Source organism: Cervus canadensis, chromosome 4 (genome assembly GCF_019320065.1).
Source record: "Cervus canadensis isolate Bull #8, Minnesota chromosome 4, ASM1932006v1, whole genome shotgun sequence".
NCBI classification, from domain to species: Eukaryota; Metazoa; Chordata; class Mammalia; order Artiodactyla; family Cervidae; genus Cervus; species Cervus canadensis.
The window spans coordinates 2,964,886-3,109,064 of record NC_057389.1 but is presented as its reverse complement, the minus strand read 5'-3'; the positions used below and the strand labels follow the sequence as shown (position 1 = coordinate 3,109,064).

The following is a 144,179-nucleotide window of genomic DNA, read 5'->3' as shown; positions in this document are numbered from 1 at the left end:
ACTCCTTTTCCTGATTTGGAACCAGTCTGTTGTCCCATATCCAGTTCTAACTGTTGCTTCCTGACCTATATAGGCAAGTGAGGTGGTCTGGTATTCCCATCCCTAAGAATTTTCCCATCCCTAAGAATTTGGCTGTAATCCAAAAGTCAAAGGCTTTGGCATAGTCAATAAAGCAGATATAGATGTTTTTCTGAAACTCTCTTGCTTTTTCGATGATCCAGCGGATGCTGGCAATTTGATCTCTGGTTCCTCTGCTTTTTCTAAGTCCTCTTCTACATCTAAATCTCTCTCATGCACACCCACACCCAGAGCTCAGTGTCCCATGCTTCGATGAGGGGTGTCCGTTCTCACACTTGGAATGTCCTGCAGCTTTGGTCTCTTAGAAAGACCTCGACCAATGAGGAAGGAAGAAAGGTGAGTGTCTGGGGGCCCGGGAGCCTGTCCAGCCTCGGACAGCAAAGCCTGCCTCCTGGAGAAGCGGTCCCTGCAGGCAGCGTGCACTGATGCGCCGGTCCCGGGTCCCGGTGGAGGGGCTGGGCGAGCGCCGGGAGCTCTGTGAGAACAAGGGGCGGGGCCCTGGTTCCTGAGCATCAGGAGCAAACAGGCGCGGCAGGCCCGGGCCACCCGTCCCTGTGGACTGGGATAACCGCTGCGCACAGCCGCTGTCCTGGTGTCTGTATCAGAGGCACCCCTCTCACGAGTGCCCCAGTTTGGATACACCATGGGCTTTCCTGGAGGCTTAGACGGTAAAGACTCTGCCTGCAGTGCAGGAGACCCGGGTTCTATCCCTGGGTCCGGAAGATCCCCTGGAGTAGGGAATCCACTCCACTATTCTTGCCTGGAGAATCCCATGGACAGAGGAGCCTGGTGGGTTACAGTCCATGGGGTCGCAAAAAGTTGGACACAACTGAGCGACGAACACTTCAGGTAAATTATATAGTTACCATACCAACAGCCCTAGTTTACCACAGGTACTCAGCCTTAAAGTGTCAGGGGAGAAACCAGGAACAGCTAACACAGAGGAGAGATGCCTAATATGAGTCCTAAATTTAATAGCCATGGTTACATCCTGATAAGAAATTGATCAACTGTTCAAATTAACAGTAATTCCATGCTGCTCGATAAACCCAAACAATCTAATTATAAAGGTTAATTTTATAATTCCTTCTTAGATTAATTACTGAACTGAGCAAAAAGGTCTTGGAGGATATTTTATGCTACAGAATCATTAATGATTGAAAGGTCTAGGAACAGAAACATGCATAGTTACAAATTACTGAAACCACATAGGACTTTATGAAATTCTATCTAGGAGAGGCATTCAATAAATAATCCAGAATTCATCTATTTCATGTCCATGCCCTTTGGTTTCAATGACATTCCCATTTTTCAAAACAATATTGAGTTACACTGCACATGGAGTTTCAGAAAAGTTCTTCCCAGTTAATCAAAATTTACTCAGTTTGTATCAGAACAATTTTATTCCCCAGAGGTCACCAGTGACACTCCATATCTATGAACCTGACCAAAAAATCCTAGAAGGAGAGTTGCAGAATGACAGTTCTCAAGGAACTCTGTGACTTGGAATCAGACAGATGTAAACATCAAGACATAAAAGAAGCTTCTGCTTCGTGAGGTTAGAATGAAATGCAGGATATGTTCATAATCGAAGGATAACGAATAAGAGAAAGAAAACAGCAATTTAAAATGAATTCACATAAAATTGGGACCAACATTTCATAGTAAATTATGAAAACAAAGCAAGTTCCCACAGGATTCAGGGAAATTAAGAACCGTGCAGATTTCGGTATAACTTGCCAGCAAAACTGTACTTTAGCATACACTGTATTTCATTTGATTCTTGATTTTTCACATTATCAGTGCAGAGAGGGTCATTTAACAAAAATGTGGTAAATGGCCTCTCTGGGGTTCCTTACACCCTTTCACATCCAAATATTTACTTGGGGGCTTATTAGCTGGTCAGCCTTCTGGGCTTCCTCTCCTCTCAATGTCGATCAGTCTGACTCCAACAGGGCGTCATTTATCAAAGTCTTGTTAGCACCCGTGACTTTGAGAAATTCTCACTTCTGTCAGCCTCCTGAAATCTTGCATCTTTCATAAAATGTGCATTTTCACTCTGCAATCTACGTGCACTGTATGAACAGCACATTGTTGGATGTTCTGTATTCTGGAGTCTGAGAAACAGACATTTATATGATTGGCGGGAACCAAGATTAAATGTAGCAGAATGTTTGAATGGGGATTTTCTGGTCAGGTTAGAGATATGGAGAGTCGGTGATGACCTCTGGGGAATAAAACTGTCATGCTACAAACAGTAAGTTTTGGTTAACTGGGAAGAGCCTCTCTGAAAGTCCATGTTGAACGGAGGGTGACCTCACGACCCTTAGGCCCGGCAGGCAGTAGTTCTCTTTGGAGCCCCACGCCAACCGTGCAGCAGCAGGCCTCAGACGATGGGCTCCGGGGTGGCCAGGACTCCCCAGAACTTCAGGTCCAGGTCCCGAGTCCATCCACCTGTGCCACGGTCTGGAGCAAGTCGCTTTGTGTCAGTGACCCTCCAAGCCCAAGAAGCCCAGGTCCACTTTTGGGGATCCCAGGAGCCCTGCACACGTGTTCTGATGTGCACGTTCTCAGGGGCTCCGCTCAGATGTTTCCTCAAAAACACTCAAACCGTCACTCGCCAGGTTTCTCGCATGCTCTCCAAAGCTGCTGCCAGCACTCACAACCTCTGATTTCTGACTTTCTCTGGGCCAGACTATCTGTGGGGAATACAATTAAGCCAGAGGGTGGGGGGTGAGGGGACCTGTTATCTGTAATCAGGACTGAAATGTGGGTAGGTAATCCATCTGTTCCAACCAGTCTACCTCCCAGCAACCTCTGGAAACTTATTTTGATAAGCTAAATATTTTTAAGTTTGCTGTTTCAGGAGAGGCAGAACGCTGTATAGAAGATGTAATAATGCTTGTGCAAGTCATCAGAGAAATACTGGGCACTCAGCTGAGTCTATGTCTAAGGATTTGAAACATCATTAATAACTATCTTCATGTATTACTAATTATGACTAAAATCACTGCAAGTACCAGAACCAGACAGATAGAACATGACACATAACATCTGATGTGGACAGAGCAAGTAAGGTTTCTGAACTGGCCTTTAATACAGTTATTCCAAACCTTGACATCATCATAGCTAAAACTTTGTTACTTACTAAGTGCTAACTTTATATTTAAAACTCTATACAGATGATCTCAACATGATATTCCTGTAACAGCAAATACAAGGGGAAAACAGGAAACTGCTTTGACAACATCAGTTTCGCTCTTAAAGCTCTTTAGAATCTCCTTTGTTGGACTCAAAGAATCTGTATCTCATTTATCTATTCATCAGAAATAAAAGGGACTCAGGATGGGGAAATTTGGTATGATACTACTGAAATAGTGTAAACTTGAACTCATAAAATCTTAAATGATAACAGTGGATAGGCTAAGGCCCAGGATTGTAGGAAAATAGCTTATATATTTTTATTTAGCATCCATAAGCAAATCGAGTCTCAGTGTAAGAAAAATTTATGAGAAACCTGAAAGAGGTTATAAGGACTGAGTCAGTTATAATGAGAGGCTAGGACACAGAAACTGCGAAAGCGATTTACCATCTACTTTCTCAGCCATAGAAAAATTTCAATTTTTAAAGGGCTCTGGGAAAACAAATATGTTGGACTCCAAACCAAACCATGCTTCCTTACAGATAAGAGAATACATATGAACAAAACAGTTGAACGTGTATGGGGAAACGAAGCATTGCTTACTAATTCAAATACATGCCAGGACTTACATTCAAATTGGATAGAAATATTGGGGAAGGGACAATAGGAAGGAATTACTTTTCCACCGCCAAACTGCCAAGAGCTTATTCAGATCACAGATTTTCAAACATTGCACCATGGTGAAAGTAAATCAAGAGTTTCAGAAGAGATGTGCGGGTTTCTACAGCCTCACGTGCACGCGGCATGCTAAGGGGACCTTTCGGACACCCGTCTCTCTAGCGTTCACCTCCCCTCCTTCTTGCGCTCGCCGGTTCTCCACGGAGGCCCGCCTCTCCCCACGCTCCGTCTGCGCAGCTCCGTTGGGGCCCCAGTCGCGGCCCTGCGCTCAGACCCCAGATCAAGGCTGGTCAGTTCCAGCACCACGTCCTTCAGGCCACAGTGACGGGGAGAGTAACGGGTATCACCAAGCTGGCTGCGGGAAGATCGAACCTCCGGGCTGTAGGAGGTTACTGAGAAGACCTCTCCAGATTCCGACAAATATAGGAGCTAGCTACGACTGTGTCAGGCACCGCCTCGAGGAGCCAGAGGGCGAGACACGCCCCATCCCAGCCCCAGACCGCACTCTGAACCGCACACGGCATCCAGCGATCCTGTCCTAGTCTGGAACCGTTTCCCCAGACCTCACCCTGAACTGCACACGGCATCCAGCGATCTTGTCCTAGTCTGGAACCGTTTCCCCAGCCCACACTCTGAACCGCACGCGGTATTCTGTGATCATGTCTCTAAGACCCTGTCTTGTCTGGAACTGTTTCCCATCTTTCTCTGACTTTCCTGACCTTGACCCTTTGGAAGATGACAGGTCAGCTGTCTTTGGAGGGTTTCTCAACGTGGGTTCTGCAGATGTTGCTTTGTAGTTGGGTTCACGTTATGCATTTCCAGTCGGGCCATCACAGCAGTTCTTCTGAAGGCCTCTTCTCAGGTGGCACAGGATCTCGATTTGTCTCATGACGGATGATGTCTGTTCACTTTGGCCCATGGATGAGGTGGTATCTGCCGGGTGTTTCCACTGCAAAGTTCTCCCTCCTGCAGTAAGCCTTTTATGGAGAAGAACTCTGAAATTATGTAATCACACTATTTTTAATCAAATTTTCGCTTCTTTGTTTCTCTGATTTATAGTTTCCCATTTCCTTTAATGTGTTATAGCCTTTCACCAGCGTTATTTATTCTGATGCACAAATCATCCTCCATCTGTGAGTGGGAGCCCCTTTTTGCTTCTTTGTGACCTGTCACCATCAATCTCTGATCACTATCACTTCCTTTTCCGACTCAAGGTGTTTCAGGCTCATCTTGAGTACTTTCCCTATCCCAGCCCTAGGATCAGCCATTTCTCCAGTAAGCCCTGGTCTCTTTTAGTGGCAGATGGCTTTTCCAGACCAAGATCTGGGTATCAGGATCATCATTGCTTCTGGCATCTCACTGGACGAAGGCAGGCCATGTATGTGTGTATGCGCACACACACAAATGCACTGACATCTGTATTTCTGTATCTGTGTATACAGAAAACCACGGATACACACTGACCTATCCAAATCCAATCAGTACCAGAGAGTTGATTCTACTTTTCTTCCGCTCCCCATTTGCAACTCCCTTCCCCGAGAGGAAAAATATCTGGATTCCACACCACTGGTATATGCAGCTATTGCATAGCTTCCCTGGATGTAAGGGGTCACCGGTCTCTGCCCACAACGGGGACACCCTGCCATCTCTTCCTGGGCTCTGCTCTGACACAGGGCTGCTCCCGCGTGGATGCCCTCCTCACCCAGCTTGGCCCAGCGCTCCCCGGCAGACACCCCTCAACCTGGGATCCCACTGCCCTTCTCTGCAGGGCCCTCCACTCCTGGGAACCCCTGCCCTGGTTTGGCGCGCCCTGCTCAGCCGGAGATGACCCCCTTCAGTCCTGGGGACCCCCGCCTTGGTTTGGCACGCCCTGCTCAGCTGGAGTGCCCCCCTTCACTCCTGGGGGCCCCCCCTGGTTTGGCGCACCAGGCTCCGTGCTGAGATGCCTCCGCGCCTCCCCTGACGCCGCGCCCACGTGGGCCTCAGGGCTCCCCCCACCCCGGCGCCCGGACCTTCCTCATTCTGCATACACACTGCAGTGCAGGGAGGAAAGAGGAAGACCTGAGCTTTCGATGTTTTAAAGGAAACTTTTCGTGCTTTAAACAATCGCTTCCGTGCTGAAAAGTGAACCATTCTTTTTGACTGGAAAGAAAGAAAGAGAAGGAAGTTTTGAGGGTGTCCAGTAGTGGTCTGGTCCTCTCTTAGGCTTTTTGCTGAAGGTAATGGATGAAGGGATGATGGATGGCTTTAAAGAAGCAATAGGTACATCTATGGCTCAGTGGTAGGGAACCCTCCTGCCAGGGCAGGAGACACAAGAGACCGGGTTCGATCCCTGGGTCGGGAAGAACCCCTGGAGAAGGAAATGGCAACCTACTCCAGTACTCTTGCCTGGGAAATCCCATGGACAGAGGAGCCTGGGGGGCTACAGTCCAATAGGAAGCAAAGACTCAGACGGGACTGAGCATGCATTCCTAAAGAAGCAGATCCCAGCATAAAGTGCTTTTCCCCTTCACGGGCAAGGGAGACAACAGGCCTAGGCAACGACCATCCCCGGCTCAGCCTTGGGGGAGCCTCAGCTTGGTTCTTGAGCTAAATGTACCTCATAGAGGAACCTGCAGAGGGCCTCCCGGCCCACGGCTCTGGCCTCCTGGGTTGCCCTGGCAACTGGGCCCTCAAACATACTTTTCCTTTGCTACAGGAGAGATCATGGTCTGGGAGGCTTCATAATTTACCTTCAAAGCTTTGAAAATAAATTTGGGCCTTGTATACAGTGTGCTACTTAATGGAACCCCTACTGTTTAGGAGAGTGGGTTATTAGTGATTTGATTATTATTCATGAATTCTATGAAAATCCGGATGATCATTTTATCCTGGACAGGAATTACAAATGATTTTAAGGGAAAGCATGAATGTTCACACACACCGGAGGAGAGGGACGCTTGTATTCATGCGCTGGGGGGCTGTGGTTCAGCAGGGCTAGAGGCCTCGTAGACCCCAGCCTGTGTGCTGGGCCCTGCTCCTCGAGAGGACATCATGCAGCCCGCCCAAGAAACAGCAGTGAGGAGGGAGTTCATGCAACAGCCCCGAATCCCCAGGAAAGGTCTCGTCGGTCTTAGAAAACATGCCTGCTCATGTTTTACATTTCTGGGAAAGACTGGGAAAATTCTTGCCCCTACGGAAGACACCTTCCCATTCTTAGGTGAAACCAACCTAGACAGCATATTAAAAAGCAGAGATTATTTTGCCAACAAAGGTCAGTCTAGTCAAAGCTGTGGTTTTTCCAGTAGTCATGTACGAATGTGAGAGTTGGACTATAAAGAAAGCTGAGCCCTGAAGAATTGATGCTTTTGAAAAGACTCTTGAGAGTCCCTTGGACTGCAAGGAGATCCAACCAGTCCATCGTAAGGGAGATCAGTCCTGACTATTCATTGGAAGGACTGAAGCTGAAACTCCAATATTTTGGCCACCTGATGTGAAGAGCTGACTCACTGGAAAAGACCCTGATGCTGGGAAAGACTGAGGGCAGAAGGAGAAGGGGACGACAGAGGATGAGATGGTTGGATGGCATCACCGATTCAATGGACATGGCTTTGGGTAAACTCTGGGAGTTGGTGATGGACAGGGAGGCCTGGCGTGCTGCGGTCCATGGGGTTGCAAAGAGTCAGACACGACTGAGCGACTGGACTGAACTGGATTGCTGTGACTGGGCAAAACCTCTGGCTCTCAGCTCCTGCCTTGCAGGAAAGTTGCTCTTGGGTGAGTCTCTCGAGGGCAAGCGCGCACCCTTCGTCAGAGCAGTCGCCTGCCAGCAGTGTGGCGGCCGCTCCAGTCCTGCTCCTCTCGGGGGCTCCCTGCTGGGACGGGTGGGACAGCAGACTGACTGCATCCTTAGTCTGAGGCCTGGAAGCCGTGGGCTCATGACTGAGTACTTCTGGGCACTGTAGCAAAATAGAGAAATAAGGAATACTAAAACCACTTGGCCAGCCTTAGGACTTGAGTCTTATGCTTTCTGTTTTCTTGAGATCAAGAATCAAAGTGAAGCGTGTCTTCAGGGGTCAGTCCTAACTATGGAAGGCAGGCCTCAAACCACTGGAGGGAAAGCAAACAGCAATACTGTGACAGGACCGCTTGCTTAGAAGACAATATTCCAAGGGAAAATTATTAAATTATAAATAAAAATTTCTAAAGAAAAGTCTGAGGATAACAACACTGTGTTCACTGAGTCTTTAAACACACAAACACACACACACACACGCTTGCACGGCCTAATTCCAGGGGATTCATTTTGCTTTAAGAGATAATAGAGATCACAGAAATCCCTGTGTGCTTTTCCTTGAGGGTTTTTGCCTAAAAAATTATTTTGCTCTGAACTTTAGGGAGTATGAGGAATTTGCTTACAATGCAAATTCCATAGCTCCATCCCCAAAGGCTGTTTTAAATGATACAAAAAGCATACTTTGAGAAACAACAAATTAGAGAAAAAAGAGCTAGGGTGTCACAGGAGACAAGATGCTTGGTGTGACTCAGTCGTGACTCAGCCGTGACTCAGGCTGCAGATTGCTGGGAGAAAGGCAATGGCTGAGCCTCCCTTGGAGATAAAGCACTTAGTAAATCATATTAAAGTAATATCACTACAGTACATTCGTTCTTTCAAAAAGCAACAAGAAATATAACAATCCAATTATTATAACATATTATTTATTGTCACTTTATTCCCATTCTTTCTTCAGATCCAAATTTTCCTGTTATTACCTCAAGATACACATGTATAAAATAGTGTTGCCTCCCCTCCTCTCTATTTTATTTCACAGAAGTCTGATTCCATGTCTCCAGCTGGCATCCCTGACACAATGGCAGAGTGCTCCATCTCGGTTTATTAATTGGTTTAATGATGATTCACTGTATCATGTCCTTCTTACGTTCAGTGAACATGTAGTTTGCTTCCAGTTTTGCTGTGTTGAATACCTCCGTTCCTATAACCCTTGACATTTTGAATTAATGCCCTTCTTTCTGGGCATCTTGATTTTTAGCCCGTGAATACACCTCTCCTATCATCTTCCCCTCAGGTTCAGCCTGTGGGCCTTCAGAGCACAGCGGCTGAGGGCTAGGAAGCCAAGAACTTTCAAACTCTACTGAAGGACATTAAGAAGGAAAGGGGTTTCTTTCTGTGCTATTGTCCAAGTTTCTGGAGTAATCATAAAAACAAAACAAAAAAATTCCAGGCATCTTGCGGGGCTTAGAGAAGAGCTTATAAGCTTTTGGGAATGGAAAAGAAGGAGAAAAATGAAACATAAAGTGCAACCTGAGGAGGTGGCTCAAGATGGCAATTCACCAAGATCCTGAACTCACCTCCTCCCACGGACATACCGAATCTACAGCTACGCATGCAACAATTTCCTCTGAAAAAGGTCTGAAAACTAGCTGAGCAACTCCTACACGTGTGGAAAATGAGAAAAAGGCCACACTGAGGTGGGTCAGAGAGGCTGAGACAACAAACTCACCATGAGGTGAGACACGCCAGAATACCTGTTCTGGTGGCCAGTAGGGCTAAACCACTGCAGTTCCACAGGACTCAGATTTGCATAATATATTTGCATACTTTAAAGTTGCTGCCTGAAGGTGTGCAGCCTGAATCCAATCAGCCTGAATCTAGGTGCTGTGATTCTACCTCTCGGGACCCTGACGGGTCTTGGAACACCTTCAAAAGCTGAGAGCTAGTAAAAAACAGTAGTAGATGGTCTACTTGGACCATCTCAAAGGCTCAAGGGACAACCAAGAGCTAGGACGAGGTTGAATAAGGTCCACCTCTGACACAAGGCCACTCCGTCATGACTGGGAAAGGCAGCGGTTTCATCTGCTACACAGGAGCAAACACAGAGAGCCAAGAAAAATGAGAAAGCACAGGAACGTGTTCCAGAGGAGGAGTAAGATAAAATCTCAGGGAAAAAAATTAAAAGGAGCAAGCCATCTGCCTGATAAAAAGTTCTAAGTCATGGTCATAAAGCTGTTCACTAAACTTGAAACAAGAGTGGATGAACACAGTGAGAACTTCAACTGAGAGACAGAAAATATATGAAAGTACCAAACAGACATCATAGACCTGAAGAATACAATAACTGGGCTGAGAAATACAACAGAGAAGGGTTCAACAGAAGACCAGATGAGGCAGAACAAAGGATCAGTCAACTTGAAGACAGGCAATGGAACTCCCCCATTCAGAAGAGCAAAGAATTTTTAAAAAGTGAAGATAACTTAAAGGATTTATGGAACAACATCAAGCAGATGATGCTGGAACAACATCAAACATTTGCTTTATAGGACTCCCAGAAAGAGAAGAGAGAAAGGTGTAAAAAAATCACCTGAAGAAATAGTGGCTGAAGAGCTCCCTAATCTGGGGAAGGAAACAGACATCCAGATCCAGAAAGCCTAGAGACCCAAATAAGATGAACCCAAAGAGGCCCAAGACACATTATAGTTAACATGTCAAAGGTTAAAGACAAGAAGAGAATCTTAAATCTGCAAGAAGAAAGCAACTTGTTATGTGCAAGGGAATTCTCATAAGACTATTAGCAGGTTTTTCAGCAGAAACTTTGCAGGCCAGAGGCATAATATTAATATATTTAAAGGGCTAAAAGGAAAACACTCCCAACCAAGAATACTCAGTCTTGCAAAGTTATTATTCAGAACTGAAGGCCAGATAAAGGGTTTCAGATAAGCAAAAGTTCATCCTCACTAAACTGACCTTAAAAGAAATGTTAAAGTACTTCTCTAAGCTGAGAAGAAATTAATAACTAGAAAACATGTGAGAGTATAAATCTGACTGGTAAGAGTAAATATATAGTGAAGGTAGTAGATTAATCACTAATAAAGCTAGTATAAAAATTAAAGACAAAGTAACAAAAATAAGTAAAACTATGACTTCCCCAGTGGCTCAGTGATAAAGAATCCGCCTGTAATGCGGGAGCTGCAGGTTTGATCCCTGGGCCGGGAAGATCCCCTGCAGGAGGGCATGGCAACTCACTCCAGTACTTCTGCCTGGAGAATCCCATGGCCAGAGGAGACTGTCGGGCTATAGGCCATAGGGTCACAAAGAGTTGGACACAACTGAAGTGATAGCATACATGCACACACAGTAGTTATTTAAGGGATATATAAAATGGTAAAAATCTGACATCAAAAATACAAAATGTGGTAGGGGAAAAGAACAATGTAGAGCTTTAGAACATGTTCAAACTTAAGTTGTTACCAACTTAAAATATTCCGTTATAAATACAGGTTGTTATATGTAAGCTTCATGGTAACAAAAAGCAAAAATATATAGTAAATGCACAAAACATAATGAGAAAGGAAGCTAAGCATAGCACTAAAGAGAGTCATCAAACCGAAGAGGAAGAGAGCAAGGTAAGAATAAAGGGCCAGAGAGGAGCCGCAACACAACCAGAAAACAACTTTAAACCCAAGTTTGTGTCTGTCAATAATTACATTTTAAAATGCATTACATTCTTCAATCAAAAGACATAGAGTGGTGCATAGATTTAAAAAATAAAACCCATCTATATACTGCCTATAAGAGACTCATATCAAATGTAAGGACATACACAGACTAAAAGTGAAGAGATAGAAAAAGATATTCCATGAAAATGGAAAGCAACAGAAAGCTGAGGCGGCATACTTATATTTACAAAATAGACTTTAAAACAAAGACTGTAATCACAGACAAAGGTGGGCATCACGTATTATAAAGGGGTTAAGCCAACAATGATTGACATTTAAAAATATTTGAAAACGATATGACATTTGAAAATATTTATGCCTCCAACATAGGAGCACTTAAACATATAAAGCAAATATTAATAGACCTAAAGGGAGAAATAGACAGCAATACAATAATAGTAAGGGACTTTAATACCCCACTTACATCAATGAATAGGTATCAGCCTTAAATGACAGAGTAGACTTAATAGATAGATACAGAACATTTCATCCAAAAGAAGCAGAATACACATTCTTCTCAAGTGCACATGAGACATTCTCCAGGATAGAGCATACTTTTGGTCACAAAACAAATCTTAATATATTTAAGAAGGGTAAAATCATAACAAACATCTTTTCTGATCACAATGATATGACACCAGAAATCAAACAAGACAAAACTGGAAATTCCACAAACATGTGGAGATTAAACAACATGATACTGAGCAACTAGTGTGTCAAAGAAGAAATCAAAAGAGAGGTCAAAAAACACCTTCAGAAAAATGAAAACAGAAACACAACATAACAAAATTTATGGGATGCAGCAAAAGCAGTTCTAAAAGAGTTCATACTGGTAAGTATGCACCTCAAAAATAAAAGTAATCTTAAACTTCACATCTCAAGTAACCAGGAAAAAAAACAAAAAAGAACAAAATAGTAGAAGGAAGGAAATAATAGTGAAAATAAATGAAATAAGGACTAAATAGAGAAAAGAAAAGATGAATTAAATTAAGAACTGGTTCTTTGAAAGATACAAAATTTTAGCTGGACTCATCAAAAGAAAAAAAAGAGGATTCAAATAAAGTCACATATGAAATAAGAGATGTTACAACAGACACCACAGATATGCACAGGATCATAAACAGATATCTACAAGTAATTATATGCCAACAGATTTGACAACATAGAAGAAATGGACAACTTCACAGAAACATGTAATCTTCCAGACTGAATTATGAAAAAATGGAAAACCTAAACAGAATAATTCAGTTCAGTCGCTCAGTCATGTCTGACTCTTTGTGACCCCATGGACTGCAGCATGCCAGGCCTCCCTGTCCATCACCAACTCTGGAGTTTGCTCAAACTCGTGTCCATCGAGTCGGTGATGCCATCCAGCCATCTCATCCTCTGTTGTCCCCTTCTCCTCCTGCCCCCAATCCCTCCCAGCATCAGGGTCTTTTCCAATGAGTCAGCTCTTCGCATGGCGGTGGGGGGTGGGGGGGGTGGGCAAAGTATTGGAGTTTCAGCTTCAGCATCAATCCTTCCAATGAACACCCAGGACTGATCTCCTTTGGGATGGACTGGTTGGATCTCCTTGCAGTCTAAGGGACTCTCAAGAGTCTTCTCCAACACCACAGTTCAAAAGCATCAATTCTTCAGCACTCAGCTCTCTTCACTGTCCAACTCTCACATCCATACATGATCACTGGAAAAACCATAGCTTTGACTAGACAGACTTTTGTTGGCAAAGTAATGTCTCTGCTTTTTGATATACTGTCCAGGTTGGTCATAACTTTTCTTCCAAGGAGCAAGCATCTTTAATTTCATGGCTGCAGTCACCATCTGCAGTGATTTTTGGAGCCCAAGAAAATAAAGTCTCTCACTGTTTCTATTGTTTCTCCATCTGTTTGCCATGATGTGATGGAATCAGGTACCATGATCTTAGTGTTTTGAATGTTGAATTTTAAAACAGAATTTTCACTCTTCTCTTTCACCTTCTTCAAGGAGGTCTTAAGTTACTCTTCAATTTCTGCCATAAGGGTGGTGTCATCTGCATATCTGAGGTTATTGATATTTCTCCCTGCAATCTTGATTCCAGCTTGTGCTTCATCCAGCCCAGAGCTTCTTATGATATACTCTGCATATAAGTTAAATAAGCAGGGTGACAATATACAACCTTGATGTACTCCTTTCCTGATTTGGAACCAGTCTGATGTTTCAAGTCTGGTTCTAACTGTTGCTTCTTGACCTACATACAGATTTCTCAGGAGGCAGGTTAGGTGGTCTGGTACTCCCATCTGTTGAAGAATTTTCCACAGTTTATTGTGATCCACACAGTCAAAGGCTTTAGCGAAGTCAATGAAGCAGAAATAGATGCTTTCTGGAATTCCCTTGCTTGTTCTATGATCCAATGCATGTTGGCAATTTCATCTCTAGTTCCTCTGCCTTTTCTAAATCCAGCTTGAACATCTGGAAGTTCTTGGTTCACAAAGTGTTGAAGCCTGACTTGGAGAATTTTGAGCATTATTTTGCTAGTGTATGAGATGAGTGCAATTGTGCAGTAGTTTGAACATTCTTTGGCATTGCCTTTCTTTGGGATTGGAATGAAAATTGACCTTTTCCATTCCTGTGGCCACTGCTGAGTTCTCCAGATTTGCTGGCATATTGAGTGCAGCACTTTCATAGCATCATCTTTTGGGACTTGAAATAGTTTAGCTGGAATTCTATCACCTCCACTAGCTTTGTTTGTAGTGATGCTTTCTAAGGCCCACTTGACTTCACACTCCAGCATGTCTGGCGCTAGGTGAGTGATCACACCATTGTGGTTACCTGGGTCATTAGGCCCTTTTTTGTACAGTTCTTCTGTGTATTCTTGCCACCTCTTATTATTATATTCTGCTTCAGTTAGGTTCATAGCCTTTATGTCCTTTATTGTGCCCATTTTTGAGTGAAATGTTCCCTTGGTATCTCTAATTTTCTTGAAGAGATCTCCAGCCTTTCCAGTTCTACTGTTTTCCTCTATTTCTTTGCATTGATCACTGAGGAAGGCTTTCTTATCTCTCCTTGTTGTGCTTGGTAACTCTGCATTCAGATAGGTATATTTGTCCTTTTCACCTTTACTTTTCACTTCTCTTCTTTTCTCAGCTATTTGTAAGGCCTCCTAAGCCAAGCATTTTGACTTTTTGCATTTCTTATTCCTGGGATGGTTTTGATCACTGCCTCCAGTTCAGTGTTATGCACCTCCATCCATAGTTCTTTAGGCACTGTATCAGATCTAATCCCTTGAATCTATTTCTCACTTCCACTGTATAATCATAAGGGATTTGATTTAGGTCATACCTGAATGGTCTAGTAGTTTTCCCTACTTTCTTCAATTTAAGTCTGAATTTGGTAATAAGGAGTTCATTATCTGAGCCACAGTCAGCTCCCGGTCTTGTTTTTGTTGACTGTACAGCTTCTCCATCTTTGGCTGCAAAGAATATAATCAATCTTATTTCAGTGTTGGCCATCTGGTGATGTCCATGTGTAGAGTCTTCTCTTGTGTTATTGGAAGAGGGTGTTTGCTATGACCAGTGCGTTCTCTTGGCAAAACTCTATTAGCCTTTGCCCTGCTTCATTCTGTACTCCAAGGCCAAATTTTCCTGTTACTCCAGGTGTTTCTTGACTTTCTACTTTTGCATTCCAGTCCCCTATGATGAAAAGGACATCTTTTTTTGGGTGTTAGTTCTAGAAGGTCTTGTAGGTCTTCATAAAACCATTCAACTTCAGCTTCTTCAGCATTACTAGTTGGGACATAGACTTGGATTACTGTGATATTGAATGGTTCACCTTGGAAACAAACAGAGGTCATTCTGTCACTTTTGAGATTGCACCCAAGTACTGCATTTTGGACTCTTTTGTTGACTGTGATGGCTACTCCATTTCTTCTAAGGGAATCTTGCCCACAGTAGTAGATAGAATGGTCATCTGAGTTAAATTCACCCATTCCAGTCCATCTTAGTTCACTGATTCCCAAAACGTCCATGGTCACTCTTGCCATTTCCTGTTTGACCACTTGCAATTTACCTTGATTCATGGACCTAACATTCCAGGTTCTTATTCACTATTGTTCTTTACAGCATCAGACTTTACTTCCATCACCAGTCACATCCACAACTGGGCATTGTTTTTGTTTTGGCTCAGCCTCTTCATTCTTTCTGTAGCTGTTTCTCCATTCTTCTTCAGTAGCATATTGGGCACGTGCCCACCTGGGGAGTTCATCTTTTGGTGACAAACAAAATAATTACTAGCAACAAAATTGAATCGATAATTGAAAACCATCTAATAAACCAAAGTCCAGAGCCTGATGGCTTCACTGGAGACTTCTACCAAACATTCATAGAATGAATACCAATCCTTCTCAAATTCTTTCAAGAAACAAACAACAACAACAAAAAAGAAAACACTTTCAAACTCATTTGATAATGCCAGCATTAGCCTGATACCAAAACCAGAAAAGAACACGAAAGAGAAAATTATCGCCAATATCACTAATGAACATAGATTAAAATATCTTCAATAAAATATTAACAAATTAAATTCAACAGTTCACTAAAAGAGTCATACACCATGATCAAATGATATTTATTCCAGGGATAGAAGAATGATGTAACATTGATAAATCAATCAACATGATAAACCATATTAACACAATGAAGTACAAACACCCATATTATCATCTCAGTATGTGCAGAAAAAGCATGTGACAAAGTTCAATATTGACTTATGATAAAAAGTCTCAACAAAGTGGGAATTTATAGAAGGAATGTATCTCAACATAATAAAGGCCATAAATGACAAGTCCATAGCTAACATCATAGTCAACATTGAAAACCCGCAAGCTTTTCCTCTAAGATCTGAAATAAGAAAAGGATGCCCTTTCTTGCCACTTTTATTCACCATAGTACTGAAAGTCCTAGCCAGAGCATTTAGGCAAAAATAAATAAATAAAGCCATACAAATCAGAAAGGAAAAATTAAAACTGTCATTATTGGTAGATTACATGATAATATATACAGAAAACCCTATTAGACTTCTATATATAGAAAATCCTATTAGACCAAAAAAACTGCTTGAACTAATCAATGAATATAGTACAGTTGAAGGATAGAAAAGCAATATACAAAAATCTGCTGTGCTTCTATAATCTAATAATAAACTCTCAGAAAGAAAAATGGAGGAAATAATCCCATCTAGAATTGCATCAAAAAGAAAAAAATGCCTAGAAATAAATTTAACCAAGGAGGTGAGAGATCTGTACACTAAAAAGTATGACATTGATGAAAAAAATTGAAAAAGACACAAATAAATGAAAAGACATCTATGCTCATAAGAATTAACAATGTTAAATGTCCATACTACTCAATGAAATCTAGAGATGCAATAGCAAACTCTGTGAATAAATTCCAGTGACATTTTTCATAGAAATAGAACAAACAATACTAAAATTTGTATGGAACCACAAAAGACCCTGAATAGCTATAATAATCTTAAGGAAAGCGAAGGAGGCAGCATATGCTCCCTAATTTCAAACCATATTACAAAGCTGTAGCAATCAAAATAGTACTTGGGGCATCCCTGGAGGCTCAGTGGTAAAGAATCTGCCTGCCCGTGCAGGAGACGCGGGTTCAGTCCCGGGTTCGGGAAGATCCCACCTGCTGTGGAGCAACTAAACGCGCGCAGCCCAACTCCTGAGCCTGTGCTGCGGAGCCTGGGTGCGCAGCTCCTGAAGACCCGGAGCCCCCGAGCCCGCGCTCCACAACCAGAGCCGCCCCGCAGCGAGGAGCCCACGCACAGCAGCTAGAGAGCAGCCCTCACTTGCCGCAGGAGAGGAAAACCCGCACGCAGCAACAGAGGCCCAGCACAGCCGTGATAAACATAAAATAAAACAAAATAAAATAAAAACTGGGTCTGGTAGGCACACAAGCACATAAATAGGTCAATGGAGCAGAATAGAGCCCGGAAACAAAGCCATGCATGTATGGTCAATAAATTTACGATAAAAGAGTCAAACAGATACGGTTGGGAAAGGACAGTCTCTTCAATAAATGGTGTTGGGAACACAGGACAGCCACATGCAAAAGGATGAAACTGGACCATCAGCTGACACTATGTACGTGTGCGTGCTAAGTCACTTCAGTCGTGTCTGACTCTGTGACCCATGAACTGCAGCACGCCAGGCCTCCCTGTCCATCACCAACTCCCAGAGTCCATACAAACCCATGTCCATTGAATCGGTGATGCCATCCAACCATCTCATCCTCTGTCGTCCCCTTCTCCTCCTGCCCTCAATCTTTCCCAGCATCAGGGTTTTTTCTAATGAGTCAGCTCTTCGCATCAGGTGGCCAAAGTATTGGAGTTTCAGCTTCAGCATCAGTCCTTCCAATGAACACCCAGGACTGATCTCCTTTAGGGTGGACTGGTTGGATCTCCTTGAGTCCAGGGGACTCTCAAGAGTCTTCTCCAACGCCACAGTTCAAAAGCATGTATGTGTGTGTGCTAAGTCATGTCTGACTCTGTGACCCCGTGGGCTATAGCCTCCCAGGCTCCTCTGTCTGGATTCTCCAGGCAAGAATACTGGAGTGGGTTGCCGTTCCCTTCTCCAGGGGATCTTTCCAACCCAGGGATTGAATCCATGTCTCTTACTTCACCTGCAGTGGCAGCGGGTTCTTTACCACTAGCGAGCGCCACCTTCACTATACACAAAAATTAACTCAAAATGGATTTAAAGACTTGAGTGTAAGAACTGAAACCATAAAACTCTTAGAAGAAACATAAGCAGTAAGCTCCCTGACTCAGTTTTAACCATGATTTCTTTGGATCTGACTCCAAAAGCAGAAATAGACAAGTGGGATTACATCAAATCCCAAATCCTCTGCATAAAGGAAATCATCAACAAAATGAAAAGACAATGTACTGAATGGGAGAAAATATTTACAAACCTTAGCAGTTCTCATCATAAGGAATAAAATTTGTAACTATGTATGATGATGGATGTTAACTAGACTTATAGTGGTGATCACTTTGCAATATATACCAATAGTGAGTCCTTATCTTGTATACCTGAAACTAACATAATATGTCAATTATACCTCAACAGTAAAAAAAAAAAAAAATGTAACCTGAAAGCTTATAAAATGATAATATTTAACATGTGTTGTTGTTTTTAGTCACTCTGTGTGTTCAACTCTTTTCGAGTTGAACTCGCAAGAGACTGTAGCCCGCCAGGCTCCTCTGTCCACGGGATTTCCCAGGCAAGAATACTGGAGTGGGTTGCTGTGCCCTCCTCCAGGGGATCTTCCCGACCCAGGGATTGAACCTGCATCTCCTGCATTGGCAGGCATTCTTTACTGCTTAGCTATCAGGGAAGCCAAAAACTAACCTAGAATGCTTACTATTGGGGACTTTGAAAGTGTTTGAATAAATAGCACCCGTCTTCCCTGATCAAATTCTAAAGAAACTGAGGAATAAGACAGAAGGGTGGCAGATAAGTGGTCAAAACAGCACCTTTGTTACTAATAAAGGTAAGATGGGAGAATGGCTTTATTCTTTGAGCAAATGCTTCTCTCCAAGGCATTTCCTAAGGCGTGCAAGTCTCTGAAAATACCTTTGTTGGACCCTTGTCTATATAAATAACTGATTAAAAATACATTATAAAACTCAAGGGCCCATGTGAGGTATTGTGATTCATCAATAATGATTTAGCACCAATAATGAGAAATGAAGGTGTACTTACATATTTGTTTATGATCCAACAGCACACGTGAAGGTTTTTCATACTATGCAGGAACGATTTCTTCCTGTCCAGATCCAGGAACCATTTATTCATGTTCTTTATTATCATATGCAATGTTCCTGGCTAATTTCGTATTTCCCACCATGAGGAAATGTTAGCAACAGCATAACTCAGGATGCCACAGCTTTCAGAGCCTGTCTGCACTGACACAGCATAGGTCTTCTTGCCTCTGCAGGCTCCTCCTTCCATTTACTTGATGCTGGCTACATCATTACTCCTGATGCTGCTGGACTGTGGGCACCAGCTTCAAGTGGCTCCATCAAAGGTTGCTACTGTGCTTCACGGATGACGATCACACCTGCAGGTCCTCTCCAGAGTAGGCAGGAAAACGTGAACAAAAATTCATCCTCTAGATGTCCATCGAGTCGGTGATGCCATCCAGCCATCTCATCCTCTGTCCTCCCCTTCTCCTCCTGCCCTCAATCATTCCCAGCATCAGGGTCTTTTCCAATGAGTCAACTCTTTGCATCAATTCTTCGATGCCAGCTTTCTTCACAGTCCAACTCTCACATCCATACGTGACCACTGGAAAAACCATAGCCTCGACTAGACGGACCTTTGTTGGCAAAGTAATGTCTCTGCTTTTTAATATGCTGTCTAGGTTGGTCATAAGGGGTCTGGGTTTAAACTAAGCTCGTCAGGCTGACGAAGGAGAGAAGTGAACGTGGGGAGGAGAGGAGAGGGGAGAGATGTAGAGAAATGGCCGGTGCCTCTTACTTGTGCAGTCACCAGGATTGAGGGGTACTTTTCTTCCCTTGTATCGAGTGTGTAGGTATTATCTCAGCTTCCCTATTTCCAGGCTCAAGAAAGTCTGCCCAAAACAACCTTAAGTTTGTATTTCCCTTTGAAAAGAAAAAGATGCTCTCCTTGGGCGCAGTGAAGCTTATCCTCACTTTTGGGAACATCATCTCTTACTTTTAACAGATTACTAGAGAAGGCCATTACTCAATTTACAAGACAAAGTGTTCCCTTCAAATGTGATTTTTTTTTTTTTTTTTAACCTAGCAGGTTCCCTCCTTCAGGACCACGAAGCAATCACCATCTCCCAGGGATGACTAATCAGCATTATCCTTAAAAAGCTCAGAAATTTCACCCTGTACTTTCATCTTCATAAAGGGCCTTTTGTAAAAAGCAAGCTCTCAGAAATGCAAAGGCAGGCGAAGCTCTAGTCTGGAAGAAATGAAGTACTCCTCATCTTCTGCCTGGAGCTGGAGAAACAGTTTCCCAGGAGGCTTTCCCCAGTTTCCAGGGAGGAACCATGGGGAAAACGGGCCCAAGGTGAGAGGTAGAATTTTCTGCAGAGGAAGTTCAACCAGGGGAGAAGAAACAAGCTCCTTTAGGACGCGAATTGCAGAGTGTCTTCCTGAACCAGAGCGGCTCAGCTTTTACGGGGACCGGAGGCAGAGCACCCCGCAGCAGGGTCTGGAAGCCGCCAGGGAAGGGGGCGTACACAGCGCTGCGCTGAGTGTGGACCATCCTGCAGCGGACAGAGGGCTGGGGGCAGGTGCACGCGGGGCCGGCAGGGGGCGGGCCGCGGCCCCACACCGAGGGCGGAGGGGCCTTCCCGCCCTGTCCCCTGGAGCCGGGATTCTGCGCCCCACCCCTTCCAGCTTCAAGGTCAAGTCGGGCAAAGCCTGTTTGTGACCCTCAACGGCGGGAGACCCACGCGGTTTCAGGAGGGCCTCTGAGAATGAGTCAGGTAGGGGAGGTCGAAGCCAGAACAACTGTCCTGGGACACGGCCCTTTCTGAGGAACAGGGGTCACTGTTACACACAAACATACATGTGAGCATTCTTTTGTCAACGTGGTAAAATGTGTAGCTATCAAGTCCACTGCAGATCGATAACAGGCATACAGCATGTGCATGCTATATGTCCTTTATTTCTCAGCTATCTTTTGAAATGTTATTAAAGTGTCTTCTGACACCCATGACATGCATTTTAGAACTCTTCAGAAGTTCAGCGTTTGTGCCGCAAGAGCACCTGACCCCTGCTGAGAAATTCCTCAGGTTCTAGAGCCACTGACGCTGCTTTTCCGTCCTGTCTCATTCTAGCTCCTTTCTCTGCCACTTCGTTCTACCTCTTCACCCCAAGCCTTTCCTAACTCAAAACGGGCCCAGAATGGAAGAATAAACATAGAAATTCATAAGCAAAATCTTGATCTGCTTATCTGTCATAATCTCCCTACTTGGCCTGCAGGCACCTGAGGACCTGGGCACAAAGCAGGTTTAAAGGCAAATACAACCTGAGCTTGCTCCTGCTCTGACTCACCGGAGGAGGACTCTGGGCAAGAAAGGGGAAGCAGAGTCTTGGGCATGGTCAGAAAACCTCCTCCAAGTCTTAGCTCCAGCATTCTGCTTGTATGATCATGGCCAAGCCACAGCCTCCTCCTTAGGTGAGGTAATATATTTGTAATTTAATTGTTCATTTTTCATTGATCCAAGTACAAAGCAATCTATGGATAGGCAAGGCACCTCCTGCCAAGTCGCTTGGGCAATGCTCTCCCAGCCTCCTGTTTCTGTAGACAATGAGGCCGTGGGTATTCATTAACCGAGGGGCTGGCTATCTGGCACAGAGACTAGTTAGGACAGGAGACCATGCATTCAGGGCGAGGGACAGCAGAGGCCTCACACGCAGCCCCATTCAGTCACAGCCCGCTTTCCACCCTGGCCTGGTCAGTGGGCAAACAGCAGGCTTCCTTTGACCACAGTGTTGCTCTTGCTTACTCAGAGAGTTGGATACTGGCCAGTGGCACTGCGGGAACCACAGAGAATGACAAGAGGACGGTGGAGGCACAATTCTGTCTGCAGTGGATTGGAAACATACATAAACGTCTATATCTGCTGAGATCTTTCAGGTTCAGTTTACCTCAGTTCAGTTCAGTTGCTCAGTCGTGTCTGACTCTTTGCGACCCCATGGACTGCACCACGCCAGGCCTCCCTGTCCAGCATCAACTCCCAGACTTTACTCAAACTCATGTCCATTGAGTCGGGAATGCCGTCCAGCTATCTCATCCTCTGTCGTCTCCTTCTCCTCCCGCCTTCAATCTTTCCCAGCATCAGGGTCTTTTCTAATGAGTCAGTTCTTTGCATCAGGTGGCCACAGTATTGGAGTTTCAGCTTCAGTGTCAGTCCTTCCAATGAACACCCAGGACTGATCTCCTTTAGGATGGACTGGTTGGATCTCCTTGCAGTCCAAGGGACTCTCAAGAGTCTTCTCCAACACCACAGTTCAAAAGCATCAATTCTTCTACAGTCAGGTTTCTTTGTGGCCCAACTCTGACATCCATACATGACTACTGGAAAAACCATAGCCTTGACTAGACGGAACTTTGTTGGCAAAGTAATGTCTCTGCTTTTTAATATGCTGTCTATGTTGGTCATAACTTTTCTTCCAAGGAGTAAGCGTCTTTTAATTTCATGACTGCAGAGTCACCATCTGCAGTGATTTTCAGTTCAGTTCAGTTGCTCGGTCGTGTCTGACTCTTTGCGACCCCAGGAACCACAGCATGCGAGGCCTCCCTGTCCATCACCAACTCCCGGAGTTCACCCAAACTCATGGCTGCAATCACCATCTGCAGTGATTTTGGAGCCCCCCAAAATAAAGTCAGTCACTGTTTCCACTGTTTCCCCATCTATTTGCCATGAAGTGATGGGACCAGATGCCATGATCTTAGTTTTCTGAATGTTGAGCTTTAAAGCCAACTTTTTCACTTTCCTCTTTCACTTTCATCAAGAGGTTCTTTAGTTCTTCACTTTCTGCCGTAAGGGTGGTATTATCTGCATATCTGAGGTTATTGATATTTCTCCAAGCAATCTTGATTATAGCTTGTGCTTCTTCCAGCCCAGCGTTTCTCATGATGTATCCTGCATGTAAGTTAAATAAGCAGGGTGACAATATACAGCCTTAACGTATTCCTTTTCCTCTTTGGAACCAGTCTGTTGGTCCATGTCCAGTTCTAACTGCTGCTTCCTGACCTGCATATAGGTTTCTCAAGAGGAAGGTCAGGTGGTCTGCTATTCCCATCTCTTTCAGAATTTTCCAGTTTATTGTGATCCATGCAGTCAAAGGCTTTGGCATAGGCAATAAAGCAGAAATTGATGTTTTTCTGGAACTCTCTCGCTTTTTCGATGATCCAGTAGATGTTGGCAATTTGATCTGTGGTTCCCCTGCCTTTCCTAAAACCAGCTTGAACGTCTGGAAGTTCACGGTTCACACATTGCTGAAGCCTGGCTTGGAGAATTTGGAGCATTACTTTGCTAGCATGTGAGATGAGTGCAATTGTGTGGTAGTTAGAATATTCTTTGGCATTGCCTTTCTTTGGGATTGGAATGAAAACTGACCTTTTCCAGTCCTGTGGCCATTGCATAGTTTTCCAAATTTGCTGGCATATTGATGCTGGGAAAGATTGAGGGCAGGAGAAGGGGACGACAGAGGATGAGATGGTTGGATGGCATCACTGACTCAATGGACATGAGTTTGAGTAAACTCTGGAAATTGATGATGGACAGGGAGACCTGGCATGCTGCAGTTCATGGGGTTGCAAAGAGTTGGACACGACTGAGCAACTGAACTGAACTGAGTGTAGCGCTTTCAGAGCATCATCTTTTAGGATTTGAAATAGTTCAACTGGAATTCCATCATCTCCACCAGCTTTGTTCATAGTGATGCTTCTTCCTAAGGCCCACTTGACTTCGCATTCCTGTATGTCTGGCTCTAGGTGAGTGATCATACCATCGTGATTATCTGGGTCGTGAAGATCTTTTTGTATAGCTGTGTATTCTTGCCACCTCTTCTTAATATCTTTTGCTTCTGTTAGGTTCATACCATTTCTGTCCTTTATTGAGCCCATCTTTGCATGAAATGTTCCCTTGGTATCTCTAATTTTCTTGAAGAGATCTCTAGTCTTTCCCATTCTATTGTCTTCCCCTGTTTTTCTGCACTGGCCACTTAGAGAGGCTTTCTTATCTCTCCTTGCTATTCTTTGGAACTCTGCATTCAAATGGGTATATCTTTCCTTTTCTCCTTTGCCTTTTGCTTCTCTTCATAACTATTTGTGAGTCCTCCTCAGACAACCATTTTGCCTTTTCGCATTTCTTTTTCTTTGGGATGGTCTTGATCCCTGTCTCCTGTACCATGTCACAAACCTCTGTCCATAGTTCTTCAGGTACTCTGTCTCTGAGATCTAATCCCTTGAATCTATTTCTCACTTCCACTGTATAATCATAAGGGATTTGATTTAGGTCATACCTGAATGGTCTAGTAGTTTTCCCTACTTTCTTCAATTTAAGTCTGAATTTGGTAATAAGGAGTTCATTATCTGAGCCATAGTCAGCTCCCGGTCTTGTTTTTGTTGACTGTACAGCTTCTCCATCTTTGGCTGCAAAGAATATAATCAATCTTATTTCAGTGTTGGCCATCTGGTGATGTCCATGTGTAGAGTCTTCTCTTGTGTTATTGGAAGAGGGTGTTTGCTATGACCAGTGCGTTCTCTTGGCAAAACTCTATTAGCCTTTGCCCTGCTTCATTCTGTACTCCAAGGCCAAATTTTCCTGTTACTCCAGGTGTTTCTTGACTTTCTACTTTTGCATTCCAGTCCCCTATGATGAAAAGGACATCTTTTTTTTGGGTGTTAGTTCTAGAAGGTCTTGTAGGTCTTCATAGAATCATTCAACTTCAGCTTCTTCAGCATTACTGGTCAGGGCATAGACTTGGATTACTGTGATATTGAATGGTTTGCCTTGGAAACAGAGATCATTCTGTTGCTTTTGAGATTGCATATCCAAGTACTGCATTTTGGACTCTTTTGTTGACTGTGATGGCCACTCCATTTCTTCTAAGGGAATCTTGCCCACAGTAGTAGATATAATGGTCATCTGAGTTAAATTCACCCATTCCAGTCCATTTTCCTCGTCAATTCCTAAAATGTCGACATTCACTCTTGCCATCTCCTATTTGACCACTTCCAATTTACCTTGGTTCATGGACCTAACATTCCAGGTTCCTATGCAATATTGCTCTTTATAGCATTGGACCTTGCTTCCATTACATCACATCCATAACTGGGCGTTGTTTTTGCCTTGGCTCCGTCTTTTCATTCTTTCGGGAGTTATTTTTCCACTGATCTCCAGTAGCATGTTGGGCAGTTACCGACCTGGGGAGTTCATCATTCATTGTCCTATCTTTTTGCCTTCTCACACTGTTCATGGGGTTCTCAAGGCAAGAATACTGAAGTGGTTTGCCATTCCCTTCCCCAGTGGATCACGTTTTGTCACAACTCTCCATCATCACCCGTCTGCCTTGGGCGGCCCTACATGGTGTGGCTCCTAGTTTCACTGAGTTAGACAAGGCTGTGGTCCGTGTGATCAGATTGGTTAGTTTTCTGTGATTGTGGTTTTTATTCTGTCTACCCTCTGATGGAGAAGTATAAGGGGCTTATGGTAGCTTCCCGAGGGGAGAGGCTGACTGAGAGGGAAGCTGGGTCTTGTTCTTATGGGCGGGGCCATGTTCAGTACATCTTTAATCCAGTTTTCTGTTGCTGGGCAGGGCTGTGTTCCCTCCCTATTTGACCTGAGGCCAAACTGTGGTGGAGGTAATGAAGATAATGGCAACCTCCTTCAAAAGGTCCCAGCACACGGCTACACTCAGTGCCCCCAGCCCTGCAGCAGGCCACTGCCGACCCACGCCTCTGCGGGAGACTCCTAGATACTCCCAGCAAGTCTGGGTCAGTCTCCTGTGGGGCCACTGCTCCTTTCTCCTGGGCCCTGGTGCACAAGGTTCTGTTTGTGTCAAGAATCTGCTTCCGCACTCCTGTGTAAGTTCTGGCGGCTCTGTGGTGGGGTTACTGGTGACCTCCTCCAAGAGGGCTTATGCCACCCCCCAGTCCACTGCAGACCCGCTCCTCGGGAGACACCCAAACCCAGCTCTGTCAGTCTCTGTGGGGTCTCTGGGTCCCGGTGCTCACAAGGTATGTTTGAGCCCTCTGAGCGTCTGGTGGGAATGGGGTTTGATTCTAAATGTGATTTCGCCCCTCCTACCATTTCAGGCAGAAGACAATAAATCGATTTAATATGTTTAGGCTCCTCTCCTTAGTCTCTTTGGGCTTATTCTATGTGATTATTAACGATAATTACCAACTTGAGTAGTTTTTTTCCTCCAAATGCTAGGTTAGGCTATTGAACTTGCAGGTTAGTCTATTCAGAGTCTAAGAGATTTTGATACCCCCCTCACATCAGCTGAAATTTACTTTATGCTCACCTTGAGTGTTAGCTTGCTGGCCTGTGCAGGAAGCAGCAGAACAAGGCCCTGATGGGCACTGGGCTGGAGTCCTGACTTGCTTCCTCACCAGCCATGTGACCGTCGGCCACTACTTAGCCTTTCGATGCCTTTGGGGATTTAAGTCTACATCTAACAATTGTTGGTCCTCCAGCATCGTGACCAAAACTTACGCAGTATTATGTACCGGAGGTTACTCAGCCAGCAGGAAGCCAGCGACTCAGAACTGCCCGCTTTCTGTTGCGTTTTCTGAGGGACAACAAACTGGATGCCTTTGTGTAAATGCCCCGGAGCACAGGGAGGAGGAGGGGAAGGCAATAAAACACAGCATGGGGAAAGGTGCTTCCATTACAGCCAGCCCCATCTATCTCTGGAAAAAAGCTCTTCCCAGCTTCCTGGATTGTGAGACATCATGACCTTCTGGGGGCCATCAGGCATATACCCTCCTGAAAGATCTTCAACTTATAAACACAGTGACAGAGCTACAAGTCACTGGGGAATGAAGGGAGCTGCTGGTAGCCGGTCCCCTTGCAGGGCTCAGCACGTGTTAGTCTTTCCCCCTGCTTTGGCTGGATAATCACGGAAAAGCCCTGAGCGCCAGGCACACCCCAGGCCAAGATGAACCCCTTCCCATATGGTGAGTTCAGCTGCTTTGGGAGAAATATGTAGTCGAGTCTCCTCAACACGAGACACTCGAGGCGGCCAAGGAGGCTGGCGATCTTGTTCACAGTAGTGCTAGAGGAGGCACCTGGTAAACATTTATTAAAGAGAGCAGGTCAAGATAAAGAGTTCATTTGTTGGATCTGATGAAAGTGTTGTTTCCACAGATTCAGGGAAGTTGTCAGGCTATGTCTAATATATTATTTTTACAAGGCAACTAATTTTTACTAAAAAACTTAAACGTCTTCTTTCAGGTGCTATTTACTCAAGTAGATGTGGGCCACAATCACAGTTCATTTGTAATTCTTCATCCAATTTAGGGAGCGCTTGCTTTCCAGACAAGGTTGATTTTGTAAGGACCCCATGTCTATCCTCATCTGCCTGAAACGTGAACTTAAACTAAAATGAAAACTCTGACATTCTTCCGTGGCTCCAAACTGAAGGTACTGCTATACTGGGAATGAAGGCTCCTTGGTCCAGACCAAGAGGAGGTGATGGTACGTAGGGAGGCCCCTTGTAATAGTTTTAACATCTGAGGTCTTTTAACAAGAAAACAGGAATAAAATAGACAGGAGAACTAGGGCACAGATTAAATGCCTGTAAAGAACTTAAAATATCACCTAAGGACTAAAATCAAAAGGAAACCCTGTGTCATATGTTTGTTCCTACTGACTACAGGTGTGGGGGCAAACGCCCACGGCTTCTGAGGCAAGGACTCCAGAGGCCTGAAAAGAGCAGGGCTTGTCACTTATATGCAGATGTCTGCACTAGTGAGGTCTCACTGGCTGAAGAGACAAGAGGATGCTACAATACCTCTCAGGCTAGAGACAGCATCCGCAGAATAACTTCAGGACTCCTCCAGATTAGACAAAGGGAGGGCATTCTCATAGATGTTAATGGTAACTAAGAAACTTCACCAAGTAGGACATCACAACTTTGGTCAGCAGTACATTACCTAAGGCAAGAATGTCTCTCTGTAACAATTTAGCAAAGTAATATGAAAAGGAAAAACTAACGAGTATTTTTCAGAATTTTAAACAGGCCACCTCTCCCATTTTAAAAACTCAGACATCATTTCAAACAACTTGGTTAAATACTCACACCAATCACACTGTTCCTACCCAGGAAGGTGGCATGAACCACCCAGAACCCTGGGGTTTCTGCTTCAGAACCAGGACTCAATTTTTTCATTTGTGAAAGTTGTGACAACATAAACTACTCTGCAGACACATTATGAAGATTAGCTAAAACAGAGCCTAAAACAATGTCTAATATTTAATACTTCATAAATACTTCATTGGAGCTATTCTTACAATGTAAAAACACACTTTTCTCAACTAATCTGAAGAAGAATTGCTGTTTTATAATCAAAGAAAAAGAAATCATGGTGACTTACTGAATGTCTTGACAGTGAAGGGCTAAGATGTAGTATTTTTCCCTGCATTAGACCTCCTCCCTCTAATATTCACTAAAGAACTGCATGTGATTATAAATTAAAAAGAAAATGGAATAAATTGCCATATCTAGGCATGTTCAGTTCAGTTCAGTTGCTCAGTCATGTCCAACTCTTTGCAACCCCAGATTTAGGAATGTAGCCTTTTAGTAAAACTGACATTAATAATTTTCTTTCTTTTGATTTAATAAAGTTCCCATGTCGAACTCTTTTAGCTCCTAAGAAGTGATTAAGATGCTTTTAAGATTTTTAGCTAAAATGTTCATCAATCCTAAAAGGCAGTGGTAACATCAAACAATGATAGAAAGCAACTGTATTTCCCCCTCATTCTGCACACCAACAAAGAACATTTTTTTGAAACCTCTACCCATGCACAAACAGTAGTAATGAACCTTTAATTCAGAGTCCTTACTTTATAGAGAAAACAGAAACAGAGTGATTAAGTGACTTGTTAAGGTCACATTAATTCAAATATCATTAATTTTTGAGAGAAAAAAGGTAGATTCCCAAAATTACAAAAATGAGGTTGACATTGGTCACTCATCAAATTCTAGAGAAGGTTAACAAATGGCATGTGAGCAGTTAGGAAGGAGGTAGCATGCCTTCACCAAGAGTGAAGCATTTCCAGGTAACTTCATTTGCTTTCCTGATTTAATATACTAGCAAGATTAGGCTACTTCCATAGTGCTTGTCAACCACACCGGACAATATTTCTTATTCTTACAATGTCCTTTTAGGAAACATAAGCATCCAAGCGACTAGTAGTTGCTTCAACAACTGTACCCAAAGCACTGATTGGTGGGTTAAGGTAATCTAGAGGGCCGTCTACAGTGGCATTCTGAAGAGGGCCTGTATCCTGTTTTGTTCAGTATTTATCAGTAACCTGGAGAAAGCCTCTAAACACCAAAGACGTGCTTCATCAAAATTGGGACTGACACAGGCTGGGAGAAGAATCAAGAGTTGCCACAGACCGTGACAAGTTAATTTTAGTAAGGATGAATGTATTCCTTCAATTAGGTTAACAGGAAATTGTGTAAGTAATTATTAGGAACCAGCCTGGCTTACCAGCAATACCTTGAGGTTTAGCAAAAGACAATAATGTGATACATGTGCCTAAAAATGACGGTAATGATAATAACACTGTCAACATATACTAGTTGTAACAGTCATATGAGAATCACCTCGATGATGCCAATAATGCTTCTGGATCCTGCTTTAGTCAGACCACAGAACTGTGTTTAGTTCTAAGCAATGCATTGTACATGAGAGACTGAAATAGTCAATGCCAGCCGGTCTAGAATAGGTATCATGCACGATCTGAGAAAACTATGAAGCCTGAGGGGAGACATGAAGAGGTGGCCATGTAGAAGGAACAAGACCTTTCTGCCTAGCTTCACATGTGTGCTATTTACAGGAACGTGTGGGTGACACTTCTGTAATAATGAAACCCAACCCTTGTAGGGGTGCTGAATGGCTCAACCTCTGGAAGGCCAACAACCACTTCTGTATAGCTGAGTTCTCTTTTAGTCTCTTCCTTCTTAGATCCCAGTGGAAGGACTATAAAATCATGTGCTCAGGAGCCTATTCCAGACTTCCTGTTAAGACCTGTGTTCTTTGCTATTAACACTAAATGCTCGAGGAGGTTACGTTATAGAAGTGATATGACTACACAATTAAATATTAGAAGTGACCACTGGGTATATCCTGTTTATTGTTTATGATTTACACGAAAATTGATGGTCTGGGGTTGTAGAACAATAAACCAATCATTACATTTAGACCTGGGCTTTTGAAAAGCTTGCATTCCATTTTAACAGTTCACATATATTTAACAGCTTATATATAAATCCAGATCACAAATAATCTTAAAGAGTTAGTTAGCTTAGAGATAAACAAGAAACACAAAAGAAAACCACACAGATTTACCTTTAAATATCAGCATTCATATTACAAGAAAGAACATTTAAAAAAAATAAAATTAGGTCAAGTCACTTAACATATAATAGAGAAATGAGAAACAATATTTTAATTAATACTAATACTTCTAATTTACCATCATATATTCTTTACTTTTTCAAACTTTAGTTGCCTTAACTTGTCAGCCTCAGATTATATCAGCTTGTTACAATGACAATTCTAAAATCTCAATTTTCTTTTTTACAGAATTTTTAAGCCAGCTCTTATTGAACTTTTCTCCTTCACAGCAGCTGTTTATAGATAGTAGGGAGCCAAGAATGAAGGGCGGAAACAGATGGAAAGCAAAAAGTACAACAGCTATCTTAAGTTCAGCTCTCAACACTGCTGGTTTAATTTGGAACCAAAACCTCTTAACAACTGGCAGATAATAGCTAAATCTTAATAGGCAAAGAAGAAATATTTTCTTTCTGACAGCTGCTATCTAGAAGAAAACCAAGGTCCCGTTATACTGCCTAAATATAATGTGTGGCTTATTATAGAGAAACCTGTAACAATGTCAGTTTAACCAGTAAGTGTCACAACTGATCATTATTACTTAAAGGAAACAAACAACAACAACAACAAAAATCACACTAACCACAAATTTCCACAATATACACATGAGAATTAACTTTAATCTGATTTGACCCCTTGACACTAACTGATTATCAATGAAATACGGTATGGAAAGATCACAGAGTAGAAAACAAGCAAAGATTAGTTTATACAACAGTGACTATATACATCAGAAGGAAAACATGCTACCTAATGCAACATTAAGGCCTGAATGTAAGCATTTCCAAGTCACAGATGCCCCAAAGAACCTCTAAATTACAAAGTCACCACATTACATGCATGCAATGTTCAGTTTTGTTTTACCCATAAAAGGATACACAGTATTTTGCTGTAAATACCAGACACATTTACAATATATGCAAAAATTAGAATGCAAGTTTTATGTTCCTTATATTTAAGCCTCAAATGTGCCAACAGTGAAAATTCATTTATTTTTAAGAATGGAGAAAAGAGATGGAATATAAATACTCAGAGAAATTACACAAATAAAACGTAAACTTTGCATTTGGGAAACCATATAAACCATTCCTTTTTGTGTCCAAACTAAATTATCAATGTAATACTTGGATGGATGTATACTCATTATGTGCTTTACTATTTTACTTGCTCAAATGTGGCATTCTAAGACCCATCATCATTCTCCGGTCTTGGTATTTAAAAAACCTGTAAGTTAAATATCATGTCCATGTTGATATATACTTGCCTACTGGGTGGGACCACCTAAACAGAGAGCTGTGCAGTCTTAGTTTGGTCACATAATTACAGAGATAACTCTGTGGTCACGTTTCCCTTTAAAAAAAAAACAAAAAACTGTAAGGAAAGCCGATTTCCTCTCTTGTGTAAAAGCTTGTGAACAGGTCTCTTTCAGAGGATAAATTTGAGGTCAGCATCTTTTCTCTTTTATAGACAGGAAATTAACACCAGAGCTGTGTTACTTGTTCAATTCTGTTCACACAGTTACTAGGGAATCATACAATCTATTCCTTTTTCATTCACAGCTTCATTTGACACTATTTCCATTCTGGGTGAATAGTTTTACCAAAATATATTAGTGCAAAGAAACAAAGGCTGATAATGTAATATGAATAATCTCTGTCCAGCAATACTTTAGAATAATAAATTACAACAAAGGAAGGTTTAGACATGCTGTAAAAAGGTATGGTCAAATCTGTCCTGTACTTCATCAGTTTGATGCTTTATATAAGATAGTACAATTAACTTTCTAGTTTTTTTAAGGATTCAGATTTTCCTTTGGGATATAACAGAATGAGTGTTTTAAAACACTTCATGCTTTTTTTTTTCAGACTTTCCAAAATATTACAGAGTCAAAATTACCTTTAACTGTATCCAATATTTGTTATACAAATGTGCCATGAGTGTTCTGGACCTTCAAGTATAACTTTAGACAAATAGAAAGGATCTCATAAGGCCATCTAATTCATCTCACTGCACCAAGCACCGAGTCCAGGTGATTGTTCATATTCTTTACTGACTTGACTTTATGCACATCCACCAGTTCAAATATAATAATTAATTTTCTACCTAACCATTTCAAGACTACAATTAAGATATAAACATTTTGTGATGCTCTAGCCAGAAGTTTTGTTTGGCATTCTAAAAAGTCTTAATTTGAAAGAGTAGATACCTTCTTACAAAACCACTCAGTATTACGAACCAAGAGGTTTTGATGAAGCAACACCAAAGGGACCAAAGAAAAAGCATGCTTTAGAATTCCTTTTTATTTCCAACGAAACCAAATTTTACTACTGTTGTGATCACAATCTTCACATTTGATGCAAATAGGAAAGCTTAATTATAATCACTTAGTGGCAGTACTCCAGACAAAACCAATAATGTGTGCCACATAGATGATTACTTCTTCTGGAGAGAATTAACTGATAAGCTTGACTTTACAATTAATAACATGTTAAACTAAAGAAAATGGATGCACTACTTCAACATTCAGCTTGAAAACATTTAGTACTTTCTGCAAATCTAACTTAAGTTTAGAAAGGTTAATATTCTCTTTCTAAACTATGGCATAGACTATATATAGCATTTTTAATATATTTATATATAATTATTTGCACATCAGATTTAGAAGGAATCTGCAGATTTACTTTGATAGACCGATCTCATTCAAGTGGGAAGGTTTAGGGGGCTTCTGCAGCACTGTCATTTGCAGGGGGGGCGTCACGATCAGGCTCAGAGGAAGCGGCTGCAGGCGTTTCCATCACAGCAGGCGGGAAGTGCCGGCGGCACACAGGGCAGGTCCCGGACTGGAGGGAGAAAAACCGAAGGAGGAAAAAAGCAAGTTTGTAGCCAACAGACGGAAAGGTCTGAATTGCTACCAAGTATCAGAACAGTAGCATTATCCTAAACAAGTCAAATAATGTAAAAAAAAATGAACATCAGCCTACAAAATACAGAGAAGCAGAATTCTGAGGGGATTTCCCCTCGTCCCAATTAGACTCTTAATTTCTTCGAGGGGAACAATGACTCCGCATCAGTTTTGTATGTTATAGGTCACTCATCTTTTCTTCAGTGAGTATTAACTGAGCACCTACTATACTCTCCACTTCAGACTAGTACTACAAGGGTGAGCTGGGAGTCGCAGGGCATGTCCTCCCCTGAAGTGAATTATTATGAATCTATAATGTATGTATTAAGAGAAAGCAGAGACCTAGTTAATTCACATATTTATTAGGTCAAATCATCCCCCTAGGATCTTCCACATACATAGTAAAGCCTCACTCTGGTGTGGTACAGATACATCAAAGCAGATGGACTGCAGCCCTTCTTTATAAGCCATACACTTCCTTTTCAGAAAGTTAAGAAGAGTTAGGTGCCTTCTGAAAAATAAAACAAATCAATGAGGGAAGGTAGGACAGGGAAGGCAGTTAAGACTGGAGTACATGATTTTAGGACCAATGGCAGATTACAGAGATTGCCATCTGGTGATAGATAATCCCCTCACAAATCTTCTTTTTCCCAGAGATCTCCCTGATAGAAAACAGGTTGAAGAAATCATGCTGCTGAAGGTGACAAAGATATGTATCTTGGGAACCTTCGCCCCAGAGGAAAGGCTTCACACTATGCTGCTTCCTGACAGGAGAGAGACTAAAGAAAGTACGACTTTGGGTTAAGGCAAAATCATTGACAATTCAAGACTGTACAACGTAAGTAATATTGACAATTCAAGAATTTAATTCAGCAAACAGGTACAGTGCACTTGCCATAGAGATTGAACCAAAAGAGCAACATCTGAGAGTCAAATAGAGGAGTCCAGTCTCAACCAAGCACATTCCAGGCGTGGAACCTTGCATGAGTGACAACCACTAGGAAATGAGAGTAAGGACACCAGTATGTTCCAGAGTGGTTATCAGGACCAAGTGGGAAAACGCACGTGAATCATTCAGGCGTGACACACAGCAGGCACGGCAACACGAGCCCCTCGCGAGGTTCTGATACTATTGCGGAAGTTTAAAGAGAGGGGATGCTAAGAGTAGAAAAGGTGGGATTTAAGCTGGACTTCCTAGAACATCTATTTTTACAGTAAGGGGATGATCACACCAGGCTAGGCAGACATGAGTAAAGGTACAGAGGAGTAAATCTGAAGGACAGACTAGATCCCAGAAGGCCTTGAAAGCCTAGACAGAAACTTTAGATATTATAAAGGAATAATGAACACTTCTACACTGGATTTGAGAGATATTAACCAGAATTTTGACAGAGATGAAGCGGCAGTAGAAGGGGAGCAAAACCAAAGCAAAAGAAGGGAAAGAAAAGGGAGGAAGGAGAGGGTGGAAGTGAGAGAGGGGAGATGAAAGGAAGCGGTTATGGAGGAGACAGAGAGCCGTATCTGTAAGTAATCAAGCTGGGAAAGCGATCTGGGAGCTTCTACTGAACTGCATGTAAATATCCTTTATGCAAGAATAGAGTTCACTGAGATTTAAAGAATACTTTTTAAAGTAATTCAAATATACTTAAAAATTATTGGGTAAACATTAAAAAAACAGTATATAAAAATTTGCATCAGAGGTACTTGGTAGGTTATTAAATATCATACACATTTTTACTTTACATTTTAAATATTTTATTGAAGTATAGTTGATTTAGAATGTTTGTTAATTTCTACTGTATGGTGAAATGATTCAGCTATATATGTATTCTTTCTCCTATTCTTTTCCATTATGGTTTATCACAGGATATTGACTATATGGCCTGTGCTATACAGTACGACCTTGTTGTTTATCCTCATTGTTGCAGATACCGTCTCGTATTAGCAGGATATCTGTACAATGTTACAGTACTCTGAGTAGTCCCAAAGACTTCCTGGCTTAAGATATTTTTGAAAACATCAAATTTCAGAGATATAATCAAGATCTAACTAGTTTTATCCTAACGTCATTTTCTTATATTGTTTTCTAGAAAATTTTAGTACGTTAAAGGGATTCCCTGATGGCTCAGGTAGTGAAGAATCTGCCTGCAGTGCAGGAGAACCAGGTTCAATCCGTGGGTAGGAAGATCCCCTGGAGAAGAAAATGGCAACCCGCTCCGGTATTCTTGCCTGGGCAATCCTATGGACAGAGGCGCCTGGCAGCTACAGTCCATGAGGTCAGAGAGAGATGAATACCCCTGAGTGACTCACACTTTCACACTTAGTAAGGTGAAATAGCTTGACATTACCATTAATCTGTAATCATTAACAGGTAGCCAATTTTAAACACTAAGTTAAAAAATATTTTGAGTATGCAGCTAAGTATAACAGGCTTAAAAAACACTACTATTGTCATTAACTTATAGAAGAAACCATTAAAATATTAATTCTAAAAAAGTAAATCTGCAACTCACCTTTTGTAGCCAAATTGAGACACAAGGTTTGTGAAAGAAATGGTGACAGGGTAACTCTGTTGCTATGTCATCCTTAATATACTCACTGCAACAGATTGGACAGCACTGCTCCTGACCAATAGCTGAAAACAAATAATGTGATTTATCAATCCCACAAAGTTCAATTTTAATAAAACTGAAATCCAACACATTAACTCATAAATGATAACTACAGAAGATGAAAGAACCAGAATTTGATCAATTAATTGGCAAATGTATTTCTGCTTAATGCATGACAATTTGGAATTTAATAAACATTGCTTTTGTAGAAAAGTTGACTAGAGAACATTTGTCCCAACCTATCACTTGATAAATTTAAAAATTCCATTAGGTAAGTTTGTCAGAACTAAGTTTCATAGGAAATCTAATGAAAGTTTCTGACAGTATTTTTATCTTCTATGTGCACTGGTAACATACTTGAATATGCAACATGTCATTTGGCACATTTATTAGACATAAACTTTGCTCTTACCAGTGTGATCTTCAAGAACAAGCGTCTCTGGAAGACCATCAATGCTCTCCTTACTGGCTGGTGGATTGGCCACTTCAACATCCACTGCAAGAGACTCTAAGTGTGCCAGGGCAGTCTGAAAATGGAAAGTCATATCACTTTGTTAGATATACTTTTTAAGCAGCAATGAAAACCATGTTTAAAGGTGTCATCTAAAATCACATCCAGCATTACCCCTCATCCTGTTGGTTTCTTTTGCTGCGGTTCCTGCACTGAACCAAAAATATCATAAACATAGGGGAAAAAACAAATAAACAAACCTATTTCTCACAAGTACAACAAAAACCTATTTTGTCTCAATAACAATTTATTTGACCATCATACTTATATTTTCAAAACAGTGGTTACCTCTTCTAACTTGTGAGTTTCTGTGTGAGATCAATCACATGAAAGAAAGCAACATTTTGGACAGATTCAACTGGTGAAAGTAAAACGTGGCCAAGGTTACAAGATGTTCAAGGTAGGGAGGCGAATGACGCGCTCCTGAATGGCAACATCTACTCCTGGCACAGAGTCCGTGCGCCCACGTTACCAGTTCACCAGCACTGGCACAACCTGTTTTACTGCACTTGGCAGATACTGCTGTTTTTACGAACCGAAGATTTCCGGCAGCCCTGCCTCAAACATATCTATAGTGCCACTTTTTCCAACAGCATTTCTCATTTCATGTCCCTGTGTCACATTTTAGTAATTCTCACATTTCAAACTTTTTGATTATTATTATATTTGTTACGATGATCTGAGATCAGTGAACTTTGCTGTTACTACTGTGACTCACTGAAGGCTAAGATAATGGTTAGTATTTTTCAGCAATGTAGTGTTCTTAAATTCAAGTATAAACATTTCTTTAGACATACTGCTACTGCATACTGAATACAGTATAATATAAACCTAACTTTTATATGCACTGAGAGACCCCAAATTCATGTGGCTCACTTCACTGTAGTGCTCTTGGACTAAATCTGTAACCTCACTGAGACATGCCCGTAACTCCCAGTTATCTGGGTTGTGAACTTTATCTAGGGACTCAAATGTCTGGAAAAACTCACTATTCTAAGAAAGACAGGAAGACCAGCAGATCATATGACCATCTAGTAGGAGTCAGCCTCATCCTTTTGTGGCTTGATTAGCCCTTTTGACTACAATTAAGTTAGAACTGTAGACGGGACCTACACTCACAAGATCTAAAAGGCAGAAACAAACCAAATATCTACTGATGAATGAAAGAACAAACTGGTTAGTAAAGGTAAGTATATCATCAAATTCAGAATACTTTGATACCGTAATATGGTAGTATATTAACCATTTTACTGAGTATTAAGGTTAAAGGATGTGGTCATGTATGGATGTGAGAGTTGGACTATAAAGAAAGCTGAGCGCCTAAGAATTGGTGCTTTTGAGCTGTGGTGTTGGAGAAGACTCTGGAGAGTCTCTTGGACTGCAAGGAGATCCAACCAGTCCATCCTAAAGGAGATCAGTCCTGGGTGTTCATTGGAGGGAGTGATGCTGAAGCTGAAACTCCAGTACTTTGGCCACCTGATGGGAAGAGCTGACTCATTTGAAAAGACGCTGATGCTGGGAAAGATTGAAGGCAAGAGGAGAAGGGGATGACAGAGGATGAGATGGTTGGATGGTATCACCGACTCCATGGACATGGGTTTGGGTGGACTCCCAGAGTTGGTGATGGACAGGGAGGCCTGGCATGCTGTGGCTCATGGGGTCGCAAAGAGTTGGACATGACTGAGCGACTGAACTGAAATGAAGGTTAAAGCATAAGAGTATTAAAAATAAGTATACTACAATAACTTGCTAATGAACATTCAATATACAAAGAGAAACTGGGACATCAAAAACCTAAGTGGGGAATAAAAGGGCAGAGTTTTTTGCATGCAACTGAAGCTGTTACCAGCAAAAAATAAGGTTATTAAGATGTCTTATTTAACCCTCACATAAATCATAAAGCAAAAATCTACATTAGATTTTTGTGTAGATAATACATCTACATTATCTACACAAAATTTTGATAATGAAAAGCAAGTCACAAAGAAGACAACAGGAGAGGGAGAAAGGAACAAGGGAACTACAAAACAGCCAGACAATAATGAGTAAGGAAGAATTAGTAGCTTCTTACCATTCTCCACCCTGGAGAAGGAAATGGCAACCCACTCCAGTATTCTTGCCTGCAGAATCCCATGGACAGAGGAGCCTGGTAGGCTACAGTCCACGGGGTCGCAAAGAGTCGGACACGACTGAGTGACTTTACTTTCACTTTACCATTCTCCAATCAAAAGGCATACAGTGGCAAAAGGAGAAAAAGAAGACCCAACTCACCACAAGCTACTTACAAGAGACTCACTTCAGCTGTCAGGAAACACACAGCCTCAAAGTAACGGGACGGAAAAAGATATTCTGTTCCAGAGAGACCAGAGAGCAGGGGCAGCTCTACTTGCATTAGATAAAAGAGACTTTAAGCCAAACACTGTAGTAAGAGGCAAAGATGATTACCATATAAAGAATCTACTCATCAAGAGGATGTAACAATCATAAAAAATATGTACCCAATAATAGAGAACCTAAGCATAGTAAGCAAGTAAAAATAGATCTGAAGTGAGATTAGACAACAGTAAGGTAGTATCAGGGGAGTTCAGGAACTCACTTTCAGATACATTACTCAGACAAAAACCAAAAAGGAAACACTGGACTTGGACTCTACTTTAGGTAAAACAGACCTAACAGACAGATACAGAACATTCCACAAACAGCAGCAGAACATACATTCTTCTTGGATGCACATGGAGCATTCCTCAGGTTAGATCCTACCTCAAAGCGAGTCTTGACAAATCTGATAAGACTGAAGTCACACCAACTATTATTTCTGACCAAAATGGCAAGAAATTAAAAATCAAAAACAGGAAGAAACTGGGAAATTCACAACTATGTGGAAATTAAACAAAACACTTCTGAATAACCAACGGGTTGTTCACATGTTCAATATGCCAAAACTTACAGGATGAAGCAAAACCAGATCTAAGGGACGTTTATAACAAAAAAAGTCTACATTAAAAAAACAAAAAAGGAATTACTCAGGCAACCTAACTTTACACATTAAAATTTGTATAGAACCACAAAAGACCCTGATCATGAATAGCCAAAGCAAAGAACAAAGCTGAAGGCATCACATTTCTTGATTTCAAACTATACTATTGAAGTATAGTGATTAAAACAGTATGGAACTGGTATAAATACAGCACACATACCAATGGAACAGAATCAAGAACCCAAAAATAAACCCTGGAAAATATAAGACCTGATAAAGGAGCCAGGAATACTCAATGGGGAAAGAACAATCTCTTCAATAAATGGAACTGGGAAGACTGAAAAATCACATGCAGATGGATAATCACATGCATAAAACTGAATCCCTAGAAGAACTGATGCCTTTGAACTGTGGTGCTGGAGAAGACTCTTGAGAGCACTGTGGACTGCAAGGAACTCATACCAGTCCATCCTAAAGGAAATCAACCCTGAATATTCATTGGAAGGACTGACGCTGAAGCTGAAGCTCCAGTACTCTGGCCACCTGATGTGAAGCGCCGACTCAATGGAAAAGACCCTGATGCTGGGAAAGACTGAAGCTGGGAGGAGAAGGGGACAATGGAAGATGAGATGGTTGGATGGCATCGGCTCAACGGACATGGGTTTGAACAAGCTTTGGGAGATGGTAAAAGACAGAGAAGCCTGGTGTGCTGCAGTCCACGGGGTTGTAAAAAGTCAGACATGACTCGGTGACTCAACAAGCACCTTACACCACTCACAAAGTTAACCTGACACGGACTAAAGACTTCCACCTAAGACCTGAAACAGCAGACTTCCAGTTAGAAGGTCAGTCAGTCCTGGGGATTCAAGGTGGCAAACTGATCACAGATGACAGCACTGTACTACATTCCTGAAATAAGGTAAGGGAGTAAACTTTAAATGCTCTCACCACAGGACAGAAACGGCAGTTATGTGAGGTGGCAGAGGTTAACCACCCTCCCGTGATAATCACTGCACAGTACGTAAGTGCATCAAGTCCACACGCTGCACGCCTTGTGTGCCTGTGTGCCAACTCGCCTCAGTCACGTCGGACTCTGTGCGGCCCCACGGACTGTAGCCCACCAGGCTCCTCTGTCCATGGGATTCTCCAGGCAAGGACACTGGAGTGGGTTGCCGTGCCATCCTCCAGGGACCATCCCGACCCAGGGGCTTTACCACTAGCACCACCTGGGAAGCCCTACAGCCCACCTTAGACCTACACAATGTTACATGTCAATTATATCCCAATAAAGCTGGAACAATGTGGTACATACACACAGTGGAGTACAATTTAGCGTTGAAAAATAAAGGAATTCTGATACATGCTAAAACAAGAATGAACACTGAAGGCATTATGCTAGGTGAAATAGGTCAATCACAGAAGGATAAACACTGTATCCCTGACATGAGGTACTTAAAGTAGTAAAATTCACAGGACAGACAGCAGAACGAAGGCTGCCACAGAATGAGAATCGGAGGGATGTGGTTATTGTTTATGTACTTAATGCCCCTGAACTGTATACTTAAAAATGGTTAGAATGGTAAATTTTACATTATATGCCTGCTACCACAATACAAAATAAACTAGGCTTTCTAGGCAGGAATACGATTCTGCCTGATTGTTAACACTGTGTTGTCTTGGATGGCAAACATAGTCTTTTTTTTTTTTTTTTTTACATATCAACCATTTAATCAAACTTACATATTATTGCATTTTACTTTCACAAATAGCCCCAGTGTAGTTCCTGCCATGTAGTAAATTGTCATCAAAAAATAACTATCAGGTGATAAATAAATGGAGATAGAACCATCTGAAGTTGGCTGTTCACTTCTGAGAGAGCAGGCTTGAATTTTTTCCCAAGGACTTTGTTTGGTAACTACCTTGCCCCCTTGCACAGGGGCCTGGAGTAACTAGGGGTGACTTTGGAACCCACACCAGCAAATCTCTGTGCTCCATCTAAACACAGAAATTTGCACAAAGGTGGGCAAGGATCAAGTATGGTTATTTGGAGTTACCTTTGAATGATGACTATAGCTGCTGGACAAACATAGTCTTTTGTATACTCCTCATAATCCAGCCTAGGTATTTCAGCAACCATCTTTCCAAAAAGAATTTGAGAAGAGTTACAACAGAGTATAGGGCCAAGGCCAAAGCAAAGTCAGGATTGGAAAAAGAAAAAGCAAAGAAAGCTTTTTTGTGAAAGTTAATAAACACAGTTAATGACACTGAACCCCAAGTTTGACTCTGGATTTGCAGGCAGATACTGCAAAAAGAAAACCAGTGTGCCAGTAATAGAATTATTGCCTCTCAGCTCCAAATTCACCTTTCATTTCCATTCTGTGAAAACAGATCTGGGCCTTTTAAATATTCTTCCTTTGTCACAGGCTCAGTCAATAGAGGGTGCTGTAGAGACAGGAGGAAAGGACTGCTGCTGAGTTCCAGTGGGCTTGCCCCGGGCAGAGAGGAAGACTTCCAGTCTCTATCCTTACCTTGGCATCTGCACCACAGGGCTTCTGCCCCGGCTCCTGCAGTGACAGGCTTCCCTAGCACCTGGCTCCAGAAGCACACGCACTCTCCCCAGTGCCTCACAGCTGCAGGGTAAGGTGGCCAGCAGCCTCCCCTGGCACTCGTCGTGGGTGGTTTTATAGTAGGAGTGCTTCCAGTTAGTCATTTCCCTGGGAACAGCTTCTCGAGCACTCCAAAGCCAGATTTTTGCCAAAAACCAGAGGGCAGATTTCCAGCAAGCTCTGCCAGCCCAGCAGTACAAACACTTGTCTGAGAACCACGGTTGCGTCCTCTTCAACACCGTCTGGATCTTAACCCTGGGGGCAGAGAGGCAGAGTGCTTCATCTCAGCCCTAAGGCTATCCCTTCAACCTACTATTCCTATATTCTTCAGAATTCACTTTACTCGGGCTTCCCAGGTGGCACAGTGGTAAAGAATGTGCCTGTCAACACAAGAGACACAGGAGAAGTGCGTTCGATCCCTGGGTCAGGAAGATCCCGTGGATAAGGAAATGGCAACCCACTCCAGTGTTCTTACCTGGAGAACCCCATGGACAGAGGAGCCTGGCGGGCTACAGTCCACGGGGTCACACAGAGTCAGAAACAATCAAGTACACACACATGCAGCCTTGTCCTGTTCAAATTACTGTTTTCTCTCCTGTGACTGAGCCCAGACTGACAGAACTGGTGTCAGGCACGACTCCATGAAGCAAGAATGGGGCTGGTGTGGCGGCATCTTTCAGCTTGAGCTCAGTGCTGAGCTCCTCACCAACTGGAGCGGGATGCTCTCAAGGCACAGGCTGCAGTGACACCAAAATTAAACTATCTGTGGTGCGATGCAACGAAGTGCCAACCAAGGCACGTCTTGGGAACCCAGCTGTCTGCCCCACCTGACCTTATGGCAGTAACAATGACTACATAAACTGTGACGTGTGATGGACCCTTCTGAATGTCCCTGCAGGCTCACAAGGAGAAAAGGACAAACCTGGGCCCACTAACTTTCAAAGGGAAGCACAGTATGAGAACCAGAGTGTGCCCATGATGGCCCTGGAAAAAGATCTCTTATTTCTGAAAATCAAACATATATTTCAAATTAATTCTAAGTCTTGTCAAGTTTCTCAAAAATTGTACCACTGACTGGTTAAAAAACAGGATTCTAAAACTCAGAACAAGGATATGTGGCTGCAATCAGATGTAACGGTTTTGAATCCTCACGTCACTCTGAGTGTCCTTTACCAGCAGGAGCAGCTGACCATCCACAAACCACTTTCCTCTACTTGAAAACCCGGGGATAACTGCGTACAGAGCGTTCATCTCTCAGTACTTCCACCCCCAACAATAAAGTTACCAGAAGACTGCAGCAGCCGGAAAAGGCAAGATGACTGAGGACACGAGACTCCTGAGAAATGCAGGCTTGGGTCCCACCCCAAAGTAAAGAGCCCTAACCAGGCAGATCCTTGCTGAAGAAAGGGAAAATAAGGAAAAAGGACACTGTATCAATTACAGCCTGTGACCAAACACAGAAAGAAGGACTAGTGACTTTGCAGATTTTCTATCTGCTTGTTATACGTGTATGTTTATCTGCATCTACTAACCATTTTTTCCATCCTTCCCATTTTTATTTTATACAACAATCAACTTTACAATTTAATCTTTATATTAAATAACATTCAGTATGACTGACTTAACTTGTGGAATCATTAACATAGCCAGCAATGAATGCAATGACTCTTGGGGCTCTTCATCCGCTCATCGGGGGAAAGAGTGAAAACTTCTGTTGCATCCTGTTAGACAGAAACATAACTGTTGTGGATTGGATGGGAGTTCAAATGTTTGTTGAAAGGGGTATACACAGTCCAAGCAGTCAAAGATACATGGACTGCTCCTATGACCAACTATCATTTCTCGGGTCTAGATTCATTACTTCTACGAGCTCTGTGAGGATGGGTCTGGGCTGTTTACATACTTTCCCTCCTGACAGCTATCATGAGGATGCCGACGAGCCGGCGGAACAGGGAAAGGCCTTGGCTCCGGATCCTCGTGAGAAGCCCGACCAGCTTCTGGGGCACCAACAGCCTTCTCCAGCAGCAGATTCCTGCAGCGAACACAGCTTCTCTGGCACCCAGCTCTTGCAGGGCATGCGGCCAGTAGGCTTCCTCAGCCCCCACCACGGACAGAGCGTTCTAGGCAGACATCACCCTCCAGGGCTGATCTTCCCCGAGTTCTGCCAGCCAAGGACCACGGTGACTTCTCTGCTATTCACTGAGCCACGGCTGTGCCGTCCCCACCAAGGTGTGGACGCCAGACACCGAGCAAAGTGCGAGCTCTTCCGTGGGTGGTCCCGGGTGCTGGCTGCTCCTGGTGTGTGCTTTTTCTATATTCTTTAGAACGATCTTTGTTACTAAACACTCCCCTTTCATTATAATCCCTTTTTATAGTGATTTTTACATATATTGAAATCTCAGGTATTTATTAGTACTACAAATATGCAGTCATCAGAGGAATAATTAACCCGTTGACACAAACATGTATTAAAGCATAGTTAGCCTGGAATAACCTCCCCAAATGGACCTTCCTATAAATAGTATCCCTTCTTTTTGTTTATGTGTAGCACAGATGAGTTCTCTTTATATTAAAACTTTCCCATAAAGAGATAGGGAAATGGAAAGGCTGTTACTTGTCTCTTCTTTCTCATGAATAACTACAGCTGCAATCATGAATGTCCTTCAATTCCCTATGTACTTCTCAAGGTAAACTCTGCAAGAACTCATCTGTAAATTTCAATATATGTAAAAATAATTTATTGTCTTGGCACTTACATATATTTAAGATGATCTGGGGTCACTTATAAGCAACAAGGGCAAGAAAGACCACTTTATAGCCACTGCTATGAAAATCCATAAAAATCTGTCTACACCTAGTACAAATATATATTCAAACATTAGTCCAAGTGTCAGAAAGACAGCTGGATGGCCTAAACAGCCTTAAAGCAGCACAGTCCTTTGTTAGCACAGAATCTAGTTTCTAAAGAATAAAATAATTTAGTTTTTAAAGAATGAAGACATACCAAATGATTTATTATGGACTTTGAATGACCACTAATTCCAGACTTGTTGGATGATTACCACTTGGCTGACTGATAATTTGAAGGCATTTTTGAATATAGCCATTTACTGAGAGCTTGTGACAGCACCAGGTATTTTGCTACATTCAAAACTTTGTTATTCCCATTTTGTAGATGAGGACCTACAACTTAAAGAGGTTAAGTCAACTATCCAAGGTTACACTGCCTAAAAGAATCGCTCTAACTCAGAAGTCTATGTGTTTATCTCATTTACTATCTTTCTAAGGCCTACACTCCAGTGTATATAAGTGCTCTGTAAAACTGTAAAGATTTTCCTCAGGCCTTATGGGTATGGAGAGTCTTAAGAGACCAAATTTCAATTAACTTTCTTATGTAATCTTTCTTCAAAGGAATCTGCCTAACAATGCACCTCCAATCACAGTATCATGCTGGCTCTCCTACTCCACATTCCTTTTTTATACTCACCTTTTTTTCCACTTTATAAATAAAAGCATACTTCTTTCCCATTCAGAGGGGCAATCTGAAATAGTGGTGTCAAACTGAACTATAATGACCAAAAAACAAATCTTTGTGGATGACTTCCAATTTTCCACTTTCAAAAAAAAACTGAAGGAGGCTCTCAACAAGTTTTGGGGATTTTGGCAAATACCTCAGAAGAATTCAGTGACAATGCTATGATAAATTCCATCCATCCCTACCAACTGATTTATCTGAATAAGGTTTCTCAACCTTCATTCATAAAGATGAAAAGTAGAAATAAAGTTCATGCTGACTTATGTCTCATTCTATAAATAAGTAAAATTCACTCAATCAGGAAGGATAAAAAAAGCCTCCATGTCATTAAGAGATGCATTTCTAATGAAAGTTTACTTTATGTTTAAGTAATTATATCTAAAATTTGTATATAAGTTTGTTCTTGATCAGTAGATACCACAAACAACTTTAACTCAATCTACACCAGTTTTTTTTACATTTAAATTCCTGAAGATATTTTTACTGCAAACTGGTATAATAGGTTAAATAATATTACTTAGGTTTTATGCTAAAAGTCTTGAGATGTCACTGTCAAGGTGTACAAAGGAATACTTAAATTTTGGGGAGACTGAGTAAAAAGTTTTAATACCACTGTTTCAAACAGTTAAAAATCTTAAGTATTTTGCCCTATTTCTCACTCAAATCTGAGAAAGATATGAGGAAAATGTTCATTGCCAATATATTAACCAATAGCTACTATGCAAAAAGAAAGGTTAGTCTAGTGTTGGAAAAATAACAGAAATGAAAACAACCACTGCCAAAGAGAGATAGTGTTGCTAAGAAAACAAAAACAAAGTGCTCAGTTTGTCTTATTATTCACACTTGTTTTTCACTTATTTACAAAATGTTAGTGTTAAATCTAAAAGGAAAAATCCTAAATTATAAATTATTTCAGTTCATTTTTCAAAATGATTAAATAAGTATACGCTAGACTTAGACAAATAAAGATTTCTAGAGGCTGACAGGAAGAAGGAACTGTACTGGTTCTCTAGGAGTGAAACATGTCTCAGTCAAATCCAAATAAAATAAAGCTGAGCACTAAATCTGAAGACGCGGTTATGCTGTGAGGAAGGGAGACGCCGCTAACCTGAAACACAGATAGGTAAGAACGACTGAATGCGCACAGCCACGGGGGCCCCTGAGAGCAGAGGGCGGCAGTAGAGTCTAAGCTCCCTGGACGTGCGATGCTCTTTCCTGCCTCCTGTCTTTGCCGCGCGGCTAGTGCCTTTACTCAGCATGACCCTCATGACAAGCCTCTCTGGCTCTTCTTCCAAGATGCCAAACGTCACATTTCTCATCAATAACAAGTAATAAAGTTTTTAATTTTCAAAACTTCTTTCTAAAGATATTACCACATTGTAGGAGATCATAAACCACTAGCATAATGGGAAAAAAACTATCTAAGCACTGCAAAACCAGACTCTAATACTGATGTATTCCATGCGGTCACTTAAAATTTGTTTAACTCAAGAAGTCAGTAATCTTTAATCTTTATATATTCTATTTCTGATGCAAGTTATCACGCTGTGCCACTGTTTTCATGTCAGCATTTGGCAAGGCAAGTTATATAACCTGGGAAAAGTTCTAAGAATATATAATTCTGTCTCATGATGTTCTAACTTTTCTTCTAGTATATAGTATTTTTCCCCCCTCCAAGTTTTACTGCAATATAATTGATATACAGTACCATGTAAATTTGATGCATATAGCATGATGATTTGACATAGATTACATTATGAAACCATTATCCCAAGAAGTCTAGTCAACACCCATCATCTCAATAGATGAAAAATTAAAAGAAACAGAAAAAAATTATTTCCTTGTAATGAGAAATCATAAGATTTACCCTCTTAACAATTTTCACATATAATGTTAATACACAGCAGTGTTAACTATATTTACCATGTTGTACATCACACCTCCAGCAGTCATTCATCATGTAACTGGGAGTCTATGCTTCTGACTGCCTTCATCCAATTCCCTCTTCCCTGCAACCCCTTACCTCTAGTAACCACAAACCTCATCTCTTTTCCTGAGTTTGCTTGTTTTCAATATATAATTGACCTACAACAGTGTATTAGTTCATTAGTACACTACCAACATAGTGATTGGCTATTTTTATACATTTCAAAATGACCACCATCATACATAATATTTCTGCTATGATCACTTTGAGAAAAACAAACAATACAAAGAGTAACTAAGAGCAATGATCTCCATGGGAGATTACACACGCCTCAGTGGCACCAAAGCAGTACACGAGAGGTAACTTTTGTGTGTACACATGCATGTGGGCATGCCTATGTGTAGGTAAACAGGTCTGTCTCTTTCTGTTACCTACTTTACAAATCTAATCTCATGAGATTTCAAGATACCATTACAGTGTTCCTGAAAGTTCTCTCAGGAACTTTTTGTTCTTTTACTTTTGACTCATTCATGTTATTACTATTCTTCCACTGGAAATCACTATGGAGACTGATTAAAAGACTTCTTAACAATGACATTCACTGGGGCAATGCCAGTCCCCAAACATGAAAAAGCTTGGGCTTTGGATCACAGGCACATACAATTTTGAAGAAGCTATTCGTGTTTTGGTCAAACAAAGCAAAGAAGGCAAGACAAATAGGCACCAAATGTGCCATGTTTATGAACCTGTGTACGTGTGTGGGGATGAGGGGGAGTAAATTTTCCAACTGCATTAAGCAGCTAGATAGATTCAGAAGCCATACGAATCAAAAAAGGGAAATAATTTGAAATATATCTTTAGATATCTTTAATTTCATTTAACAAATATACTTGTGTGTACTTGTGTAAAAAATTTCAGATTCATAGACCTGTATAATTCAATAGAGGAAGTGTATTTCCTAAATGTAAACAAATACTGTATTCTGCAGTAGATACTGGAGAATACTGTAATTTTAGGCAAATGGGCAGGATGCCAAGTATAATTTATATACACACACTGAACCACCACTCGGTAATTGTTATTATATTGGCAAGAAAATTATTCACCTTTTCTTAAAAGCAGTTTAGAAAAATCTTTAATTTTTATCACTGTGCATCCCACCAACCACATATGGGTACCAGAGCACTAAAATACCTCCATAGCCTGGGCTAGGCGCTCTTCCAGCGCCATGTAAGTGAGGAACTGAGGATCCACATAAGAAATAGCTTCAGCAACTCCGAGTCCATCTGCGAAGCCATCAAACAAGCTGGGGGAAAAGAAGTACAACCGTGATTTGGGAAACCTTTATAGTGAAGACATAATTATATACTAGCATACTGACAAGCCAATAAACACACAAGCAGAAAACCTTAAGAAGAACCCAACAGAAAGTTAAATGCTAGGTGTAAGGAGTTAAGATACCATTCCCATCCCTAACAGGCTGCCACACTCACTGCACAAAGTTTTAAGAAAATTCTCTCCTGTTTCTAGTTCTAATTCTGGGAACTGTGTATGGCTGGGATAAAGGTAATACTTTTTCTCTACTAATTCTTTCCCATGTCTTCCCCCTTTAGTTTGGTTTCCAATTTAAATTTTGGTGAGAACATGATAAGAATTACTCCATCTATTTTAATTCTATCATTGTTCAAAGCCTTTTTCTTCTCTTACCTTGTACTGCTTAATCACTCTGGGCTTAAGAATACTTTATTTTCTCAAGTTTTTCTCATTAATTTATCTTTTATTTTTCTAAGGACTAGGGTTTCTCCCTTACTATTCAGTTTGAAAAAGATCTGAGCTCCTAACTGCTCACTTCTATTACTCTGAAGGGTTGTAAGCCACTTGAAGACAATATTATGTCTTAATCTGGTTCTCATCTTCTCCCCTCCACCTTTATATATACACAGATTCCTCCCTTTCCTCCAGTCTTGGAAATACTAAATACTCCAAGATTCAGAAAACATAAGATATCCTCAGTCATCTTTCTAAATCTTGTTCCGTTGGAATTCCATCCCTTCAATTATCCTTTCTGCAGATAATTCCTAAGCCTCTACCTAATTTCCAAACTCTCTCTTGAGTTCTTGACCTATATTTTTAGTTTTCTGTGGGGCACTTTACCTCAATGAACTCCTACTACCTCGAATTCAACATCTCCAAAACTGGGTTTATTTTGTCTAGTTAAAGACAAGCTTCTGTTGACCTCCGCATTCCTATCAGAAACTGAGTATCACAGTCAGTAACACCCAGTTACTTATGCTAGCTCAAAATAGTTATGATGTGCCTCTGTGCCTCCATTAAAATTACAAATCTACTGCCCAGAGCTCTAAATTATTTCTGTGAAGAATATATTAAAGCTTAGTAGTATCTAGAAATCAGCAGACATCATACGGTACAAAAGGAATGGGCATTTTCATACAATCACAGATTTTAGAATTAGAATTAAAACTTAAGATTACCGAATCCAACCTCCTTTGCAATATTAACTCCTTCATCTATCAGTGAGATACAGGGCAGAGAGGAAGAATGTTGGAGTCAGACAGATAGGAATTTAATGTCACAGTTAACTGAACTATTGTTAAACAGTATGAAATTTTTATTTGGTTGTTACTGTTTATCTATAAAACAAATTAAATGAGTAAATGCACACAGGTGCTGTGCACAGAGATGGCACCAGATGAGGCATTCAAGAAACAGCAGAACCACTTCCTCCATGCAGGAAACATACTGTTTTCTAAGCAGGTGCATGTGGAATAGGAGAACCCTCATTAGAAGTTTGAATTAAGTGCTCTAGTTCTGCCTGCTGAAGCAACACAAACTATGTCCACTTTCCTCTTTCAAGTGATGAGAGTCAACTATCCCCTAATAATTCTTTTCGTGTCTAAGCTAAACAAATCTAGACACTCAGAGCATAATTTGGTTGTAATCTGGTAACCGAGGAAATGATCAGCGAACATTAAACATTCCAGTATTGTTCACTTGGTAAACACCATGGTAATAACTGTCTCAGTAAGAACCACCAAGGACACTAGAACCAGTAGTTTGAGAGGAAACAGGTTATCTTCCCACCGGATGCTTATTTAATTATAAAGGTAAAAATGGCAACCATACAGTGATGAGATCTGAGAGACAGTACCTTCACCAAGTGATCAGAGTTAATATCATCCTGGGACAATCCAACACCACGTGCCTTCTGAAATGCACTGAAAACAGAACACTGCTTCTATGGTGTGCCTGCTAGCAATGTGTAACTCAAATCTAACTATGTCATCAGACAGAGAACAGAACACTGCTTCTATGGTATGCCTGCTAACATCGTACAACTCAAATCTAACTATGTCATCAGACAGAATTAACCTAAGAGTCATTCTACAAAATAAACAGCCTGCACTTTTAAAAATACCAAATTCATAAAAAAACAAAGACTGAGGAAATGTTTCAGATTAAAAGAAACTAAAGAAAACATGTTAACTAACATACCTTGGACTGCATCAGAAAAAAATTTCTCAAATGGCATTAGTGGGGCAATTATAGATATTTGAATAGTTCTGTAGATTAGAATAGTACTTGTATCAGTGTTGATTTTCTGATTTTTACAATTTTACTGTATTATATAAGAAAATGTTCCCGTTTTAATGAAATTCATTCTAGGTGATTTATAAGTAAAGAGGCAATCATGTTTGCAACTTACTAAATGCATCAGAAAAAAAATATAAGTAAAGCAAAGAATGGCAACATGAATGTGGTAAATGTTAATATTTACAGAATCTTAGTGAAAGGTATATGGGAATTTTCTGTACTGTTGTTTGCCATTTTTCTGTAACTCTGAAATAATTTCAAGAGTTTTAAAAATTCTACTCTTAAACCATGATTATAGCCATAAAGAATTAATTTCTCACAATCTAATTAGGTCAATTATTATGCCTCAACTTCTTATTAGGTTGATTATTAAAAAATAATAATTGCAACCCAATTTCTAACCAAGAGAAAGCTTAAATTGTTATCAAAGAATAAATAGATGGTACATTTGGGATGTGTCTAAATCTAAAATCTATGTTTTCTCCACATCAACTCCTGCCACACAAATCCATGAAATAGTCTCTGGTTATTTCTGTGAGTTAATGAAAACAAACAAACAAGCAAACTGTTGATAGAGGATTTTTTCTATTTTCCTTTAAGCATTTAAAATAAAAAACCAAAAGGCTTTAATTTTTTTTTTTCTATGCAGAGGCAAAACTGAAAAAAAAAAAAGCGTTGAATTTTGGAGTTACATAAGAATTGCTGCTGTTCACCATGGCTATTCCTTTAAGATGCCAAAATGACATGCTACTTTAATGTGAAAATCAAACCATATTTTTACCTTATCAATATTTAGCTACTACCACATAAATCAAACAGAATACCACCAAAGCAAATAATGAGGTGTTGCCATATTTAGACAAAATTCAGAACAATAACTTCAAAAATTTTGTCTTAAAAATCAATGCTAAATCATTTTCCATATTAAAAAAAAACCAAACTACTTTGAAGCTTCACAACTTGGGGAGCAATCAGTAATGTCTTTACAATCTTAACACAACAGCCATATCCAGAACAATCATCAGTGAATTAGAACCTTTCAAACTTAAGTTAAAATTCATTCAATAAAGACCTCAATCATTTCTTCAAATTTTTATGGGAAACCTTTTTTGAAGGTTATTTAGAAATATATATATCAAGATCTTAAAAAAAATATCATGTTAGTAATATCACCTCTTATTAACCTGTCCTAAGGAAACAACCTGATGTACAGACCACGTTTTACGGGTGACAAATTTACTGCACTATTCAACAAGGAAATCATCAAGTAAATGTTAGTGCCTCTGTAGGATGGAGCATTTATACAGTGTTTCTCCTATGAAACCGGTGTCTCCCAATATGCAGAGACGATGCTGAACAGACAACCCTGCTGAGCACTGTCAGAGATGGCTGTGCGTGATGTCATCAGGAAAGATGGCAGGACGAACAAGCTCAGTGACAGGGGAGTGGGCAGAATGAAGGAGGGACGAAACCAGGGGGTGCTCAAGGTCACGGACGAGGACTAGGTCAGGTCACTGACTCCATTACGCTTGGCGAGACAGGACACAGGCCTCAGAAGAGAGTCTTTAGGATGAGTTACAAGCTAACTGTGTGGCTGTGAGGAAGCCCCACTTCTGCTTCTGTAGCAGGGTCACTACGGTCTGCTCTGATTCTTCCCCTGGGGAGGGAGAAAGATCAGCAAGGAGAATCATGGAGACACCGAGTTTTGTGTCTGGAACAATTTAGAGAAGTACAAAGAAAAACATTCAGAAAGAGAAACTGAAGCCACAAAGAAGGCCCTAAAGATATATTGTCAGGGGTCTGAATGAGTTTTTCTTACCTTTATTTTTCTAAATTTTCTGTAATGGAATTTTAACTGGAAAAACAAGACAAATTCTTAAAAATCTATCTGTGCAAAGATGAAAATAAGGGTAGCATCAAGCCATAATTTTTTCCAGAAAAAGTAACAAAAACGGGGTAGCTGGAACAAACATTCTCTCTACATCTGAGTAATTATTTCAGAGGGCTCTGAACACTTGGGAAAAAAAAAAGCCTAAGTTTATAAACCAAAACAGATAAATTCTGAGCATTCATTCTATCACAAACAGTTACAATTCTATAATCCATTTAATGTGTATGTTACTTTTATTTGAAGCTCACTATTCTTTGCAGCATGAAGTAAATTTAATTCATTCAACATCTCTGGGAAGGTACAATTGTATTTTCCGTATTTTGCAAATACAGAAGGAAAACTACAGTCTTGATTCTGATTCAATCACAGGTTTTGAAATTCTTCAAGTAGTATTCATCATGGACTTTTATTTTTTACAGGATTATATCAAGTGCTATATTAAGGGGATCAGGACACACAAATATATATTTGTCATAAAAAATTTTTAACACCAAATTTAAAAGTCATAAACCTGAAACAAGTATGTAAATAACTAGGATGTAAGGCAAGCATCCGTAGAGTTAATGGTCAAAGAAGGAATAGGTCAATGACTAGAGTTCCTGTAGGAAGCAGTGTCTGAAGTGAGCTTGGAAGGAGAGGAAGACTGACAGATGAGAAAAATGGAAATATTTCTTAGGTGTCAGAGATCCAGTTCTCATAATTTAGACTCGTGAACAAATTCTACTCAGTGATCAGTGAGCATGGTAAGCACACTGTGCTACATACCTCCAGTCCACATCCAAGTCTTCACTCACACTGGAGTCATCCTCAAGGTTATTGTTACCATCCAACATGAAAGCTTCTGGCTGTGCAAATTCGTTAGCGGGCTCATTCCCTTCATCACTGCTGCTTTCATTGACTTCATTGTACTGTAACCAAGGAATTTCTCCCTCTTCCAAGGATGTTTGTTCCCTAATACAAACATTTTCATGGAAGAAAAAGTATTATTATTTTAAAATACATCATAAATTTTTTCTCTAAAGAGCTCTCTTTAGTGCAAGTAGATACTTTATTTGAATTCTAAATTCTTGGTACTTACATGATTCTAAAAAATCTGCCTTCTTTAGATGTAAAATTATTTTAAAGGGAAGCAAATTTGTTATTGGGTCATATGTATAAAGAAATAGCTCCTAATTACCTAAGAATATTTTTATTTGATACATATTATCTATACTCTATTTTCTTTTTGCAGGAGAAAATTAAGAAAAACTCACCCTAGGTAATCTGAATCATTAGGTCCCAATCTTGAGTAGTTTCCCTCAGTTACAATAACCGCCGCCCCGCGCCCCGCCCGCCCCCCCCCATTACTCTCCTGCTGTTCTCTCTCCCCCTGGAGCATGTGGAGATCAGCCCACCTTGCAGACACTCCCTCCACCTCTGAAATGCACTTTCACCAGATTTACACACTGCCACTTCCCTGCCTGGTTCTCAGATCAGAGGAAATGTCACTTCTTTAAGGGAAGCCTGTCTTGACCACTCATTTTAAGCAGCTCACCAGTCACTGCTGATATAGCATTCTGCTTATTTTCCTTATAGACCTTCCTTTTACTTATCATTTTCATGTTTACTGCTACTCATTCTTCCACTAGAAAATAAGCTAACAGAAACAGGGATAGACAAATCAATGACACAGATAAAGAAAATAAGAACAATGAAAGTATTTCAAAACAACAGGGGAAAAGACCACTTGATAAATGACACTGAGATAACTGGGTATCCACATGGGGGGAAGAAGGGACATTACATTTTGATGTCATTATTTAGCCTTAAATAAATTCCAGATCTGTTTTATAAAAATGCATGTCTGCCTTCAATACCTCTAGAAAATCAAGTACTAGAAGGACCACAAGAGAAATTTTCACAAAAATCTGTGTTGTTCTAAACATGATACAAAATTTTGAAGCCAAAGATAAATTGATTGCTAAACTTCACAACATACACAATAAAGAAAATGCTCATGGAAAAGTCAAAATACCAAAAACTTGGACACGAAGACCAAACTGAGAAAAATTAATAATTATAGTACATAAGAAAAAATGGCATTTCAAGGCTGCAAACACTGAACAAAAGCTACTTTCAAATTTACAAATAAGACAATTATACTAGTAGAATTTTCTTACTCATCTTATTTGACAAAAAAATATACCTTTTAGTATACCAAAAGGAGGTTAAATAAGATAGTCTCAGCAAAGTTTCATTTTAGTTTGGGTTTAAGATGAGAAATAATGTTATACAACAATTTATGTATCTCAACTTGAAGAACAGCTAATTAAAACTCTATTCATTCTAATGTGTAAATTTAACTTTAGGAATAAAAACATTTATGAAAGAGATGTAGACAATGCCCACATACAAGAATCAACCCATTTTCAATACAAAGAAACTATCTCTTTCTACACCTAAATCCATAAATGTTTAATTTTTGCTCAAGTACACATCAGAATAACATGTTTATACGATTTAGTCTAATAAAATGAGAGAAATGAGCATACCAAAATATGCTTATTTTGTTAAATTTTTAATGTCTAATACATAAAGACAGTAGACGCTTTCTCTTTTTTTTTTTAGTAGATGCTTTCTTGTGCATAATTTAGTTCCAGTAAAATTAAGCCTCAAACAATTTTAAAGTACAAATCAACCTAAAAGTCCTGCGCAGCAGTTCCTCTTCACAGCTCTCTGAGGCTACCTGGCAGTGTCCTCTAACTCTCCTGGGACTCACTTGCCTCCTCCTAGACTGGCAACTTCTCAAGGGCATAAAACGCTGTCTCTCCTCATTACCCTGGAGCAGGGCAAGGCAACCCACCGCAGTGTTCCTGCCTGGGGAACCCCATGGACAGGGGAACCTGGTGGACTTGTGTCCATGGGGTCCCAGAGTCAGACACGCCTGAGCCCAGTGCACTCATTAGAGCCTCACTCCCTGTAACATGTGCTTGACACTTAATAGGTTCTCTCTGTGTTGCAAATATAATAATAAACCCTTGAAAATCTTTTAAAAGTCAAATAATTTAGAGATTAAGCCTAGAATAGTCCTTGGAAATGTCTGTTATTTCAATGTACACCTACAAGAAATACATTTTTTAAAATTACACAGCTATCAAAATGACTGTTATGCTGTAATTCAGATATCTAACATAAAACTCAAATACATGGTTGAAAATTATTCAGTGTAAGAAATATTAATTTATGAGTTTTTTAAATTCAAAGAAGGAAAGTAAAATAAGAAATTATTCTGAATCTAAACGATAATGTCATTAATACTCTTTCAACTATATAAATAATCCTTGGCTACATATTTTGCTTAAACATTTGTTTCTGTCTATCACAACTCATGATAACACAGTTGCAGAAACAGAAAATAAGTGTGATGTGGCACATGCTCTCACAGTGTTACATAAAGTTCATTCATCATTCACCACAAAACTGATCAGGCTAGAAGAGCGGCACTGTGGTTGGACCAGAGTTGGCCTGATAGTATAACAAAAGGAATTTTGATCTTAAAAAAAAAATTTTTTTTGAACAGGACAACAGAAGTACCCAGGACCACCTGTTACCTCCCCACTACTGAACAACAGGGTCAGACGTACCCAGGACCACCTGTTGCCTCCCGACGAGCTACAATGGAGGAGTCTCTCTCTGATCCTAGAGGCCGTCTTCCTGAGCTCTGGATCATCTTCTCAAGAACCTCACTTACCTTCGCTCTAATTATCAGTCAGTTACTTTCTCCTTGAACATTCTATAAGCAAACAATCATGTTTCTAGGTTTTTAGGGGTGAGGACAGCCCTTTTCTAGGTCCAAAATCCACTTGGAATCTCTTCCCTTTTGTAAAGAACTGGGTATCTCCGTTTTCTCATCTTCAATTCCCTTTATTTTTTAATTTCTTTCTTTTCCCCAATGCAAAATATATACAACCTATTTTAGTTACACAGTATATTATACTGAACAATCACAGACCAATCGCCCAAGCCAGGAACTAGACTATCACCACTAAGATACACCTCGTGTTCTACACTTTTTCTACCCCCTTGGCCTGACGCTCCAGAGCAAAGCACCATCATGGTGATGCTGTGTTCATTCCACTGCTTTGTGAAAGATGTTTTCTATACTTAAACAAGATATTTACTACTGCCTGTTTTTAAACTTTATGAAATAGGTATGATACACATTTTCCCAGGAATGGTTATTCTTACTCAGCATTCTATCTTTAAGATTCATCCATGTTTCTGTATGTAACTTCATTCATTACCACTGCTGTGTAATACTCTATGCATGTATACATTAACTTTGCTTATTAATTAGTACTTGGGTAATATCCACCTCAACAAGCAGCGTGTAAGAACTGATTCACATCCTCCAAAACACCTGACACTGCTAATACAACACGTGATTAAAAGAAGACACCTCCTTGTGATCCTTTTGTTGTTGTTGTTTTTATTTTTTGGCTGCACCACATAGCATGTGGGATCTTAGTTCCCCAACCAGGGATTGAACCTGCACTCCCTGCATTAGAAGCACAGAGTCCTAACTACTACACCACCAGGAGGGGCCCTCCTTGTGTTCTTAATGTACACTCCCTGATTACTAATGATCTAAGCATCTTTTGATATTTTTATTCACTGTTAATATTTCCTCTTCAATGAATTACCTGCTCAAGGTTTTGATCATTTCACAACCAGACAAAGTTTGCTTACAAATCTCTAGCTCACTATGCTCTCTGCACGTTAAGACTTCATACTGTAAGTCAGTCTCCTAATTTGGTTCTCTTCTTTCTATCTCTGTTATCTTTTATTACTCTCCCATCCTGCCATGCCAACACTTCCTCCTCAATGGCCACAGAAACGGTACACTTGTCTTACTCCTGATCTCAAGGGGGGAAGTTTTTTTAATGTTTCTTTATTGAAAATTATTTCTATTTTTTTAGATAGGTTTTATGAGGGCAAGGAAATTCTGTTCTGATTTTAGTTTCTGAACTTTTATCATGATGAGATGCTGAACATTACAAGTGATTTTTTTTTCCCCCACAGAAAAAAAAATCTACAGAATTTGTCATTTGAATTTTCTCCTGTATTTTGCTAATGTGGTGGTAACATTTATAGGTATTCTAGATAAAACTACTTATACATACCTGGAATAAACTCAAATTGGTAACTGAGTTTTATCTGTTAAAAAAATACACTTAACAAATTCAGATTTCCAATAATTCTGTTGAAGAGTTTGATGCATACTTTAATGAATTAAAGTATAAGCTTATAATTTTCTTAACATACTCTTTTGGTACTAGGGTTATACTGGCCTTATTTGAATGACTTGGAGAAATAGTTGTTTTCTCACTCTCTTGAAGAGTAGTGTGATATGACCTTTGAAAGTTTGGAGAGAATTTAAGAGAATTCAGCTCTAAAACCATTTGGCTCAGTTGTTTTCTCCATGGAAAGATTATAAACCACTGATTACGTATCTGTAATGGTTATCATATTATTTAGGGTAGTGAGTGTTGATGAATTCCATTTTTCTAGGAATTTGTCAACTTCTAAGTTTTCAAATGTACTGATTCTAAGATCAGTGTTCTTCTTGGTCCATACGACCTTCACTGGTTTTGCAGCTCTGTCCCCTTCCCACATCACTCACCTGTGTCATCTTTATTTTCCTGTTCACTATTAAGTGGAATGTCTTCTTGTTCTTATTTTTTCAGAGTATCACCTTTTGGCTTCTTTGATTCTCTCTACTGTTATTGTTTTCTAATTTTATTGACTTTTGTTCTTATCTTCTCTAACTCTGATTCTTATCTCCTTACCTTAGTTTATTTATTCTAACATTCCTTTTCTATTTTTTAAGTTAAATGCATAGCTACTCCATCTTCAGCTTGTTTTTTTTCTAACATAAGTATTTATAAAGATAAATTTACCTGTAAATATCAATTTCACTATAATCCCACAGTTTTTGACTGGTGGTATTTTCATTATCATTGAGTTGTATGCTTTTTAAACTTCTAGTATGATTTCTTCTTTGTCCTACTGTTTTTTTAGAAGCATGGATACTTTCAAATGCAAAGGGGGTTTTATATATATATATATATATACACATATACACACACACACACACACACACACATGTATGTATTATTTATTTATAAAATTAATTGCATTATGGTCAGAGAAAATGGTCTACAGGATATTGATTCTTTGAAATGTGTTAATCTGTGCTTTGCAGTCTATAGTACACATTCACTTTTTGTGTTTTTGTATTCCACAGCATGCAGTGTTCATTAAATCATGTTTAAATGAGTTGCTCAAATCTGCAATTAATTTTTTGTATCCATAAATTAGAAATTCAGAAAGGTATTTAAAATTTTTCTAATGTGACAGAAAATCTGTCAATATTCTCTAGTTTGATTAAATTTTGATTTATATATTTTGAGTCTATTTTATTAGGTACATTCAAGTTTAAAACTGCTACATTTTACTGGAAAATTGGACTTATTATGTAGTTACCTTCACCCTCCCCAACAGTGCTTTTCTGTCTTTAAGTCTACTTTGCTAATGCTAGTATGATTAGTGCATTTTCTTTTAGTTAGTATTTCCCTGAAATACCATTTTCTGTCCTTTAACTTTCAATCTTTTTGTATGCTAATGATTTAAGTGTGGGTTTTGTAAACAACATTTAACTTAAAAAAGCTAACTGATTTGAAGCTTTATCTTTCACAAGCAGAGAGAAAACAGTTTATGTTTATTACAGAACTTTTTCTTATGTGCTGCTTTTTTTAATCCCTATTTTTCTTCCATGTTTTAATGCTTTTTCTCCCTTTCTTTACTGTTATTTGGATTGACTTTAAATGTTAGTTTTTCATGTCTCAAGTTTCTTTTTTCCTTGTCTACAGGTTTCTAACATATATACTCCGTATTTATTCTTATAATGGCTACCCTTAAAATTTTACCATACAAATTTAGCTTATGTCAAAAGCTAACTTTCAGACTTCTCTCAAACCACACTCTTCAACTCTGATTTTTCCCTAAAACTGAAATACTCCTGCTGTAGAGCGTATTAGTTCTGCCCTTCTCACCAACCGACTTCTATTTTTTTAAATCAAATTTCTGGATCTTTTATTGCAGGATACTGATGCAAGCACTAGATGACTTCCAAATGTGTTTCTGTTTGTACTCCTGTATCTGTACATCTAACTACAATTCAGGACACTTCCCTTAAAGTTATAAGCTAAATATTCACGTGCCTCCTGCCATCTACAATGCATGTCTGCTGCCGCTAAGTCACTTCAGTCGTGTCCGACTCTGTGCGACCCCACAGACGGCAGCCCACCAGGCTCCCCCGTCCCTGGGACTCTCCAGGCAAGAACACTGAGTGGGTTGCCATTTCCTTCTCCAGTGCATGAAAGTGAAAAGTGAAAGTGAAGTTGCTCAGTCGTGTCTGACTCTTCGCGACCCTATGGACTGCAGCCCACCAGGTTCCTCCGTCCATGGGATTGTCCAGGCAAGAGTACTGGAGTGGGGTGCCATTGCCTTCTCCACAATGCATGTCTAACGCACTTAGAATTCTGGAAAGGAGTTCCTACTTCCCAATTCTCTCCCCAGGCTTCCTCATCTTAGTCAATGACATGAATGTCCACCTAATGCACAAAGAGAATACACAGTCATAACTGACTGGTTTCTCCCTCATCTCACACCCAATTCATTTTAATATTTATAACTCAAAAAGAGTCCCAAACTTGTTTACCTTTTAAAATTCTCACTACCAGATACCCCCTCACAGCCTAACTCACTCTTATCTTCTTTTTTACTTTAGTCCCTTTCCAATTCAATCTCTACGAAGCTGTTTGATCTTTTAAAAATGTGTTAAATCAGTTAATTCTCCACACTTAAAATCTCATTGCTCTCTGAATAATTCCAGCTGCTGTATGTTCTTCAGAGTCTGGTTCCTGGCCACTTCCTCTCATATTACTCTTTTTCACTCATCTGCTTCAGCCCCACTACTTTCTGACATGCCAAGCCCTTTCCTTTTCACCGTACCTCTGCTCTCCTCTCTCCTACTGCCTAGAAAGCTCTCCCTCAACTAATTGCTATTTCTCATCTTTTAGAACTCAGTTCAAAAGTCAATTCCTAAGAGAAGTCCTCCCTGACTACTCTAATTAATGTAAGCACCTATCGACTGCTTTATTACATCTGCGTTTTACTCCCTTCACCGTTATCAGTTTGCAATTTACAATTATTTCTATCTTACCTGCTGCTCCCACCACCACATAAACTTCATGAAGGAACTTTGTCTTGTTCACTGATACAATCCCAGGATCCAGTACAACGCTTGGCATGTACTGCATGCTCAGTAAATGTTTGTTGCATGATAGTTACATACGAAAAATTACATATGAAATTCTTCACGAATTACATACAAAAAATTTAATACTTAGTAAACTAACTAATTGAAGGCAGGAGGAGAAGGGGACGACAGAGGGTGAGATGGTTGGATGGCATCACCAACTCAATGGAGTAAGCACCAGGAGTTGGTGATGGACAGGGAGGCCTGGCGTGCTGTAGTCCATGGGGTCGCAGAGTCAGACACGACTGAGCGACTGAACTGAACTGAAACTAATAATAATTAAAGATGATCAAACAGAAAGTTAGGAAGAGGGAAAAAAACGCCACCTCAATCTACCACTATCAAAACCAATTGTTTGTAAATTCCTTTCTTTACAAATTTTCTAATGTTTTTTTATTTCCAGATTTTCATATAGAATTAATCTCAAGCTGGAAATTTATATTTTTTGAGAAGTAAAAATTTGATGTCTGTACAAGTTGAAATAGTTTTTTCCTAAGAAAATATATTTACCAAAATAGATTTCACAGACTAAATTAGAACCAACCAATCATCATCATGAAGAAATTTTAATTATCAAAGAAATACTCCCTCAAAACAAAATACCGAGCCTGAAAGGTTTCACAAACAAATACTAACAGCCTTTAAAGAAATAAGAAGCTATTTAAACACCAAAAGATACAATGTATATAAATATATTTATATACTCTTTTAGCAAAGTTGAGTATCAAACTTATCAAGACCAAAAAAAACCACCACAAATAGGGAAAATTCACACAGCTCTGAATATAAAAATACTACATAAAATGCCAGCAAAAAGAATCTAGCAGCTCATTAAAACAACAATAAACCATGACTATGTGATCATGCTGGGTTAATTATAAGAAGAAGTAAGGGTAGTTGAATATTAGGAAATCGAGTAACAGAATAACTGCTCACGATTACTAGGCCAAAAGTAAAAAATCATTATGTCATTTCCATTGGTGCTAACAAGACTTTAAAATTCAACAAATGTTCTTACCAGAAACCTATAAAATATAAAATGGGGAAATTTTCTTTAATGTGATTTAAAACAAAAAAAATTCTTTGTGTATGAGTGTATATGTATGAAATCAACCTAAACACCAGAGTCTCTCTTACCCGGGAAATACTAGCAGAGCAAGAGCTGGTAAACTATGGCCCACAGCTTATTTCCAGCCTGCACCTGTTTTTATAAAACAATTTTACTGGAAGACAGCTACACCCATTCATTTACGTATTACCTGTGGCTACTTTTACACTGCAACAACAGAACTGAGTAGCTCCAATAGAGACTGGCACACAAAGCTGAAAAGACTCACTATCCAGCCCGCCACAGCATAAACCTGACAAGCTCTGTACTAGAGCATTCCCGTTAAAGTGAGGAAAACACAAAGAGATTTAACATCAAGCCACTAATTGGACATACCACCCAACGCAATCAGACAGCAACAGTAAACTTCACTGTTTACAGCTGCCTGCGTTCCCAAGAACGGCTGTCCCTTCTGCCTTGTCACTATCTCCACTGAAGGGCAACGGCAGCTCTGATTCCCTCCTACCTGACTTAACCAAAATGATCGTTTAAGTGTCCATGGTTTCTCTAATTAAAGCAAAATGGAAACTGTATTTCAACTGACGGCACTGTAATTACCAGTATTTTCAAGTTAATTGTTCTTTGGAAAATAACCAAGGGCTTAACAGAATTCAGCAGGACCTAGTGGTCCTACACAGGGCTTGTAAACGTGACCAGCAGCACAGCAGCCCTTGAAGGTGACGCGCAGCGCCCCACAGCGCGCGGTCACAGGCCGCGCGGCCAGCGTACCCTTCCTGGAGAGACAGCTCCGGGTTCTCCTCTTCCGGGCCGCTGCTGTCACTGCGGAGCTCAGGCTCGTTCTCCTCTTTTCCGGGCAGAGTCTCCCAGCTCTCGTCGCTCGAGGACTGATCTTTCTCTGTACCAGAAAATCGATGCGGCAGAGAGGCAGACCATTCTCCATCACTGCATTCTGAACTGCAAATTCAGAACAGAAAAAACTGTCATGACAAGTGTATTTGCCATTTGCAGTGTTAACCAGGCATTAAGGTAGAGAATGGACTACTAATGCTCTACATGTTTCATCAGGAGCTGGTTCAATTTTAGCACATTTTAAAATAAATACAGAGACAAATATTCAGCAGAATGTAACATTTTCAAATGAATATATTATATGGAAAGTTATGAAATTATCAATTTATTATTTTCTTCATTAAAGTAACTAATTCCATGGTGTTTACACATAGATTCTTTATATTTTAGACATATTCTAAACAAAATTCTAAGTAATGTATTCAGTAATCACAATTTAAATGCTATCTGGAATATATAATAAGTGTTATTACTCACCCGACCTATCCACAACTTTCTCATTACCTACTGACAACTGATATCACATCCTCTATGAAGAAATTTTCACTATTACCATGTTTAAAAAGCTTACCTATTTTTTTCTCTTCCTTTTACAAAAAACACTTTGCAGTGGAGAGACATTCAAATTCATACAAAAGAGCACTGACAAATCTTTACTGAAGTCCTTTCATAGGACTATGAACACAAAATAAATCTCAACAGAATATTTAGATAAGGAATGAAATAAGTGATAAAAGGGTTAACGAAAAAATTTCAGAAAAATTACTTTAAGTTATATGTATTTAAGTGGTTAATTTGGTTACATTCAACAACTTGCAAAGCATTAGTCATCTTATATTTGCTGTTGTTTAGTGACTAAGTCATGTCCAACTCTTTCGCAACCCCATGGACGTGGCCTGCCAGGCCCCTCTGTCCATGGGCTTTCCCAGGAAAGAATACTGGAGCGAGCTGCCATTGCCTTCTCCAGGGGATCTCTCTGACCCACGGGTTGGAACCTGTGTCTCCTGTACTGGTAGGTGGGTTCTTTACCACCAAGCCCCCAGGGAAGCCACATCTTATATCACCAAAAGCTACAATATTACTTAACAGTGTTGAATATAAATCATAAATGTTCTTTCCAGTCACATCAATCATTCTGCTCAAGAATTCCCTTAAAGATTACCTTTTGCATTGACTTTTAAGAAAACAAAAAAATAACAAACTTTATGTTTTTGAAAGGAAGTGGTAATTGGTACTGTCTTCTTCTATAGGCAGATGAACCCAAGAGATCAAGATGCAGTTAACAAAGAACAGCACTAATCTGAGCTCTGAGAAGGTAACAGAAGTAAAGAAATAAAATCAACTTCCAATTTTCAGAAGACAATGCGCAGCAGGACACAAACATCTTGGAGAAGGAACAGAACAAAGCCCTGGCACAGCAAGCAACAGGTGTGCCCTCACTGGGCATGAGCCAAAACTGCTTCTGTCTGTAAAATCTCTGTGATCCGAAGAATCATCTAAGATCAAGTAAATCATTTTCAGACTTGTATCAATGTCAAAATCTCACAAAAGAAATAGTTTTAAAGGAGCTTACAGAACTAACTTTCCTTGACCATGAAGCTTCTCAAATTTATAGCTAAATTACCAACTCCAATTTTGGTATGTCTTTAAGAAGCAGGCTAAGATTTCTACATTAGTTTGTGGCAATTTTTAACACACTTGCTTAAAAGTAAACTTCATTATTAAACATTTCTCTCAGAGTAAGGTCCTGTCCAGAAAGATAACATATGAAATTTCTGAACTTTTATAAATTAATGAAATAACTGATGGAATACCTCCAAATGTCAATATAAATAAGACGCTTATGTTGAGGACTGACAAACTATGCATCTTGTTAGCCAAATCTGGCCATGCTGCCTGTTTTAAAAAATAATGGCATGTGAGCCACATATGGTTTTTATATTTGATTTTGCCATAGTCAGCAAAACCTAAAATATCTAATATCTGACCCTTCAAGAAAGTTCGTAGACAGCTGGCCTACATCACTGCTACTCATTGTGTATTAACATTCACCTCTAAGTAGGTAACTTTTAAACATATATCCCCAGCCCTGACCACCATACTAAGGACCACCAATAAGGAATGAAATAAGTGATAAAAGGGTTAACAAAAAAATTTCAGAAAAATTACTTTCTTAACTTTCATAACCACTAACTGCCCATCAAATATTTTTTAGATTTTCACATTCCTTTTAAAAATTATATATTTTTAACAAAATTCATCTGCTATTTAAGTTCCTTTCTTGATTTTCTATCTGCTAATGGTATTATCCTGCTCTTAAGCTGGATAGATCTCTGACTCTTCACAAACTCCCCACAAGTCCTCTCTTACTTCCCATTTTTTCTGTTCAATGGCTCTTATATCCTAGTGCCCTTTTCTCCATTTCCCCTAAAAAACTCTGGCTCAAGTGTTTTCTCCAAACCTAGACTTAAGACAATCAATTATTAACTGGTGTTCTTAAATTTAATCCCAACTCCCTCAACTCAATTAAAAAACATATTCTGAATATTCCGATTACTTCAATTTATATCAAACAGTACATTTATAATGTTACTCCAAAAATATATTTTATAATAAAACACTATAAATAATAAATTTATATTAAAACAATATAGGAACTTCAACAGTTCCTCTCCACTAAGGCTCTATTTCACACAGGTAAGCCATCTGCATACAGCCCTCACAATTCTTGCTACAGCTGTCCATTAACATTGTGCCTTAAGGTAATGAAGCTGAGAACACAGGTTCTGGAGTAAGTTGGCCTGGATTTGAATTCACCAGTTATTAGCTGTGGAAAAATTATTTAATGTCTTTGTGCCTTCACTGCATCACCTATCAGAAGAATATAATAATAGTATCCACCATCACACTGAGTTTTTGTTTTTGTTCATTTATTAGTTGGAGGCTAATTACTTAAACCACTATTGTAGTGGTTTTTGCCATACATTGACCTGAATCAGCCATGGATTTACATGTGTTCCCCAACCCCCCTCCCACCTCCCTCCCCATCCCATCTCTCTGGGTCTTCCCAGTGCACCAGCCCTGAGCACTTGTCTCATGCATCAAACCTGGGCTGGTGATCTGTTTCACACTTGATAATATACATGTTTTGATGCTGTTCTCTCAGATCATCCCACCCTCGCCTTCTCCCACAGAGTCCAAAAGTCTGTTCTATACATCTGTGTCTCTTTTTCTGTCTTGCATATAGGGTTATCATTACCATCTTTCTAAATTCCATATATATGCGTTAGCATACTGTATTGGTGTTTATCTTTCTGGCTTACTTCACTCTGTAAAATGAGCTCCAGTTTCATCCATCTCATTAGAACTGATTCAAATGAATTCTTTTTAACGGCTGAGTAATATTCCATGGTGTATATGTACCACAGCTTCCTTATACATTCGTCTGCTGATGGGCATCTAGGTTGCTTCCATGTCCTGGCTATTATAAGCAGTGCTGCGATGAACATTGGGGTGCATGTGTCTCTTTCAGATCTGGTTTCCTTGGTGTGTATGCCCAAGAGTGGTATTGCTGGGTCATATGGCAGTTCTATTTCCAGTTTTTTTAAGAAATCTCCACACTGTTCTCCATAGTGGCTGTATTAGTTTGCATTCCCACCAACAGCGTAAGAGGGTTCCCTTTTCTCCACACGGGTTAATATATAGAAAATATTCTAACAGGGCCTGGTAAATAGTAAGTCATCAGCAACTATTAACAAATCATTTTTTTAAACAATATTTTTTTGTGTTACCTAAATATATTTATCTCCTAAGCAATATTCGTAAAGTTCCAAATTTGATGTGCCAGCCATATTTTTTTTCTGATTCACATCAAAATAAATATATAATGATAAAAATTAAGAAAACTTGTCTTTGTGCCATTCAGTGTATTTTAACCACTCGAAAAAATACTAGTGTATAGAAAAAAAAAGTTTTAACCTCGAATGGCACTGATGATTTACTACAATCTGATCCCAGTTATGAGTACATTCTCACATCCAACACTTTCCTTCTAATATGCTCTATTCCAAATAATGTCCCTCAAATATGAATTTTCATCACAATTATTGCTCCCACCACCACAAATGTTTTCACAATCACCTCACCTTCTTTTTTCATTTCAGGGCCAGATCATTCCTTCAAGACCTTCCCCTACAACACGGTTTCTTTTGTTTTTCAACTAATTCACAGACTAGCCTTCTTATTCATTCAATCTGAACCACCAAAGTGTAGCTGCTTCTTTAGCACTACATTTAAAGGTATTTTTCATATGTGCAAAAATCACAGTTCCTTTTATTAGAAAAGCATCCAAGGAGATTTGCTTGTATTGTGAAGTATCTGTAAGCTCTTACTAAGAGCTAAGACAGTATTATCGAATGATTTTAAATAGTGAATTTTCAGTGATATCAGTTTATTTAAAAAGGACCAACAATTATCTTTAGCATATATTCTCCAGAATTTAATACACATGGATGATATAAATGGTAGAAAGTAATATATCAATAATTTCCTATTAATATTTCATTCTGAACATTATTATCTATGACAAATTTCCCAATTTAATGTCTATTACTAATTTGTAGCTCTAAAAATCCAAACTGTTTCAGAGGGCTAGTCAAAAGAAATTTAACTATGATTAAGATTTTTTACTATGAAAAGCAAAAAACCTACCATAAATTATTTCTTTACTGAAGAAAGAAGATATCATATTTAACATCAGGTGAAGTTCCATCTGTGATATATGACAGCCTTTTGCACCCTGACGGTGGAATACTGGAATGGCAAGACCAAGTTTTGAAGTCTGACAGAGTTAGCTTAGGGTCTGCTCAGCACTTATAGTACAAGCATGGACAATGCATGGACTTCCCTGAGTTCACTTTTCCTCATCTGTAAAATGAGGACATTAATGTTTACCTTTCAAGTCTACAGTGATGTTTAAATGAATAGCAGATAAAATATTTTGCACAATTTTCAGAAAATGGCAAACATTTAATAAAAGTGGTAGTTACTTCTTTCACTGTATAACCTAACTGCTTAGAAATTTCAATAGGATTTCCTGCCAGCACACCACCATTTTCCTCCTTTCTCTATCAAAGAAAATCTATTCAGTATCTTCTGGTTTGTCTTGCTGAATAGACAAACTGACAGTGTTATCAGTCTCCTGGCCACCTGACAGCTTTATACCAGAGGTCAGCAAATTATGCTCTGGTGCGTAAGCAAAACCTGGCCACCCGTCTGTTTTTCAGTGGCCTGGAAGCTAAGGGTGTTTTCTGCATTTTAAAATGCTCATATTAAGTATTCACATAATAGCCTCAATTTTGCCTTTTGGTCCACAGAGCTTAAAATATTTACTATCTGGTTATCTTAAAAAAAAAAAAAAAGTTTGCAGACCCCAAAGAAGACATAGTAAAGAAGTATCCAACATAGATCAGTAGAAGAGAAACTGTGGAGCAGAAAAGTGTGAGCAAACAGCTCAATGGCAGCACTGAAGTCAGAGAAGATGGGTAGAGTAAAAAATCAATTAGCTATGGAAACTAGAGAATATAGAAATAATAAAGGGAATTAAGATTCTGAGGCATTTAATAAGAGTGGATAGTGAAATAAAAGCAGCAGTGGATATGAAACACTTACTCTGAAAACTCAGCAGTGGAAAACATAAACAGGCAAGTAATTAAAAGAGAAAGCAAGATCAATGAATGTTGCCCCCAGGATTTAGAAAAATCGAAGGAACATAGGGATAAAGACAATAAATAAGGAAGGTATCAGACACAAATACTAAAGAAAAAAATTTCGGAAGAAATTTAAAACAGGAACCAATACCAACGTATTATGTTAGTATGCTAGTATGTAGTCTTATTAAGGAGAGGAAAACAAGATGGATCACATTCTGCTATTTCAGTATCTCCAGGAAAGCAGAGACATAAGTGTATCGACTGAGTGACATGATGATAAAGAACTAAAAGAAAAAAGATCTTAAAATAATTTTTCAAGAACAAGCAACAGAACCAAATAGGACACAAATTAATCTTGGACTAGTGAGGACTCATTTGTTCTTGATTATAAAAGCACATGAGTTAAACAGTTTAAATTCCTCAAAGTAAAAACTAAAATACCACTGTGAGTTTCACATGGTCTTTCACTAGTACTGCTTCCATTAGCATTTAGAACTATATTCAAAAGCAGAAAACTGTAACCTACTCAAATACTATGCTCTTTAAAGATTTAACTGTGAACCAAGAAACATTTTTCATATAAATAAAATTAAATGTGGTTTCTGTTGCTGTTCATTGTTCAGGTGCTCAGTCGTGTCAGACTCTTTGCCACCCCATGAGTCGACTGCAGCCTGCCAGGCTTCCCTGTCCTTCACTACCTGCCCGAGTTTCCTCAAACTCATGTCTATTGTTGATGATGCCATCCAACCACCTCAGCCTGTTGCCCCCTTCTCCTCCTGCCTTCAATCTTTCCCAGCATCATGGTCTCTTCCAATGAGTCAGTTCTTTGCATCAGGTGGCCAAAGTGCTGGAGCTTCAGTTTCAGCATCAGTCCTTACAATGGGTATTTAGGGTTGATTTCCTTTAGGATTGACTGGCTGGATTTCCCTGCAGTCCAAGGGACTCTCAAGAGTCTTCTCCAGCACCACAATTCGAAAGCATCAATTCTTTCACGCTCAGCTTTCTTTATAGTTCAACTCTTACATCCGTACATGATTAATGGAAAAAGCACAACTTTTGACTACTATATGGACCTTCGTCAACAAAGTAATGTCTCTGCTTTTTAAAACACTGCCTAGGTGTGTTGTAGCTTTTCTTCCAAGGAGCATCTTTGAATTTCATGGCTGCAGACACTGTCCTCAGTGATTTTGGAGCCCAAGAAAAAAAAGCCTCTCACTGCTTCCACTGTTTCCCCATCTATTTGCCATGAAGTGATGGGACCGGATGTCATGATCTTAGTTTTCTGAATGCTGAGTTTTAAGTCAGCTTTTCCACTCTCGTCTTCCACCTTCATCCAGAGGCTCTATAGTTCCTCTTTGCTTTCTGCCATGGGGTGGTGTCATCTGCATGTCTGAGGTTATTGATGATTCTCTCAGCAATCTTGATTCCAGCTTGTGCTTCATCCAGCCTGGCATTTGGCGTGATGTACTCTGCATGTAAGTGGTTTTTCTATAACAATTCAAAAAAGATACATGCACCCCAATGTTCATGGCAGCACTATTTATAACAGACTGGACATGGGAGCAACCTGTTGTCCGTCAACAGGTGAATGGATGAAGAAGTTGTGGTATATATATGGTGGAATATTACTTACCCATAAAAAGGAACAAATTTGAGCCAGCTGAATTGAGGTGGATGAACCTAGAGCCTATTAAGCACAGTGAAGCAAGTCATAAGGAGAAAAGCAAATATAAAGGCACAGACACATGGACTCTAGAAAACTGGCACTGGTGAACCTTTTGCTGGGCAGGGATAGAGATGTAAGCTCAGAGAACAGACTTGTGGGCATAGTGGGGGAAGGAGAAAGTGGGAAAAACTTAGAGAGTAGCACTGAAACATAGAGACACTTAGTGGGCAGGTGCTGCGTAACAAAGGAAGTTTAAGCTTGGTGCTCTGTGACCATCTAGAGGGGTGGGATGGAGCTGGTGGGGAGGAGGCTCAAGAGGGAGGAGATATATGTATACTTACAGCTGATTCACATCTGTTGTACAGCAGAAACCAACACAACATTAAAAGCAACTATCCTCCAATTAAAAAAAAAAATTGTATGTGGTTTCTAGACAAAATACTTTATGTACAAATCCTAGTTAGAAATAAGAAGTAAAATCAGCCAAAATCAACCTCTGACTCCTTAAATCTCACAAGGAATTGATCTGTCTGTCTTCTCTGATATTTATATATTTATATATATCAGAGATATATAAATATCAGAAATATTTATACCACCCCCCAAAATTCAACTATATAGAAGCTTAGGGAAGAATGAAATTTTAGATAGTTTTCTTATCTGACCAGCTGTGGATCAAAAACACTTTTTGAATTTTATAGAAAATCCTCTGGAAGGAAATTATGTTACAAAGTATGGTGTTGGAGAAGACTTGAGAGAGTCCTTTGGACTGCAAGGAGATCCAACCAGTCCATCCTAAAGGAAATCAGTCCTCAATCAGTTTCAGTCCTGAAGCTGAAACTCCAATACTTTGGCTACCTCATGCGAAGAGGTGACTCACTGGAAAAGACCCTGATGCTGGGAAAGATTGAGGGTGGGAGGAGAAGGGGACGACAGAGGATTTGGATGGCATCATGAGCTCAATGGACATGAGTTTGAATAAACTCCAAGAGCTGGTGATGGACAGGGAGGCCTGGCATGCTGCAGTCCATGGTGTCACAAAGAGAAGGACATGACTGAGCCACTGAACTGATTATATAATTCCTGGCATTCTCAAAAATAGTATACTAAACATAATCTAAGCACTTTCGGGCTTTTTACTAGTACTAACATTGAACTATGTTGTGATAAAATGATACAATAAAAGTTGTTCTAATCTATAAGTCTGTTTAATTTAGTAAATAAGACCCAAATAGTTATGCTTTTTTTTTTTTCTTTTTTTGGACTCATCACATGGCTTGTGGGAGCTTAGTTTCCTGACCAGGGATTAAACCCAGGCCCATGGCAGTTAAAGTGTGGAGTCGCAACCACTGGACTGCCAGGAAGTCCCTAGTTTTTCTTTTTGAATTATGTCTGCCTTTTACAACTTTCTGGTCTTTCCCTTAATATCAAAATATTGTTATCTATGACTCCCTAGGCAAGCCTGAGGAACAAAGTTATTTATCCCCAATTTATTCCTTCTAAACTATGAACTTGTAAACAAGATAAAAAGTTTTGCTAAAATATTAGAGTATGTGCTTACAGATCTTTGCTTTGGTTGTTCAGATATTTTACTTGTTGGGAGATAGTATGATCAGAAGAACTTTCTTCACAGCTTCCAACTAACACATAGGAGAGGAAAGGAGCTTCATTCAGCCTCATAGTAACTATCTGTATATTCTGTCTTTCTCATAAGGCTGCTGAAGATCAAGGCAACAGGGATCATTATTATTTGTATTTACAGAGTACCTGGAACAAAATGTGACCTTTAGAAGGATTTCAATAAATTCTTTTTAAATAAATCAAATCAAAATCAACTCATATTCCTTTCATTCTCCCAAAGTCACCACCAACAAAAAGTTGTTCTGACATGTTTACATTAGGTAAGGTAAGGTTTCTTACCTTTTAAGCAAGGGTAAGGCCTAGGGACAGAAAAACTCTGAAAAAAAAAAACTTAAGTGCTGTAAGAAGTGGTCAGGAGATGGCACACCTATTTTCAGAACAATTAGGCCCAAGGTTAAAATCTGCTGCCATAGCCCAAAGGCTCTTTTAAACTCAAGATCTTGTTCTCAAACAGTTATTAACATTCTCAGGGTATATTTCAAAAGAGCCGAGTATGAACCTCAGCTCTTTGGTCTAATTCCAAGTCTGGTAATTATATGCTGCCTATTAAAATTCCCCTTGCAGTTCTAATTTAATAAGGTGGTGTTCAGTTCCTGTCAAACAGTTCAGAGTAACACCACCAGCTGCAATGCTCATCCCATAAAGTATAATGTTTCAGATGTGATTAAATGATCATCTAGAATTTTTCAGGGAAGCGAACATACATTCTTTAAAATATTTTCCACTTATAAAGAATAAACTATATATTTTTAAGTGGCCAAAAAAATCCTATACCTTAAAATGTCACAGTAAATTTTAGTTTATTTTCTTGATAAAAGAGTTCTACTTGTAGCTATTATAATATTAATATGATGAGAAAACTCTTCAAGTGTATCATCTTTAAGTTTTATAAAGCAGAGAAAATACAAAAACCTGAGACTCAAAGCTATCCTTTTTCTTGTGGTTGGCAAACAGCGTAAATATTTCACCAACTTCATTAAATGACATTAGGCTTGACTACAAAATAAAAACTAAGGAGGTTTTTATTTTTGATTAATGTATCTATAGTGGAGAAAGCATAGCCAAGCTAAATGAATTCCTTCAAAGAAGCAAAAATGTGGTAAAAAAAAGTACACCAACCTTATACTTTCAAACCATAAGATATCTAGATTATGTTATTTTTAATAGTAATCTAAAGGTCTAACAGAGGTTCACAATCCAAGCCAAAAACCTAAGGGCTGAGTATGTTTCAGAATTTAGAATTTCAACTGCCCCTCCTCAAGATTTAGAAATACTACTTAACATTACCAGTGGAATCTAAGTCAGCACCCAGAAATCAAATGTTTTCATATTTCTTCAGTAAAATGTATGAATACTTGAAAAAGGGCCTAATTTTAGTTCAGATCTAGATCTGCAACCAAGTAAGTTAATACTAGTCAGGTTTTGTGGTCAATTTCTGTTTTTAGAACTTTATGGATTTTGGATAAAAGACTGTGCACCTAAACTGAAACAGCAGAAGTCAGGAACAAGTTCTTAACTTCAAGATAACAGTAGAAATATTTCAATTGTTTCTACGAGTTACATATGCTTTATTACAGAAGCTTAATTCATACATCCAAAAAAAATCAAAACAATTTATTAATCTTATGATGTGAAAGAAAATATATAAAATGCATTCATATTCATTAAGGATAAATTTCTTCCTTTGCAGAACTTTCTAGTTAAAAAAAAACCATTATTTCTTTACATTGATAAAATCTTGCAATTGCACTGCAATTGAGCATTGCAAGGGTTACCACAAGCTTAAAAGAACAGATAGAAGTCTAGACTCTGGGGTACTAAAAAGTCAGCAGCTGGACAAAGAAATTCTCCATTTCTCCGTTCTTTCTGTTGTCTTATAGTATGGGAAAAAAGGAATCTATGTAAGAGGAATCAGAATGCTTTTTATAAGAAAAGTAAACTTCTTCAAAACAGTAAACTACAGTGGTGAAGAACAGAGAGACTAGTTAGTAAGGAGACAATCAAATTCCAGGTCCACGTTTTACTAGCTTTGTGACCTTAGAAGTTAGTCAATACTCTTATGCCTCAGTTTCATCTACAAATGTGGAAAATAACAAATGTATCACATAAAGTTACTAATGAAAATTAAATGCTAAATAAAAATAAATTAAAAATAAACTGATAGGAACAACAGGAAGAATAAACAGGTGATATTAATAAATACTGGCAAAGTTAATGCAATATTATCAACCAAAATTTCCTCGATCTTAACCACATTTTAAACCCAGACTGGCTTAACATAAGAAATTTTTTAAAATACAACAAATGTTTACCTTGCATTTGATCAGTATTAACTGAAATACCATGAATTGAAATAATTAGTATCACTATCCTTTTTTTAATAAAGAATAGTTATTACCTGAACTTATAAGTTCCACAAACTACTGAAACACCTCAGAGTTTCTATGAAAAACTAACCAGTATGCATGGTTAGCAATTGGTAAATTAAAATATATGGTAAGTCAAAATAGCTAATTCCATGACCATGGCAGAGAGCCCATCCACCAAACATAAATGGTACTAGAAAATAAACCACTTTGCTCACTACACAATCTCACAAAGCAATGCACAAAACTTACCTATCTTCATCTTTATCATACAGTTGGTAATAGTCTCCACAGCCATTCCAAAATGTGTTATCCACAACCTCTGGCCTTACTGTGGCTCCACTTTCTGTTGTTAGTTGGTTATCTTCTGTTTCCCTCTGTGTAACTCTTGTGAAAGGCAGATCCAAGAACATACAATCATGTTCTCCATCATACTCATCACATTTTATTAAGAGGTCATCTGAGCCATTTTCTTCAACTTCCAAAGCCTCTCTCCACCTCTGAACACTTCTTTGTTTGGCCTCATGCCTATTAAAACCTGTTTCTTGGTCCACCTGGCTTGAACTTATCACTTTCCTAACTTTGGGCCTCACCACCTGCTCAAGAGAACTTCCCTGGTTTTTGCCCCTATCATTGGTGTTTTGTTCACTGCAAATATGCCTGGGAGCACAGGCTGAATCTTCAGTTGAATTTTCTCTTTGTCTCTCCTGGCTAGTATTATTTTGTTGTTTCTTTCTAACCACTTCATCTTCAGAAGAGGACCTCTGAAACTCCTGATTGTTCTCACTGACAAACTCAGTATTATCAGTAGAACTTTTCACTAAAGGTGCTGAATCTACCTCTTCAAACTCATCTCTTAATTCACAGTTGAAAGAGGGAACTGTTGGTGAAAGACCAGTGTATGCCTCTACCTCTCCATTTTCCAACTCAAATACTGTATTGCCCAGTGCTTCCTGATAGCTACCACCTTCCAAAACGTCTGCAGAGAGCTGAAGATGGTCATTATCTTCTCCATGTCTGCTGTCTGGATCATAACAGTCAGTATGAACCAATGTAACTCCATTTTGGACACTCGAAGCATTACGAACTCCTGGAGTATACTCTCCCTCAGAGTGATGGTGAAGATCTGTACTGCTTCCTAAGGGCTCCCTGCCTTCCTCGCTATGAGGTACCGCAGCAGAGGATGGAGTGCTCTCAATGGTTTGATTCAATGCTGTATCACAAATGGGAATTTCTGCTTCACTTTTTTCAAATGAAGGGTCACTGGGTAAAGAAGAATGAACTTGATCCAGTGGACTGGAACCTTCACAGAGAACAAAAGAAAACATATTTAGAGGGGCTAATTTAGATAACATTTAATAATGACTCTTTAACTAGAAACCATACCAATTATTACTTATTTGAGAATGTGAGTGAATTTCTCTGACTGGTGCTTCCACACTCCCAAATTTAACAGAGAGGGAAGACTGGTTACCCTATGAGTTCATTTATGCCATTGTATAGCCTCTCAATATCCTCTCTCTCTGGACATCTTCTGTAGGTTTTTCACCTAAATCCTAATACTTAAAATGTTCTATACAAGATATTTAAAAGAGAGACTAATGAGAGACTTGAGAGAAGTCACAGGATAATCAATCTACTCTTCCAGTTGTTGGAATGGGCAATTCAAACTTAAAATTATTTTATTACATGTAGATTTCTTTAAATTGTTTATAATAGCTATAAGAACAGACAACAGATCTAACAGAAATGAGACTCTATTGTGTTCTATGTCAATTCAGTAGATTATCTCAGTCACTAGATACATAATATTAAATTTCTATCCCCAAAATGAACTATTATAATATATCTACAATGAGTTAACTTCAGTTATGTTACAGCTATGACTGAAAAACAACAAAAAGTCAATATATTGATTCTCTTTGTCACAGTTTCTAAGAACTATGAGACAAGAGTAAAATGCTATATACCCTACAAATTACTTTCAGCACAACTATCTTTTACACTAATGTATAATTAAAAAAAATAAAGACACCAAGACCTGTTGAAACAAAATTTTATAAATTATAAATAACTACAGGTAAGTCTTATCATATCACAAAAAGGCTTCTTTAGCAAAATGACCTTAGCTAATAATTCATATTCTTGTACACAAATGACAGAAAAAAAAAAAAATCCTAGAATTATCAAGTTTGCTCAGAATAAGAGGAAACTGACATTCCAGTCCAAAAATGTGTAGTTATAGTACACGGATTGTTGTTATTGTTTAGTTGCTAAATGTGACCAACTCTTTTGCGACCCCATGGATTGCAGCCTACCAGGCTCCTCTGTCCATGGGATTTTCCAGGCAAGAATACTGGAGTGGGTTGCCATTTCCTACTCCAGATCTTCCCAACCCAGGGATCGAACCTGCCTCTCCACACTGGCAGGTGGATTCTTTACCACTGAGTCACGTGGGAAGCCATAGTACATGGATACGTGCAAAATACTTTTTGAGTAATGAATAATTAAGGAATTTTAATTAAATAACTATTACTTGACCTTTGTATTTTTTATAATGATTCTAAAAATATCAAATTAACCAAGTTAAATTATTTAGAGATACAAATAAAACCAAACAACAAAAAAGCTATTTAAATTTAATATGCAGGGGAGAATATACTCAGTGCACATTAAAAAAATAATTGTTTTTCTTGAACATTTTCTCTGGCGAAGTGATGTGACAATGTAATCACTGCAATGACAATGCAGTTATAGATTAACAACTGACCATCTTCTGTGTATATACTATTAAGTTCAATAGAAAATTTTAAAATAGAAATTGTTAGGAAATGTACAGCATTTATACTCAAGACACACATAAAACCCACTCACTATTTCAAGCATCACAAGATCAATTCTTACATCGCTATTAACAGCTTTTAAATAATTCCAGGCCGCATACCTGAGGAATTTTCTTTTGGAACATCATCCAGTTCCAACACTTCATAGTCATCACCAGCCCGACCTAAGCTTCTTTCGTGCCTGGTCATACACGGTTTGAAACTGACATATGCATGTCTTCTGCCATATCTCCTGCCTGTAATTGTCTGATATCCTCCTGCTGGTTTAGGCCAGGCAGCCTTGGTAGAGTCTTGATCCATTGCTAAAAAAACAGAGTTAAAAATAAGAGGCACAGCAATGGCTTTCTTGTGACATTTGGGGTAGTGTTTCAACATATGTTGCTATTATCTGTCAAATCATATGCTACTGAACACCAAGTGCCCCTTACTAGTAATACAAAACATACTTGAAAAGTAAGCATATTACTTTATGAGAGTTATGTGACCCCCCTTCATCCCTCCCCCAAATATCTTTTTTTGGTTCCTTTAAGATACTGCAGATTTTTATAACATAACCTACCCCCAATTTTTTCCACATGCCAAATTACTATACTGTAAAAGCTCCTGAAGGATTGGAGAATGATCCTTCAAATTATCTAAGTACCATATGAACAACTGCTCAATACAGATTTGTTGAGTGAAATACTCACATATGATATGATGGTTTCAATTACATTAAAAGTGAATAAATTCCAGTCAAATTGCTGTTCAGTTGTTCAGTTGTGTACGACTCTTTGTGACCCCATGGACTACAGCATGCCAGGCTTCCCTGTCCTTCACTATTTCCCAGAGTTTGCTCAGACTCATGTCCATTGAGTAGGTGATGTCATCCAACCATCGTGTCCTCTATCATCCCCTTCTCCTCCCACCTTCAATCTTTCCCAGCATCAGGGTCTTTTCTAATGAGTTGGCTCTTCACATCAACTGGCCAAAGTATTGGAGATTCAGTTTGAGCATCAGTGCCTCCAATGAATATTCAGGACTGATTTCCTTTAGGATGGACTGGCTGGATCCCCTTGCAGTCCAAGGGACTCTCAAGAGTCTTCTCCAACACCACAGTTCAAAAGCACCAATTCTTCAGTGCTCAGTCTTCTTTATAGTCCAACTCTCACATCCACCCATAATTACTGGAAAAACCACAGCTTTGACTATATGGACCTTTGTCAGCAAAGTAATGTCTCTGCTTTTTAATATGCTGTCTAGGTTTCTCACAAGTAATTTCTTTAATGGTATCTGTACTATTACAAAGAATCAACTGGACCACAATAAAATATATCCCAAAGATTAGGGTCAAGTAAAACTCTCCAAAAGAAAACAGTGGTGAGCCAAGTCAAACTTTTCAAAACTACCAATGTTATACGCATGGTAAGAAAAGTCAAAAACATATAAACAACGTAAGTACTAACTTCTGATGCCTAAGGGATATGTAACAGCAAAGATTAGCATCTTTTACTAAACAGGACATTATCTCACATCTACATATAGAATAAGTTTGCTTAGTCAACTGGATTTGACATATATTATGCAGGAACTAATAAGCAAAATATTTCCTCACAGTATATGGAATAGTCAGTAAATGAAAGTTACATATTTCCATTTTAGGGCATTAAAATAAAAAACATAATTGCTTCTAAGCACAAATTCTAATCCCAAAGAAAGGCAATGCCAAAGAACGCTCAAACTACCACACAATTGCACTCATCTCACATGCTAGTAAAGTAATGCTCAAAATTCTCCAAGCCAGGTTTTAGCAATACGTGAACCATGAACTTCCAGATGTTCAAGCTGGATTTAGAAAAGGCAGAGGAACCAGAGATCAAATAGCCAACATCCGCTGGATCATCGAAAAAGCCAGAAGAGTTCCAGAAAAACATCTACTACTGCTTAACTGACTATGACAAAGCCTTTGTCTGTGTGGATCATCACAAACTGTTGAAAATTCTGAAGGAGATGGGAATACCAGACCACCTGACCTACCTCCCAAGAAATCTGTATGCAGGTCAGAAAGCAACAGTTAGAACTGGACATGGAACAATAGACTGGTTCCAAATTGGGAAAGAAGTACATTAAGGCTAAATATTGTCATCCTGCTTATTTAACTTATATGCAGAGTACATCATGAGAAACGCTGGGCTGGATGAAGCACAAGCTGGAATCAAGATTGCCAGGAGAAATATCAATGACCTCAGATATGCAGATGACACCACCCTTATGGCAGAAAGTGAAGAAGAACTAAAGAGCTTCTTGATGAAAGTGAAAGAGGAGAGTGAAAAGGTTGGCTTAAAGCTCAACATTCAGAAAACTAACATCATGGCATCTGGTCCCATCACTTCATGGCAAATAGATGGGGAAACAGTGACAGACTTTTATTTTGGGGGGACTCCAAAATCACTGCTGATGATGACTGCAGCCATGAAATTAAAAGACACTCTCCTCGGAAGAAAAGCTATGACCAACTTAGACAGCATATTAAAAAGTAGAGACATTACTTTGCCAACAAAGGTGCGTCTAGTCAAAGTTATGGTTTTACTAGTAGTCACGTATGGATGTGAGAATTGGACTATAAAGAAAGCTGAGCGCTGAAGAACTGATGCTTTCCAACTGTGATGTTGGAGAAGACTCTTGAGAGTCCCTTGGACTGCAAGGAGATCCAACCAGTCCATCCTAAAGGAGATCAGTCCTGGGTGTTCACTGGAAGGTCTGATGTTGAAGCTGAAACTCCAATACTTTGGCCACCTGATGCAAAGAGCTGACTTATTTAAAAAAACCCTGACGCAGGGAAAGATGGAAGGTAGGAGGAGAAGGGGAAGACAGAGGATGAGATGGTTAAATGGCATCACTGACTCGATGGACATGAGTTTGGGTGAACTCCGGGAGCTGGTGATGGACAGGGAAGCCTGGCGTGCTGTGGTTCATGGGGTCACAAAGAGTCGGACATGACTGAGCAACTGAACTGAACTGTAGCACAAAGAAAAACGCACATGTATTTACAACATATAATACCAAGTGTTGCATTATTACTTCATCTCTTCACAAACCTGATGAGATGGATACTGTATTTTATTTTAAAAATTAAAAAATTAGGGTTAAATGGATTATTTAAGTACCCTGTCCAATGACCCAGTATGATTCCAGAATATTCATTGGAAAGACTGACGCAGAAGCTGAAGGTTCAATACTTTGTCTACCTGATGTGAAGAACTGACTCATTTGAAAAGACCCTGATGCTGGGAAAGATTGAGGGCAGGAGGAGAAGGGGACGACAGAGGATGAGATGGTTGAATGGCATCACTGACTTGATGGACATGAGTTTGAGTAAACTCCAGGAGTTGGTGATGGACAGGGAGGCCTAGCGTGCTGCAGTCCATGGGGTCACAAAGAGTTGGACACAACTGAGCAACTGAACTGAATTGATGACTCCAGAACCAGTACCTTTAACACCTCCAAAAAAAGTCTCCAAAGTGTAAACCACAATAGATGCTAATGGGGTAGGAAAAGAAAATTAACAATTTCTAGTTATACTCATTTTGTATCAAAAATTATAAATTAAGCTTTATAAATATTCAATACATGGAGTGAAACTGGCCGTAAATAAGACCAAGATTAAACATCATATACGTACTCAAGGAATCCAGAGGGGAAAATATGAAGTCCTCAATCTAGAGTAAGTAACGCAGACTTTGCTTACCTGCTGGCTCTTTTTCAGTATACTGTGACATATATGGCAGTTTCCGTGTGCCCAGTTCAGTGGAATTATGGATGTGATTTAGTTTTTACTCACACAATGGATAAGCTGCAGAAGATTCCTACAAAGAAATCACAGATTAAACACAACATTAATGAAACAGAAGCACAAAACAAAATGGCAAAACTAATAGTTCTAGTGAAGTTCTTGGCTTGCCCATAGCAACACAGAAATATACATTGGATTTGATAAGGCAATCAAAAAAATCTGAAAAGTATGAAGATGGCTATTTGAAAACATTTAGATATCCTCTTGGAAAACCTTGCCTTAAGTATGTATCATCCTTAAGAAAGACAATGATGATAACAGAAGAATAATTTATAAGTACATAAGCAAATATATTAGGAGAAGTATATATTAGCAAATGTATTAGGTCACACATTGGGGTATGTGACCAAACTTACATTATATAGTACTTTGGGCATCTACTACAAACTATGCTACCTTTGCTTCTCCATCAAACACTAAAGTTCCCTTAGCCCTGCCACTGCTAAAAGAAGTTAACCCTAAGAACACAAACTTCATTTAAAGAATGTATAATGGCTTATGACAATAAGTGTAAAAAATGATATATTGACTATTTTTTAGAACAGTCAATTGACCAGATATTTTAATCCCAAAGAAGAACCTATTCTAAATCAGGAAAACTAAAAATTTACCATTTAACATATGAAAACTTCATGTTTTGAAATTAATCCACTTATTTAGTATTTTAAAAGTTACAACCTGTGCCTTTTTTTCAAGTCTGGCAAGAGCTAAGCTTTTTATTTAAATGCCTTAACACTTGAGCTACTGCTAATTGCCCACAACCAACTTAAAGTTATTAGAAGATGACAGCTCTGAAAATTAATTTAAATCTATATGCTATCTGTCTAGCCATACACTTAGCTATAAATTAACACACATAAAAGTATACATACACATTCTCCCATATAAATTACAAACCCAGCAAAAGGCTATTTACTGCTCTAATATTGCTGAATCAAGTCAGACTGTTCACAATAGCTAAAAGGTAAGGGAATATAAAAAAAAATAATCCTGCCATACTGGCAAAAATACAAGCTCTGATTAATATTGTTCTAATAATAAGAAAAATAATCTGCAATAACTTGAATCTTCGCAGAATCACAGTACAATACATGGCAGATTTAAAGGATGGCCATGGATTTAAGTTCATGGATATTTTATCCAAAGCCTTTTCTCTGAAACAAGGCAATATTCCAGGCACTATTTTCAGTGCTGAGGATATAAAAATGAACAAAATAGACAAATACTCCTGCCATCTTAAGCCCTCCTAAAATTGTAGTACGGGGTACAGACACTAAACATAACAAACAAGAAATAAATGTTAGACAATTCAAGTGTGTGTGTGCTCAGTCACTCAGTGGTGCCAGTCTTCTGGCAACCCCACAAACTGCAGCCCACAAGGCTCCTCTGTCCATGGGACTTTTCCAGGCAAGAATACTGGAGTAGGCCGCCACTTCCTCCTCCAGGGAGATCTTTCCCATTCAGGGACTGAACCTGTGTCTCCTACATCTCCTGCATTGGCAGGCGGATTCTTTACCACTGAGCCACTTGGGAAGCCCACAGCCAACATCTGGAGAAAAAGAGAGCAGGGACTCCAAGGCTGCGAGGAGTGTGCCGTTTAAAACAGCACAGTTAGGGAAGGCCTCACCGAGGAGGGGTCACTGGGCAAACACCTGTAAGAGAAGGAGCCACATGTGCGGGAAAGAACATCCTCAGCAGTATAAAAGGAAGACTCTGAAGTCAGGATTCCCAGAAGTGACCATGGCAAGAAATCTGGAATGGAATGAGCAAGAAAGTAACAGACGAGGTCAGGAAGTAAATTAGAGATGAGGGAGTAAAATGGAACTGATCATGTAAGTCTTTACAGGGTAAGACAAAAAAGTCAAAGTGAAAGTCGCTCAGCCGGGTTCGACTCTTTATGACTCCAGGCCAGAATACTGGAGTGGGTAGCCTTTTCCTTCTCCAGGGGATCTTCCTGACCCAGGGATCGAACCCAGGTCTCCTGGATTGCAGGCGGATTCTTTACCAGCTGAGCTATCAGGGAAGTCCAATACAAGAAATGTAGGTGTTACTCTGAGTGAGACAGAAAACCACCAAATAGTTCTCAGAAGAGACATTACCTAACTGGTTTTAAAAGGAACACTCTGGCTACTGTGTTTAGACTGAAGGGGAACATGGTCAAAGGCAGGGAGACTGGTGAGAAAGCTATGAAAATACTGACAAGAGATCACAGTGATTTGGACCAGGGTAAAAATAGAGGCAGTGAGAACTTACCAGATAGTGGATATATTCTGAAAGCAGAGGCAACAAAATTTTCTGATATAGATTATGAAGGAAAGTAAGAATCTAAGGTTGATTCTTAACTTTTACAGCCTAGGCAACTAGAAAAACAGATGTGCCACTACCTGATGTAGAAAATTTGTGGAAGCAGCAGGTTTGGAGAAAGTATACTGAGTTTACTTCTGGATGTGTTAAATCTGAGATATCTATTAGATATCCAAGTAGAAATGTTAAATAAGAGGCTGGAGTTGACTGGAGAATTCTGAACTGCCAGTATAATTTGGGAGTTATTAGGATATAGATTAATACTCAAAAAAGGTTTGCTAGAGATGGCTTCTAAAATTAAGAGGTCAGGGAAAAAGAAGTATCTGGAAAACTAAGCAGTGAGAGAGGCAGGTGAGAGAAAGGAAAAACTCTAGGAGTGTGGACGCCAATGAAGCAAGCACTTCAGACCAGAGAACTGATCCACTGGGCCAAACTGCTGCTAAAAGAAAAGTGTGGCAAGGATCTGTAACTGACCCTAGACCTAGCAACAGGCAAGGTTACTGGAGCTCTTGACAGTGGCGTCTTTGGTAAAACGGCAAACACAGAAGCCTCATCAGAGCATGCCACTGAGAGAGAGAAGTGGTAAGAGTACAGAAATCATGAAAATCTCCCTGTTTCTTAATCATACTTCTTTTCAACATAAATCCATTTCTTTCTAAAAGATTCTTTTTGGAGCCCTCCAACATCCTGATAAAAACTGAGTCTACTTGCTCTCAAGATCCAACTACTTCTGGGCTATCTTGTGGTTGTGTTTTGAGTGAGGTCCCCTGATTTGAAACCCATGTTCTCCCCTCTTTTGTTTCAGAAACAGGGGTGTGTTCATTTTGTCTTTATTAGAAGATTCTCAAGCATTTGTTTTAGGAATTTTACGTAAGTAGGTAAAAGTTGGGTCTTTCCATATCAAAATATTTCCTTTTTCCATCACACTCTTGACTTATGTTCAAAACAAGATCATTTTTCCAACCTCTGCTTGATTGAAGGCACTGCTTTCTAAGCGTCCCATGTTGCTGTTAAGAAACTGTCCTGTCAGTTTATTTCTCATTCTTTTGTAAGTAAAGCGATTTTTCTCTCTGAATAACTAGGATTTCTCTCAAGAAATGGCATTCTGTATTTCACAAGGATTTTCTTTGGCCATTTAAAAAATTTCTATCACATAGCACTTTAAAGACTCACATAAAATTTTCTCAAAGTTAATCTTTTTTCTTTCCTTATTTTCTGTGTATTTGGCCCACAGAGTTTAATTCTTTGTCTCTAAACTTTTCTTTCTCATTTTCAATGTACAGAATGATAGATTTCATGTACTTTTTTATACTTCTGGCTTTCTAGTATTCTCTATATTATTTCAGATTTCTTGCATTTCTTGCTCCCTGCTTCTTCTATCATTATTGTCATTTTCAATAGTGGTTCTTGTCTTATGAATAAAATGCAAACTAGAATCTCTCTGTAGATATCAATTATCTCTATTTCATCTAGGCCAGCTATATAGATAAGTTCAAAAACAATGCTACTCATTCCTATCTCTGAAGTATAAAAGAGAAAAGAAAGTAGAACAGGGAGGAGAGAGGATGAACAATAAAAACCAAAGTCATATGTCAAGATTAAAATGATTAATTAATCAGAGGCAGATTTGTATGTAAAGTTTATTGGGAACATTTGGTCTCTTGAGTTTTCTCTAGAGAAGTGTTTTCTTTGCTAGTACTATTCATCTAATAATAACATATGATTCCTCTCTACTTGTGACAATTATTCATTTCAAATTCTTTAGTTTTCACATATTTCTTCCTAATTGCAAAAAACAAAATAATTATACAAATGTGCTGTTGTCTAAGAATTAAAGGAATTAACCAGAGAAGTATTAATTCTAGATCTTCCAATTATTAACTTAGGTGTCATCATTTTACCCCTTAACGAGGATAATATGCCAGCAGCTCTAGATAGGTAATGGGAACAATCTTCAAAGGAATACAAGGAAAAGCCTGAATACGGGCTCTACCCTCCCACGGCAGAGCTGAAAGAGTGAATTTAAAGACAAAGACCCTGCTTTAAGTGGGTGATGTCTATTAAATGAACTGTTTCGGTATACTGTCTAACATAATGATACATATTTAGACAGTTGTCAATGAAGGGATGAATGAATGCATGACAATTCTGTGCCCCTTTCTGATGAAAATATGGAAATATAGTGCAAAGAGGCTAAGAGTTGGGAATACTTAGATTCAAGTTCCAACTCACACACATTAAATGAAAGCTAGCAGTAGAAGTTATTCAGAAAACTAAAAATCTAAAATAGTAATAAAGCAAAAGACTTAAGCAAACAGAATAATGAGTGCTCATATACCTAAACGAACACAATACACACTGAAGTTGATACATACCAAGCTACACCTTTAATTGCCTTCAGAATCAGTTCTCCTATACATGGCAACTCTGTCCAGAATCCCACGGACAGAGAAGCCTGAAAGGCTACAGTCCATAGGGTCAGAAAAAGCTGGACACAAATGAAATGACTTAGCATGTATGCATGCATGCACACACATACCACTGAGTAGTCAATTAATACTCCAGCCTGTATAATATTCAAAGTTCACATTTATTACTATTATTTTTGCAATGTAGGCTACACATTTGTGTAATATCACCATACCTGTTAGAATAATGTAGTGGTTTTACAGCATGTCCACAAATCCTCTGATACTTCTCCTTAAAGAAGCAGAACCTAATTTGTTCCCATTAAGTGTGGGCTATACTTAGTAACTTGTTTCTAATAAGACAAAGTGAGAAAAGTGACTGTGTGATGTATAAGACTCAGGCACAAGATACTGTGGCTTCCTCCTTACCCTCTCTTGGCTCACGTTCTCTGGGAGAAGTAAGCTACTATACCGTAAGATCACTCAAATAGTCCTACAGAATGTGATGAGGAACTGGCAGTTTCTGCCAAAAGACAGAAGAAACCAAGGTCTTCTGGAAATAGCCATGAGAATAAACCACCTAGGAAGCAGATTCTTCAGCCTCATTCAAGGCTTTTTATGACTGCAGTTCCATCTTGATTGTAACCCTCATGAAGCCTTGAGCCAAAACCATCCAGTCAGGCTGTTCCTGAATTTCTGACCCACAGAAACTATGATATCATACACATCCTGAGCTGCTAGGTCTATTACTGCACAAACCTATCCTGTATTAGATAATAAATACAACCAATTTAAATTACCTGTGTTTAGATTCTGAATTTTCTTATACTTCCATCTACCACCACAGAGACTTTCTAGTACCACCTGACGAAAGTGCATTGTCTCCCTGTAAGAGATCTACTTGTTCTCACCCTGGGAGGTGCCGTGTTGGGGATCACAGTGTAAAATGAATTACACTCGTCATTCGCTTGTTGACAATGTCCGCACTGCTGCTTAGCATGTACACTCTGCATTTTTCCATGTGTCTGACATCCATCTGAATGTCTTCTTTGGAAAAATGTCTCCTTATTTTTTGCTTTTGAGTTGCATGAATTATTTATACATTTTGGGTATTAAACCCTTATCAAATACATGATTTGCAAATATTTTCTCCTTTCAATAGACTGCCTAGAAATAATCTACTTTAAAAGTATTCTTTTAGAAACAAAAGAGTTAATTAAGGGGGTAGGCAAAATGGATGAAAGGGGTCAAGTATATGGTAATGAATGGTAACTAGACTTTTGGTCATGATCACTTTGAGAAATGACTCTCTGCGACCCCAAGCACCGAAGCCCACCAGGCTCCTCTGTCCATGGGATTCTCCAGACAATACTGGAGTGGGTTGCCACGCCCTCCTCCAGGAGATCTTCCCAATCTAGGGATCGAATCCAGGTCTCCCTCATTACAGGCAGATTCTTTACGGTCTGAGCCACTGGGGAAGCCCACTCATTAGACTGCCTAGAAATAATCTACTTTTAAAGTGTCCTTTTAGAAACAGAAGAGTTAATTAAGGGGGTGGGCACAAGGGGTGAAAGTGGTCAAGTAAATGATGATGAATGGTTACCAGACTTCTGGTGATGATCACTTTGTAATGAACATAAATGTTCAATCACAATGTTGAACACCCAAAGCTTAGATAACATTAAAAAAAAAAAAAAAAAGAACAAAACAATAGTTCAGAAACAAATACAGCTTGATCCAACTATTTTAAGGGAGTGGGGGGGAGTCTTAATTAGTCTTCCAAGCTCACTGGAATATTTATTTTGTCTTCTCCCATATTTAGTTTTACATATATCAAAGTGCCCTAGAAATGGTTCTTAAAATTTCTCCTAAAACAAACTTTTATAATTATCTAGCCCATATTTCCTTTAAGTAAAATACTTTAGTCACACAAAGCTTTGTACTTATTACCACACTTAAGCTATGAATTCAAAAATAAAAACTTCATGACAAAATACGTTTATAACAAACTCTGACAAATGCCACCAGAAAGCAGTTTCATATATGCTGGAACCAATTAAATTTAAACCTAGCTTCCTAACATTATCTCATCCTTCCTTTTTCAGCTGCTAAGGCAAAGTAAATATCCCAAGAGATTAATAAAGAATTTACTATTAGCAACTTAAGCTTATAATTATGTCTGACACTTATATATTATTTTTAGTGTATCTCTATATTTTTCATGTTTTCCTTCAACAAACACAAATGATTGCTTATACGTATTTACAACTGCAAAATATTCAGTACATCTAACTAGTATACGCATAGTAAGTAAGGACTAAGGTGATATAACCTCCATATATCACTGTAAGCAACTGGTCTTATTACTAAAACTAACTGCAGTAAATCAAGCAACCAACCACAGACTTAAAGTGCTTCTGCTTCGTTGACTATGCTAAAGCCTTTAACTGTGTGGATCACAACAAATTGTGGAAAATGCTTAATGAGATGGGAATACCAGACCACATTACCTGCCTCCTGAGAAAGCTGTATACAGGACAAGGAGCAACAGTCAGAACTGAACAAGAACAATGAACTGGTTCAAAATTCACCAAGTAGTATATCAAGGCTGTATATTGTCACCCTGCTCATTTAGCTTATTTGCAGAGTACATCGTGTGAAATGCCTGGCTAGATGAAGCACAAGCTGGAATCAAGATTGTGGGAAGAAATGTCAATAAACTCAGATATGCAGATGACACCACCCTTATGGCAGAAAGCAGAGAGGAACTAAAGAGCCTCTTGATAAAGGTGAAAAAACTGGCTTAAAACTTAACACTCAGAAAACTAAGATCTCGGCATCCAGTCCCATCACTTCACAGCAAATAGATGGGGAAAATGTAGAAACAGTGTTGGATTTCATTTTTCTTGAGCTCCAGGGTCACTGCAGATGGTGACTGCAGCCACCAAATTAAAAGACACTTGCTCTTTGGAAGAGAAGTTATAACAAACCTAGACAGTGTATTAAAAAGCAGAGACATCACTTTGCTGACAAAGGTCTGTATAGTTAAAGCTATGGTTTTTCTAGTAGTCATGTATGGATGTGAGACTTGGATCATAAAGAAGGCTGAGCACCAAATAATTTACACTTTCGAACTGTGGTGCTGGAAAAGACTCTTGAGAGTCCCTTGGACAGCAGGGAGATCAAATCAGTCAATTCTAAATGAAATCAACCCTGAATATTCATTGGAAGGAATGGTGCTGAAGTTGAAGCTCCAATACTTTGCTCACCTGATGAGAAAAGCTGACTCACTGGGAAAGACCCTGATGCTGGGAAAGACTGAGGGTAAGAGGAGAAGGGATGACAGGATGAAATGGATAGGAGTTTGACTTGATGGACATGAGTTTGAGCAAACTCAGGGAGATAGTGAAGGACAGGGAAGCTTGGCGTGCTACAGTCCATGGGCTCGCAAGTCGGGCATGACTAAGCGAATGACCACCACCACCACATAAAAACTTCCAAGGTATGACTAGCAAATTCTGCAAATGAATAACTTTAGAAATGATAATACCTAAATCAGAGAGAAATTTTAAGGACAGCTGTTAAAACTTCTGAGATGAAATGACTTTGCTATCCTTAGTAACAAGAGATAACCTGATAGAAGGCTAGCCTTGATTATCTACTATTTTTCTCTTAACTACTACTCTTCTCTGAAGATATTTTTGCAAAGTATTATAAAAAAGGAACAATAAACTCAGCACTGATACAGTGAAAATTACATTACAAAATGTAACTCAAACATAAAACATACATAATCAGAAACAATCTAAAAATTTTATAGACAAAAAACTGTATTTTCAAATTCTGTTCTGGTAAAGCCTGTATCTCACCAAGTTTTTATAAACTTCTCATTCTGTTACAGAAAAGTCTTGTAAAAAAAATTTTTTTAAGACTATCAATAGCAATCTTTGAGGAAAGAAGTGAAATATAACTCTCAACACACTAGAACAATAAATAATTTTTGTGGTTTACCTTAAGTATAAGGAAAAGGTTAGAGTCAAAGAAAAGTGAGATCAAAGAATAAAATATCAATTCATTAAAAAAAAAAAGATGAAGAACATTCCTCAAATTTACCTCTCACTTAGATAGGAAGATCCCTGATTCATGTGTCACAAATAACAAGAATGCTGCTCAACCTACCCTCTTTTGAGATACGCAAATTAATCAGCTTTAAGCAGAAAAGCTGGAAAGAACTTAACACTGTAAATCAACTACACTTCAATTAAAAAAAAAAAAAGCTGTAGAGATTTATTTTCATGTCAATAAGCCAGAAAAACAAAAAACCAGGGTACAGGAAACAAGGAAAATAAAAAACTCAATGTTATGCATACCAAAAGGTAACAAATGTCATTTGATGCTAAAAATCACAAAATATGCTCAGAATAATGTATCTGTGATAGATAATGAGATGTGTGCACTATCAAAAAAAAAGAAAGAAACATGACTGAAGGTTGAAGAGACACAAAAAACTAGCAAGGCAAAATGTTGAAGCAAGATTGTATGTACATGGGGGTTCCTTGTACTCTATAGACATGTTTGGAAATTTCCATGATAAAAACTTTTAAATTATTTCCCCTTTCTTTGCAATCATTTATTGAAGAAGTGTTCACATACAAAACTCTTAAGGATACATTACAATCCAAAGAATTTTTACATATATATATATATATAAATATATATATGTATCTCTAACTACTCACCTAGATCAAAATTATTTACCATCACTTCAGAGGGTTTTCTCTCATCCCTCCCAAGACACTGACTCCTCTCAACCCAAAGGCAACCACTCTCCTGACTTCTATTACCCCAGTTAAGTTTTTCAGATTTTAAACTTCATAGAAGTAGAATCATGCATCATAAACTCTTCTGCGTCTATTTACTTTTGTTTGACACAATGTTTCTGAGATTCATTCATGTTGTTATAAACATCTTTGTACGGGCTTTTTTTTTTTAAACTTTTCTTGAGTATACATGACCTGGAATTACTGGGTCACAGTATAGAGCTATGTTTGGCTGTAACAGATCCTGACAGCTTTGTAAAGCGGCTGAAACAACTTACATTCCCACCAGCAATATATAAGAGTGTTGTTTCATATCCTTGGCAACACTTGATATTGATTCATATCCTTGGCAACACTTGATATTGTCAGTCTCTAATTTCAGCCATTTGGTAGGGGTGTGATGGGATGGTGCCTCATTGTGACATTTCCCTGATGAGTAATAATGTAGAGTACCTTTACCTACACACATTGACCTTTTGGATATCTTCTGTGAAGAACCTGCCTGCTTTCTTGCAGACTTTAAAAAGTGTGTTGCTTGCCTTTTTCTTTTTGATTTTTAAGAGTTATACTTTCTGGATACAAGTCTCTCACCAGATTTACTTAATGTGAGTATATTCTTGTAGTCTGTGGCTTGCCTTTTCTCTTTAATGATATCTTCATGAATAGAAATTCATAACTTAGTCTAATTTACCGACTGTTTTATTTAAGAAATTTTTGTCTAATCCAAGATGATCAAGACATTCTGGGTTTGCTTCTAGAACCTTGATAATTTTAGCATATACAGATCCAACTCAAATGAATACAGTATCAGGTAGAAATCAAGGTTCTTTTTTTCCCAAATATTCAATATCCAATTTACCTAACACAATTTATTAAACATGTTTCTTAACTTTAGTGGAGCTTTTGTCATAATCCAAGAAACTACATATGTGAAGGTTCCATTTCTAGACACTCATATTCTTCCACTGGTCTTTTTGTTCATCTTGTTCTAATATAATACTATTTTAATTACTGTAAATTTATAGCAAGTCTTGAGACATTTAATTTTGATATAAATTTTGCAATCCATTTCATCATAATTTTTAAATTCTGGGATTTTAACTGAAATCGTATTGAACCTATAGCTCAACTTCGAGGAAACTGACATATTAACAATAGTGAGTTCCTACTATATAAAGATGAAATATTTCTCCACATACTTAGGTATTTTAAAATGTCTCCTAGCACTGTTTTATAATTTTCAGTGTAGAAGTTTTGCCAAAGTTTTTATTAGATTTATTCTTAGGTATCTTACATATTTTGATGATTTTCTAAAAGTACTTTTCTAATTTTATTTTATACTTTTTGGTTGCTAGTACATAACTTACATTTTTGCAAGCTGTCCTTGTATCCTTGTATCTTGTTAAATTCACATATTCTGTGAATATGTGAAAAACTTTACTGGCAAACACTGTAAAAATTTTTTTCCGTTTTTTAAAATTAACCTTTTCTAACCTGACTGGTTTCTAATCTAACTGGTTAGGATTCTAATGTAGTTACATAGAGAAAAAGATATGTGACATGAAACAAGGTTTTTCACTGAGTAATTTTATCAGCTGTAGCATTTTGTTGTTGTTGTGATACTATACAGAAAATTAACACTGTTTTCTTCTATTCCTAAATTGATGAGGATATGCTAACTGTATCAGTGAGAAAATGCTACTGGACAAGTGGCACTAATAAACTCTTCAATCTGTAAAGAAACACAGTATCCATGAAATGCAACGAAGCAGAGCACAATAAAAACTGAAGTATGCCTGAATGAAGAGTAGAGTACTCTCAGAGCACTGCTTCAGCTGCACTCAACAAGCTCGGATGTAATCTTTTTGTTATTTTTCAGATAAAAATGTTTTCTAATATTCATCATGACTTCATTTTGATTCATGGACTATGTAGAAATGTCTTAGTTAATTTTCAAACATGTGGAGCCTACTGCTGCTACTGCTAAGTTGCTTCAGTCGTATCCAACTCTCTGCGACCCTATAGATGGCAGCCCACCAGGCGCTTCTGTCCCTGGGATTCTCCAGGCAAGAATACTGCAGTGGGTTGCCACTTCCTTCTTCAATGCATCCATGTATGCTAAGTCACTTCAGTTGTGCCCAACTCTGTGCAACCCCATGGGTCTAGCTACTTATTTTTATGTTGCTGTTGTTGTTCAGTCGCTTTTTACTTTTGTATCATGTGCATCTTTAAAGCATTTAATCACTAAGTCTTGTCCAACTCTTTTTCGACCCCATGGACTGTAGCCTGCCAGGCTCCTGTCTAAGGGATTTCCCAGGCAAGACTGAATTGTAGTTAATTCCACAGGGTTCAAAGAACATGTACTGTATAATTTCCATCCTGTGAAATCTGACGATACTTTTTAAGGTCCACAATATTTTGACAAATGTCCCGTATGTGCTTGAAAAGAAAAGCATAGCCTTCAGTTGTTAGAGAAAATGTTCTATTAATGTCAATTATATCATGTTGATTAATCATGTCATCCAAATTTCCTATTTCCTTACTGATATTTTCATATATTTGTTCTATCACTTAAACCAAATGTATATTTAAAATCTCCAGTTATGAATGTATACCTATCTTTACTAATTATATTAACTTCTATATTCAGAGGCTATGTTATCAGGTAAATGCACGCTTAGGATTATTATGGTGTCTTGATGAATTGACCTACTTATTACGATATTTTCCTGTTTATTTCTTGCAATATTTCTTCCTTTATGTCTATTTTGAACAATATTACAACTCATACAGGCATATCAGTTTTCTTTTGGTGAGTACTTGCAAACAATACTTACTCAGTCTTTTTATCTTCATATTATGCGTGTCTTCGAAGTGTCTTTTTAAATAAATGCCTTTAGAAGTTTTTTAATCATGCAATCACTAATCAAAAGAAAGATGGAGTAGCACTATCAATATCAGAAAAGTAGTCTGCAGAAGAAATATTACCAGAGATAAAGAAGGATACTACATCATGATAAAGGGGTCAATTCACCTAGAAGACATAACACTCCTAAACAAGTATGTATCTAACAACAGAGATTCAAAATACATGAAGTAAAAACAGTTGGAAGATGAAGCAGAAATAGACAAGCCCACAATTACACTTGGAGACTTCAACTCTTTTTGCAATGACCAACAAAACAAGTAGACAAAACCTCAGTAAGGAAACAGAAAACCTAACAAGCATCACAAGTCAACTTGACCTAACAACTACAGAATATTTAATACAAATGATTAATTTACTATTTAAAATGGAATGCAGACTTTATAGAATATCCTGCCCCAAAGCAGCATGACATACATTATTTTGAACTGCACACAGACATTTACCAAGACTGACCATATTCTGATTCATAAAACTTCAAAGAAGTCAAACAAAATTATACAAAGTATGCTTTCCATCTATAATAAAATTAAGCATAGAAATCAATTATAGAAAGAGAGGCAAAAATCACCAAATAATTGGGAATTAAACAATATACATCTAAATAATCCATGGGTCAATGTGAAAGTCACAAAAGAACTCAGACAATATCAACATTAAAATTTGTGAGACCATCTTATGTAGTTCTTAGAAGGAAAAGAAGAAAGGTCTCAAATCAACAGCCTTTTAAGCTTACACCTGAAAAAACTGAGTGGATTTAAATCCAAAGCACATAAGAAGAAACAGTAAAGAGTTAAAATCAGTATAACTCAAAACTTTTTTAAAAATAATAAAATAAAAAGCTGGATCTTTGGAAAAGTTAACACAATTGATAAACCTGGAAATGAACTAATAAAGACAAAAGAGAGGTCACATTGACAACATCTAATGAAAGAAAAAGCATCACTATGGATGCCATAGTGATTAAAGGGACAATAAGAAACAACTTCATGGCAATTTAATAAAGAGACAAATTCTCTGAAATTCACAAACTACTAAAACTCATATATTAGTTGACTCACATATCAAAACCTGAAAGTTTTTAAGACAAAATTAGGTTATCCTTACCATCCTATACCTATTAAAGTAATTAAATCCATCCGTTTTCAACAAAGGAACCTAGGCCCAGAAAAGTTACCTTGCAAACTCTGATAAACATTTATGAAAGAAATAGTAATCCTATCCAGAATTTTTCAGGAAATACAGAGGAAGAAACACTTTAGTCTATGAGACCAGCATTATCCTGATACAAAAATATTACACAAAAAGATATCTTTCATGGACATAGATACAAAAAATACTCAACAAAATATTAGCAAATCTAATCTTCTAACTTATGAAAATGATAATACATCATAACCAAGTGAGGCATATCTAGATAATGCAAGGCTGACTCAACATTTGAAAATAAATCAATGTAATTCATCTTATTAACACACCAAGGAAGATAAATCATAAGATCATCTCAATAAGTTAACAGTTAAAACATTTGAGCACACTCAATGTCCAATCATGATTAAAAAATTCTCATCTAAAAACAGAACGGGGACATCCTTAACTTGATTAAAGGATTATTTTACTTAACTATAATAATATGTAGTATATAATAAAACTTGATCAAAAGTCCTAGCAGACTTAACTGTAAGATTTTTTTCCCTAGGATTATGAATAAGACATCTGTTCTTACCACTCCTATTCAACATCATACTGGAGGTCCTAGTCAGTGCAATAAGGGGGAAAAAAAGGTACAGGGGAGGTGGTTACATACAAATTGAAAACAAACAAAAATGCTCTATATTCACAATTGATGTTAACTTTCTACATGAGAAAATCCAAAAGAATTTACAAAGGAAAAAAAGGTTATTAGAACAGGTGAGTTTAGCAAGGTTGTGAGGTCAAGGTCAGAATACAAAATCAACTGTATTTCTACATACTGTCAGTGAACAACTGGACATGGAAACTTTGGAAAATTATCATTTACAGTATTATCAGAAGTGATGAAATACCTGGATATAAACCTGACAAAAGCAACAACTTATGTATCTTGCAATTATAAAATATTAATGAAGGAAAATGAAGACCTTTGATTAAAACCAAATAGAGATATCTCATGTGCTTACATGATTATTCAATATTAAGATGTCAATTCTTAATATTGATCAATGTACTCAATGTAATCTAAATTAATATCCCCTCAGTATTTTTTGTAGAAACCAACAAGTTACTTCCAAAAATTTTTATGAAAAAGCAAAGGGAACTAGAATATCCAGAATGATTTTGGAAAATAAAGTTGAAGAACTTACATTATCTGATTTTAAAACTTATTATAAAGCAACGATAATCATGAATGACAAAGTGGCACTGGCGAAATGAAAGATAACAGAGATCAAGGGGATAGTTCAGAAACACACTCACATACATGGTCAAACTGACTTTTGACTAAGTGGTGGTGGTGGTGCTGCTGCTGCTGCTGCTAAGTCACTTCAGTCGTGCTAGAACCAGGAAAATAAACTTGATCCTTATTTCACATCATATACAAAAATAACTCAAAACAGACTGATACCCCTTGACATAAAAACAATAACATTTGTAGAAGAAATGTAAGAGGAAATATGCCTGACTTTGTACTGAGCAAACTCAGAACACAGAAACACAAATTATAAAAGGAAAAATTGATGAAGTGAATTTAATCAAAATTAAAAGCTCCTCTGGGACAATGAAAAGGTAAGCTTCAGACTGCACTGAGTGTGTATGCATCTGTACGGGTCAAAGTCAAAGGACTTCTACAGAAAACTGTATAAAGAATTCCTCTAACTCAATAGACAAGCAATTCAATGTTTAAAAATGGCAAAAGACCTGAACACATACTTTACAAAGGAAGACAAACAAATGATCCAAAATAAATGATAAATTCTCAGCATCATTAGACATCAGATAAATACAAATTTAAAATACAGTGTCATACTACTACATATCCACTAGAAGGGCTAAAATTAACCAAGTTTGATGAGAACATAGAGCAACTGGAACTGTAAAACGGGAAACAGTTTGACAGGTTCTTATAATTAAACGTTCATTTACAATACAACCCAACAAATCCATTTGTAAGTATTTAACCAAGAGAAATGAAAATATATGTTCACACATTCATGAATGAATGTTTGTAGAGCTTTATTAATAAGAATCCCAAACTGGAGACAGTCCAAATACCCATACATAGGTGAAATGGTCAATTATTGTGGTAAATCAATACACCATAAACTATTACTCAGCAACAAAAGCCATGAACCAGCTAAACATATAAACACATGGATTATCCTCAAAAACAACATAGTGAAAGAAGAAAACATGGACACAGAAAAATACAATTACATAATTTATTTATATAAAATTCTAGAACAAATGAAACCCATCTATAGTGAGAAAAAGAGAACAAACTGTTTCCTAGAGCCGAGGGTAAAAAAGTGACTTACTGAAAAAGGGCAGAAGGGAACTTTGGGGTATGAGAGAAATATTCAGTATCTTGACTGTAGTAATGAAAATCTACTCTTGATTGTGGCAGTGGTGACATGACTGTATACATCTGTCAAAACACACCGAGCCGTACATTTTAAATCTATGTATTTTATTGTAAGTAAATTATCCTCAATAAAATTGATTCTGTAAACAGCTCTTTTGGGAAAATATTAACCAGGGAATACTGGTGATGCCCCTATACAAATACTCAAAAGGTATCAAAAACATGAACAAAATTCAATACCCATTTATGATTTTTTAGAATGTCACCAGAAATTAAAAACAATAAAATCACTTGAAAAGTTAAGAATACAAGAAAATATTTTAACCTATTATACTCTCCATTTATCAGAAAGCTTCAGTAAACATCATGCTGATGCTGCTGCTAAGTCACTTCAGTCGTGTCCGACTCTGTGCAACCCCATAGACGGCAGCCCACCAGGCTCCCCTGTTCCTGGGATTCTCCAGGCAAGAACACTGGAGTGGGTTGCCATTTCCTTCTCCAATGCATTTAAGTGAAAAGTGAAAGTGAAGTCGCTCAGTCGTGTCCGACTCTTAGCGACCCCATGGACTGCAGCCTACCAGGCTCCTCCGTCCATGGGATTTTCCAGGCAAGAGGATTGGAGTGGGTTGCCATTGCCTTCTAGTAAACATCATAATTGATGCTAAAACATCAGAAACAATCCCCTTAAGGTCTAAAACACCACCAAGTTGTGAACTATCACTGCTATTATTTAACATTATGTAAAAATATATACTAGCCAAAGTAATGATTAAAAAAAGTGAAAGTATTAGTTGTTCAGTCCAGTCAGACTCTCTGTGACCCCAAGGACTGCAGCCCACGAGGCTCCCCTGTCCTTGGGGATTCTCCAGGCAAGAATACTGGAGTGGGTTGCCAGTCCCTTCTCCAGGATATTGTCCGAACCCTTGGAACGAACCCAGTTCTCCTGCATTGCAGGCAGATTCTTTACCAGCTGAGCCACCAGGTAAGTCCTAATGTAATGAGGAAAACACAAATTATAAAATTTAAAAGCCACAAAACTGTGAATATTTTCAGATAATCAACTCAGTAAAGTGGTTAGATACATGATAAGCAGAAAAAAATTCAAAAGTTTTGGTATAACTGGGAGGGTGGGGGGGTGGGGACCAATGTTACTGAAAGTTTCTATCCACCAGAGCTACCAACATGGAATACCATAGAGTTTTATGGAATAAAACTATAAAACTTTCCTTAAGCAAGATGTGAATTAAGAGGCATGCTATACATACATATCTATCAGAGGGGAAAGATTCAGTATCACAAAGGTAAATTTGCTCCATATTAATCTAAAATTTCTGTATGATCTTACTCAAAACACCTAAAGGATCTTTTATCTAATTTGCAAGTTGAGTCTAAAGTTCATTTGTAGAATGCATAAGATTAACTTTGAAAAGAGTAATAAGGAGGGAGAAACTGTTATCAAAATTTAAATGCATACTGTTTTTAATCTAGCAATTCAATTTCTAGGAATCCATGCTCCAGAAATAATCACATAAACAGGAAGTTCACTGAACAGCTGACTCTTATCATGAAGGTAGAACTAGAAGGGGAAGTGGGAGGTGCACTTTTTACCTTACAGCCTTTCCATGCTGTTTGAAATCTTAAAATTAAAAAAAAATGTAAAGGATATTATTAAAAACAAGTAACTGTAAAACTTGGCTTCAAATAAAGTATTATTTGTGGTAAGAAAAAGAAACTAACTTAAATGTCTTTCAGTAAGGAAAGGAACGGTTAAGTAAATTACAGCCCATTGAAATTATTTAAGTATCATTTAACTTTTAAAAAGTATCAAGGGGACTTATAATTTACAAGGGAAGATGGCCAAGATACATAACTTGGCAAAAAAAACAAGTGATATATCAACGTATTTAGTATATTCCCACCAAACTCTCCCAACTTTACATGTATGCATATGTGTTTAAAAGTGTACATTAGGAAGACGTACAGTACTGTTAACGCTAGACACTGGAACGAGACTGGGGGATAAAAAAGAATGTTCACATTGCAGTTAATGGTTCATTTTCTGTATTGCTGAAATTTTACATCTAGTTTGCATGTCTGTAACTGAATTTTAAAAATCAAAATTATTTCATATAAAAATAATAAATTCCAGAAGACATGGGGAAAAAAAGTCCAAACGTTCGTTAAAAATCTCTTAAATGTTTATCTTCGTGTTTATTTACATACTCGGCAAATGATCTATAGTCTTCACCAAAAGGGGCTGCCAATGTAAAGACATTTAACTTACCAAACAGGTCATGATAAAAAATAATGTATTAGGTATTTAAAAAAAACAACTTTCCCGGAAGCAGCCGACTCAACGCAGTGCCTATGCGTCTGTCAAAAAAAAAAAAAAAAAAGAGAGGAAAAAAAAAGCCTGGAGAGAGAAGTCTTCTCAACAGCTCTTCCTCTCAGTGAGGAAGGCTGCCCCTCTCCTGTTCGGCTCGGTCCGAGCGGCGCTCAGCGCCTGGACGCGCGCAGAGCCACTGACGAGCCGTCAACGCCGAGCCAGGCCGGGGTCGGGGTCTGCCCTGACCCGCCGCGCTGACGGGGGCGCCGGGCTGCTATTCGGGCGCGTGATGGCCGCGGCCTTGGCGGGGATCTGCGCGCCCAAGTCTCGGGGACGACCGCGGGGCAGGGGGGCGACGGCCATGGGCGGCTTTCGGGGGCGCGGAGCTGCCGCAGGCTCGCGGCGTCCGACGGCTCGGCTCTAACCGGGTGCCTGACCGGGGGTGCGCGGGGTCTCCACACAGGGTGACTGAACGGGGGTGCGCGGGGTCTCCACACCGGGTGACCGGGAGGAGGGGAGTATTCACATGCGGTGTGAGCGGGGGTCTCCACACGGGATGACTGAGTGGTGTGAGCGGGGGTGACAGGGGTCTCCACACCCGGTGACTGAATGGGGGTGAGCGGGGGTCTCCACACGGGGTGACCGAGTGGGGTGCGCGGGGGTCTCCACACGGGGTGACTGAGCGGGGTGCGCGGGGGTCTCCACACGGGGTGACTGGGCGGGGTGCGCGGGGGTCTCTACACGGGGTGACGGGGGCGCGGTGAGCGCGCCGGGGGAGACGGTCTCCTCACACAGCCGCGCTGACGGAGAAAGGCAGCGCTCGCGGGCCCAGCCGCCAAGGGCAGCGAGGAGGAGCGGCCTGCGGAGGCCCCGCGGCCGGCGCTGGAGGAGCGGGCCCAGGCGGCGAAGACTGCCTCTCCCAGTCAGCGACCCCACCCACCATGGCCGGCGCGGCGGGCCGCGGACGGGCCCCGCTCGAAGGCCGGGACGGAGAGACGCCGGCGGCGGAGGCGGCAGCTTCCCCGCCGTGACCCTCGCCGACAAAGTGACCCGACACCGGGACCAGCCTCATTTAAAGAAAAGGAAAGCAATCCCCTCACCGAGCTGAGAAGCGGCTCCGGAGCGAGGACGGGAGCCGGTCCTCCACCCGCCGCCGCCGCCTTCTTCTCCGCCTCCGACTCCTCCCCCGCCCAACGCGCAGCAGCCGGCGGCGGCGGAAACACGGGCGGCGGCGGCGCGCCCCGCCCCTTGCGCCGCGGCGCAGGCGAGGGCGGGGGGCGAGCAAGCCCCGCCCCCAAAGCGGACTCCACCAATAGGCTTAAGAGGCCGCTGCGGGGGGTAAGCCGCATGCCCAATCGGAACCTGAGGAGTGGGCGCGCGTCAGTAGTTGGGACGTGGCGGAGCAGGGGAAAACACTCGTCCTGTCTATGCGCCCCGCTCCCAGGTCTCGGCAAGGGGGAACCTCGCCGATTGGCCCTAGAGCGGAAGGACAAACCCCACCCCCGCCCGGCCCCGCCCCCTTTCCCTGCAGCACTGCGACGTTTGAGGGGGCGGGGCGCCGTGCCGGGCAGGGACCGCAAGGCCTTCAATGGGTTGAGCGGGGAGGCAAGGGCGGGGACTCAGGGGAACGGAGGCCGTGCGGAGAACTGGAGAAGGACTGGCGCAGTTAGGCTTTCAGAAATGAAGGCGCAGCCCGCGAGATGGAGGTGTCAAAATCAATCCTCAGTCAGTCCAGTCGCTCAGTCGTGTCCGACTCTTTGCGACCCCATGGACTGCAGCACGCCAGGCCTCCCTGTCCATCACCAACCCCCTTGAGCTTGCTAGTCGGTGATGCCATCCAACCATCTCATCCTCTCTCGTCCCCTTCTCCTCCCGCCTTCAATCTGTCCCAGCATCAGGGTCTTTTCCAATGAGTCGGTTGTTCGCGTCAGGTGGCCAAAGTACTGGAGTTTCAGCTTCAGCATCAGTCCTTCCAACGAATATTCAGGACTAATGTCGTTTAAGATGGACTGGTTGGATCTCCTTGCAGTCCAAGGGACTCTCAAGAGTCTTCTCGAACACCACAGTTTGCAAAATCAATCCTAATTTGACTGTAGACCTAACAAGATTAAGGTCTCCCGGGGTCATGGGTAGGCCGAGAGAAGATAGCAGGAGGAGGAAGGGCAGCTGTCCCTCCCTGCCCACCTTCTCCCCTCCCACCCCGCAGTCCCGCAGGCAGTCCTCTGTCCCCTCATTTCTGATTCTCCTGGGGGAGGGGCGGGTCATATGGAGGTGCTTGCGTTTCCTCTGTATAGCCACGGCCTGACCAGAGGCTTCCAGTTTGCACCTTGGGGCGGATGGGTTGTCAAGCCGGTAAGTATCAGCTCCCATCACTTGCAACCAAGATAAATACAACAGCTGTAGCCCTTGGACACCTTAATTAATTCAAATATGGGTAACAGTTTAGTCAGTCGTGTCCGTGATGCTGAATTGTTTCTTCGTCCTGCACGTGTCCTCTTTTCATGCCGAACCTGTCTGCTTCTGTGATTACAGTCCAGCCCTCCTCCCATCTTACTGCAAGCCTCTTCACCCCCACCACACACATGCCCAATGCCAAGGACACATTTATCTTATCACCTGCGCCAAGAGTTAAGAGCCCCACTTTTTGTGCTGTCCCTGGCAACTGCAAAATCTCCTGCCAGTGAACCCAGACTAATTTTTTTGCTGTTGATGAAAACAAAATTATCCCAAATTTAGTATAAAAGTTGGACTATGAGAATTGGCTAGGCAGTTTGTGGAACAAAACTCTCAGCCCACTGATATAGTACATTTCTTACCAAGAAACCATTTCCTGCTTGATATTTCTCTGCTTCACACGTGTTGCTCTTTCTCCATCCAAGTCTCTTCCTCTTTGAAGGAGAACTGATACTTTAGTCACATTTCCCTTGTCTCCTTTTAGGATGTTGTATACTGATCCAATTGGATACACTAACCTGTTTGTTGGGGCAGGGTTTTCCAAATTTTAATCCCTTTCATATAGTATCTGTGTATACATTCACAGTAGTGTTTATTTTCTTTAAATGTGTTTTTCCTTCAGTTTCTTTAAGAGGAAGACTTCGTAAATTACTATAAATTGAAAGCCTGTATCACCTCTCCCAAGTTGAAAGCGGCTGAAGGAGAAGTGAACATAAAGCAAAGTTTTTAAATTCTGGGGATTAAAGAGCATTTTTTTCTACTAAAGTCTCTAAGCCTAAAGCCTATTGCCTATAAAAAATGGAAGGTTACCAAGCACTAGAGACATATTTTAAAAGCAAGCAGGGAAATGGCATTTTTATCATGATATAATCAAAGGAGAGAAAAATAGAACCAAAATAGGAATCACACTCTCACTATGTGAGTCTTTTTTTTTTTAATCCTGCATGCATGTCCCAAGGCATCAGAATTGATCTATGTTACTCTTTGAGAAACACTCCATGTATTCTAGAATCAAAAGGCTACACTCTCACTATATACTAGCTCCTGTGGAACTGTCATGGTGCCTCTGGGTTTGTCATTTAGCTTGTTGATGTGTTACAATGAGCATATATTGAGGATTAAGGTCTAGTCAAAATTGACTTATCTGACATCTTGGACCCATTTGATTATAATCTGTTTATATTGTGTCCTCGGGCTACGTTATCCTTTTTCTCTTTTTCCCCTTGGGGGAAAGTTCCCCACTACCACAAATTATGCAGTTGAGTTTCCCACATTTAGGGAAATTGCAGGGGCCAGCACATCTGGAGTGTAATGGATGAGCCTCACTTTGGAAAAACTACCTTCGTGATCATTGTATCTCCCCTGTCAGGTAAATATGGGCTATGTCACTTTTTCAAAGGTTGTGCCATGTCCCCTTCCCCATTTCGATACCTAGCATGTAGTAAGTACTAAACACTTAGGTAGTGTATTTTATATATATATATATATAGATAGATAGATAGATAGATATAGGTATATCAGTTCAGTTCAGTCGCCTAGTTGTGTCTGACTCTTCGTGACCCCATGGACTGCAGCACGCCAGGCCTCCCTGTCCATCACCAACTCCCGGAGTTTATTCAAACTCATGTCCATCCAGTCAGGGATGCCATCCAACCATCTCATCCTCTGTCATCCCCTTCTACTTCTGCCTTCAATCTTTCCCAGCATCAGGGTCTTTTCCAATGAGTCAGTTCTTTGCATCAGGTGGCCAAAGGATTGGAGTTTCAGCTTCAGCATCAGTCCTTCCAGTGAATATTCGGGACTGATTTCCTTTAGGATGGATGGTTGGATCTCCTTGCCATCCAAGGGACTCTCAAGAGTCTTCTCGAACACCACAGTTCAGGTATGTAAAAATAATATGTATATGATTTTTATGTATTGTTGTTGATTGCAGAGGGGGGAAGCACTCCCTACGGCAATGAAATGAAGGCACCACTTTTCATTTCTATAGGATGTAATGCAGTAGTTATTGAGGTGTGATCCCCATACCAACAGAATCAGCATTAATGTCTCTAATATGCAAATTCTCAGGTAGGTCCAACTTCAGACCTGAATTGGAAACTCCAGGTGTGGAGTCCAGCAATCTGTATTTTAGCAAGCCTTTGTGGTGATTCTGATGCATGTAAAGTTTGAGAACCACAGATGTAATAGGTAGAGGATTGGTCAACGAGGGAGACGCCCTGAGTTCGAATTATATCCTTAGAGTGACATCACAAAAATGGAGATGCAAGCACCTCTGAAAATTATTTTCTCCATAAAAGCGATGAGAAAGCTGGCAACATTGTCAGAGTCAGCTTTTTCAGAACTCTGGAAATCAACCAAGGGCTTGCAGCAACCCAGGAAGCATTTCTTCAAGAAAACAGCTTACTCTAATCCAATCTCAACTCCAGTTCCACTATCGCACTGAAAAATAATAGCTGACAACCATGGTGAAAAGGAGAATCGTGGCAGATGCCAGACAAGGCAGAATGAGGCTGGGATGCCTTCAGAGCCTATTTCCAAGGGAAGAGTCATCATTTGAACTATCTGCTGGTTCCCCAGAAAATCTCACTTGCAAGCCTGGGAAAGCTTTTTCCCCAGAAGCGTTTGTCAAAAAACAAGCAAACACACACTGAGAGGCGATTGATTAACTCTGCACACCTTAGGCAGTGGCAGCAGTTTGGAGCAGCAAAATTGGTTAAACAGAAAGCTTCAAAGGAAAAGCTAGAGAATGTAGGAGCTTCGTAAGCTCCAACACATTCATAAGAATCCAGAAACCAACACACATGCCGAGGATTGTGCTAAACAGTGCATAAACTTGGCAGAGACTTCAGAAGGCCCTAAACATTCACTCTTGAGAGTCCTTGGGACTGCAGGGAGATCAAACCAGTCAATCCTAAAGGAAATCAACCCTGAATACTCATTGGAAGGACTGATGCTGAAGCCGAAGTTCCAATGCTTTGGTCACCTGAGGTGAGGAGCTGACTCATTGGAAAAGACCCTGATGCCGGGAAAGGCTGAAGACAGGAGGAGAAGGGGACGACAGAGAATGAGATGGTTGGATGGCATCACTGACTCAATGGACATGAGTTTGTGCAAGCTCCAGGAGATGGTGAAGGACAAGGAAGCATGCTATGCTGCAGTCCACGGGGTCGCAAGGAGTCGGACACGACTGAGCGACTGAACAACAAGAAAGGCTGATCTTGAGGCTTTGCATAAGTAAGAAATGGAGACTAAGGGGAAACTGTCAACTGCCTGGCCTCGTGTTGAACCGTGACCCAAACACATACACCAGATACTCAACAAACCCTGGGAGACGTACTATTGACAGTTTACTTAATCCAATTATCTAAGCATCATCATGGTCCCTTACAAGTCTAGAAGCAATGCTATCTTTTAAGGAGCTGTCTTACCGATGCCAGGAAAATGTTGCTGTTTATGGCTGAGCAGGTATTTCTGCTGATGGGGGAGGTTTGGTCAATGTGTAATGTGCTGTAGAGGGAAGAGCGGAAACCAAATGGTAAAGAAAAAAATTTTTATATTTAAATGTTTCTTGTCTTGTCATAAAATACGAATTTTATTTCACAATTTCCCCCTTTTGATCATTAATCATTTGGTAGAAAGCAGTAGGTGAGCAAATATTTTCTAGGGTAGTTGCTTTCCTGCCCTGGGTCTGTCATATCCCTTGATACCAAGTCCTAATAGGTTAGTTCACTGTTTTTGTTGGGTAATACTAGCAGAATGTTTGGCAAGGACTGACAGTCAATTCTAGGTTGTCAAATAAGGCTTAAACCAATTTTTCTCCCATGTGCATTGTGTATGCCTATTATTTTATAGAGAACTATTGGCATAATCTATATTTTCATTTGATTGAAAATATAAATATACTATCTTAGTATAAGCAAGTGACACATAGAATAAAAGAAACTATTACCTTATAAGTTCCACAAAGTGTAACTAAAATTGCCTGTAGGATCAACAACATCATTAGTAAAAACTTAAGCCAAGAGCCTCCTAGACCAAAGCACTTTCCTAGAGCTTCCTCTAAGCTGGGAGGAGAATTGTTCAGAGCAGAAATGTGACACTTCACTTGGGTTATCAGATCAGTTACATTTGAAGCCTCATTAGGTGTAAAGATACAGCATTCAGTACATGCTACAGCACAGACTCCCCATTCAGTTCAGTTCAGTCGCTCAGTTATGTCTGACTGTTTGCGGCCCCATGGACAGCAGCATGCCAAATTCCCCCTTGGGAAACAGCTAAAATATTGAGGGCCATGAAATTCTGTGAGACTGCTTTTCTCATCATGGAAATTTCCAAACTGAGAACCTAATGGGTTGATTACTATCATTCAAAGCTTGCTGAGTGAATTTTGTTAAAGCCTCTACATGGATAATATCTTCTGTTCCAAGTGAAGGAACAAATACTGCGATCAAATGATCATACTTTTGGAAAACAGATTGAGCCCAGTGTGCCTGTATTAAACGCAGATTGACAGATTGGCTGGGGCTGTTTCCAAGATTACCTGTAGGTGACCTTGAGCCCAAGGGAAACCAATTATATATCTCCCTAAACAACCTGGGGAGACTCGATGTCATAAACTTGTTGCAAAAATCCACTGGGGCCTGTTAGGAGCTACCCAAAATATAACACCTAATGAAATGGAGTTATTTATGGCCAGGTTGAGAATAGGCATTATTAATTGGCTGGATCAGAAAGTCTCAGTTATGCTGGTGATAACATTAGCTTGTGTGGTGCTAGAGTTTCTTTTCTTTAAAATAAAAATTTCCAAGAGCCATCCAGTTAGGGCCCTGGAGAGGAAAAATCCACCAAGGCAATTGAGGAGTAATGAACATAGGTATTTGGCCATAAACAGCAATTTGATTTATTTTTGAAACTTGCCTAAGACTGAGCACAAAGACCAAATACATTTGGTTCACAAGCACAAGTGTGAGCAACTGTCAAAGGTGTCAGCATACAGGCCTAGTCCCGCATCTTGAGTTATCTGTCTGTTTCAGATGTCACCATCAGCTCATCGTGGCGTGGGTGCGCCTGTCTGAGTTGTAATTAGGTGTCAGAAACAGGAGTTGCAGTTCATCCAGGAGAGGCCTGGCATGGCCTCCAAGGTGGTTACAAAGAGTCTTTTACCTGATTTCTTTTCCAGGATGCATTATCTCCCAGTTGCAGGTCATGGTGAATCAGATCTTCATCCAAAGTTAGATTACTTTGATAAACTTCAGAAACAAACTTAGAGTGTCCGTTTAAAAACTAAACTTCAGCTTTTTTCCGGTAAGCGGCCTGAGCTGACCCTTAAAAATGGTGCGCTATTCACTCGACCCAGAAAACCCCACAAAATCATGCAAATCAAGAGGTTCAAATCTTCGTGTTCACTTTAAGAACACTCGTGAGACTGCCCAGGCCATAAAGGGTATGCATATCCGAAAAGCCACCAAGTATCTGAAGGATGTCACTTTAAAGAAGCAATGTGTGCCATTCCGTCGTTACAATGGTGGAGTTGGTAGGTGTGCACAGGCCAAACAGTGGGGCTGGACACAGGGTCGGTGGCCCAAAAAGAGTGCTGAATTTTTACTACACATGCTCAAAAATGCAGAGAGTAATGCTGAACTTAAGGGCTTAGATGTAGATTCTCTGGTCATTGAGCACATCCAAGTGAACAAAGCCCCCAAGATGAGGCGCAGGACTTACAGAGCTCACGGTCGGATCAACCCCTACATGAGCTCTCCCTGCCACATTGAGATGATCCTTACTGAAAAAGAACAGATTGTTCCTAAACCAGAAGAGGAGGTTGCACAGAAGAAAAAGATATCCCAGAAGAAACTGAAGAAACAAAAACTTATGGCCCGGGAATAAATGCCGCAGAAAATAAATGCAAATAAAAGTAAAAAAAAAAAAAAAAAAAAAAAAAACTAAACTTCACAAGCAGCTGTCTAGAAAGTGAGTCTTAGCCAGTAAATACAAACCTCCATGGATAAAACTAGAATTTAATATTCACTAAAACATCTTTTTTCTCTTTAAACTTACCCTTACTTCTAACAAATATGGCCAAATTAAGACTAATCTGTTTGTGAAGTAAGTCTGTGGTTAATTGATCACATAGGCTTTTTAACTGGTTGTGTTGAAACTTTTCAGAAGCAATCAGATTGAACTTAAAAAAAAAAAAAAAAAAAACTTTCAGGGCCAGGAAAGTGACAACAGGGATGTGTTACAGGTTCCACCTGTGATAGCTATAAATTTGAATGATAGATTCGAGTGAATTCTTCTCATCTGAAGGTCCTCAAATACCTTGAGATTCTGGACCTGTTAGAAGTTGACCTTCCTTATACCAGAGAAGGGGCTTCCCAGGTGGCACTACTGGTAAGGAACCTGCCTGCCAATGCAGGGGATGTAAGAGATACGGGTTTGGTCCCTGGGTCAGGAAGATCCCCTGGAGGAGGGCATGGCAACCCTCTCCTGTATTCTTGCCTGGAGAATCCCATGGACAGAGGAGCCTGGTGGGCTACAGTCCATAGGGTCCCAAAGAGTTGGACCTGGCTAAAGAGACTTAGCACACACTTGCATATCTGAGAAAGCTTCTGGGAGCCTAAGAGTTTCCAAATTCTGGAGAGTTCAGGTAGAGAGAAAAAATAATTTCATTTCTACTTGTAGAGGTGTAATTTAAAGCCTTCCTTATATCTGGAAAACACAGGTTAAAAAACAGTACTATTTCAGACAAAACCAAAAAGTTATAACCATACTTATAGGTTCACTCAATCCTATTTAACTAATCCTGATCTTAATCTTCTGTTAATAGTTTAATGAAGTCATCAGATTTTCCATTAGAATTCTTTAATTTCTTACCCAATTCAGTGGTATGATCTGAGAATTATCAGAAACCTGCACTTGTCACAAAGTCCTTTCCATGAATCTTCTTGAAGATAAAAAAACTTTGCAAAAGCATCAGAGTACAACAATAAATGGCAAAAGACTTTTAAAAAATCAAGCTTAAGGATCTAATTACAGTGCAATTGAAACTTGGTTACTGCTATGACATATGGCATGTGTGCATGCTCAGTCACTTGTGTGCAACTCTTTGCGACCCTATGGACTGTAGCTCGCCAAGCTCCTGTCCATGGGGATTCTCCATGCAAGAATACTGGAGTGGGTTGCCATGGCCTCCTTCAGAAGATCTTCTGGATGGAACCTGTGTCTCTTATGTCTCCTGCATTGGCAGGTGGGTTACAATTTAAGATAATTACTAGAAATATGACTAACAGCATTCTACCAGCATAACAGAATTTTAGGAGCTCTATGTAATTTCTATATTAACAATATTTTTATTTAAAGGATTATACTTTCTACAAATAGGAAGGCTAAAAAGTTTGAAATTTTTACCAAAATTTAATACAATACTTGGTTCTTTACAACAGTCACAAGGTTTTTAGCTCTGGACACTCAGGTTATACAACAACCTTGTTGCATTGATTCAACCAGAACCTTCACGCTTTCTCAGTAAAGAACAGGGTCAATTTTTTTCAAGAGGCCTTGCCTTCCAACTCCACAGTTGAGAAACTCCTGTAACAGGACAGAATGAACCAAACTGAGATCAGGCTGCAATCAACCTGCTTTCCGCCCTGATGCTCACAGGGCTCTGGGCCAATTCTCTCCCAATCCTGGGTCTATCATGGTCCGCTCAGTCTGCTTTTGCCAACAGTGAACTCCAGGATATTCTACTCAACAAGATTATGATTTAGAATTGAAGAAGTGACAATGAATTTCTCAGAATAAAAGGAGTTCATCAATACTAAACCTACCCTAAAAGATACAGAGAGTCTTCTCTAAGTGGAAAAAAAAATGACTACTAGAAGAAGTAAGAATCTACAGGAATGAAAAATCCCGCTAGTAAAGTAAATGTATGCTGAAGGCTATGAATCAACCACTTAAATAAATTAATACAAAGATTAAAAGACAAAAAAGTAAGATCAACAATAACTACAATAAACAGAGAAGGGATAAACATGAAGATGCAAAGTATGACATCAAAAAACACACAATGTAGGGGAGAGGAGTAAAAAATATAGATATAATAGATGTTTTCAATTCTTTTTGACACTAAATGACTACCAGTTTAAAACAAGCAGATATTGTTGTAGGTCAACATATTTGAATCCTTTGGTAACCACAAATAAAAAACTTACAATAGATACACAAAAACCATAGAAAAAGGACCAAACATACCACTAAAGAGAAACCTCAAACCACAAGGAAACACGCTAAAAGAGATGAACAGGGGACTGTAAACATAGCCAGAAGACAAGTGAAGTTGGCATGTTTACCTCTCAGTAACCACGTGGTTTTCTGGCCCTTGTCTGGCTGTGCCAAGTCTGGTCTGTGGGCCGTCCTTCTCTGGGGTGGCGTGGTCTAGGTTCGCTCGTGGCAGGGGGGATCTTAGTTCCCCAGCCAGCCAGCAAACCTATGTCCCCTGCATTGGATGGTGGATTCTTTTTTGTTTTTCAATTCAAATTTAATTTTATTTATTTATTTAAAAAGTGAAACAAAGATGAATATTTTTAATAAAGGCTACAGTTCACAAAGAAGACAGACAGCATGAACCATTAGACACCTTAAAAAAAAGCAAAGATACATAAAGCAAAAATCAGAAGACATGTAAGGGAAAAGTAAAAATATATTATCATAGACATAGTAACATTTCTCTGAGAATACTTTATCAAGTGCAGAAAAAATAAGAATAGGAGCATCTTGGATGATGTCATTAATAATTTAAATATGATAGATTTATATTTAATTAATTTATATAATCATATCCTGTACAAATATATTTAAAATTCTGTATCTTATATGTTATTATCCATAGGACATTTAGAAAAACTGGCAAAAGGATAAACATTACTAAATTTCAAAAAGTTATTTTTTGTGTGTGTGATTCAGTCATGCATAAACATATATAATATTTTCAAAATTATTTTTCATTATAAGTTATTACAACATATTGACTACAGTTCCCTATGCTACATAGAAAACTATTGTTGCTTGTTACATTTCTATTCTTTATAATTAAAAATCTAGCATTCTATTCATACTAAGTTAAATAAGTGGAATCAAAATGTCATAAGTTTTTTTGTTAGGTAAAAATTCATAAGTTTTCTAAAATATATATATTATACATATTATTTATATATATGTATACAAAAGTTTTTCTACTATGCTTGATAAAGGCTTGAGAAAAAATTTTTAAAAAAAAGAAGAGATGGAGAAATTGGAAAACAAATGAAACGGGAGCACTGAAGATGAAATAGAAGAAGTGAAACAAACCAGAAAAAATTAAAAGCTCCTCATATAGCCCAGCTGTTTCTAAACATGGCTGCTCATCAGAAACACATCTGGAGCTCTAGCAAGAAAAAAAAAGCACTGGGCATTTGTATTTTTCAAAAAATTCCAAAATAATTCTGATATGCTTATGGATTTTAAAAAATGATTACAGGTTTTTCTATTAAATGGTAGTTTTGGTGATATAGAGTTCTATAATTTTTCTGTTGACCAAAAAATGATACAGTGGTACTAAGTAATAGTTACATAATCACAATAGTAAAAGATGTTTAACAGTTTTCACAAGCAACAGCCAGACAAAAAAAAAAAAGATAATTACAACTGCAGTCCATAATGGGAACATGATTAACTTAACAATATAAAATAGTTATATACAATATGGGGGGGGTCAAGCAGAATTTGTGGTAAGTGGAAGTGCCTACATGCACATGTTTTCTGCTCAGTCTATGTCTTTTGGTGGTGTATTTAATACGTTTACATTTAAGGTAATTATCAATATGTATGATTCTCTTACTGTTTTCTTAATTGTTTGGGTTTATTTTCTGTAGGTCTTTTCCTTCTCTTGTGTTTCCTGCCTAGAGAAGTTTCTTTAGCATTTGTTGTAAGGCTGGTTTGGTGGTGCTGAATTCTCTTAACATTTGTTTTTCTGGAAAGCTTTTGATTTCTCCAACAAATCTGAAGGAGAGTCTTGCTGGGTAGAGTATTCCTGGTTGTAGGTTCTTCCCTTCAGTCAGTTCAGTTCACTCAGTCGTGTTCAACTCTTTGTGACCCCATGGACTGCAGCACGCCAGGCCTCCCTATCACCAATTCCCAGAGTTTACTCAAACTCATGTCCATTGAGTTGGTGATGCCATTCAACCATCTCATCCCCTGTCATCACCTTCTCCTCCTGCCCCCAATCCTTTCCAGCATCAGGGTGTTTTCAAATAAGTCAATTCTTCACATCAGGTGGTCAAAGTATTGGAGTTTCAGCTTCAACAGCAGTCCTTCCAATGAATATTCAGGACTGATTTCCTTTAGGATGGACTGGTTGGATCTCCTTGCAGTCCAAGGGACTCTCAAGAGTCTTCTCCAACAATTCAAAGGCATCAGTTCCTCAGTGCTCAGCTTTCTTTATAGTCCAACTCTCACATCCATACATGACTACTGGAAAAACCATAGCCTTGACTAGATGGACCTTTGTTGGCAAAGTAATATCTCTGCTTTTTAATATGCTGTCCAGGTTGGTCATAACTTTTCTTTCAAGGAGTAAGCGTCTTTTAATTTCATGGCTGCAGTCACCATCTGCAGTGATTTTGGAGCCCAAGAAAATAAAGATTGTCACTGTTTTCATTGTTTCCCCATCTATTTGCCACGAAGTGATGGGACGAGATGCCATGATCTTTGTTTTCTGAATGCTGACCTTTAAACCAACTTTTTCACTCTCCTCTTTCACTTTCATCAAGAGGCTCTTTAGTTCCTCTTCACTTTCTGCCATGTGGGTGGTGTCATCTGCATATCTGAGGTTATTGGTATTTCTCCCAGCAATCTTGATTCCAGCTTGTGCTTCATCCAGCCCAGCATTTCTCATGATGTACTCTGCATATACGTTAAATAAGCAGGGTGACAATATACAGCCTTGACTTATTCCTTTTCCTATTTGGAGACAGTCTGTTGTTCCATGTCCAGTTCTAACTGTTGCTTTCTGACCTGCATAAAGATTTCTTGGGAGGCAGGTCTGGTGGTCTGGTATTCCCATCTCTTTCAGAATTTCCCACAGTTTGTGGTGATCCACACAGTCAAAGGCTTTGGCATAGTCAATAAAGCAGAAATAGATGACTTCTGGAACTCTCTTGCTTTTTCAATGATCCAACGGCTATTGGCAATTTGATCTCTGGTTTCTCTGCCTTATCTAGATCCAGCTTGAACATCTGGAAGTTCACAGTTCACGCATTGTTGAAGCCTGACCTGGAGAATTTTGAGCATTACTTTACGAGCATGTGAGATGAGTGCAATTGTGCAGTAGTTTGAGCATTCTTTGGCATTGTCTTTCTTTGGGATTGGAATGCAAACTGACCTTTTCCAGTCCTGTGGCCACTGCTGAGTTTTCCCAATTTGTTGGCATATTGAGTGCATCACTTTCACAGCATCATCTTTTAGGATTGGAAATAGCTCAACTGGAATTTCATCACCTCCACTAACTTTGTTCATAGTGATGCTTCCTGAGGCCCACTTGAGTTCTCATTCCAGGATGTCTATCTCTAGGTGAGTGATCATATCATCGTGATTGTCTGGGTCATGAAGATCTTTTTTATATAGTTCTTCTGTGTATTCTTGCCACCTCTTCTTAATATCTTCTGCTTCTGTTAGGTCCGTTCCATTTCTGTCCTTTATTGAGCCCATTTTTGCATGAAATGTTCCCTTGGTATCTCTAATTTTCTTGAAGAGATCTCTTGTCTTTCCCATTTATTGTTTGCCTCCATTTCTTTGCACTGATCACCGAGGAAGGCTTTCTTATCTCTCCTTGCTATTCTTTGGAACTCTGCATTCAAATGGGTATATCTTCCTTACATCAGTATATCGTGCCATTCCCTTCTGGCTTATAGAGTTTCTGTTGAGAAATCAGCTGGGATCCTGATGGGAGTTCCCTTGTAAGTTATTTGTCCTTTCCCCCTTGTTACTTTAAATACTTTATCTCTGTCTTTAATTGTTGTCAGTTTCATCACTCTGCATTTTGATGTGTTCCTCCTTGAGTTTATCCTGCATGGGACTCTCTGTGCTTCTTGGATTTGGTTGATTATTTCCTTTCCCGTGTTAGGGAATTTTTCAGCTATTATCTCTTCAAATATTTTCTCAGGTCCTTCCTCTCTCTCCTCTCCTTCTGCTACCACTATAATGAGAATGCTGGTGTGTTTAATGCTGTCCCAGAGGTCTCTTAGGCTGTCTTCATTTCTTTTCATTCTTTTTTTCTCATTCTCTTTTGTGGCATTGATTTCCACCATTCTGTCCAGCAGGTCATTTTTCTGTGCTTCTGCCTCAGTTGTTCTGCTCTGGCTTCCTTATAGTGTATTATCCATCTCTGTTTATTTGTTCTTTAGTCTCATAGGTCTTTGGTAAATATTTCTTGTATCTTCTCAATCCATGCCTCCATTCTTTTCCCAAGATCCTGAATCACATTCTCTATCATTATTTTGAATTCTTTTTCTGGATAGTTGCCTAAGTTCACTTCATTTAGTTGTTTTTCTGGGGTTTTATCTTGTTCCTTCATCTGGGATGTATCTGCTTTTTCATGGTGATGAAATGTAATGTGGTTTTGTTTCAGTCACTGTGGGATTGTGGTTCTTCTTGCTTCTTCTGTCTGCCCTCTGATGAAGGAGGCTAAGAGGCTTGTGTGAACTTCCTGATAGGAGGGACTGATGGTGGTGTGAAAAATTGGTTCTTACTCTGGTGGGCAGGTCTTTGCTCAGAAAAGCTTTAATCCAATTATCTGTTGATGGGTGGGGTTGACAAGGGCGGTAGTTTTTTGGCCTGAGGCAACGGGACCTTCCCAGACAGCTGCTGCTAGTCCTCTTGTCCTTGGGGTGAGCCCCTGGTTACCCACACCTCTGCAGGAGACTCTCCAACACTAGCAGGTAAGTTTGGTTCACTTTCCTGTGGACTCATTGCTCCTTTCCTCTGGGTTTTGGTGTATGCTAGGTTTTGTTTTTACCATCCCCCAAGACTGGAGTTTCTGTTTCCCCCAGTCCTGTGGGAAGTCTTGTAAACAAAATCCCACTGGCCTTCATGGTCAGATTCCCTGGGGATTTCCAGTCCCTTTGTTGGGTCCCCAGGCTGGGAAGCCTGACATGAGGTTCGAAACCTTCACAACAGTTCAGTTCAGTTCGGTTCGGTCTCTCAGTTGTGTCTGATTCTTTGCAGACCCATAGACTGCAGCACACCAGGCCTCCCTGTCCATCACCAACTCCTGGAGTTTACTCAGACTCATGTCCAGTGAGTCGGTGATGCCATCCAACCATCTCATCCTCTGTCGTCCCCTTCTCCTCCTGCCCTCAATCCTTCCCAGCATCAGGATTTTTTCAAATGAGTCAATTCTTCACAGCAGGTGGCCAAAGGATTGGAGTTTCAGCTTCAACATCAGTTCTTCCAATGAATATTCAGGCTGATTTCCTTTAGGATGGACTGGTTGGATCTCCTTGCCATCCAAGGGACTCTCAAGAGTCTTTTCCAACACCACAGTTCAAGAGCATCAATTCTTCAGCGCTGAGCTTTCTCCACAGTCCAATTCTCACATCCATACATGACCCCTGGGAAAACCACAGCCTTGGGAGAACTTCTTTCATGTTACGCCCTCCCATCTGTGCGTCACCCACCCAGCAGTTGTGGGGTTTGATTTTATCATGGTGTTTCCTTCCTCCCATCTCGCTGTGGCTTCTTCTTTGTCTTTGGACGTGAGGTATCTTTTTTGGTAGGTTCCAGCGTCCTCCTGTAGATGGTTGTTCAACAGCTAGGTATGATTTTGGTGCTCTCATAGTAGTAGATGAGTGCATGGCCACCTACTTCACCATCTTGAACCAGAAGCCTGGAATGTGGATTCTTAATCATGGACCACAGAGAAGTCCCCAATAATCACTTTAAATGTCAAAGGAGTAAATGCTCCAAACAAAGGACATACGGTGAGTAACTGAATAAAAGAAAATGAAACAAAACCTCCCCTATATGTTGCTTTTAAGATATTTAATTTTGAACTAAAAGCATACAGAGACTGAAAATGAGGAGATGGAAAAACATATTTCATGCAAACATATGACAGGATGGTGGGTTTAACAATACTCATATAAGATAAAATAGAATCTAAAACAAAGTTTATTTAAAAAAAGACAAAGAAGGGTATTATATCCTGGTAAATGGATCAGTATAAGAAGAGAATTTTTTATTTATTAACACATATGTAACAGATACAGGAGCAATTAAATACATAAAGCAAATATTAGTGGACATAAAGGGGAAAATCACCAGTAATATGATGATAATACTACTAGATGTGTGGTTAATCATGTCTAACTCTGCAACCCCATGGACTGTAGCCCACCAGGCTCCTCTGTCCATGGGATTCTCCAGGCAAGAATACTGGAGTGGCTTCCCATTTCTTTCTCCAGGGAATCTTCCCAGCCCAAGGATCAAACCCACATCTCTCTGTCTCCTGAATTGGCAGGTGGGTTCTTTACCACTGGTGCCAGCTGGGAAGCCTACTATGATAATAGTAGGTTACTTCAACACCCCAGTAACATCAAAGGAGAAGTCATTCAGACATAAAATCATTAAGGCAAGAGTGGTCTTAATTAATACAAAAGATCAGTTGGACTTGATATCTACAGGACATTCTATCCCCACACAGCAGAATGCACATTTTTTTTTTCAACTACAAGGGAAATGTTCTCAGAGATAGATCACATACTAGGGCACAAAATAAGTCTCAATGAATTTAAGAGGTTAAAAATTATACCAAGCATGATCACTGACCACAACATTATGAAACTAGAATTCAATTACTGGGGAAAAAATGGGAAAACACAAACATGTGGAGATTAAACAGCAGGTTGCTAAGATACAAATGGGTCAATGAAGAAACCAATGAGGAAATCAATATACTTTGAGAAAAATGAAAATGAAATCATAGCATTCCAAAGTCTAAGGGATATAGCAAAAGCAATTTTAAGAGGGAAATTTATAGTGATATAAGTGCACCTAAGGATATAAGAAAAGTCTCAAATAAACAAGTTAACCTATCATCTGAAATATTTAGGAAAAGAACAAACATGGCTCAAAATCAGTTGTAGAAAGGAAATAATAAAAATCAGAGAGGAAATAAATAAAACAGATCCCAAAAGCAATAGAAGTACCAATGAAAACAACTGCTGTTTTTTTTAAATAGATTAACAAAATGATAAATCTTTATCCAAGCTCATCAAGAAGAAAAGAGGACCTAAACAGAAGAGAAATAACCAATATCACAGAGATCCAAAAATAATAATATGAGAATATATGAATGGTTATATGTTAGCAATTGGACAAAATAGAAGACATACATTTCTAGAAACATACAATATTCCAAGACTGAATCAGGAAGAAATAGACAATCTGAATAAAACAATCTTTGGTAGTAAAATTGAATTTGTGATTTAAAAAATTCCAAGGAAACACAGGTCCAAGACTGAACATCTTCACAGAGGAATTGTACTGAACACATAAATAAGAGCTAATGCTATCTTTCGCAAATGATTCCAAAAACTTGAAGAGGATGATACACTTCCAATTCATACTATGAGGCCACATTTACTGTGATACTGTAAACAAAGGCATCACAGAAAATTATAAGCTAATATCGCTGATGAATATACATGTAGAAACCCTCAACAAAGTACTAATGAACTGAATTCAACAATATATGGAAAGGATCGTACACTGTGATCAAATGAGGTATAGTCCAGGGAAGCATGGATGCTTCAATATCTGCAAATCAATCAGTGTGATATGCTACATTAACAAACTGAAGAATAAAAACTATATGATCATCTCAATAAGTGGAAAAATTTTTTTGACAAAACTCAAAATCCATTTATGATAAAATGCATCAAAGTTGGTATAGAGGGAACATATCTGAACACAATAAAAGCCATATATGAAAAACCCATAGTTCAGTTCAGTTCAGCTGCTCAGTCATGTCCGACTCTTTGCAGCCCCATGGACTGCAGCACACCAGGCCTCCCTGTCTATCACCAATTCCCAGAATTTACTCAAACCCATGTCCATTGAGTTGGTGATGACATCCTACCATCTCATCCTCTGTGGTCCCCTTCTCCTCCTACCTTCAATCTTTCCCAGCATCAGGGTCTTTTCTAATAAGTCAGTTCTTCATATCAGGTGCTCAAAGTATTGGAGTTTCAGCTTCAACAGCAGTCCTTCCAATGAATATTCGGGACTGATTTCCTTTAGGATGGACTGGTTGGATCTCCTTGCAGTCCAAGGGACTCTCAAGAGTCTTCTCCAACACCACAGTTCAAAAGCATCAATTTGTTGGCACTCAGCTTCCTTTATAGTCCAACTCTCACAGCCATCCATGACTACTGGAAAAATCATAGCCTTGACTGCATGGACCTTTGTCAGCAAAGTAATGTCTCTGCTTTTTAATATGCTGTCTAGGTTGGTCATGACTTTTCTTCCAAGGAGCAAATGTCTTTTAATTTCAAGGCTGCAGTCACCATCTGCACTGATTTTGGAGCCCAAGAAAATAAAGATTGTCACTGTTTTCATTGTTTCCCCATCTATTTGCCACGAAGTGATGGGACGAGATGCCATGATCTTCGTTTTCTGAATGCTGACCTTTAAACCAACTTTTTCACTCTCCTCTTTCACTTTCATCAAGAGGCTCTTTAGTTCCTCTTCACTTTCTGCCATGTGGGTGGTGTCATCTGCATATCTGAGGTTATTGGTATTTCTCCCAGCAATCTTGATTCCAGCTTGTGCTTCATCCAGCCCAGCATTTCTCATGATGTACTCTGCATATACGTTAAATAAGCAGGGTGACAATATACAGCCTTGACTTATTCCTTTTCCTATTTGGAGACAGTCTGTTGTTCCATGTCCAGTTCTAACTGTTGCTTTCTGACCTGCATAAAGATTTCTTGGGAGGCAGGTCTGGTGGTCTGGTATTCCCATCTCTTTCAGAATTTCCCACAGTTTGTGGTGATCCACACAGTCAAAGGCTTTGGCATAGTCAATAAAGCAGAAATAGATGACTTCTGGAACTTTCTTGCTTTTTCAATGATCCAACGGCTATTGGCAATTTGATCTCTGGTTTCTCTGCCTTATCTAGATCCAGCTTGAACATCTGGAAGTTCACAGTTCATGTATTGTTGAAGCCTGATTTGGAGAATTTTGAGCATTACTTTACGAGCATGTGAGATGAGTGCAATTGTGCAGTAGTTTGAGCATTCTTTGGCATTGCCTTTCTTTGGGATTGGAATGCAAACTGACCTTTTCCAGTCCTGTGGCCACTGCTGAGTTTTCCCAATTTGTTGGCATATTGAGTGCATCACTTTCACAGCATCATCTTTTAGGATTGGAAATAGCTCAACTGGAATTCCATCACCTCCACTAGCTTTGTTCATAGTGATGATACCTAAGGCCCACTTGACTTCACATTCCAGATGTCTGGCTCTAGGTGAGTGATCACACCATCGGGATTATCTGGGTTGTGAAGATCTTTTTTATATGGTTCTTACAGCTAACATCATAATGGTGAAAACTGGAAGCTCTCTTTCCCTTAAAATCAGATGCAAGACAAGAATGACCTCTCTTGTCACATCTATTTAACATAGTAATATAAGTTCACTATATCTGAATGAATTCTATTCTAAGGGTGTGTTTGTAAGTGCAATTCATTCATAAGTTAAACAAAATCAGCCTAGGTACCAAAGTAACACAATTGGCTATATAGTACTATAATGTAATAGGTTTATAATACTTTTCATGCAAATATTGATACATAAAAACAAACACACAGAAATAAAGGTCTTTAATCTTATAGTATAATACTTTGAAAAATACAGTGGTACTGTACAACTGTTGGCATAAAGGGGCTGGCATCAAGGGACAGGAAAGAAGAGTTACGGATTGCAAGAGGGAGAGGAGGTGAGAGACGGTAGAGCCGAAGTGTCGTCAGCAGCAGGAGATGAAGGGCAAGCTGCAGTTTCAGTCATGACTGACGCTGGTGGCACGGGTTCTTGTTCCTTGCTGGATTCAACTCTATCTACCCTCTTGAAAAAAATGATGTGATGTCTGGGTAGTAGCTCTCTTTTCCTCATCATAGACGACATGGTAGCTCTGAATTGCATTCTGAATGACTGCTGCAGCCTTTGTGTACCATCTTATGTTTGGGTCCTGTGCCTCAGCAGCAAAGAGTGCCTCCTCAAATAAAGAAACTCTCCTTGCCATTTCTTGTGTCATGAATCTCTCCACTTACTTTCTTTTCCCTCTTGTCTCTCTTCATCCTTTCTTTGGGACTCCAATTCCAGAAGGGCTTCATTAGTAAACTCCTTGCGTGGTGCAGCAAGCAGTTCAGTGAATTCATCCTCTTGCATATCTAGCTCCATCTTCTCACTGAGTGTCCCTGAGTTGCTGAATAACTTTTGGTAACTCATCTACCTTTTTAAATCCACGAAAATTGTGAACAAACTGTGGGCAAAGGTTCTCTCAGTCATAACCTCACACAAAGCAAATTCAATGTTTTTTTTATGGCCTTGAATATGGTATAATCCTTTCAGAGTTGTTGCAGGGTTGTTTCTGATTCATCACTCACCTTTACTGCCAGACAGAAAGTGTGATGTGAATGATAGCTCTTGAAAGATGCTATAGCTCCCTGTTCCAAAGGTTGGATGAGTGACACAGTATTTGGGGGTAGATGCACTACTTTGATGTTGGATGAAGGTCACCTATGGATGGAGGGTGGACTGGAGGGTCGTCAAGCAGCAAAATATTGAAAATTTTTCTTCTCTAAGCAATAGTTGTCTTCCTCTGGAATAAAGTGGTGGAAAAACCAGTCCTGGAAAATGGTTTGTGTAACCCAGGCTTTGGGGTTACTCTTCCACGTAACAGGAAGAAAGCCCTTGGCTATGTTTTTAAGGGCTCTTGGGTTCTCTGAATGATAAACTAAGGTAGGCTTCAGCTTCATATTGCCAGAAGCATTCCCACCAAACAACAGGACTAACCTGTCCTTTGCTGCTTTATAGCCTGGCATCAACTTTTCCTCGTTAACTTTGGTCTGGCATCCTCTTCCAGGACAGTCCTGTCTCATCCACATTAAAAACCTGCTTGCATAAATATGTGCCTTTATGAGTAGTTTCTTGAAGTGTTTCAAGAAATTCCTGGGCAGCTACCATATCAACACTCACTGCCTCACCACTTTCCTTTATGTTGCAAATGTTGGCTTCAGCCTTGAACTGATGAAACTAGCCATGACTAGCATTAAAATATGTGCCCTCTGATTCTTTGCTGTGTTTCTTTTTCAAATCTTTATAAAGGCTTTTCACTTTCTCTTGAATCTGCATTAACCTGAGTGGAACTTGATTCTGTGCTGATCCCGTATCCACACACGGAGAAGTTTCTCCATCTCCTCCCTCACTTTTCCATGCCTCTTTGATACTATTGTAAACATCATCTGCACAATAGACTTTACATCTTGTCCTTTTTCATTAGAATCGTGCTGATGGTTGAATGATTCATGTTATGAATGAGCGATCTCTACATCTTTTTGCCTCACTCCACTCTAAATTACTTTCACTTTTGTTTCCATCGTTATTGCCTGGTACCTCTTAGAGTACACCTATATCATTGCTGCTTTTACACTTGCTTCTAGACATCCTGGGCTTGAAATAAAGATACTGTACTACCATACTCTCTATAGAACAGTAAAGTACACCAAACCACAGCCGTTGTAGGGGATGCACATACCGTGGCAATGTATGCCAGATATGTGAACTAACTTATGTGACTGGATACACAAATACATGCTCATATCTTTGAAAGTTCACAACTTGATGGTTCATATGTAGGGGACTTATTATACTGGAAGTCATAGCCATAGCAATCAGAAAAGAAAAAGAAATACGAGGCACCCAAATTTGAAAGGTAGAAATAAAACTGTCACTCTGTGCAGATGACATGGTAACATATATGTCTCCGGCATTGGCAGATGGGTTCCTTACCACTGGTGCCACCTAGGAAGCCCCGAAATACCATGCGCTGTGTGCATAGTCACTCAGTCATGTCCGACTCTTTGCAAGCCCGTGGTCTGCAGACCACCAGGCTCCTCTGTCCACAGGGATTCTCCAGGCAAGAATACTAGAGTGGCTTGCCATTTCCTTCTCCAGGGGATCTTCCTGACCCAGGAATTGAACTCAGGTCTCCTGTAGTGCAGGCAGATTCTTTACATCTGAGTCACCAGAGATTTTCTCAAAATACCATATGATTCAGCAAATCCACTGCTGGGTATGTATCCAAAGAGAGTGAAAACACAAATTCCAAAAAATACATGCAACCCAATGTTCAGAGATGCATTATTCACAATAGCCAAGATGTGGAAACAACTTACGTGTCCATCACCAAACGAATGGATAAAAAGATGTGTCATGTATCTATGCCACCCCACTGAGCACTGGATGAGACAGCCTGCGCTAGTGCTGAATTTCGCTCTTGGCAGCTCTGCATTGGAAAACTGATTGCCCTTGTTGCCAGAAGAATTCTTCTTTGACTATGCTGCTTTACATCACCAGCTCCTAAGTCAAAGTCCCTGAAGGGGGCGTCTGATTACCAGAGCCTAAGTCATGTGCCACTAGAGTAGGAAAGCAGGTATCTGGCATTTTCTGCTACTATAATGGAAAGTTTTGCCTCCACTTAGGATTTGCATGGTAGGAAATTCCTCAGACAGCAAAGAGGTTTGCATTCTAGGTAGTCAAAAGACAGAATACATGGCCACCTCCAAGCACACAGCTGATATTCAGAACCACCGTTCAGCATGACTTTTAGAAATGCGAATGCTTAAATGTGCTTAGAAAATAGATTCTTTTTTGGCAACCTGATGCGGATAGCTGGCTCATTTGAAAAGACCCTGATGCTGGGAAAGATTGAGGGCAGGAGGAGAAGGGGACAACAGGGGATGAGATGGTAGGATGGCATCACCGACTCAACGGGCATGGGTTTGGGTGGACTCCGGGAGTTGGTGATGGACAGGGAGGCCTGGCCTGCTGCAATTCATGGGGTCGCAGAGAGTCGGACACGACTGAGTGACTGAACTGAACTGAACTACAGTAACAGCAAAATGCAGAGATAAATGGGCTGTGAGATCTATACTACTATATCAAATGATTTCTGAAAGGTAAAAAATCAAGGATTTAGAAGAAAGAGTTGATACCAATGGTTCAGCTTCTCAGTCAATGCCGAAATCTTTCCCCACGATCCATTTCAACACTTGTAGTATTTGAGGAGCTCATTGAAATAGGGTTTCACTCCAACTCTGACATGTTAGTAGTGTAATGTTAGAAGTTTCCTCTTTATATAGGATGAACTTTCTCTCTTATAACATCCACTCATGAATCATAGATCTGATGACTCTAGTTATTCAGAGTAGAGTGAAGTACAAGTTTTATTTTAACTAGTGGAGTCAGACCAATATTTGATTCCAGACTTTGTTTCTTTCTCACCGGGTGACCACTCTAATTCTTGTTATCTACAACTGAAAAATGAGGACTATAGCAGTATCTACCATAGAGAGTTACTGTGAGATATAAGGCAATAATTTAGTGTGTAGATCAGTAACCAACAGAATGAACGTTCAACAGATATTAGTGATGACAATGATTGCCTAACTGATCATGACGATGATGATGGAGACAGCATTTCTGAAGTTAAAAGTCAGCTGCATGCAAATACAGAATGAAACCGAAAAAAGAACATTGAACTGTTGTGAGATTCCAGTCATAAACCTTATTTTTTCACTGGCCAATTCCATAGTCTAAAAGAAGTTACTATATCATTTTTTTCTGCAAAATGAAATATTGGGATTAAATTATCCTAATAAAAGGGCTTCCTTGGTAGCTCAGTCAGTAAAGAATCCACCTGCGATGCAGGAGATTAGGGTTCCATCCCTGGGTCGGGAAGATCCCCTGGAGAAGGAAATGGTAACCCACTCCAGAATTGTTGCCTGGGAAACCCCATGGACAGAGGAGGCTGGAAGGCTACCATCCATGGGGTCACAAGAGTCGGACATGACTTAGCAACTAAACCACCACCACCATCCTAATAAAATCCCTTTCAGCTCTAAATTTCTGAGATTCTGTTTACACATGCCAACTGTTTTTTACACTGAACATTACCAGTTCCCTCAACTGCACCTTGTATAAGTTAACAGACTCATCACAGTCTTGGTTCCCTTTCCTCAGCAATGCTTGCCAGTACTCAGACTATTATTTTATTAGTAGACTTGTTTCTTCAGATAACTGAAATTCTTAGTCATATTTTAGAAACTGAAAAGAGAGCATAAGGAGATAAATAAATAAAGATATATATATATACACACACACATATATATAGCATGTCTGACTCTTTGCGACCCCGTGGACTGTAGTCTGCCAGGCTCTTCTGTCCATGGGATTTTTCAGACAAGAACACTGGAGTGGATTGCCATTTCCTCCTCCAGGGAACCTTCCTGACCCAGGGATCAAACCTGCATCTCTTGTGTCTCCTGCACTGGCAGGCAGGCTCTTACCAGCTGAGCCACAGGGAAAGTCATATGCTGTTGATCAGTTGCCCAGTCATGTCTGACTCTTTGTGACCCCATGGACTGTAGCATGATGGGCCTCCCTGTCCCTCACCATCTCCCAGAGTTTGCCCTGGTTATTGTTCATTGCATCGGTGATGCCGTCCAGCCATCTCATCCTCTGACGCCTTCTTCTCCTTCTGCCCTCGATCTTTCCCAGCATCAGGGACTTTTCCAGTGAGTCAGCTGTCTGCATCAGATGACCAAAATACTGGAGCTTCAGCTTCAGCATCAGTCCTTCCAGTGAATATTCAGGGTGGATCTCCCTTAAGATTGACTGGCTTAATCTCCTCGCTACCCAAGGGATCTCAGGAGTCTTCTCCAGCACCACAGTTCGAAGGCATCAGTTCTTTGGCATTCTGCTTTCTTTACAGTCCAGCTCTCACAACTGTACATGACCACCGGGAAGACCACAGCCTTGATTATACAGACCTTTTTTGGCAGAGTAGTGTCTCTGCTTTTCAACACACTGCCCAGGTTTGTCATAGCTTTCTTGCCAAGAAGCAATTGTCTTCTGATTTCATGGCTGCAGTCACCATCTGCAGTGATTTTGGAGCTTATGTATGCATATATATATATTTATATATATAAACAATGTAAAGCTATGAACCATATGGCTTGCATTAACTCTTTATGAAAAGAAAGTAATCTTACACAAACAGAATTTGATTACTTGTGTTTTAAACACAGGTCTTATACGCTTAGAAATACATCTGTATTCTACAGATAGTCTGTATATTTGATCACACTCATCTGTAAACTCTGTGAAGGCAAGATATATGTCTTTTCTTCCTCCACTGTATCCTGGCATTTAGCAAAGAATATATAAACGTACACACACAGAGAGACAGGCAAACATGATAAACTGAAAACTTGCAACATGTGTAACCCTAAATCTTATCTCAAAGCAAAGACAGACATTTATCTCTTCAGGTGCTGACTTTGCTTTTGAGGAATGGTGTTATGAAGAGTTTTGAATGGCATCTCAAAAAATATGGTGCAAAAATATTTTGCTAGATTAATTTAATCTAAGCTTTTCAGTCATTAACAAGCCTTTGAAAATTCAGTGCTGCCTGGAGTCTATACTGCCAAAAGTTTGGAAATGTTGACTTAGAGGTGGGAAGAAGTAGCCAGAAATTGCTTTTGTAGAATACCCCCTAATTTTGTTTTGAAGAAAGACTAAGTGTAGATGAGGACACTGAGAAAGAGAGATATTTTGGACTGCAGGGCCATCATTATGCAGATAATATTCAGCTTTATTCAGCCATACATCTCTCTTTCCTCCAGCCCAGATGGTGAGATGACTCATCTATTCCACTGGCCAGCAAAACAAGGGAGACAGAAGAGGAGCTGTTATAATCCAGATAAAAATGGATGATGTTTCAGAAGCAAGGGGAAAATATTTCTAGGCAATGATGATGGTACATTGATAGTACTTGTTAATACTTTACATTCCTTTTCAGATTCACAGCTTGAGTCTCATATTGCTTTCAGGATTCCTAAGGAGTAGTAGTTCTGACCAGGAATCCTTTTTATCTTTGTCATAGATGTAAGTTGCAAGTATTTTTGAGCATCATTTTACTTTAGTGATTTCTCTTTGTGAAGCCTAAACATCAACCTTCAAATGTGTGACTTTTAAAATTAGCTTCTTTGAAAATCATCTGGCAATTTTACGTGGAGCACATTCTTGTCAAGGATTTGGCTAGGATGAATGTATAAATTTCTTTACTGAATAACTGTGAAAGAATGGCTACTGGGTACAAAGAACAATGAGGCAGATAATTGTGGGGTTTGAAAGACAAAACCGAATGGAGTAGGATAAAGAAGGTTTGTGTATTCTTGCTTCTGTGGTTGTCATTATGAGAGGTTATGCTGAGTCACTCTGTAGGAGTTTTTAGATATGCCATTACTGGGTCGGGAAGATCCGCTGGAGAAGGGTTAGGTTACCCACTCTAGTATTCTTGGGCTGCCCTAGTGGCTCAGAAAGTAAAGAGTTCACCTGCAATGCGGGAGCCCTGGATTCAGTATCTGGGTTGGGAAGATCCTCTGGAGGACATAGCAACCCACTCCAGTACTCTTGCCTGGAGAATCTCCATGGACAGAGGAGCCTGGTGGGCTACAGTCCACGGGGTCGCAAAGAGTTGAACATGACCAAGTGACGAAGCGCAGTGCAGAAAATCATGTGTCTTGCCTCCTTCCCCCAAAGACCTGAAGAAATAATGGATCTCTAGGAAATCGGACTTGTCTTTCACTGAAGAGAGAATGGAAATAAGGAGTTAAGATTTGTTCTTACCTACTAGTGGCGTAACTACATTTTGAATCTAACTTCCTATTCCGTTTACTCCCAGAGCCGTTGACCTGAGTTTCCTTGGCTACAGATTCTATTAGTATTCTTCAGTGCTAAAACATTTGATAGCTGCCTAAGCCTTGTGACATTGGGTAAAATCTCTCACGGGCACACTCAGGGACACTCCTACCGGCTGAGTCCACTTTCCTGTTGTTATCTGGGGAGGCCTATTTACATGCCCCATGCTAGCCAAATGAAACTTGTTCATACCATATACACTTTATTATGATGCCACTACAATCTAGCTAACTCTGCTATTACTGCTCAGAATACCTTCCCATACTGCAGCAGGCATCTCTTATTTTGCCTGCCTAACATAGATTTCTTCTTCTTCTGGTAATAATGTCTGGAATCAGCATTGGGGAAGAACCTCCTCTCGTTGCATACAATCTTTGTGGGTTCATTAATCAAGGTGTTCATCCCAATTTTGGCTTAGGAATGGATACATTACTTATGAAAAGCCAGTCAGAGTCTATTTCTCCCTGGAATTTCAATCTCGAGCAGCGTAAGAATAAAGCATAGTTAGAGCTATTCATCAAGATAGTAGTGTCTATTAAAAAGATTGTCAATCATCCCCTACTTTCTAGATATCCAGAGCTGCTCTGTTTCACATCCATTCCAACACAAAGTTATTCAGCTTCTCTGTAATTCTATGAGCTAAACCTTTATTCACCTAATAAATTCTCTATCTGCTTAAGTTAGAGACAATTTCTATTGCTTGTAAACAAGGAATACTGATGGTCTTTGTAGAGAGAAAAATGGCTCCTCAAAGATGTTCACAACCTAATCACCAGAACCCATGAATATATTCTGCTACATGGCAAGGAGGAATTTGGTTTGCAGAAAAAATTAAGATTGCTAATCAGCTGATTTTAGGATAAAGAGACTATTTCAATTGACCCAATGTAATCACACAGCATTAAATGGGGAAGAGGGAAGCAGAAGAATTGGAAAGAGGAGACATCCTGAGAAACACCTGATCTGCCCTTGCTGGTTTCACAGATCAAAAGGGGCTGTGAGCCAACGAATGTGTGTAGCCTCTGGAAGCCAGTAGTGGGACATCATGTGGAATACTGGCTAGTACCACAACTGCTCTAAAACAAAGTCTGTATTAAAAATGAAATAAGATTAAAAAAAACAGAGGGAGAGAAATGCAAAAAGCATTAGGATAATGAGGGAAAGACAGAAACAGGTAATTCCCCAGAAAAGTATAAAAATTGCCCAGAAAGATGAGAAAAGTTGTTCAATTTCACTTATATTATATTGTTGCTGTTCAGTCCCTCAGTCGTGTCCGACTCTTTGCGACCCCATGAATCACAGCACACCAGGCCTCCCTGTCCATCACCAACTCCCAGAGTTTACTCAAACTCATGTCCATCAAGTCGGTGATGCCATCCAGCCATTTCATCCTCTGTCGTCCCCTCTCCTTCTGCCCCCAATCCCTCCCAGCATCAGGGTCTTTTCCAATGAGTCAGTTCTTTGCATCAGGTGGCCAAAGTATTGGAGTTTCAGCTTCAGCATCAGTCCTTTCAATGAATATTCAGAACTGATTTCCTTTAGGATGGACTGGCTTGATCTCCTTGCAGTCCAAGGGACTGAGAAACTCAAATTAAAACATTTCTTATTTTGTTTTTGCAGAACATCTTTCGTCTCTTGGAGACAGTGCTCCCTTTTGTGAAAAAGTGTTCTTCCACCCCACTACATCCCTGCAGTTCTAGTTAACCCAGTCAGTCACAACTACTTGATACATATGAAGCACTCCATTAGTGTCAGCTGCTGCTGCTGCTAAGTCACTTCAGTCGTGTCCAACTCTGTGTGACCCCATAGACGGCAGCCCACCAGGCTCCCCCGTCCCTGGGATTCTCCTGGCAAGAACACTGGAGTGGGTTGCCATTTCCTTCTCCAATGCATGAGAGTGAAAAGTGAAAGTGAAGTCACTCAGTCGTGTCTGACTCTTCATGACCCCAGGGACTGCAGCCCACCAGGCTCCTCCGTCCATGGGATGTTCCAGGCAAGAGTACAGGAGTGGGTTGATTAATGTCAGCTAGTAAATTGTTATTTGACTTTTGGCAAAATCCATGTTTGAGAAAATTTCCATTCATGGACAGCTTGAAATCGAAACACAGTTGCTTCCTAGGCCTTGGAGATTGGAAGGAGGATAATAGTGACCACAGTGGGCATTATGGAGGCAGTAATACATGTGTCAGGGTCCTCTCCTAGGTCAGGCCCAGGACACACCGTTACATGAAGAGGCACTCTGAGTCTGCTCCTCCTTCCTCACTCAGATGGTTGATGTCTACCACACTGGCCACCACAGTGACAATTGTAACTTGATGTTAGTTTGACTTCTAGGCTAGACATCAGGAAAGTCTATTTAGCCTCTCTCTCATACACTTGCACATGGACACACACACACACGTTGTTCACCATAAAATTAAGAGTGATGAAGGTATTATGGAATCTAGAAAGATGGTACTGATGAACTTATTTTCAGACTAGCAATGGAGATGCTTCCCTGGTGACTCAGACGGTTAAGAATCTGCCCGCAATGCAGGAGATCTGGGTTCAATCCCTGCGTCAGGAAGATCCCCTGGAGAAGGAAATGGCAACCCCACTTCAGGCAGTATTCTTGCCTGAAGAATCCCATGGACAGAGAAGCCTGGCGGGCTAGAGTCCCTGGGGTCTCAAAGAACTGAACAAAAAGAACTGACTCCGCGACTAACGACGATGGAGATGGAGACAGAGAGAGCAGGCTCACGGACGTAGCGGGGAAGGGGAGAGGGGGGCGAGCTGAGAGAGTAGAATGGCAGCAGGCGTTACCCTGAGTGAAACAGATAGCCAGTGGGCAGTCACTCTCTGACACAGGGAGCTCACCCCAGCGCTCTGTGATACCGAGAGGGGCGGGCTGCGGTGTGAGCTGGGAGGGAGCCTCGAGAGGGAGGACCACACGTGTAGCCACGGCTGGTTCGTGCTGACGTGCGGCAGAAACCAGCACAATGCTGTAAAGAAATTATCCTTCAATTAAAAGTCCATGAATTTAAAAAAGAGTTATTCAAGGAGGAACGTCTCACTTCAAGGGCGTCTTGTCCCACATCCGCCTATCCCGGGCTCTGAAAAGATGCTCATCGGCAGCATCATCTTTCAGTTGATTGGACCACCTGCACAGTGGTGGCTGTTGAAATCCAGCTTGAGATATCACTCCTTGCCAATTCTTTTTTCTTAGCAACCTGTGGTTTCTTGGTTTACAGACCTTGGTTTGGTTTCTAGTATTGCAGCTATAGCCTAGTTTAGGATCAAGTATAAAATCCCCGGATAGATCAGTCCTTGCAAGTGGGTTTAGGGAGAGGCCACTGATGATGGTCCATTTCTACAAGTCCTGAGACGCTGACTAGAGGTAAGCTACCCAGGAGATCTGGGAGGCATCAGAATGTAAATTTATTAGCTTAAAATGAAAGATAACTGTCATGAGAACTAGAAGACAGTCAGAAGGAAGAGTTTTCCCTTCTTATAATCAAGATCATGTGACTGAAAGTTCACCTACACATAAAGATTTTAATAACAGGAATTACATAAATCAAAGGTCCGTTACTAACAGGGTTGATGTGTCCAAAACTCCATGGGTATAGTTTTGCCCTAGGGACAGTATTCAAAACGTGATGCCTAAGACCCTCTCTCATTAAGAATCTGCGGAGATGGACATGGCCAGTGTTATCCTTGATAACACTCCTTTGTGCGTGGGGGGAAGGACCCCAAACCACCCTCCATGGCCCTCTTTTTCTGGGTTTCTTGGCTGGCCTGACAGGTAAGGTTATAAACATCATCTACACTTTATCGTTCTGAAGACCTAGAAAGTTATCCCTTCTGCAGGAGAATCAAAATATGTCCATCAAAATATGGTGATTATACTCATTTTACAGTTTGTCTCATAAAGCAATCCATTTCCTTCATTTCTAAGTTCTTGAGGGCCACCTCTATATATAGTTCTCTGTTCACATTACATCTAGCTTCTGACAGGCACAGTATTTTCAATTTGTTGCCATATGGAGAAAAACATGCAAGAAACTGACAGATAATAGCTTAGAAATTTATCTTTATATTATGAAATGCAATAGACAGGTGCGAAAATGTTGAGTTACCAAGTTAAATTAGTTATAAAGGATGTATCCTTAAAATAATCGCAGCAGCAGATTTTTCTTAGTCTAAATGGCATTCAGTCCTTTCTGATCATTCATCACGTTTTCTGTAACATAATTGATTTTTAATATTTGATGCGTTCATATCTTATTAACTGTATAATAGCGATCAGCATCAGATGAGGGTAAATTTGTTTCTAGAATGAGTGATTAATGTTAAAACCCTTTTGTGAAGACCATAGCGCATATTTGAATGAGAGATCGAAACATGTTCACAATACCAAGGGAATTACGTTATCAGCTATAAACTGCTCATATGCTGCCATCTGCACATTATTCTTCTTTCCTTAAACTATTCATGTATGAGGTAGTGATACATCTCAATTATTTTTCAAATAGGCAAAGTTTAAAAATTACAAAATATCATTAACTTATTTGCAGTTTTATGTTTTGACTATTTGCCGAGTTAGCGTCCTTTCTCAGTGGCCCTTATTTTAGAGCATTTTTAAAAGCTCACAGTATGGTAGTTGTATGAAACAGCTTGTCTGCTGGAAGGATTCTGGGAAGGAGCATACTGTTCCAGCCTGGTTTTGGTTCTTACAGGCTAATATTCTGACTCTGGATAGGAGGCAGGCAACGGTGAAGTCCAACTAAGCTCTGCATGTGGATAACAGGGCAACTAGGTACGTATTTAACCAGTAACTTCTGCCCAGTCACTCTCCCCTGGAGCTGCTGTTCGGGATATTTGTCATGGTTTTGGCCCAGCATATTTGAACAAAAGCCCCACATTTCACAGAATTTCTGCTTTATGAGGTCTGTCTCACCAAGGTAGAAGACAGAAAATCCAGTCTCTTTAGCAGTGAAGAAATCGGCGTATGACCTATGTGCCTTCATCAATCACTCTGTCCTGTGAAGCTTTGATTGCAAAGTCAACAACTCAAGGAAGGATGCTCTGGGGGTCCTACTGGGCTGGTGAGGATGATGACCAAGATGAACGGCTTTGAGGGTGGCGGTGGTCGCGTGGGTGAGCTTCTGGACTGGGACTGGCTTCACTCCCATCAGTATCTGAGCTTCTGGCACCAGTGTAGAGAGAGCGTCCAGTGCTGGTAGAGCCAGGGGCAGCTTCGTGGCGGTTTCTTTAGACCATTCTTGTTGGAGGCTTGGCCGCAGGTGTGGTTCTTGCCTTTACAATTCTGTAGCTTACAAACTAGTCTTTTAATAAACTCATTTTCTGTTTAACCCTCAGAGTCAGAGTGTATAAGTAAGAACTCTGATCATAATGTAAAACTTCCAGATATAAATCTGAAAATTTTAGGGCCCCTGATGTGAAGGTAAATTTGAAAATAAAGTTAGCATGAAAGAAAGGATGGCTGAGTGGTCAAGAGTTAAGAACAGATTTGATGAGTACCTGGATCCCACCTTGCCTGAAGCTAATATGACTATCTATATGTGAAAATTGTGAAAATTGCTCAGTCGTGTCTGACTCTTTGTGACCCCATGGACTGCAGCCTGCCAGGCTCCACTGTCCATGAAATTCCCCAGGCAAGAATACTGGAGTGTGTTGCCATTTCCTTCTCCAGTGAATACCTATGGAAAGAGATAAATCCTTTTTTTTTTCTTTTCTTTTTGCAAAAATCATTTTGGGTTGGATTCTTTGTCACTGAAGCTGAATGAATTCTGATTAATACAGGTTCTTGATTAATATATATATTTGCGGCAAGAGTGTCAAAGAATTTATGGGTGTTTTAAGACAACCACAGTGATACAGCTCATCAGTGAGAGAGTTGGGATTCAAATCTAGGAAGTGTGACTCTTACCTACTACGTCAAAGGCATCTATTAATCGGAATATGATACATATACTGCTGCTATTTAGTCACTAAGTCACGTCCAGCTCTTTGTGACCCCATGGACTGTAGCCTCCCGGACTCAACTGTCCATGGAATTCTCCAGACAAGAAGACTGGAATGGGTTGCCATGTCCTCCTCCAGGGGACCCAGGGATTGAACTCACATCTCCTGCATTGCAGGCAGATTCGTTACCATCCAAGCCACCAGGGAAACCCCATGATACATATATATGTGCTCAAAATCATAGTCATTAAAACTTATATAGGGCCTCCCTGGTGATCCAGTGGCTAAGAATCTGCCTGCCAATGCAAGGGACGTGGGTTCCATCCCCGGTTCAGGAAGATCCCACATGCCGTGGGGCAACTAAGCCCATGTTCCACACCTACTGAGCCCCACTGAGCTGCGGCAACTACTGAGGCCCGCGCACCTACTGCCTGTGCTCTGCGACAAGAGAAGCCGCCTTATAGAAGCCCATGCACCTCGGCAAAGAGTGGCTCCTGCTCGCCGCAACTGGAGAAACCCCGCGTGGTTCAGTGAAGACCCGGTAGGACCGAAAATAAAACAAAACCGAAAAAAATAGACAGCAGTGATTTAAAATTTTTCTTTTTAGCAGCAGAATCTTTTAAACAGAATTTTTTTTTTTTTTTTTAAGTAAAGCATGTTTTTGAAAGTCTGCTATTGATGAAGGTTGGATTTGGGACGGGGTCAGGGTGCGGAGGCCCTCTGTCCACTCGGCTTCAGTCCAAACCCTGAAAACCCCTCAGGAATCTCAGGAAAAGTGCTGGTCTCCTCAGAGCACCAGTGTGAAACTAGCTGTTCATACTTGTGAAATTCAGGGACCATGAGGATATTCAACATGCAGTGTTGGTGAGAAAAGCAAATTAAAACGCAGTTTATTTTTGTTCAAAAACAAGCAACTCCAAATACATATAAAAAAATACATAGGAAAACACATGAAAATATTCATGGACTGATGGGTTTGAAAGTGGTTTTACTTTTTAAATTTTTATTTATCTGAATTATTAAGATTATCTTTGTATGGAGAAAATCAAAGTTTATTTTTTGTTAAGTTCAACCTTCCTAAGCTGACTTTCCCCTAAAAAGCCCTGACCTCACTACTTTAAAATAATGTGTTGACAATGTCTGATGCCGAATCAAATTAATTTTTCAAAGTTAATGGAAAACTGAGAGACATAGTCAGTTTTGTCTGTGTCTTTGATAACTGAGAAAATTACGCATTTAGCATATATTTAGCAGTCTGCTGACACTCAGGAGTATTTCAATACTGAACTGAACTTAGAATTCTTGGTTTTTCCCTTTCAGTCTATTGAATAGAAACCCCAAAATGGCTTCATAGCTTTTGAACTAGCTAAGAAATATTGTCCTTTTCAAAAACATGGCATTTGAATAGAAACCATGGCTTTTAGATGCAAATGATAATTTGTTTGATACAGAGGCCTCATCCGCTCTCACCTCCTCTCCTGTCAATGCCCCTTGCAATCTCGCTGAGATGGACGTTCAGGCCTAGTCATTGGATCGGTTCTGGTTCAGTGGTACTCAAAATTAGCCTCAATGTGGCTAGCATCCTTCTAAATACATCTGCATGAAGAAGAGAAATTGTTATCGGTCCTTTATCAGCACCACTAAAGATTTTGCCTTTTTGATTAAAAACTGTAATTTTAAACATCATTGAAACAGATAGACTGAGAAATTAAAATTCTATTTTGTTATCCCCTCCAATATATGACATCAACATTTGTACATTTAAAGACAGCTGTCACGAGAAAAATCATGGTTTGTTTTGGCATTGTAAGGGGTCTTGGAGATCATGTGGACTTGTTTTGCTGGTAAAGAAACATATCCTACAAAGGTTGTGACTTGTCAGCGTTACACAGTACAAGGAGGCTGATCAGACTAGAATTCAGCTCTTCTTACCTTTGGCAATCATGTCATACTACTCGTTACGAGAGAGCTTCCTAAAACTTCCAAATGGGCTTGAGATCTCTGGCATTTCCATCTGATGATTTTCTTTTTCTTATGGGAACCTGGAATTATTAGCTCATGACCATTGTTTTTCAGCAAAGTATGCCAGGGTCACAGAGCCTTCTTCTGGGGGAAAAAATAAAAGACTGTAGGTCTGGAGTATGGATATGTGAGTACATCCCTTGCAATGAATTTATAATTGAATTTTTCATTGAGGTCACAGTTTTACCTCATGGAAAATAATAAAAATGGTCAGGATATATCCTTCTTTATGAGGGGGACCCCCAGAGAGGCTTGGATTTAGAACTATGAAAAGGCATTCTCTGTCAAAATGCTCCCCAGTTGCCAACTAAGAGACCTCAGCTCTGGGGCTCAGGACAACTCAGGCAAGATTCTTACCATTAGACAAAGAACTGGGAACGATTATTAATTGTTTATTCCTAATTGGGAATTCACAGGGAACGAAGGCAGTATGAAGTGCTCTATTGTTATCTTGTTAATTCTTTCTCATTGCAATAAGAAGAAATTTAACCCAAACAGGAGGTACGTCCAAGTTTAGGAGACTTCTACAGCAACTCTATGACCGCATTCTATGATTTAAAGAAGCAATTTTTCTATGATTCTCTTACCAGTTCTGTGATATTAGCACAAATGAGGATGACAGGGTCCAGAGAAATGAAGCAATAGGACTCGGTCATAGTGCTGACTCTGCACGGGGACCTGCTCCTCAGGCCCTTAATCATTGCTGATGCAGCTAGAGGGATCTTACAGACATGGAGACAATCAGTTAAAAAAATCAAGATTAAACAACAGAGAATGCGAGGGGGGAATGATCTGAGAGAACAGCACTGAGACATGCACATTACTATATGTAAAATACATGGCCAGTGCAAGTTTAATGCATGAAGCAGGGCACCCAAAGCCGGTGCTCTGGGACAACCCAGAGGGGTCGGGTGGGGAGGGAGGTGGGAGTGGGGTTCAGGATGGGGAACACATATATACCCGTGGCTGATTCATGTTGATGTATGGCTAAAACAATCATAATATTGTAATTATCCCCCAATTAAAATAAACAAATTAAGTTTTTTTAAAAAAGATTAAACAACTGGAAGTATTCAGTTAAAGACAAAATTCCTGTGACTGGTTCGATCCCTGGGTTGGGAAGATCTGCTGGAGAAGGGATAGGCTACCCACTCCAGTATTCTTGAGTTTCCCTTGTGGCTCAGCTAGTAAAGAATCCACCTGCAATGCGGGAGACCTGGGTTTGATCCCTCGGTTGGGAAGATCCTCTGGAGAAGGGAAAGGCTGCCCACTCCAGTATTCTGGCCTAAAGAATTCCATGGGCTGTATAGACCATGGGGTTGCAAAAAGTCAGACACGACTGAGCAACTTTCACCTTCACTTCACCTTCATGCAGTCAAAATACTGTCCTCACAGAGGCAGAGATGCTGAGTGGCTTCTTTTCATTTTGGCTTTTGGCCATGAATTTGTAACTTTGGGAGACTGTTCTATTCTCTCAGCTGAAAGAAAGCAACTGGACTTTGACATGCCCTTATGGTTGATAGACTTAAAAAGTGGTACAATTAAAAATGAACAGCTTCCACTCTCTGGTGAAGTATACTTTAAGGGTCTGCTGTAAAATCTTCTATAGCATCTGGAGAGAGGCTCATAGACTCTGCAAAGCTGTAGATGAGCTCCCCACACATTGAGGTGACCTAAAGCAGGGTGCTATGTTGACAGTGACCAGCAGATTGAGACACTAGTTTACCAGTTAGAACATTCAAATGGTTTCACCTTCATTCATTCAATTTACTCACAGATCCAGTTCTTACAGGTTCCATTTAATTTCATTCAGATTGTATAATTTGCATGGATGATTTAGCAAAATAATTCCTTATTTTCTGTTAAAAATGCCTTTTATAATATTCATCCTTTCAATCAATATTCACAACAAATATTTACTGTTAGACACTGAGCTGATCACTATTTGCAAATTTTGTCCCTCTTTTATCTGTATTTCTTTCTACTTCCCTCCATCTAGAAATATCCTTTCACATGCGTGTTCAGTCGTGTCCGACTCTTTGCAACCCCATGGACTGTAGCCTGCCAGGCTCCTCTGTCTAGCAAGAGGGGATTCTCCAGGCAAGAATACTGGAAGTGGGTTGCCATTTCCTCCTCCAGGGGATCTTCCCGACCCAGGTATTCTTTTTCTTTTCTAGCTAAATCCTCCTTATCCTGCAGACTCATCTCTTCTGAAAAGGCTTACTTAGTCCACAAATTACTTTGATGCCAATATTTTCATTTACACCCAAATGGGTATAGATAATCTTCACTGGGGAAGAATATGCCATGTGAAAACAAAAGTGGTTTGTAATAGACATGCAAAGGAAGCCACATCTGCAGGTGAGAATTAAAAAGAGTAGCCAGAGAGACAGGAAAACCAGGAAAGACGCCAAAGGAACAGTGTTTCCAGACACAGAGCCTAGTGAGGCTTGTTCACTGCTGCAGAGGAGACAAGTAAACTAAGAAGTGAAACTTTCATTGGTTTATATTCGAATCTGCTTCAACGCACATGGTGGCACAGTGGTAAAGAACCCACCTGCCAAAGCAGGAGAGCAGGAGACGCAAGGTGGACCCCTGGGTTGGGAAGATCTTCCGTAGAAGGAAATGGCAACCCACTGCAATATTCTTGCCTGGAGAATCCCATAGACAGAGGAAGCTGGCAGACTACAGTCTATGGGGTTGCGAAATAGACCGACTCTAGCGACTAAATAAAACAGCAACAATGCATGTATAGTATACTGGAGTGATTCATAAAAATCTAAGAACAGTAGTTACCTACAGAGGAGAGCAGGCTCTTGGCAGATGAGGACTATGGACAGAAGGTTGGCTTTCACATTTTGCATGCCTTCTAAAGTTATTGACTTTTAAATTATGTTAATGTAATACTTATTCAATATATTAAATTAACAGTAATTAGACTAATTGTAACTCATTAATGTTCATAACAAATTAGCAAAATATACAAACTTCTAAAATTTTTATGTGAAATTAAAATTGAGTTTCATGGGTCAAATAATCTAATCAACGTTTGCATGAAATTTGTACAATACATCCTTTTGCATTTGCCAATTATACTGCTTTGGAAAATAGAGGATGTTTTCCAATCCGTTTGAGTTGAGAATCAAAATATACTGAAATTGTATAAGGCATTTTCTTGATTTCACAAAACTTCTGGAATCCTTTAAAGGAAGTGAAGTGCACCAGAAATAAAAGATTTATGTATAACTAGTGAAGGATAAAATCTGTGTGTTCATCATGAAGTTTATCTAAGAATGAAGAATGTTTAAAAAAAGAACTTTCCTTTGGGGAAATGAAATAATGAAAATGACAGAATTAGTGCTCGCTTCGGCAGCACATATACTAAAATTGGAACGATACAGAGAAGATTAGCATGGCCCCTGCGCAAGGATGACACGCAAATTCGTGAAGCGTTCCATATTTTTAAAAAATAAACAAAATTGACAAACCATTAGCAAGACTCATTAAGAAACAAAGAGAGAAGAACCAAATTAACAAAATTAGAAATGAAAATGGAGAGATAACAACAGACAACACTGAAATACAAAGGATCATAAGAGACTACTACCAGCAGCTCTATGCCAATAAAATGGACAACTTGGATGAAATGGACAAATTCTTAGAAAAGTATAACTTTCCAAAACTTAACCAGGAAGAAATAGAAGATCTTAACAGAGCCATCACAAGCAAGGAAATCAAAACTGTAATCAGAAATCTGCCAGCAAACAAAAGCCCAGGACCTGATGGCTTCACAGCTGAATTCTACCAAAAATTTAAAGAGCTAACACCTATCTTACTCAAACTCTTCCAGAAAATTGCAGAAGAAGGTAAACTTCCAAACTCATTCTATGAGGCCACCATCACCCTAATTCCAAAACCAGACAAAGATGCCACAAAAAAAGAAAACTACAGGCCAATATCACTGATGAACATAGATGCAAAAATCCTTAACAAAATTCTAGCAAACAGAATCCAACAACATATTAAAAAAATCATACACCATGACCAAGTGGGCTTTATCCCAGGAATGCAAGGATTCTTTAATCCGCAAATCAATCAATGTAATACACCACATTAACAAATTGAAAGATAAAAACCATATGATTATCTCAATAGATGCAGAGAAAGCCTTTGACAAAATTCAACACCATTTATGATTAAAACTCTCCAGAAAGCAGGAATAGAAGGAACATACCTCAACATAATAAAAGCTATATATGACAAACCCACAGCAAGCATTACCCTCAATGGTGAAAAATTGAAAGCATTTCCCCTGAAATCAGGAACAAGACAAGGGTGCCCACTCTCACCACTACTATTCAACATAGTGTTGGAAGTTTTGGCCACAGCAATCAGAGCAGAAAAAGAAGTAAAAGGAATCCAGATAGGAAAAGAAGAAGTGAAACTCTCACTGTTTGCAGATGACATGATCCTCTACATAGAAAACCCTAAAGACTCTACCAGAAAATTACTAGAGCTAATCAATGAATATAGTAAAGTTGCAGGATATAAAATTAACACACAGAAATCCCTTGCATTCCTATATACTAACAATGAAAAAACAGAAAGAGAAATTAAGGAAACAATACCATTCACCATTGCAACAAAAAGAATAAAATACTTAGGAGTATATCTACCTAAAGAAACAAAAGACCTATACATAGAAAACTATAAAACACTGATGAAAGAAATCAAAGAGGACACAAACAGATGGAGAAACATACCGTGTTCATGGATTGGAAGAATCAATATTGTCAAAATGGCTATTCTACCCAAAGCAATCTATAGATTCAATGCAATCCCTATCAAGCTACCAACGGTATTTTTCACAGAACTAGACCAAATAATTTCACAATTTGTATGGAAATACAAAAAACCTCGAATAGCCAAAGTAATCTTGAGAAAGAAGAATGGAACTGGAGGAATCAACCTGCCTGACTTCAGACTCTACTACAAAGCCACAGTCATCAAGACAGTGTGGTACTGGCACAAAGACAGAAATATAGACCAATGGAACAGAATAGAAAGCCCAGAGATAAATCCACGAACCTATGGACACCTTATCTTTGACAAAGGAGGCAAGGATATACAATGGAAAAAAGACAACCTCTTTAACAAGTGGTGCTGGGAAAACTGGTCAACCACTTGTAAAAGAATGAAACTAGAACACTTTCTAACACCATACACAAAAATAAACTCAAAATGGATTAAAGATCTAAATGTAAGACCAGAAACTATAAAACTCCTAGAGGAGAACATAGGCAAAACACTCTCCGACATAAATCACAGCAGGATCCTCTATGACCCACCTCCCAGAATATTGGAAATAAAAGCAAAACTAAACAAATGGGACCTAATGAAACTTAAAAGCTTTTGCACAACAAAGGAAACTATAAGTAAGGTGAAAAGACAGCCCTCAGATTGGGAGAAAATAATAGCAAATGAAGAAACAGACAAAGGATTAATCTCAAAAATATACAAGCAACTCCTGCAGCTCAATTCCAGAAAAATAAATGACCCAATCAAAAAATGGGCCAAAGAACTAAACAGACATTTCTCCAAAGAAGACATACAGATGGCTAACAAACACATGAAAAGATGCTCAACATCACTCATTATCAGAGAAATGCAAATCAAAACCACAATGAGGTACCATTACACGCCAGTCAGGATGGCTGCTATCCAAAAGTCTACAAGCAATAAATGCTGGAGAGGGTGTGGAGAAAAGGGAACCCTCTTACACTGTTGGTGGGAATGCAAACTAGTACAGCCGCTATGGAGAACAGTGTGGAGATTCTTAAAAAAACTGGAAATAGAACTGCCGTATGACCCAGCAATACCACTCTTGGGCATACACACTGAGGAAACCAGAATCTGAAAGAAACATGTGCACCCCAATGTTCATTGCAGCACTGTTTATAATAGCCAGGACATGGAAGCAACCTAGATGCCCATCAGCAGATGAATGGATAAGGAAGCTGTGTTACATGTACATCATGGAATATTACTCAGTCATTAAAAAGAATTCATTTGAATCAGTTCTAATGAGATGGATGAAACTGGAGCCCATTATACAGAGTGAAGTAAGCCAGAAAGATAAAGAACATTACAGCATACTAACACATATATATGGAATTTAGAAAGATGGTAATGATAACCCTATATGCAAAACAGAAAAAGAGACAGAGAAGTACAGAACAGACTTTTGAACTCTGTGGGAGAAGGCGAGGGTGGGATGTTTCGAGAGAACAGCATGTATATTATCTATGGTGAAACAGACCACCAGCCCAGGTGGGATGCATGAGACAGGTGCTCGGGCCAGGTGCACTGGGAGGACCCAGGGGAATCGGGTGGGGGGGAGGTGGGAGGGGGGATCGGGATGGGGAATACATGTAACTCTATGGCTGATTCATGTCAATGTATGACAAAACCCACTGCAATGTTGCAAAGTAAAAAAAAAAAAGAAAAAGACAGAATTATTCCACTTGCCAAAAAATGTTTGTCAAAGTATTAGCATCAAAAATATGTCATCAGATAGGCTAGAACATTTTTATAAAACATGAAACACATATAAACAAGGACTCTATCATTATGGGTTTTTAGTGCTGTCTATAGAGATACTTGTTTAAAGTATTGGTTATATATTATAATTTCTGTGTATTAAAGCTTTCATAATGTCTCTATGCCATTTGCTGTAATTGCTTTCTCTTTCTGTATCATACTCCCTGGGATGAAATCTAACCTGTCAGACCCTCTGTTCTGGGCTTATTTGTAACTAAACAAGAGATTGCTTTTCACTGTTTTTAGCTGAGCAGCCTGAAATAAATTCCAATTTATTTGTAATTCACTTAAAATTAATTGGAATTAGGAAATACCCTGAAGTTCAATAAAAATGATAATACCTATTCTTTTTAAAAAGTATGTAAAATACTTGTTTATATACCAAGTTTTCTAAAACGTCCAAAAGAATTTTCCAAGAACTTAATTTAAATATTTGTAACTTTAAAAAAATAAAACGTTCCTCCAATGGTTAAATTTCACATTTTACCTAAGAGAAATCCTTAGGATGTGTATTATATATCAATTTAGTAAGCCTAAAAGATTATAAAGGGACACAACTCCATCCTTAGAGTAGATTTTGAAGACTAGTAGCCATGTATGAGTCCTTAAGGGAAAGATGGCAATAACCCAACATTTGATTCATTCTCTGTTTTAAGCACAATTATTAATATAACATTGTGTGTGTGAAACTCGCTCAGTCGTGTCCGACTCTTTGCAGCCCCAAGGACTGTAGCCTGCCAGGCTCCTCTGTCCATGAGGATTCTCCAGGCAAGAATACTAGAGTGGGTAGCTTTCCCTTCTCCAGGGGATCTTCCCAACCCAGGGATCAAACCCAGGTCTCCCTCATTGCAGGTGGATTCTTTACCATCTGAGCCACCAGGGAAGCCCAATATAACATTATAATTTATACTTTATTAACCATTAAGAGAAAATAAACTGATTTCCATAATTTTTCTTTTTAAGATTAGTCCCAATCAAATAATTTTTTCCACTATTTATACTGAAAATTTGTTTTTCTGATTAGGACACTTAGAACAGTCTAGGTTATCTTGCAGTGGCAAATTAATCCTGAAATCCCCATGACTCAACACGATGAAAGTTTATTTCCTGTTCCTAATGCAAGAATAATACTATCTACTGTGTTGTGACTCGGGCAGTTCCCATCTCGTGGTTTTGGCATCTCAGTAGGTGGCCGTAAGTGCTGTGCCAGAGGCACCTTCCACCCCAGTTACGGGCTCGTGGCCAGAATTGGCTGCATGGCCACAGCTGACCGCAAGGAGCACTGTAAGATGCTATTTTCTGTCACGTTCAGGAAGAGAAAACGAAATAGATTAGGTGAACACAAAGCATTGCCTTTGCCACAGTTTTAAGTATAAACCCTTTGAAAGTACTTTTTCTAGTACCGAATATTCTTGGAAAAGGAGAAGCTGTATGATTGAAACCAAATTAGAGCTGTTACTCATCTCTGATTCCTTGTGTTTATGATGGAAATGTTTCAACCAAACATGTACTCACATATAACTGACTATCCAATCATGGGATTTGTGAACACCCCTGGTGTCTTATTGCCTTCAAGATTTAATGTCATAATTTGTTTTATTTTAATTGGATATTGCAAATGAGGAGGGACTGCAGATGTAAGAGTATATCAGTTTTTAGTATTGTCAGGCAGAGAGCATCTCTCATCATGACTTTAGTGAAGCTTTAAAAAATATTGCCATCAAAAATGGTTTGCATACCTCTGACAATAAATACGGCCTTAAAAGTTTTATTGCATTAAGCATTTGATGGAGTTGAGAACCTACATTAACAGAAATGAAATTATATCTAATAAAAATACTCTATAAATGTCACAGAGATAAATGAGGTGTTTTTATAACCCCAGATTTTCTTTCATCTGGGAGCATTTTTAGCCTAAAATAAGAGCCAAAATTTTCCCAAATTTTATGGTTTCAGGCTATTTTGAGTTTCACCAGAATGAGTATTTTTTTTAAACAAAAGTTTCCCTTCCAAACTTTGAAGTGCGGTCAAAGAATGTTGAAATATTTGCTGTTGGTTTGCTTTATTAATGTGAAGACATCCTGAGTACAGAAGAGAATCAATGGCCATATATCTAGCATACCTAGACTTTTCCTTGCCACACAGGGCACTTGGAACGGACCATATAGCTGTCATTTGAGGTCTGTGGGTTGACCTACTGGGTACAACATGAGGGTTATATATGGTAGCTGGCCTGGCA

General features: G+C 39.6%; 3 protein-coding genes, 1 non-coding gene and 1 pseudogene across 4 annotated transcripts; 2 read left to right on the top strand and 3 right to left on the bottom strand.

Annotated features, from left to right (window-relative positions):
- Nucleotides 1–30,283: 30,283 nt before the first annotated feature.
- Nucleotides 30,284–101,049, bottom strand: PJA2 (praja ring finger ubiquitin ligase 2). Its single transcript, XM_043464501.1, has 10 exons — nt 100,919–101,049; nt 81,371–81,488; nt 77,745–77,945; nt 75,053–76,103; nt 63,336–63,521; nt 53,902–54,087; nt 48,828–48,939; nt 36,490–36,604; nt 35,979–36,100; nt 30,284–33,403 (listed from the first exon to the last, which is right to left on the bottom strand). Exons 2-10 carry the CDS (start codon nt 81,399–81,401, stop codon nt 33,278–33,280), a joined length of 2,130 nt encoding a protein of 709 aa, XP_043320436.1. The 5' UTR covers nt 81,402–81,488; nt 100,919–101,049; the 3' UTR covers nt 30,284–33,277.
- Nucleotides 99,989–102,188, bottom strand: LOC122439415 (leucine-rich repeat extensin-like protein 3). The gene is made up of 4 exons (XM_043464460.1): nt 102,003–102,188; nt 100,919–101,401; nt 100,612–100,851; nt 99,989–100,555 (listed from the first exon to the last, which is right to left on the bottom strand). The coding sequence occupies exons 1-4, from the start codon at nt 102,186–102,188 to the stop codon at nt 99,989–99,991; spliced, it is 1,476 nt and encodes a 491-aa protein (XP_043320395.1).
- A 1,309-nt stretch (nt 102,189–103,497) lies between these two features.
- On the bottom strand, nt 103,498–103,649 carry LOC122441164 (annotated as a pseudogene).
- A 3,927-nt stretch (nt 103,650–107,576) lies between these two features.
- Nucleotides 107,577–108,161, top strand: LOC122439470 (60S ribosomal protein L17). The gene has a single exon (XM_043464500.1). The coding sequence runs from the start codon at nt 107,607–107,609 to the stop codon at nt 108,159–108,161; it is 555 nt and encodes a 184-aa protein (XP_043320435.1). The 5' UTR covers nt 107,577–107,606.
- A 30,536-nt stretch (nt 108,162–138,697) lies between these two features.
- Nucleotides 138,698–138,804, top strand: LOC122441184. The gene has a single exon (XR_006269304.1). It is a non-coding gene; the product is annotated as a U6 spliceosomal RNA (small nuclear RNA).
- The last annotated feature ends 5,375 nt before the right edge of the window (nt 138,805–144,179 follow it).

Excerpts from the sequence above, each read along its gene's own strand:
- PJA2 (XM_043464501.1), bottom strand. The coding sequence starts at position 81,401 with ATGTCACAGTATACTGAAAAAGAGCCAGCAG. Across the intron at positions 54,088-63,335 it reads GAGCTGTCTCTCCAGGAAGG|GGAACAAACATCCTTGGAAG; the intron begins GTACGCTGGCCG and ends TGTTTGTATTAG. Across the intron at positions 48,940-53,901 it reads GACTTGGATGTGGACTGGAG|CTTGTTTGATGGCTTCGCAG; the intron begins GTATGTAGCACA and ends CTTTTCCCCCAG.
- LOC122439415 (XM_043464460.1), bottom strand. The coding sequence starts at position 102,188 with ATGGGAGCTGATACTTACCGGCTTGACAACCCATCCGCCCCAAGGTGC. Across the intron at positions 101,402-102,002 it reads GCGGGGTGGGAGGGGAGAAG|GCCTTGCGGTCCCTGCCCGG; the intron begins GTGGGCAGGGAG and ends AACCCATTGAAG. Across the intron at positions 100,852-100,918 it reads CGGAGCCGCTTCTCAGCTCG|GGTCACGGCGGGGAAGCTGC; the intron begins GTGAGGGGATTG and ends TTTGTCGGCGAG.
- LOC122439470 (XM_043464500.1), top strand. The coding sequence starts at position 107,607 with ATGGTGCGCTATTCACTCGACCCAGAAAACCCCACAAAATCATGCAAA.